Genomic DNA, 144,179 nt, shown 5'->3' with positions numbered 1-144,179 from the left:
GCCTTTCCTCCTAGTCCCTATTGCCCTCTCATTGTAGCTGGCCTCCCTGGGCCCTATTCAGTTTAAATTCTTCCCTTGCCAGTTTCTTGACTTGCTTCCCACCATACTGATCCCTAATAACCCTGTCTGCATTGAATTTGTGTTTGGAGACCACCAGAATAAATTGATAACCCCTTTAAAATTTTAGTTTTAATAGTAGTAAAATATACAAATAAAATTTACCATGTTAACCATAGTTAATTGTACAGTTCAGTCACATTAAGTACATTCACATTGTTATGTAACCATCACCACCATCCATCTCCAGAAAATTTTTCATCTTCCCAAAATGAAACTCTGTCCCATGTCCCTTTTCCCCAACCTCTGTCACTCACCATTCAGTCTTTAGTTGCTATGAATTTGACTACTCTAGGGACCTCATATGAGTTGAACCATATAATATTTATCGTTTTGTGACTGCCTTATTTCACCATGTCCACGAGTTTCATCATATGATATCAGCATTTTCTCTCTTTTTAGGGCTGAATAGTATCCGATTGTATGAATGTGCCACATTTTGTTTATCTATTGATTTGTTGATGGACATTTGTGTTATTTCCGCCTTTTGGCTAATGTGTGTATGCTACTATGAATATGGTGTGCAAATACTTGAGTCCTTGCTTTTAATTCTTTATATATATATATATATATATATATATATATATACACACACACACACGTGTGCACACACACACACACACACACACACATAGTCAGATTTAGGATTGCTGGATCCTATGGGAATTGTATGTTTACATTTCTGAGAAACTGCTATGCTGTTTTTCACACTGGCTGTACCAGTAATGTGTATGTTCATATTTATTCACATCATCATCAACAGTTGATATTTTCTGTGGGGTTATTTTTTTGATATGGACACCCTAATGAGTGCGAATGTAGTTTTAATTTGTACTTCCCTAGTGAGTAGTGATACTGAGATCTTTTTATGTGCACATTCCCTTTTCTAAGAATATAAATGTATCTTTTTTTGATGAATGGGCATAGATAGAACTTTCTAGGTATACACAACCCCTATTTTAAGTTACTATGACCTCTGGTTGGATGGCTCAGTTGGTTGGAGTGTTGTCTTGTACACCAAAAGTCTGTGAGTTTGATTCCTGGTCAGGGTTTGTACCTAGGTTGCAGGTTTGATCCATGGTCTGGGTGCAAACAAGAGGCAACCGATTGATGTTTCTCTATCTCTCTCCCTTCCTCTCTCTGAAATCAACAAACATATCCTCAGGTGAGGATTTTTTAAAAAAATAACTATGAAAATGTGCAGCTGTCTATGTCGGTGACTTTCTGGAGGAAATTTAGAGATTCATCCTCTTTTTTAACTTTAGGGAAAGTGAAGGCCCTGGTTCCCAAACACTGCTTACTGAACTTCCCATGCCCCACAGCTTCACCTATGCCTGTGAGCACTGACATCTGCATGAGCTTATGCCTGAGCCTTTGAAAGACTCTGGCCTGGAAACTGACGACCCTCTGCTGACATTCCCACAGTCAATAGTGATGGTAGACATTAAACCCAGTCCTAAACCAAACCCAGTGAGGATAGTGTGCCAAGTCTAAAAGAGATGAAGGGTAGACCATCTCTGTTCTGCTAAAATGAGGATAAAAGTTAGAATAAAAATAAAAGCTTAAAGAAGAACAATACAAAATGTGAAATAAACTAAATAAAAGTGAGTGAAAAATAGACTGTCAGCTGGGTGAGGACAAAAATAAAATGACTGGAAAAACATTCTGAGTAAATACTGCTGATCATCGTCAGAAAGGCATTGAATTAGAGATCACTGAAGCAGCAGTATGCATTTTAATCTTTTGAAAGTATAGAACAGGTGCTGGAGAAATTTATTCTGGGAGAGTAAGAATCATCACTAGTTGTAGCTGAACTTTATGCATCTGCAGCCCCAGATTCACAGGGTCCTATGTAGGTGACAAGTTTTTAACCTTTTGTGTAGGTTTATAAGGTCCTATTTCCCACAAACACACCTTCTGCTAACAATTACTGATGGGATGTGAGAAGGTGACATTTACATGTATACATACCTAGGACAGGTCTGTATAGTAAAGGGAACAGACTTTGTATCCAGAGAAACATGGGCTGAAAATCCAGGTTTTCTATTCACTATAATAATATTTATTTATTTATTTTTAGAGAGAAGGGAAGGGAGGGAAAAAGAAAAGGAGAGAAACATCCATCGATTGCCTCTCAAATGCCCCAAACTGGGGACCTGGTCCACAACCCAGGCATATGTCCTGGTTAACAAGTCAGCACTCAATCCACTGAGCCATACCAGCCAGGGCTCTAGTCACTATAAATGCAACTGTGTTGGAAGCATTCAGCCTTGCTAACCTTTAGTATCCCAAACCACAAACAAAAGATCATGCTTTATTGAAAACTATTAACATTATATGTGATGAATAAGTCATGTGGCTCAGTTTCTAGAATATAGTAAGCACTTGATAAATGATTGTTATTATTGTAATTTATCATAATCATTATGTCAGGGAATTCAAAAGAGGTAACAAGAGAATACAAAAACATTGAACAATTAAAAATATGAGGCAGAGAGGCCTTAGGATGCTTATAAATTTGGTAGATTGATTTTGATTCTGGACACTTTATTAATTCCTCATAGTTAAGGTGGCTTTGTTGTGGTGGTTGCTGTTAGCATTGATTTTATTGAATTTTCTAAGCAAATAATTATATTAATATCTGAAAATTATAATGTAATTTTTACTTTTTAACATTAGTACTTCTTATTTTCACTTCAAGTATCATTGCATTGGCTATCAAGAGTGGATCTCCAGGGCAAATAATCAGCTGGAGAGTTTGCTGAGGAGATACCCTGTTTCAGGGAACATTCAGTTGTGACTCAGTATAAACTACTGCAGAGCATGGAACAAGAGGCAGGGCTTTCTAAATCTTCTTCTGTTGTACAAGTCCTTTTCTTTTGTGGTTTCTTACTATTGCTTTAAAAAATCCTTTGTTTATTTTATCTTCTACTGCTATTTAGTATGTATATATCTGCAGTTAATTTTAGCTTTTAGTTTTCCCTGATAAATGAATAAATTTTATATCTTTTAAAAATGTATTTTATTGATTATGCCATTATAGTTGTCCCATTTTCTCCCTTCATTCCCCTCTACCCTGCACATCCCTCCCCTCATTCCCCCCCTTTAGTTCATGTCCATGTGTCACAAGTTCTTTAGCTTCTACATTTCCTATATTATTCTTGCCCTCCCCCTGTCTATTTTCTACCTACCATCTATGCTATTTATTCTCTGTACCTTCTCCCCTCTCTCCTCCTCCCACTCTCCTGTTGTTAACCCTCCTTGTGATCTCCATTTCTATGTTTCCAATCCTGATCTAGTTGTCCACTTAGTTTGTTTTTGTTTTAGGTGTGATTGTTAATAACTGAGTTTGCTGTCATTTCACTGTTCATATTTTTGTCTTCTTTTTCTTAGATAAGTCCCTTTCACATTTCATATAAGAAGGGCTTGGTGATGATGAACTCCTTGAACTTGACCTTATCTGAGAAGCATTTTATCTGCCCTTCCATTCTAAATGAAATCTTTGCTGGATAGAGCAATCTTGGATATAGGTCCTTGCTTTTCATGACTTGGAATACTTCTTTCCAGCCCCTTCTTGCCTGTAAGGTCCCTTTTGAGAAATCCACTGATAGTCTGATGGGAGCTCCTTTGTAGGTGACTGTCTCCTTATCTCTTGCTGCTTCTAGAATTCTCTCCTTCCTTTTCATCTTGGCTAATGTAATTATGATGTGCCTTGGTGTGTTCCTTCTTGGGTCCAACTTCTTTGGGACTCTCTGAGCTTCCTGGATTTCCTGGAAGTCTATTTCCTTTGCCAGATTGGGGAAGTTCTCCTTTATTATTTGTTAAAATAAGTTTTCCACTTGTTGCTCTTCCTCTTCCCCTTCTGGTACCCCTATAATTCAGATATTGGAACACTTAAAGATGTCCTGGAGGTTCCTAAGTCTCAGCTCATTTGCTTGAATTCTTATTTCTTCATTATTTTCCAGTTGGTTGTTTCTTTCTTCCTTCTAGTCCACTCCATTGATTTGAGTCCCAGTTTCCTTTCCATCACTATTGGTTCCCTGTGCAATTTGCTTCATTTCACTTAGTGTAGCCTTCATGTTTTCATCTAATTTGCAACTAAAATCAACCAGTTCAGTGAGCATTCTGGTCACCAGTGGTCTGAACTGTGCATCTGATAGGTTGGCTACCTCTTTGTCGCTTAGAAGTATTGGCTCTGGGGCTTTGAGCTGTTCTTCTGTTTGAGCCATAATGTTTTGGTCTGTTCACGTGTGTTATGTATGAGGGGCGAAAGCTTAGGTGTTCACCAGGGCTGGTCAGCCTAGTCGCTGGGTTGTGACTGGGGGCGGAGTCAGAGAGGGAGCGATGGCGTTTGTTCCACTCTCTCCTGGATTTCAGTCCCCTCTGCCACTTCCCACAAGCAAATTGGGCCCTTCTGGTGCTGGTTCCCAGTTGGGTGGATTTGAGTATTCTAGGACCCTGTGGGTCTCTCCAATGAACTTTCGTTTGAGGCTGGGAGTCTCTCCTGTCACCTCAATTCCCTCAGGTTTTATCAATAAGTGCTTTTAAGCTCTATTTCCCAGTACTGGGGCCCTAAGTTGCGTGGTTTGTCTCACTGCATTTTTTGCCTGGTTTATCTGTGCATGAATGTGTGTCAGCAGTCAGCCAACCACCTTGTGTGCCTTACTGGGTTTGCTGGTCTCCTCCCTGAGCCTGGGTTGCCAACCACCACCTTTTTTCTGCCGGGACCCCTCTCTGTAGGCTGCCAACTTCGCCCTTCTTAGTGGTCTGGATGAATGGTTCATTGTTGTCAGACTTTGGTACAGTTTACTTTTCTGTCTGTCTGGTTGTGTTTTTGTTTTTGTTTTTAAATCTTTGTTGTCTTTAAATTTGGTTGTGCGAGGAGGTACAGTGTTTCCACCTATGCGTCCATCTTGACTGGAAGTCCAATAAATGTTATATCTTGATTCCACCTAAATCAGATGCCTCTCTTCCCAGACTTGCCACATATTTCCTTTGATTATATAATCTGTGGTTTGAGACTGAGATTATTTTTGTCAGCGGATAACACTACAAGGACATTACCCAAGTGGTCTAGCCTCGTAGTAGCTTTAAGATTAGAGGAAGATGTCCCACCACTTGAAAAGTTGTTTAAAAATAACCCAAATTTCTACTTATACTTGACTTCTCAAGCACCACATTAGGGCTCTATAGACAACAATAATTCTTAAAAATTCTCCTTTTCTCCCCTGTCTGCTTTCTTATTTTTATCAATGTCTCAATATTTCTATTAAATTCTTTCAACACCTATTTTTCTATTTCTAACCTTTTCTATCTTTTGTCTATTTCTCCTAATTATTTGGTGTTACAAATATTATCCATCCAAAAAGGAGAACAAAGTAAAACTAGCCTAACAGTGAGAACATTCTTGGGAGGCAGAGGCAGGAAATAAAAACTAATGAGCACAACCAGAACTTATATCTTGTTTTATGCATTTGTGTTTTTTTCTGGAATACATTCCTAGTTTCTGTGCTTCTTTAAAAAATATACACCCAAGGTTAAGTTTCTTTTTATTTGCCATGTTTGAAAATGTATCTTTAAGTTTTTGCATTTGATTATCATTTAGCTAGATGTACAAATCTAATTTGAAAAAACATTCTATGGTTAAAGACTTTGGCTCCATTGCCTTCTGGTGTCAAGCAATGGTGATGAGAAGACTGGTGCCGGAAAGACACAGTGGGAAATCTTGATGGTTCTTTCCCCCTGTAAGTATTTAGGATCATGTTTTTATCTTTGATATTCTGAAATTTTGGTCTCATTCTTCTGGCACTCATTATTCTTTGCTTTGTGTTCCATTCTGTTTTCTAGAAGAATCACAAAATATTAGCCCTGAAATTTTCTATAGTCTTAAAAGTTTGCCAACCATTTGTTTTTACATTTAAAGTCTCTTTCATATGGTTCAGTACTTTCTTTATAACATGCAGTTCTTTTGTTCATTGGCAGTGTTCCATTGAATATCTCTGAAAATAGAAAAAAAATTGAAGTTCTGCTGTCTTTCCTGAATTACCTGTATCCTGTACTATCTTGTTCCCTTCATGTTTGCCTAGTACTTTGTCTTTTATGTGGCTGGATCCCCTCAAATATCTGGAGATCTGTGGGTGTTCATACATAGTAAGAGTGAAATGTATAACATTCTATGGGAGTTCAGAGTAGACAGTTGGGTTTTGATGGCTGGTGGACTTTGCTATTGATGAGGAAGCCAGGAGACCATTATTAAGTTGGAAGACTGCTAAGAGGCACAGTGTGGAAGTGTTCATTCCGTGTTCAATATTTGCTGCCCTGGTCTCCACCACGTTCACTTTTCTTAAAGGAGAGCCTAGAGGGCACATGCCTGGCTGTGGCTTGCGCTCTGTATGGGGTCAGGAGGTCTGTGTGTAGCCAGGTCTTTCACAAATTCTCTGTTAATTCTTGCATATTTGGTCCCTCTTCTCAGCCGTGTTCTTTTTCAAACCTGGTGTTCCTGAATCCCAAACATTTCTGGGGTCCTTTCAGGTAGAGCATTTCCTCAGAGGCAAGAAGAAGAGAGAAAAGGAGAGGAGAGGAGAGACAAGAGAGGTGTATTTTAAAGAATTGGCTCACATGATTGTGGGTGCTGGCAAGTCCAAAGCCTGCCAGGCAGGCCTGCTGATTGGAAACCTGCAGAGGAACATTTTCCCTTGCATATCCCTTCCCACAACTGCCTCAGCTGAGCAGTTGGGTGATTACATAGAAATCCTGAATTCCAGAAATCTCATTCAATCTCTAGTGTACAATTAGCAATAATCGTGTCTCGGATAAACCTCATTGGCTATGGTACTGTCACTGCACAAAGCTGTCGATCTCTGGTTTTAAAGAAAAGTAAGTGTGATAAGTTTTTAGTGGTCACCTCTGTGCTCAACAAGGCAGTATGGTAATGATCAGGAAGGATGCGGTCCTCGCCTTCACTGAGTGTGGAGTCTGAGTGGAGAAGACAGATAATGCAAGTAATAATTACTGTATTGTGTGACATGATAGAGCAGAGTAAGGGATTCATGGGAACACACAGCAGGGAGACTGGGTAGGATAGGCTCAAGAGAAGGTGGGACAGCTTCCGAAGAAGTGATGTTGGCATGCCATTCATGTGGGGTGGTGGGTCACCTGCTTGCTTGGGTAGCTTTCTGGGGAAATTAAAGGGAGGGATGACAGATTCCATTCTAGCATCCTGGGATGAGACATTCCTCCCACTTAGGATTTGGTTGGGTGTGGGTGGGATGACTTTTAGGGGAGGGAGTGGGATAAAGTACCGGCAGCCTGGAAGGCAGAGAAACTTGGAGGCTCAAAACTAGGCATCCTGCAAGGTCTCCCCACCTGAGAATAGGAATGACAACCCCATTTGACTGATGGGGAAACTGAGGGCCAGAGAAATGATGTGACATGTTTAGGGCCACGTGGCCAGTTCACGTAGAAGTCAGGAGCGACACCTCCATCCACTCAGCTGCTCCACACAGAGTCTTGACATGGCCGGGTAGGAGGCCTTAGACAGAACATGGACTTCCTGTGAGGGTGCAATGAGAAGGTCATCAGCGGATCCTACAGACCTTCCATCTCACCTGTTTCTAGCTGCTACGGTTGATAGAAGCACCATTGGATGAATTTTAAGATCTAACTGTATTCCCATTTCTGTCTCAGAAACCAAAGTTCATATTTACTCAGGAGAAATTCCAAACTGCAGGATGATTGCCACCAGATGTGGAATTCATCATAGGATAGGAAAAGAAAGGTGCTTGCTCAGTAGGCATGGTCACGGCTGACACCTGCTGGTACCCGAGGTGTTTTGTGCTTTAGGTGGCGCTGTGCTCGTGGGTGACTGGTGTCCTGACCCACTGCTCTGATGGCTGCAGGACCTTTGCTTCCTCCTCTCCCTCCCTCCTGTCTTCTCACTGAACATGAACTTGCAGCACACCATTTTCAGGCTAAAGATCTCATCAGCAGTCTTGGTTGTTTTGGCTCCACATGGTGCCACCAAGTGTTAGCTTGTGCTCTCCCCAGATTGCGTGATATTTTCTTTGGGGACTATACTGGTATCCTTTATATTTTCTTTTGTATCCCTTTAATACTTGGTATGGTGTTTTGTGTTTAATTGACACCTAAGACAATTTGAGGAACTGTGATCCCTGAGCCCAGTGGGTGGAAGGGCATAGATGTCTTGTGTGTCCTTCTGCCCCAGGGGGTTACTCTTTCATACTCTCAGAGCTGAGCTGTATGTGACCTGTGACCCTGTGCCCACAGCAGGCTCTCCTGTGCCAGTGTGTGTGCACCAATCTCCTTACCCTGACCTCCTCCTCCTCTGGCTAGAGCTCCTGGTCTCCTGGCTCCAACTCCACATGTGCTTGACTATCCCAGTCCACTGCTAAGCACCTGTAACCCCGTCTTCTGTAGCAACTTTTACCCCCTTAACAACAAACAGGTGGTGCACTATATTTATCTCTTGTTATTGAAATGACTGTGTTTTTCTTCTCCCAGCTAATTTCATGTACTCATGTCTTATTGGTTTCACCTCTATATGCTCCTGCACATAGCAGATGTTTCAGGGTGGCTTGGGTTTGATGGACTATTTTAAGAGTAGGCAAGTCTTCTCAGGACTCCAGATGGGCTATGGCTACTAAAGTTACTGAGCTTGTCACATACAAATGACATGGGAAGGCATTCTTGCTCTCAGGCTTGGCTTAAGGCATGCATTTGGTGTGTGGTTTTTTAAGAAGAGGATGTTTTCGGATAGCCTAAGAAAATATTTGAGGGATCCTGGCCTGGTAAAGCTTGGATTCTTATAGAGTATTTGCATTATTTGGGACCATGTATTATAGACATATATATTATATCATATGTTAACTGGGAAATAACATTACTTCCAGAGAGAGAGATACTAAGGGAGAGCTGTAATTAGCAGTGCGTGGACTGAACCAGAGAGAGCATCTGAGTCCAGAGTTGCCCACACAGAAAATTTGGCTTTGTGTCTCAAGGCCTCACTTCCTGTACAGGACATCTCCTCTGTGATGTCCTTCTTCCTTAAATAACTTCCCTTTCTTCAGTCAAAAACTGCTCTTCAAAGTCTCCAAATGTTTTCACACACAAACACCTACATGCAAACACATAAGTACATATAAATATGCACATAAACACACATGCAAACTCAAAAACATACAAATATACACATGAACACACACACATACATACACCATATACAGTGTCTGATAGGAAGTATTAAAAATGGCCCCTTTGTTATTTTTATTTTTATTCCTTTAGTTCAGCTGGAGGTAGAATCCAGGTAAAGGAAGGGATAGGATTCAGAGTGGGTGGACAGAGCAGGCCCATTGTATGCCCACCCTGAAAGTGGGGGTCAGGTGTTTGCACTGAGTGGTTGGGAGGTGGACTCAGATGTTGGCACCCCTAACAATTTGGAGCAGGAGCCTCTTTGTTAGCAAAGGTGTGAATGTATTTACAGACTTCCATTCAGCCCTTTTATTCTGTGTTAATCTGGGGATTGAATCTTGACGAGTTGGAGGTTTTCCATGGCCCAGAAGAACTAATTTAATTTCTGTGTCTAGAAATGATAGAAGACTTATTTTGTGCATTCTGTCTCCATCTCACACATGAACTCACTCCTGTGCAAACAGAAAGAACTCTTCCTATTGTTGTACCAGAAACAACAAAGATTTCTGCCAGCAGACACCCAGTAATAGATCCAGAAGTTGCTTACAGTTTGTAGTTTCTGGCATAGAAACCAACGTCACATACTCATGCTTTGTTCTCTCTGGGCTTCGGTTCCAGAATGTTTTATTTCTCAGCAATAATTGTGAATTCAGTAGTTGAGGAGCAAGTTTGCCAATCTGTTACTTCTTTCATCTTTAAAATGTGCAGTAGTTTCTCCAAAGGCCAATGCCTAACATCAGTTGCCTTGGGCAGTAGCCAAGAACTGTAGGAGTCTGACCTTGAGAATTTGGGACTGGATTTTCCCAGGGAACTGTTGTAGGACAGAATCTTAAAGAAGCTATTACTCATCTTAGCCACAAGTCCTCTCCTAGATTGGTGCTTCATGGGTTTCACTGAACAAATCTTTTTGGAACTATTATCAGCTAAGCATGGCACCAAATTTGGGAACTAAGAGCCTGCAGGAGGACACCAGTGAGATCTGTGGTTTAAAGCAAGTGTGTCCAGCCTCATGCTGCTCTCTCTTTCCCTTTTTTCCTCTCTTTTCCCCAAAATAACCTGTATTTTATTGATTATGCTATTACAGTTGCCCCAATTTTCCCCCTTTGCCCCCTTCATCTGGCACCCCCACACTCCCTCAAGCAATCCCACACCTAGTTCATGTCCATAGGTCATGAGTATAAGTTCTTTAGCTACTCCATTTTCTATACTGTATTTTACATCCCTGTGGCTATTCTCTAACTACCTATATGTACTTCTTAACCCTCTTACCTGTTCACCCATTCCCTCACACCCTCCTACCATTTGGCAACCATCAAAACACTTCCCATATCCATGATTCTGTCTCTGTTCTTCTTATTTGCTTACTTTGTTTTTTAGATTCAATTGTCAATAGATATATATTTGTTGCCATTTTATTGTTCACAGTTTTGATCTTCTTTTTCTTAAATAAGTCCCATTAACATTTCATATCATAATGGTTTGGTGATGATAAACTCCTTTAGTTTTTCCATGCCTGGGAAGCTCTTTATCTGGTCTTCAATTCTAAACAATAGCTTTGCTGGGTAGATTAATCTTGGTTGTAGGTCTTTGCATTTCATGACTTCAAATATGTCTTGCCAGTCCCTTCTAACTGGCAAAATTTCTTTTGAGAATTAACTGACAGTCTTAAGGGAACTCCCCTACATGTAACTAACTGCTTTTCCCTTGCTGCTTTTAAGATTCTCTTTCTATCTTTAACCTTTGGCATTTTAATTATGATTATATCTTGGTGTGGGCCTCTTGAGAACATGTATCTGCTGCTACTACCAGATGTCCTGAGCCCTCTCTTTCCAGTTAAACATGGAACTCCTTTCATTCTTGTTTATAAAATTCCTCAAGATTGTTTCAATACCAACTCATTTTCAGATGCTTCCCTTTTGTTCCTGTTTCTCATAAAACATGGGGCTTGGTTGGATGCACTGTTCCAGATGTGGTAAAGGAGAGAGGCCTTATCTGTCACCAGGTTTATGTTGCTTCTACTAACATAGCCCACAGCATCACTTATTTTCCATATTCTTTTTAAAAAATACATTTTATTGATTATACCATTACAATTGTCCCATTTTTTCTTCCCTTTATTCCCTTCCATCCTACACCACCCTCGCACCAGCATCCCGCACCCCTCCCCCTCTTAGATTATGTCCATGAGTCCTAACATATAAGTTCTTTGGCTTCATTTCCTATACTATTCTTAACCTCCCCCTGTCTATTTTTTACCTACCATTTATGCTTCTTATTTCCTGTACCTTTCCCCCATTCTCTCCCCTTTTCTTCCCCACTGATAACCCTCCGTGTGATCTCCATTTTGGTGATTCTGCTCCTGTTTCTCTTGTTGGCTTAGTTTGTTTTTGTTTTTTTGTTTTGTTTTTAGGTTCAGTTGCTGATAGTTGTGAGTTTGTGGTCATTTTAACGTTCATAGTTTTTTGATCACCTTCTTTTTCTTATGTAAATCTCTTTAACATTTCATATAATAAGGGGTTGGTGATGATGAACTCCTTTAACTTGACCTTATCTGGGAAGCACTTTATCTGTCCTTCCATTCTAAATGAAAGTTTTGATGGATAGAGTAATCTTGGTTGTAGATCCTTACCTTTCATGACTTCAAACACTTCTTTCCTGCCCCTTCTTGGCTGTAAGCTTTCTTTTGAGAATTCAGCTAATAGTCTTATGGGAACTTCTTTGTAGGTAACTGTTTCCTTTTCTCTTGCTGTTTTTAAGATTCTCTTCTTATCTCTAATATTGGGTAATGTAATAATGATGTGCCTTGGTGTATGCTTGGATACAACTTTGGGATTCTCTGAGCTTCCTGGACTTCCTGAAAGTATATTTCCTTTGCCAAAATAAGGAAATTCTCCATTATTTTTTCAAATAAGTTTTCAATTTCTTGCTGTTGTTCTCCTTGTGGCACCCCTATGATTTGGATGTTGTAATGTTTTAAGTTGTCCCAGAGATTCCTAAGCCTGTCCTCATTTGTTTGAATTCTTGTTTCTTCATTCTGTTCTGGTTGAATGTTTATTTCTTCCTTCTGGTCTAAATCATTGATTGGACCCAGTTTCCTTCCCTTCACTGTTGGTTCCCTGTGTATTTTGCTTTATTTCACTTTTTCCTCCATTTTGTGACCATACTCAACCATTTCTGAGAGCATCTTGATTACCAGTGTTTTGAACTGTGCATCTGATAGGTTGGCTATTTCTTCATCACTTAGTTCTGTTTTTGGAGCATTGATGTATTCTTTCATTTAAGTCATATTTCTTTGTGTCAGTGTAGCTGTTACATTATAAGGGGCAGAGCCTTAGGTATTCACCAGGGCTGTGTAACCCACATTACTGCATTGTGGCACTGTATGAGAGGTCCAAGAGGGAACAATACTACTTGCTAGGCTCTTGGCTGGCTGTCAGTCACTTCCTCCATTACCCAGAAGCAAATTGGGTCCTTCTGGTGTTGATTCCCTAGTGGGTGGGTTTGTGTACATCCTAGGACCCTGTGGGTCTCTCCAACAAACTCTCCTGTGAGGCTGGGAGTTTCTTCCACTTCCACAACCCTGAAAGATTTTTATAACCAGAGGTTTTGAGGCTTTATTTCTCCCACTGGAACCCTGACTTGTGTGGTTCTTCTTGTGCCCCAGTTGTTCCTCCCAGTTTATCTGCATGCAAATGTAGGATCACCCAGTTTGCTAGGTACCACCTTGCTGCATGTCCTTTCCACCCCAGCTGCCCATCTCCACCCCTCCTACCAGACTGAATGAATATTTCTTCTTTCAACTCCTTGGTTGTCAGACTTCCATGCAGTTCAATTTTCTGGCAGTTCTGGTTATTTTTTGTTTTTAAATTTGTTGTTGTCCTTCTTTTGGTTGTGCGAGGAGGCAAAGTATATCTACCCGTGCTTCTATCTTGGCTGGAAGTCTCTAGTTTCCATATTTTTTACCTATGTTTGGGTTTTGGTCAGCTAGCCTTAGTAGGTCTTTTTGAGAAGAACTACTATCATGTAAGATATTACCCATGCTGACCTTGTGCAGTAGATTTTTAAACATAGCATCAATATTTTCTGTTTATTACTAATGAATTAAATCTTAGTTTTGCAGTATCATCTTTGTGTATTAAAATGATTTTTAATCATGGTTTTGCATCTAGAATTTTAGCCACCAATCACAATTATGTGAAATTATCTGTGTATTCCTGAAAGTATGTCTTCTCTGTCGTGATTCAAGGCACTCATACTTATGGGAAAGAACAGTCCAGGGAAAGAGTGTCCTTATGTGGATTGATCCCAACCACAATGTTTGGTGCATCAAGCCTTTAAGCAGTTATAAGAGATCCACCTGACTACTCTCACCTTGCCCACATTCTTTACAGCATGGATTTTAGGACTGAATAGTCTTCACAATCCCTCCTCTTTGAGCCCTAAAGTCTCAGGCTGTTAGACTGTTGTCTAACAGTCTTGGGGGGCCTTTGCTTTTTTTCTTCCTTGGCTCCACCATTCTCTCTCTGTAACTCCATGTATTTGGATCAGATTTAGTTCCAACATATTACAAAATTTTTAAACAACTTTTTGAGGCTAAATTTATATATAATAAGTGGTATATATTTAAGGTGTATAAAGTTCTGACATTTGCATATAAATAGGAAATCATCAACACAATAGAGCATTAATGCATCCACAGCCCCTAAAAGTTCCCTGGTTCCCTTTCCTAACCCCATTCCCCACTTCCCTTTCCTGTATAATACTCTGTCACTATAGTTTATATTTTCTAGGGTTTTATGTAAATACTACTTTGAGTTGAGCTTCTTTTAGTCAGAGTCTAATGGAATCTATAAAAACAGCTATTAGAGCTAATCAGTGAGTTTAGCAAGATTATAGAATTCAAGATCGATGTGCAAAAATATTTTGAATTTCTGGGGAATAATAACAGAGAAATTGAAAAACTACTATTTTACAATAGCATCAAATAATATAAAATATCTAGGGATCAATCTGACAAAATATGTGAAAAATTGTTTATTAAAAACTATAAAATATTTCTGAGATAATTTAAAGAAGACCTAAATAATAGGGAAAATATGCTATATTCATGAGTCAGAAGATTTAATATTCTTAAGGTGTCAAGTCTCCCTAAACTGGTCTGAAGATTCGATATGATACCAACCTAATTTAAGAAGGCTTTTTAAAAAAGCATCAACAAAATGATTCAGAAAATTTGCATTCATGAAAGTGCAAAGGACCTAGACTAGCCAAAACAACTTTGAGAAAGTGGAACAGAGTTGGAAGACTAACACTACCTGATTTCAGGACTAATTATAAAGCCATACTGACCAAAACAGTATGGGTGGGGAATCTAGGTAGATTAATAAATCAATTAAACAGAATAGAGAGTGCAGAAATAGGCCCACATATATATTACTTGATTTTCAACAAAGGCAATTCAGTGAGAAAGAATTGTTTTTAAAATATGGTGCCAGAATAATTGAATATCTATAGGCAAAAAGAGAACATCAATTTATACCTGACAAACAAAGATGAACTCAAAATATATTGTATATTTGAATGTAAAACCTAAAATTATAAAACTACAAGAAGAAAACATAACATGAAGTCTTCATGATTGTGATAATCAAAGATTTCTTAGACATATCATCAAAAGCACAATAATAAAAGAAAGAATTGATATATTGGGCTTCATCAAAATTAAGAAATTCTGGTTTTCAAAAAATGCCTTTTAGAGAATGAAAAGTCAAGCCACAACCTGGGAGAAAAATACATTTCTGATAAAGACCTTGCATTTAGATTATAAAAAGAACTCGAAGATGATATGCAGAGGACAATCTGATACCTTCTCAAAAGGTTAAGCATATACTTATCTAGCCAATCCAGTTTTAGCTATTTACTCCAAAGGAAACAAATCACATATCCCAAAACTTGGACATGAATGTTTATCCCATTTGTACTAACCCAAAGTGGAAACAACAACACAAACATTCCTCAGCCAGAGAGCACGTCCTTTGTCATTTCACGTATACAAAATTCTGGAAAATGGAAGCAACCTCCAGTGATTGACATAGAACTAGGATTGCCCTGGGCCCGGGTGGGTGGGGACGGGTGGGAGGGAAAGACCACAAAGATGCAGGAGGAAATTTGGAGTGATGGTTATGTTCACTACCTTGACTGTGGTAATGGCTCCTTGGGTGTATATTTATACCTCAAAATGCATCGAATTCTCACTTTAAATATGTCCAGCTCATTGTATGTTAATTACATTTCAGTAAAAAATATATTGTTCCCTCCAAAATAAAATAAAACTGTATATAAGATAAATGTATTTAGGCAGAACCTAAGTGAGCCTATATATTTCATGTGTCTAGCATAGTGCCTGACATAACGTGCCTTCAGTAAGTTAGTTTCCTTCCCTATCACATCATAAAAATTCAAATTACCATACAACTATACATTATCCACTTGAAGTTTCTCCCATGTAGATTAGGGTAGGGCAGATATTTGTAGGAAGACAGTAACATTTTGATCCGTAAAGATCATGTGATACTAAAACTTTCAAATGCTTTCTCATGATTTGGAGCAAGGCACAATGATCACACAGACAAGTAGTTAACTACTGAAGAGCCTGTTTTTTTTGAAATGTTCTCAGGTTCTTAAAGGTGTAATTATCGGCCCTGGCTGGGAAGTTCAGTTGGTCAAAGCGTCGTCCTGATATGCCAAGGTTGCAGGTTTGATCTCTGTTCACAGCGCATTCAAGATTCAACCAATGAATGCATAAATTAAGTGGAACAACAAATAGATCTCTCTCCCTCTCTCAAAGTTAATTAAAAACTTTAGAGATGTAATTATGCCTGTGGGATTCAAGCAGGGAGGTAATCTAATCGATGACTCTGTTCTTTGTCTCTGCTTTCCCAGAGGCCCTGAACTCACTCCCCTACAGGGAGCATGCACTCTTTCACGTCCGGCATCCATACACCATCACTGTTACTTTGTTATCTTTAGGCAGTGTCAGCTTTGAAGAACACGTTCGCCCTTCATCGATTTCCAGAGTGCCTTTCCCCTTCAGCAACACTGAAGGGCGCTGAGTGACTGCTAAGTGAACTGTACTGAGGGAGACTATGGAAGAAAAGGTATCAGTTCTTGAACCACGTGCAAGAAACAGTGCAATAATTTAATCTTTTCTTAACAGGATCTTACAGCACACAAAATACAGAATGTGTATAGGTGTATTTTGTGAGACTGTGCTCAGAGATTACCCAGTGTGACCACGATCAGGGCAAGGCTGACTGTGCAAATCCCTAGCATTTGTAAATGAAGCTGGTGCCAAGTAGTTCCTGCAAAGCAGTAGGGGAGGGATTTTATGGGGTGGTGGGGGGGGGATGTTCTCCACCAGAAACCCTGTTTATTTTGGACAATAACCAAAGGCAGAGGACTTGTCTGGGTGGGTGCCCTGAGTCTGCTCTTACGTGCTGTCATTTTCTCTTATCCTCACAAGTATCGGGCTGAGGTGTAGCAGTCTTATTGTGTGTGACTTGCAAATTAGTAATGAATTTCACCAGATAATGAACAAAGTGATTGTTCCCCAAGCTCATGGGTGAACGGCCCACAGCTGAAACCTTAGTTGATGTCCCCCTTGTTTTTTACTCCCAGCTAACTTGATTTCATGGGGCAGAAAGACTCTCATTTTTCTTCCCAGAAAACACAACCAATAACTTCCCAGGAAGCTTCTAACAGCTTATTGTACACCTAGGAACATACCTATACCAGAGAGGTATGCTGTAAATCAAAGTCAGTGTCAGGAAAATTCTCCACTGATGTATGGTGTTAATTCTACAGTCTGATGTGCTCCCAGGAAGCTCATAATTCTTCCATGGAAGTTTACAAGATGGAGATCTTAATTCCATAAAAATATGTGTTACATTTCCTCTAATGATTTTCTTTGAAGTTAGCATGTACAATACATAGCCTCTAGAGACCCTGGATTAGTATCTTTGGGATTATTTATATGTAGCAAAGATAGCAAATTAACGTGGAGTAAAGTCACAAGTACCATCCCAATAATAATGAAATCTGATGTAAATTACACCGTTATCTGCTGGGTTAATGGCTCCTAAATAGTGACTTAAATCACCACTCTGTCTTGAACATCCAGTGTGTAAAACTTCTGTGCAATGAGCATACTGGTTAGGTAGAGTGCTGTTCTTTTGTAGGGAATGTCCTAGATACTATGGCAACTGCAATTCTTAATCCAAATACAGCAAAGCCCTGGTCAGGTACCTCATTGGCTACAGCAACATCTGGATATGTCAAGGTTGCAGGTTCAGTCCCTGGTCAGGGCATATTATAAGAATCAATTAATAAATACATCAATAAAGCATACATAAGCAAAATAAAGCATAAATAAGTGAATCAACAAGTTAATGTCTCTCTCCCTTTCCTTCTCTCTCTCCCCTCTTTCTCTCTCTCTCAAAAATCAATAAGTAAATAATCACCACAAGATCTTCTTGGATTTCCCTCCATTTCATACTGTTGGAAGTTCTCAAGGAAAGGTCTGCAATTTGCTGGTAATTTGAAAATGTGGACTATAACGTCCACCAGGGCAGGAAGGGGGTCGTGACCAGTGGGTATTACCATGCCTGGAAAATAATAGGGACTCAGTACATACTTATTAAATAAATAACCTGGGGGTGAAAAAGACATGTTTTCTAAACTTTTCATTTTTTTAATCAATTATAGGTCAATAATCCTATGATTTTGACCTGAAAACTTTGGGAGCCAGGGGTATAGCTGAAGTCCTTGTTCCACCTACTTACTCCTCACATTTACCTTGCCAGGTAAATATTTTTATTTTGCCAGTGTAGGAATTTTCAGTGACCTTAGGCCATACACCCAAGGCCTCATTGCTGGTGAGTGGGTCAAGATCAAACTCAGAACTGTCTAAGGTGCAGTCCTGTGCTCTTTCCTCTTTATTGTACAACCTGCTTCCCTAGTTGCACAGGCACAGCACTTGAGTCCACTTAGACCACATGTGCTGGCCTAACCACACATCCCCACATCTTTAATGCATGTATGTGTGGCATCTGCTACCATTTTAGAGTCAACCTTCAAACCCCAGATGGTAGCAGGAGTTCCTTCCTTGTCTTTCTTCCATCTACAAGCGTTTATGGGTACCTACTGGACCAGGTGTTCTGCCAGAAACTCAAAGACAACAAAAGGCTGATGTCTGTGCTAAGAAATGGAGACTTAAAGCAGGACTTAAAGCAGGGGAAGGAGGACCCATGTGTCCCAGAGGCCCTTCTTGAGGAGGTGATGCTGAGCAGGGACCTCAGGGAGCAGCTATATCCTCAGTAGGTCTTAGCTAGCTGGCATTGACCTGGGTTGAGGGTTTCCTCTGGGTGTGGGCCAATTAAGCAACTGGCTGAGCCTTCTCCAGGGGTAGCTAGCTGGAGGATATGATCTAGACCCGGGCAGAAGGACCACTTAGGGAACACATTAGCATGCAGAGTTCCAGTCTCCATCTTCAGCACTCAGCTCAGTATTTGGCATGTCCTTGGTGACTCGGGTGTGGGTAAGAGGTTGAGAGCCTCCAGTCACACTGAGAGAGACTCTAAAGATAGTTCCCTGTAAAACTCTAGAGGAATCATAAGTGTATACATGTAGATGATCACTAATGGGAACATTTAAATGATTTTTAGAAGTGCATTTTTGTAAAACTAAAAGAGCAGATATAAAAGTATGAAACTACTTTGGTACCAATTGAGTCTCACTTTGGTTCAAAACTTTGTTTCACTAAATACTGCCCACTCTAACCCTGGCTTTGTGCCATTTAAGTATTCCAGTTTAGTGTAGGGCCTGGGCATTTGTATGAATCACAACTCTTGGGAATATTCTTGTTCCCGTATTTCCCTGGCACCTGGGGTCCAGCAATTTTATGTGGCTTTTAAGCATGGAGTCTTTTTTGAAAAACAGGTACTTGTCTTCTTAGCACTCTTAACATTGAGTATCTGTGAAGTCAGAGAGTGTCAGAGTTTGGGTTGCAAGAAGTTTTCCCTAGCCCCTGCCACCTAGCTCTGACTCACCACTGACAGCACTGTCACAGCTGCGCCCAGGTCCCAGCGTCAGGCTGGTTGGCTTGTGGGTGCAGGGTTACCTGGGAAGGTCCCAGGTGCAAAGCATGAGGCAGAATCAAGGCTCTTTGCCTGCCCTCCTGGTGTGTGGGCCTGCCTGGCCGGAGATCCTGACCCTCAGTGTTTCTTTCTCCTTGTGTCCCTTGGTGAAATAACTCATGAATGCTTCGGAGGGAAAGGAGATGGTGTTGTGTGTGTGTGTGTGTGTGTGTGTGTGTGTGTGTGTGTGAGAGACAGAGAGAGACAGAGACAGAGAAAGAGGGGAGAAATATTAATGACTGAGGGTGGGTTCACTTAAGAGATTAAGTTCTGTATTACAGATAAAAGGTAGTTTCTGCCATGCTGACGGCATCACCTGTGAAATTAGCCTGGGATGTTCCTGTCTTCTCGGGCCTAGTGCCCTCAAAGTGAAATGGGGCGAAAGGGAGGGCAGGGGGCCTTCTACAGTAGTATATTTGGCTTTCTTAACTGTGTTTAGCTGGAAAATGGTTTGAAGGAGTACGTTTCATTTGTGAAGCAGGCAGGATAACAACCTCCACCACGCACAGAGGAAGACTCCAACATACAGTTCTCGAAGTGTCCTGCTCTGAGCTCAGGGTCCTAAACTACGTTTCTTTGTGAATATGTTTCCCAGCCTGATGGAGAGGCTGTAAGCAGTCGTGACAACGCGAACCACTGTGTGTGTGGTTTTTTGTAAGGACTGCAGGAAACAGCCAACGGCCTGTCTGGAGTAACCACGGTGGCTCATTGATTAGGAATTTGTGAGGGTCACTGCCATCTAGTGATGAGATGCTGGAAGACATGGCTGAGTCTGGTGCAGAAAGACGGTGGTGTGCTCTACTCACATTTCACACTGCCGTGTTCTGTCTGGTGCCCTTTGCCTCACAGTGGAGATGAAAAGAGCTGGGACAATTAACTATCACCTAGTTTAGAATATGTGTTTCTGAGGTGTGCAAGTATCTCTGAAGATCATTTCCCTCGTCGTTTTGTAGAGGAATATGAAAACCCCTTTGAACACAAATAAGATAAGGTTGAGACTACATGTGAAGATTAACCCCTTTGAACACAAATAAGATAAGGTTGAGACTACATAGGGGATTATCAGTCACTGTAAAAAAAAAACGACAAGGGCTTAGTAAGCAATGCCACAGATAGCTGGGAGAGGCCGGCGACATCTAAGCTCAGGTATTTAGGTGCCAGCCTGTCTGCTGTGCTGGGACAGACCACTTGCAGGCCTTGACAGATGGCCCAGAGGAGATGCAGGCCCCTTTCACTTCACTGGTAGAGGGTTTAGGGCATCAGGAGGAGGGGAGTCAGGTGACATAAAACAAAGAAAATGCATGAAGCTTCCTGTGGGGCCCACAGGGCAGAGGTGCCCACGCTCACCTCCAGGAAGGCCCGTGGCCCCTGAGAGTCCAGCAAGTTGGGGTACGGTGATGTGGGGGCAGCAAGTGGCACATGTCATGGGGCCCCGGCCCCCTTTCTAGGCCCAACAGAGCCCAGCCCCTAGTGGAAACAGCCGGGGCAGAGGAGGGCAGGAGAGTGGTGGGTGGGCAGGACTGGGTGTGTGCACAGGTGTGCATGCCACACTGGTTTTGTTTCTTCCAGGCTGTAGTCTGGGAACTTTTCAAACAGAAACAATGAACACCTAAATACCCTTCACTTAGATTCAGCACTAGGCTTGGCCATGCTTGTTTCTTCTCTGTTCACTCTCTGTAACCTCCCTATCCTATTCTATCTGTCTGTGTCTGTCTGCCTGTCTATCTACCTACCTGCCTATTGATATCTGTCTGTCTGCACATCTCTCTCTCTCTCTATCTATCTATCTGTCTGGACTTTTTGAACAATTTGATGGTAATTTTCAGACATTCTGATACTTCACCTCAAAGTGCTTTAGCATGCATCTCTCAGTAAGATCATTCTTCCACATAATCACAATTATATTAAAAATAATTTCCTAATATCATCTACAATCATGAGCTGCAGACTTCAATACACTAAATTGAGATTTTTTTATATCTCCAAGTGCATCTACTAAAGAGATACCAGCTCACACTCACCAGAATGGCTGCTATCCAAACACTGGAGGGTAGCAGGTGTTGGCGAGGATGTGGAGAACCTGGGGCCTGTGCACAGCTGGTGGGAAGGGAAAACACAGCTGCTGTGGAAAACAATAGGTGTTTCCTCAAAGACCTGAAAATAGGACTAGCATGTGATCTAGCAGTCCCGCTTTCGGGTGTACGTCCAAAAAAACTGAAATCAGCGTCTCAAAGAGGCACTTGCACTCCTGTGTTCATCGCAACATTATTCACAACAGCCCAGATACTGGAAACTATCCAAACGCCCACTGATAGGTGAATGAGTAAGCAAAATGTGTGTGTGCACACACACAATGCCATAAAAAAGGGAATTCTGATATGCTGTGAGGTGCATGAACCTGTGGACATTGTGAAATAAGCCACTCACAAATACACAAGTGATGTTTTATTAGACTTAGAGGAGGCCCCTAGCATAGTTAGAGTCATAGAGACTAGAAAGTAGAATGGTGGGTGCTAGTCACTGGGAAAGGGAGAGAAGGGAGTTGTTTGATTGGGTGTAGAATTTCAGTTTTGCAAGATGGGATAGTTCTAGGGATCTCTTGGATGACAGTGTGAATACAGTTAATACGACTGCATGGTATACTAAGAAATAGTTAAGATAGGAAACTTTATATGTTTTTAATTTTTTTTTACTACAGTTAATAAAAGAGTCCACACTGGAATCTGGAAACTCACTAGCCTTAGACAATGAAACTGCTGCTGATACCTGTTGGAGTTCATGCATCTGGTCTCAGTTTTCTCATCTATAAAATGGGTGTAAATCTCTCTTTTTCATGCACCACAAAGCTAGTTGTGTGGATTGAATAATAATGTGAAGGTGCTTTCTGTTTGCAGGAGTATACAAATTTCGGGGGTGTAACTTTGTGATGATGGGCTGTTTCCGATTCTGCTATTAAGGAAGCATGTATGCTCTGAGGCTTGTTTTAACTTGTAATGCAGTTGTCTCCTCTGTTACCTGGGGATGTCAATTTAGTATGACATCCTTTTAGACACTGAAGTTTAGAAAAACCTGATTTAAAAAATTCCATTTGAGTTTATGTGTGCATCAAGCTCCAGATAAAGGGGATGCCAATGAAACTTTAAGAAAAAACCTCAATGCTCTGGGAAATGTAAACAACAATTTAAATAAATGGTTTTGCCTAGAGCATTGTGATGCATCCGTCACCAGCGGTAGGTGATCCCTGAAGGCTACTAGCACAGTGTCTGATAAATATGTTTTGGAAGCTGTGTGTGGACAAGCTCCCCCATGAGTCCTTCGCAGATCTCTGAAGGAGCAAAGCCACCCAAACCACATGGTCCTACTCAGATGTAATCTATTTATTCACTGTAATGTTGAAGGATGGAGAACATAGTTAACACAATTCAGCTTTTGTCTTTGCTTTTTAGGCTGTGCAAATAAGTGAGCCATCCAAGAGCATGGTTTCTTTTCCTCTTTCACTGTTTCCTGATATATCAATGGATAGATACCCTCATATCTCATACTTCCATCTTTTGTTTAGCAAAACTAAATTGAAGCTGATACATGTTTAAAGTCAGTGGGGTCGATTCTTTTATTTAGATGTGAATGAATATATGGGATGTGGACATGTATATTCTTCCACATTGGCAGCCTTTTCTTTCTTTTTTTTTTTGCACATGTCTCTGTAGGTAGCGGAGCTTTAGGGAAGCTTTTGCAGACAGGCTCTCTTTTGTAGCCTGCTGTTATTTTCTCCTGCAGGTCACCATCCTTCCTAGTTGTCAAAATGAAGAGGTTAGTCCTACTTTGGACACGTAATATTTCTGGATTATTCCCTTCCAGAGTTTTATTTCTGTCTGCCTGTTTTTGATTTTCTCCCTATATTTCTATTCTATGTCCAGATGGGCCCCACAAACATTTCTTTATTCATTTCTTGAGTATTATATTTTAAATTACTTATAATGACAAATTTATTTTTCATTGTTGACTTAAGAGAGAGAAGAAGGGGGAGAGAGAGAGAGAAGTGTCGATTTGTTGTTCTGCTTATTTATGCGTTCGTCAGTAGATTCTTGTAGGTGCCCTGACTGAGGGTCAGACCCGGAACCTTGGTGCATCAGGATGGCTCTCTAAACCGACTAAGATACCCAACCAAGGGAAATTTATATATGTATATTTATTTAAGTCTATACATCACCCCACAGAAGTTTCTGTGGATAGAGCAAGGCCAAGCAGTTTGTCCACTTCACTTCAAAACTGCCCCATTTTTAAGGGCACAGGTGGCCTCGGGAACTAACCATTGGTGTGTTTGAGGATTACGCAGAATCTTTCTTCTAGCCTGAGGTGCACTGATTTGCTTTAGAGCAAAAGGTGGAAGCAGGTCCACGTTTGGCTGTCGAGTTTAATAAAACTGTCTTGCTGGTGTCATACTCGAGATGGCAGTCATGGGCACTGCAGAAGTTACAATCCCTGTTTGTTCTCATAGTTTTTAGCTTATTACAACTTAAACTTTGTAGAGACTTTACCAGTAAAAGCATTACAAAAGATTCGATTTTAAATAAAATCTTATAGGAGGAATAAAAGTTGAAAATAATTCTCAGTAGATTTCCTACTGTCTGGCACATTGTGTCTCTCAGTGGCTGGGATGGTGGAAAAATTTAGCTGTTTGTGTGGAGACAAAATATTAACATAGTTGACTTGGAAAAATGTGGTTTTGGTTATGTTTAATGAACTCACTACTTATGTTATCTCTGCTACCTTCAGCCCTTTTTTATTATTTAAGGCCCAGTGATGATGTATGTATGTGAGTGTGCATTTTATAAATACAGGGGCCTTATTATGAACATATAGGCTTAAATGAGAGATTTTATAAATCTTGTTTAAAATCATGTTTTTAAAATGCAGAATACCTGCATGTGATCAAACATGAGAACTGAAAGTCTTTCCCCACAATCTGACCTCTCACATGTCCTCCTTTCCCTGAACCAAACTAATTCTACATCTTTTACATCCTTCCAAAATTTCTCAAGAAAAATATGTGCACAGATACAGATATAGATATCGATACAAGTGGGTGACTCCCCACACAAACATGTGCATGTCTTTCCTTTTTACATAGTTATAGTCATACTGCACACTATACCCAGCTCATACTGACACAAATATGATCAAGACCAGTATTGCCACCCTTTTTGTGCTGGGAAGGGGTCCTTTGCATCCTGATCCTTCCTTCTGTAATTTGATAGACATGCATTGAATGCTTATAGGCGCCATAGCTCCTGCCAGGCAGGCACAGTCCTGGGGGTAGGTTGTAAACAGGGCCAGCCTGGGGAGGAGACTTTCCAGCTTCGGGAAGGAAATTTGTGAGCTGTCCCAGCAAGGACATCCACTGTGGAGCGGAAGCAGCCGACATCTGGGAGCCTCATCCACACAGGAAGGGAGAGAGCAGCATTTCAGTGACCTGAGGGTCGAGTGGAGGCCTGCAGGATGCTAAGAGTCTGTCAGGGCATGGGGCAAGTTCAGGTTGGGTGTGAGCATACAGTCATCTTCGAAGGCAAAAGTTATAGTGCATGCAAAGGCTTTGGGGCAGGACAGGTGTGTCATGGGAGGAACCCCATGGTGGCTAGAGTGAAAGGGTGGGTGTCAGGTATGGTGGGAGGCCAAAATGACACCAAGACCCATGTTGTACGGACCATGTGAAGGGTCTGGATTTGATACTAGGAGCAACTGATGAATGGGGTGTGACTGTGTGTGTGTGAGTGCCAAGTGTGATTGTGTGTTGTGTGTGAATGCATGCGGGTGTGTGACTGTATAAGCGTGTGGCACACACGTGTATATGATGCATATGTGCACATGTGCAACTGTGCATGTGTGTAACTGTGCATTGTGCGAACAGGTGTGTGAATGGCACATGGCATGTATGAGTGTGGGGTGTGTGCATGTGTGAGTGTGGTGTACAGGTGTGTTTGTGTGAGTGGGTGGCATGTGCATGCCTCCACATGTGTGTGAATGTGGTATGCATGGTGTGCGCATGTGTATATGTACATGCATGTGTGAGTGTGTGTATGTGTGATGTGTAACTCAGTTTCTACACTATGATCATGACTTTGACCACACTGTGGGTGATGGCTGAGTGGCAGGACATAAAGGGGACTGGGGTAAATGTGGGAGACCTCACAAGGGGGGATGAGTGGTGCATGTACGGCACTGGGGAAGTCCGGAAAAGAAGTGGGTCTAGAGAGAGGATGGCTCAGTGGTGGGCATGCTGGGGCTGCAATGCTGGGGTGCAGTGATGTCAGTGGTGGTCAGATAAGTGTCTCGACTTAAGGGTAGGCATCTGCTTTGGAGATGGACACTAGGAGTCATGGCATCTAATGCATGTGCAGCCATGAGAGTTAAGGGGCTGCAGCTGGATAGAAACAGAGAGGAGGAGAGGGTCTGGGGTGGACACTGAGAAGCAACAGGGGATGGTCAGTGAGCAGTTTCACCAGGACCTTCTGGGAGCCAAGATGAGAAGGGGAGGGTCCTTCTTACCTTCAACCCAGGACCTTAGCGACCCAGAGCATAAGTGAGGAGAGCCAGGGGAGCAATGTCAGGAGGTAGGCTGACAACAGGGGGGGACTGGGATCCACTGGAAGGAGGGTAGACAGGAGGGAACTGGGGGCATGGGCTAACATTCATTCTGCCCGAGGTCTGCTTGCTGTGTGTGTGGGTGTGTATGTGTGGTATGTTTGTGCCATATGTGGGTGGTGCACTTGTGTACACCTGCAGTGTATTTGTGTGCAGCATGTTTGTGCACACACATGTTATTTATGTACATGTATGTGTGACATGCACATGTATGTGATGTGTATGTGCGTATCTCTGCGTGGTTTGTGCATGTGCCTGAACATTTGTGCAGATGGGTGTGTGCACACAGACACACTTGGATACACAGGTGAAAAATGCTCTTCAGCACACCTATGGAGACTGAGTCTGGCTGGCTGTGTTGAAGGAGAGTGGGTGTGAGCGGTGTGGGTGATAGGTGATGGGCTCTGGGGCAGTTGGGGGGTGCTCTTTCTGGCCTGAGGAAGGCATAGTGGGGACAGTGGGAAGGAAAGCTTGGGTTCTGGGTCCTTTGGCTTCTTTCCACCATGGCTGCTCTGTGGCTGATTGCTGCTGGTCCCCGCTGGTCTTTGGCTAAGAGGCTGGTCCCAGGCCATTGGAGCAGCCTCTGGTGCCACCTATTGGCAAGGTGTGCCCAGACCCCAGAGCCCTGCAAGGTGGCAGGTGACACTGTTCATGGGACTCATACTACTTCACTGGGCACAGGTTCTGAGAAGCTGGCTGCTCCTGGTCCATGGCCATACTGTGTCACTTTATGGTCTTACTGCTATGGACAAAATTTTGTATGGAAGTCCCATTTCAGATAAACCCAGTTGTCCTCAGTTATGATTTCTGGGTCCTTTATCTTCTCTACAATTAATGTATTCTCAGTGTAGGAAGATGGTGGTATCATTGATAGATGCATTCACATATAAAACAATTATTTATTTAAACAATACATTGCTCTGTGCAGGCTATGAGGTGTGAGGCTAAAGGCCAAGCAACCTCAATCATCCCAGAAATGCGTTAATGCTTCCTAATGGGCTCGCTTGAGTGCCTTCTATTGTCCTATGTGTATGCATATACGTGTATTTTGCATTTAGAGAGGCCACGTTTTTTCCCCTCTTCTGGAAATTAAACAGAGCATTTGGTGGTATTGGAGAGCACGTCTCTTGGGATGAGCTTCTAAGGAGGAAGGAGAGTGGTGAAGGCCTTGATTCTCCTGCCTTAATTCAGTCCATTATTCACCCTCTTCCACATTGCTGAGACCCTGGGAAACAGGCAGCAAGCCTGCCAATCATGTTTCTGGTGGTCGGATGGGTGGAAACAGCGGCTGAGGTGGCTGTCTGCCCAGAGTGTCTGGAGGCAGGCTAAACCAGGGGCTCCCACCTTCTTAAGCTGACATCATGTTGTTACGGGTTCCAATGCCATCCCTTCCACTTTCTGCTCATGTGATCCCTTCTGTGTTAATGTCTGAAGAAATATAGAATGTTTTAGGGTTTATTTAGAGGTAGGAGAAATGGACAGAATTCCAGTTTTGGTCTATAAAGGACCCTGTCCTCACCTGCTCCCGTGCTGCTATTTATAGATGAGAGAACAAGCTCAGAGAGGTAAAGCAACTTTCCCGGATCACATAGCTCAGCAGAGGTGAAACTGGGTTGACTGTCCCTTCTTGAAGAGTCTGGTATGCTGAGCACCTCCTTCCAAGCTTATTGTGACTCCTGACCCACCTGGAGAGGACATGTATGCCCGATTAAGAGGAATGTCTTTCTTGTTTTCATTCCAGTTTTGTCATTTTCTGGGCAGCACTCAGCCCCTGAGCCTCAGTTCTCCTTTCTGTAATGTGGGGACGATAGTTTTAAAGGCTTTGGAGAGGCTGTTTTTGGTCAGAAGAAGCAGGGAGTGGCAGCTAGGAGGAGAGCTGCAGTGATCACTGAAGTCTGGGAAGGACCATGTGATCTGTAATTGGCAAAATTAGGTTTTCAGCTATAAGAGCATATGCAGCCCTGTCTGATACATTATTTTTCAGTTGTGGAGAAATAGAATCAGTACATTTCCACACATCTCCAAAATGTAGCTGTGATATTTGTCTCACCTGCTACACTTTGCAAGGAATTTGGGCAAATGATTTTTCCATTTGCCTGTCAGGAATGGAAGTGGTCATTCGTAGGGTGGCTAGTGTGTGTTTTCCTACAGTTAAACTCACACAGGGTCCAAGTGGACCTGAGATGCAAGTCGCTGGTCTGAGGATCACCAGGAGTCTCCTTGGCCATAGGGAACTTCCCTGGCAGAGAGAGAGAGTGCTCCTGAAAGGTGGGCCTGGGGCCTTCTGGTGGGGACAGTGGTAGATGGAGAAAGGCCCAGAGTGAGATGTGAGGCCTGGTGGAGGGAAGGACACCTGGCTGACTGGGGACCAGTGTGAGGACCAGGAGGAGTGAAGGCCTTGTGGCAGGAAGGGTGGTGGCGGGTGGGGGATGGGGTGGGGGTAGGGGTGGCAGTAGGCACATGCTGAGGGGCAGGCTGGCCTGGAAGCCCTTGTCTTACATCTAAAAACTTAGATGCCCATTCATGGTCTGAAACCCACTGTGCCGTGTTTGTTCATTTATGCATACATTAAAAAATCCTAGCTCAGCATCTACTCTGGTGCCATCACTGTGGTGGGGCCTGTTTCCACTGAGGAATGAGGCCCTAATGACAGTCACTGTACAGGAACAGAGGTGCAGATGTAGAACCTGCCAGCCAGCCTGGGAGGTGCCCCAGGTCTACAGGACTGAAGGAGGGCCCCGGGGCGGAGCTGAGGAGATGGACATGGCTGAGTATAGGCAGGACAACAGCCGCAGGGACTTTCAGGGCATTTTATACCTTTGGGAAACCCAAGAAAAGTTCTCAGTGTTGCAGTCAGGCAGGGAAGGGATGTGATGAAGCGTGCATTTTACTATGCTTGTGACAGGGAGAAGGGGGTGCTGGCTGCAGGAGAGAGGTCAGTGGGGGTGTCGCTGCAATAGGAATGTGTTAAACCCTGTTACCTATCCAGGTTTTCATTCGCTATACATTACATATTACCGTGGCAGACTATCTGGAAAAAAATACAGGTGTAGAAAGATAAGTGTCATCACCTAAGATGACGCCTGCCAAACACGACTGGTAACGCTGGTGCATTTCCTTTGAGAGTCTGCGTCTAAATGTGTGTGAACGTGTGTGCAAATAGTGGTGTGTCTGGACTACACACTGTTTGCATGATCCCATTGTCCATTAGCATGTGAACTTTTCATTTTGGACTGAACATCCCATCTTTTATTATTTTGTCCAACCAAGAACTAGTCTTCATTTAATAGGAGAAATTCTCATTGGTGAATGTAGTGTTATACTTGGTACTAAGGCCTGGTCATGTTATTAATTGACAAGTGACTAGTGCATGAAAATGACAACTACATGAGTGTTTGCATCTTCATATTATCCTGGTGTGGAACAAGAAGGGAGAGGGACTCGGCATCTGTTGCAGGTTTTCTTAACAACCTGTTTTTGAGTCTCTGTTGCTCACACTTGTGCTGCAAGTTCACCGACATTTGTTTCCTGGGACTTCCTGGCATGGCTGTGGGGGCCCAACCCTGCACGGGAACACTGGCTGCTTCAGAGCAGTTGGGAGGCCTTCCTCGGCTGGAAGAGGAGTCAAGAAAGCAGAGTGAGCTCAGGAATATGGCTCTGGGAATTATGCATCTTCCAAAGGCATTGGTAAATTGCTATTTGCCAATGCCTTTGGAAGATGCACAATTTCCACTATTAGCAAATAGTGGAAGTGATTCAATTAGTGCATTGTTTGCATGTCATAAGTGTGTTCAAACCATCCTCCTGACTCCTAACTTAATCATCTTGACCTTGGGACACAGTGCCTGGAGAATAAGGGACAAGTTTGGCTTCACTCCATGTTCTTAGCTTCCTTTAGGAAAATAGAGCCTTGATGTTAGTGAAATTTAATGTCCAGGTGAGAGCAATGCGATTGACAGTGATGCATCTTTAGAAAAAAATTCCCTTTTATCCTGGAGTCATAACCTGTGATATGGGCGCATGAAATCTCTGTACTGATTTTCTAAGAAGTGAGTTTTCTCAGACTGCCACCAGATGTCAGTAAAATCCCTCTTAAAATAAATGTGCAGTTGAGCAAGTTGATGCTTGAGAAGGCAGTGGGGACCTCTAGAAATGGCTCGGAGAAGGCTACGGTTCTGTGATTATACGTCAGAATGGGTCCCTGGCCCCTGGGGTGGGCCTGCAATTTTGAAAGCTTCCCCAACTGGTGACCTGCAGCTCTTTGGCTGGCTCTTCTGCTTGTGCAGGGAGCTACAGCAATGGGCTTTGGTGAGGACAGCCCCCAACCAGGGTGATGGTGCTTCTACCAGCATCCAGACCCTTCGCTGCTGAGAAGCCTGGGACCCTTTAAGCGTGGGACTGCGCGCTGGCAGAGAGAGGCAACAGTCCTGACGCTCGTTAATGCAGCTCTAGAAACCACATGGAATCCTTGCCAGGGACCCTTCCAGGATCACTCCGCCTAAGATGGGGAGGCACCGGGAAGTAGGGGAAGGTGGAGCGGTCGGGTGGACCCACGGGCATAGCACTGTGTTTTGTCGCTTTGCCTATCTGAATAGTAAGTGACTCTGAACTGTTCTTTGTTGCTTCTGGAGCCTAACAAGCCAAGGCTGCCACTTCCATTTCCAGAAAGGGATGCCTGTGTGCCAACATTTCAATCATTCATAGGAAGGTTTATTTTAGATTCTGGTTAAAAAACAAAACAAAACACAACAAAACTCTAAAAGACTTCTTTGTCATGTTCTATAAAGTTGTCTTCCCTGTTCTTAGTTAATTTATTTATGATAAATATTATTTTATTTTCATTATTGAAAATTCAGATCATTTATAAGGGAAATCACAAAAATAAAAATTCCTTTCTCCTGGTGGTAACCATTTTTTGTAGGCCATCTTTAAAGGCTTTTTTCCATATGCATGATACTTTTTAAAAAAGATTTTTATTTATTCTGAGGAAGAGAGGGGAAGGGAGGGAAAAGAGAGGGAGAGAAATGTTGAAGTGTGAGAGAAACAATTGGCTGCCTCTCACATGTGAGACCAGGCCCACAACCCAGGCACGTGCCCCAGCGGGAATCAGACTGGTGACCCCTTGCTTTCAGGGACGATGTTCAACCAACCAAACCATGCTGGTCAGGGTTGTGCATGATATTTGTAAAAAAGATAACATTATACTTGCCAGTCTTTCAAAAATGTAATGATAATGATTTATAATAAATAAAAATTAGGTAAATTCCACAGGTAGTTTTTGTTTTCCCTAAGAAGTAAATGGAAGTAGATTATACCTAAGAGAAATGAAAATATACATCCACACCAAAGTTTCTATGTGAATGTTTACAGCCACATCATTCGTGATTGCCAAAAGGTGAGAATGACCAGTGTGCAGCTGATGAACGGATACACAAATGCAGTCTGTTCATGCATTGGAATATTAATCAGGCCAGGAAAGGAATGAAACACTAAGAAATGCTGCAATGTGGATGAACTAGGAAAATGTTTTGCCACATGAAAGAAAGCAGCCACCAAAGACCCTACGTATGATCTGTTTATATGAAATTCCCATTAAAGGGAAATCTATAGAGACAGAAAGTAGGTTAGTGACTGCTTAGGACACAGGTGGCAAACACAAGGCCCTCCACCTTGTTTCACCCATTCAGACACTGTGTTTCTACCAGCGGCAGTGCCGAACTCTCGCTCAGCTGTTAAGGAGTAGTTACATTTATACAATCCTAAAATTGCATTCAGCCCTTTGAAAGCAGCCATGAGGCTGATGCGGTCCCAGGGAAAATGAGTTTGACACCCCTGGCTTAGTAGGGCTTGGAGAGGTGAGGTAGACAGGAAGATAGAAGGAAGTTGATGGTTAAAGATGATGGTGCAGTGATGTATTCTACAACTGACTGTGGCAATGGTTGCACACATCTGTGAACACAGGGATCAGCCAAAGTAGGTTTACAGTTGTTACACAAATAAGTAGTACAATAATTAAGACATAATAAGAGAAGAATAAACTGTTTTGTGTTCCGACCACCGTAAATCCACTTTTGCCCACCTGTATATTAATACTACAACACATTGAATTGTATGAGTTAAATGGGTAAAATATATAGCATATAAATTATATTTTATTAAAGCTGTTAAAAAGAAATGGATAAAACCATACTTGAGACCCTGGAAGGATCTTAGAAATCTGATAGTTGAGAACCTTAGATAGTCTGAAAACTATCCTTTTATAAAACACACAGAAATGACACACCAGTATAACAGACATTTAAATGCATACATTTGAAAGAAAGTAAGAGAAATTTCCAAGGGCTCAGATGCAAAGAAGAAACTGGAGACCAGAGCAGTGTGTGAGTAAGAGACTACGTTGGCAGCCCTGGGAGGTGCCAGGGGTGGGATGGGGCTGGCATTGATGGTCTCATGGACCCTGCAACCAACCCACAGATCTGAATTTTAATTTTTCTAAACAGATGATTGGCCTGTGTGAGATGGAATATTGAGTGTGATGTTACTTTCCCCAAACACCTGAAATCAGGATCCTTGACAAAAATTCCCTTCTTGGTAAAAGGGTATTCTAGAAATAATGCCCCTTCCCCTGCCTCATTAGTACTAGACAGGAAGGAAACTGGACCATTGGTGGAGAGCATGCTATGAAAATTATAGCCCTGGTTTTCTTGCTACACTGGTTTGAATCCATACTGCCAGCATAACCTGGGGTCCCCCAGGTTGACAATCAGCAGTCATCCTCAGATGGGTGGCCTCCGTCTCTGAGGCATTTTAAATACTAGCCCTGAACGGCTTTGCATCATGGATTTACCACAGAGCCCTGCTGAAGACGCACCCACAATCCCAAATTATAAAACCTAAGAGGAATCAACTCACCAAGAGTAGAGATACAGGATTCTCACATAACAGAACCAAGAGAGAAAGATGAGAAAATAAGACTATGATGCATGGAAGAAGAAAATGAAATGTAATTAAGTAATAAGACACCATGAAAATACAACAGGAAAATCTGAAGAAGAATCAAGTTGAACTTTTAAAAATGAAAACCATAGTCTTTAAAATTAAAACATAGCTCTGGCCAGGTAGCTCAGTTAGAGTGTTGTCTTGATACTCCAAGGTTGCAGGTCTGATCCCAGGTCAAGGCACAGGCAAGAGTCAACCAGTGAGTATGTAAATAGGTGAAACAACAAATAGATGTCGGTCTATCTGTCTCTCTCTCTCCTTCTCTCCCCCTTTTCTTTCTCTCTCTCAAATCAATAAATAAAAATTAAAAAAGTAAAATTAAAGCATAAATAAATGGTTTAAAGGGTTCATTGAATCTAGCTGAAGAGAGAATTTGCTAAGGTTTGAAGAAATTGTTCAGGATGAAGACGAGCCCGGTAGAGATGAGAACTATACAATAGTGGCTGACAGGGTGCAACTTTTTTTTATTTTCACATGAGGCAGGGAGGCTCAGGAAGATCAGGTGGTGTGCTCAAGGCTGCGAAAGGAACCTCACACTGCCCGCTTGGTTCCAGGTTCCTGAGGTTTAGTGGGTGAACACCGGGGCACTTTCCTACCTAGGAACAAAGTTCTCAGAAAGTGTGGCAAAGTCTCTTTCATGGGACTCCTGTGAGTTCAGTGGTCAACATTGTGAAGTTGCTTAGAAATCTCCAAAGGGCATTCAAAAGTTAATGCTCCTTACTGCCTCTCCTACAACCACCTCCTTGCATACCTTCCAACTCCTAGAGGTGATTGTGGGAAGAGAACACACCACCCAAATACTCTCCACAGAGACTCAAATAGTTTCACTTACCGAAAGGGAACACCAGTAGCAAGCAAAAGAATTGTTATGTTTAGAAAAGATAAACTTTTTTGACCCATCACTTTAATGGAATTTGATCAAAACAATATAATAACATGTGAGTGGAGACAATTAATGCTTAGTACCAAAAACGATGAAACTATTGATTTCATCATTCATCTACCGTCTATTGTCATTGCCACCAGCATCCGCCTCTCACCTCCATGCTTTCTAAGCCTTCATTAGTGGAGTTTTACACCCACTTTCTCTGACTCTCCACTCCCTGCCCTGACCTTTTACAGCATTATTTTTGGTACTGACGCATGAGGGAGGAGACTTCTCTGAAAATCCTTGGGTCAGAATGGCACCGACTGGGACATATTTTTCTTTGCCAGCATTTTTCTTTGCCAAATGATTCCACAGAATGGTGGTTGTGGGAAGCACCTCTGGGGTCACACCTGGGGAGGGAATGTGTAAGTTCCACTATGGGGAACAGAGAGCTGGCTTGACATACAGAGGTCACTACATGTTACAGGGCAGGCCACTGCTTCTGTAGATGGGCCTGAGTGATGGGAGTCTGTAAACACAGCCACAGAGAAGAGGGCCAGGCCGGGCTCATTTCACTGGATCAGGATGCCCTTTGCAGCTGAGCAAATACTCAGTGGGGACTGCTGGCACTGGAGAAACCAGCGTAAACACAATGGCCAGCTATTACAACATGAAGTCACACAAATCTAGTATTATTTTTCTGCATACCTGGATGGCATCTGGAAATAGAGAAGGTGATTGTTAGGAGCAATGCTCTCAGGTTGCTTTAAACCTTTGTTGGCATAGGGTTGCAGCACAGGCCTGAAAACTGACCAGAATGGGCAGTGGTGGGAGTGGGGAGCAATGAGTTATATGTTATTAACATTATCCAGTGTAGCTGCGGTGTGCCTAAAGTGATAAAGACTAAAGAGAGACTTTCCAAGTGACTTGACCCTGGGAGACTAGCTTCTTCGTATCACAATTAAGTCTTTTCCTATTTCAAACCTGGGCTTTTCCATGCTCACATCAGTACGACTTGATGCATACATGCAGAGCTATTTTTTCCTGTTCAGATGCGTAGACATTTTTTTTGTGCTAAATTTTTTAAATTTAATTCTTGTTCAAGTACAGTTTTCTGTCTTGTATTCCCAGCCCTGGCCCCCCACAGTGCTCCCCACCTCCCTCCCATTTCCACCCCCCACCTTAGTTATTGTCCATGTGTCCTTTATACTTGTTCATGTGAGTCCTTCCCCTTTTCCCCTGTGATTCTCTCCCCTCTCCCCTCTGGATCCTGTCAGCACGTTCTGTATTTTAGTGTCTTTGGTTACATTTTGCTTGCTTGTTTTGTTGTTTAGATTCCTGTTAATGATGATATCATATGGTATTTGTCTTTCACTGCCTGGCTTATTTTGCTCAGCATAATGCTTTCCAGTTCCATCCATGATGTTGCAAGGGGTAGGAGCTCCGTCTTCCTTTCTGCTGCATAGAATTCCATTGTGTAAATGTGCCGTAGTTTTTTTGATCCAGTCATTGACCGATGGGCATCTAGGTTGCTTCCAACTCTTGGCTTTTGTAAATTGTGCTGCTATGAACATTGGGGTGCATAGGTTCTTTTGGATTGGTGCTTCAGGGTTCTTAGGATATACTCCTAACAGTGGAATTGCTGGGTCAAAAGGCACGTCCATTTTTAGTTTTCTTAGAAAATTCCATGCTGTTTTCCATGGTGGTTGTACCAGTCTGCAATCCCACCAACAGTGAACTAGGGTCCCCTTTTCTCCACAACCTCTCTAACACTTGTTGTTTGTTTCTTTGTTCATGGTAGACATTCTGACTGGTGTTAAGTGGTATCTCATTGTGGTTTTGATTTGCATCTCACTGATAGCTAGTGATATCGAGCATCTTTTCATGTGTCTCTGGATGCTCTGTATGTCCTCCTTGGCGAAGTGTCTGTTCAAGTCCTTTGCCCATTTTTTAATTGGGTTGCTCATCTTCTTTGAGTGGAGTTGTGTGAGTTCTTTGTATATTTTGGAGATTAAACCTTTGTTTGAGGTGTCATTGGCAAATATGTTTTCCCAAACTGTTGCTTCTCTTTTTATCTTGATACTGTTTTCCTTAGCCATGCAGAAGCTTTTAAGTTTGATGAGATCCCATTTGTTTATTCTTTCCTTTATGCCCCTTGTTCTAGGAGACGTATCAGTAAAAATATTGCTGAGTGGAATATCTGAGATTTTCCTGCAAATGCTCTCCTCTAAGGCTTTAATGGTTTCCTGGATTATATTTAAGTCTTTTATCCACCTTGAATTTATTTATGTGTTTTTTGTAAGTTGGTGCTCGAGTTTCATTTTTTTGCATGTAGCTGTCCAGTTCTCCCAACAGCATTTGTTGAAGAGGCTGTCTTTACTCCATTTTATGTTATTGCCCCCTTTGTCGAATATTAATTGACTGTAGAGAGTTGGGTTTATTTCTGGGCTCTCTGTTCTATTCCATTGGTCTATGTGCCTGTTTTTGTGCCAGTACCAGGCTGTTTTGATTACAGTGGCCTTGTAATACAGTTTGATATCAGGTATTGTGATCCCTCCTACTTTGTTCTTCTTTCTCAAAATTGCAGCAGCTATTCGGGGTCTTTTCTGGTTCCATATAAATTTTTGAAGTGTTTGTTCTATGTCTGTGAAATACGCCATTGGTACTTTAATAGGTATTGCATTGAATCTGTAAATTGCTTTGGGTAGTATGGACATTTTGATGATGTTAATTCTTCCAATCCATGAACACGGTATATGTTTCCATTTATTTGTGTCTTCCTTGATTTCTTTCTTCAGTGTTGTGTAGTTTTCTGCATACAGGTCTTTTACCTCCTTGGTTAGGTTTATTCCCAGATATTTTATTTTTCTTTTTGCTATATCGAATGGGATTTTTTTCCTGATTTCTGCTTCTGCTGCTTCATTGTTGGTATACAAAAATGCCTTTGATTTCTGGATATTAACTTTGTATCCCGCTGTTATGCCAAATTCATTTATTAGTTCCAGCAGTTTTTTGGTAGAGGCTATAGGGTTTTCCATGTACACTATCATGTCATCTGCAAACAATGCCAGTTTTGTTTCCTCCTTTCCGATTTGGATGCCTTTTATTTCCTTTTCTTGTCTGATCGCTGCAGCTAGAACTTCTAATACTATATTGAATAGAAGTGGTGAAAGTGGGCAACCTTGTCTTGTACCTGATCTTAGTGGAAAAGCTTTTAGTTTTTGCCCATTGAGTATGATGTTGGCTGTAGGTCTTTCATATATGGCCTTTATTATATTGAGGAATGTTCCCTCTATTCCCACCTTGCTGAGTACCTTTATCATAAATGGGTGTTGTACCTTATCAAAAGCTTTTTCCGCATCTATTGATATGACCATGTGGTTTTTGTCTTTGCTTTTGTTTATTTGGTGTATTACATTTATTGATTTGCGTATATTGAACCATCCTTGCATCCCTGGGATGAATCCCACTTGGTCGTGGTGTATGATCTTTTTGATGTATTGTTGGATGCGATTTGCCAATATTTTGTTGAGGATTTTAGCATCTATGTTCATCAGTGATATTGGTCTGTAATTTTCTTTCTTTGTTGTGTCTCTATCTGGCTTTGGGATTAGGGTGATGCTGGCTTCATAGAAAGAGTTGGGGAGTTTTCCCTCCTTTTGGATTTTTTGGAATAGTCTGTGAAGAATAGGGGTTAGCTCTTCCTTAAAAGCTTTGTAGAATTCTCCTGTGAAACCATCTGGTCCAGGGCTTTTGTGTGATGGGAGTTTTTTGATTACTTCTTCAATTTCATCTGCTGTTATTGGCCTGTTCAGGTTTTCTACTTCTTTTTCATTGAGTTTTGGAAGATTATATTTTTCTAGAAATTTGTCCATTTCACCTAGATTTTCAAATTCCTTGGCATACAGCTCTGCATAGTAATTCCTTACAATCCCTTCTATTTTTGTAGTATCAGTTGTAATCTCTCCTCTTTCATTTCTGATTGTGTTTATTTGAGTCCTCTCTCTTTTTTTCTTGATGAGCCTACTGAAAGGTTTGTCTATTTTGTTTATCTTTTAAAAAAACGAACTTCTGTATTCATTGATCCATAGAATTGTGCTTTTAGTCTCTATGTCATTTAATTCTGCTCTGATCTTGGTTATTTCCTTCCTTCTACTTGCTCTGGGCTGTCTTTGTTGTTGTTCCTCGAGTTCTTGGAGGCGTCGGGTTAGGTTGTTTGTTTGAAATGTTTCTATTTTCTTTAGGTAAGCCTGTATTGCTATGAACTTCCCTCTCAGGACTGCCTTCACTGTGTCCCATAAGTTTTGGGTTGTTGTGAGTTCATTCTCATTTGTTTCCAGGAACTTTTTGATTTCTTCCCTAATTTCTATCTTGACTCATTCGTTGTTTAATAGCATACCATTCAGTCTCCATAATTTTGGGTGTTTTGGTTTTTTTCCTGTGGGGTTAGTTTCCAATTTCAGTCCCTTGTGATCAGAGAAAATGCTTGGTATAATTTCTATTTTCCTAAATTTGTTGAGTCTCGTTTTGTGTCCTATCATGTGGTCTATCTTTGAAAATGTTCCATGTGCACTGGAAAAGAATGTGTATTTAGCTTCTTTGGGATGAAGGGCTCTATATATATCAGACAAGTCCATTTCATCTAGGGTGTTGTTTAGTGCAGCTATATCTTTGTTGATATTTTGTTTGGAAGATCTGTCCATTCTCGACAGTGGGGTGTTAAAATCCCCTATAATTGAGTTGCTGTCAATATCTTTCTTGAGGTCCTCTAGGATTTTCTTTTTATATTTGGGTGCTCCTATGTTGGGTGCATATATATTTATGATGTTTATGTCTTCTTGGTGGATTCTTCCCTTGAGTAATATGAAGTGACCTTCTGGGTCTCTGTTTATGGCCCTTTTTTTGAAGTCTGTTTTGTCTGATATGAGAATTGCTACCCTGGCTTTTTTTTCTTGTCCATTTGCTTGGAAAATTTGTTTCCATCCTTTTACTTTTAGTCTTTTGACCTGAGGTGGGTTTCTTGTAGGCAGCATATGTGTGGGTCATGCTTTCTTAACCATTCAGCTATTCTATGTCTTTTAATTGGTGCATTTAATCCATTTACATTTAAGGTTATTATTGAAAGGTACTTATTCATGGCCATTTATGTACCTGTGTTCCTCTCTGTCTCTCTCTTTTCCTTCCTTTCCTTAAAGCAGTCCTTTTAGTATTTCTTGTAGAGCTGGTTTGGTGGCGACATATTCTTTTAGACTTCTTTTGTCTTGGAAGCTCTTTATTTGGCCTTCTATCTTGATCGAGAGCCTTGCTGGGTACAGTAGCCTTGGTTGTAGGCCTCTGGTTCTCATTACTTGAAATATTTCCTGCCATTCTCTTCTTGCTTGGAATGTTTTCATTGAGAAGTCAGTAGCCGACCTTATTGGGACCCCCTTGTATGTTACTTCCTTTTTCTCTTTCCTTTTTCTTCCTTTTTCCTTGCTGCCTTTAGGATTTTCTCTTTGTCTTAGAGGTTTGCCATTTTAATGATGATGTGTCTTGCAGTAGGCCTCTTTGGGTTCCACCTCATTGGGACTCTCTGCTTTTCCTGGATTCGTGTGACTTTATCTCTCCTCAACTTAGGAAAATTTTCCATTATTACTCTTTCAAGTAGGTTTTCTATCCATTGTTCTCTTTCCTCTCCTTCTGGTATTCCTATTATTCGGATATTATTATGTTTCATATTGTCTTGCATTTCTCTTAAATTCTCCTCATTTTTTCTAATTCTCTTTTCCATTACTTGGTCCATCTGGGAGATTCTTTCTATCCCGTCTTCGATCTCACTTATGCAATCTTCTGCCTCATCGAACCTACCCTTCATACCTTCTACTGTGTTCTTCAGTTCAGAAATTGTGTTCTTCATTTTCTCTTGGCCTTTGCTGATGGTTTCTATTTCCTTTTTCATGTTGGTATAGTTTGGGGAGAGTTCATTGTAGCTCCCCTGTAGTTTCTGGTAGCTCATTGTAAGCTCTTTGAATTTCCTGATAGCCAGTGTTTTGAATTCCACATCTGATAATTGACTTGCCTTTATTTCATCTAACATTCTTTCTGAGGCTAACTCCTTTTCTTTCATTTGGGGATTGTTTCTTTGTCTTCCCATTGTTTGTGATACTTTTCTTGTTGGCCTCAGCTTCTTAAATTGATCTGTTCTGGTTCCCTGGGTTTATGGTGTGAACTTCTGTGGTAGGATACCTGTGAAATTTAGTGGTGCAGTCTCCTGCAGGTATCTTGGTGTTCTCTGCTTCCACCTACTCCTTTCTTTATTTTGCGTGTGTGGTCAGTTGGAGGGGGAGGCAAAATGGTTTATGATAGCAGAAGATTATTTTATGTTATTTACAGACACAGTAGGTACAGAAGAAATAGACAATCTTTAGGCTAAGTATAGAGTTAACCGTGCTCTTTGACCCAGCTTGCCACTTTTAAGAAAGGATGGACATAAGTTAAGTCTCTTGTTGGGAAGAGGAGGCTTTTGAGTTGTATCTAGAAAGCAGTGTGGTTGCGGGTGGTCAGATTTTGCGGTAAGGTGAGAGTACAGGTTAGTAACTAGGTGTAGCGTGTGAGTAAATAGAGTAATAGAATTCAGGAACCTGTAAGGTGGTCTAAGGCCCAAGAGATGTGTTATAAAGTATTACTGTTGTATAGAACAGCTGTTATTTACAATAATATTAGAGCAACACTCACGTGATAGACTCTATGTGATCTGTCTAAATGGGGGTTATAGAGCTTGGGTAGTATGCCAAAGGAAAGCAAGTGAAGTATAGAAAATTAGCAATACACTGTGGAGGAAAGAGCAGTGGGAACCTGTCAGGTAGTACAATATAACCAGCCAGGACTAAGAAACATGTAGAGAAAGAGGAGGAATACAAAGATATTCTTAAAATAAAAAAAGAAGAAGAATGCAAAAAAATAATAATACACCTAAAAGAAAACTAAGCAACACACAAACAGACAATCCAACACACACACACATACACACACACACACAAAAGTCAGGAGAAAGGAGGAATAAGTGGAAAATTTGGGAAGAATGGAAGGACTAAAACCAGACAAAAAGAAAAAGAAATGAGGGACAGAGTATTGAAAGATAGAGCAACAATACAGTTTAAAAGATATAAAATTACTTAAAAGAGAAGTTGAGAGAGGAAAAAAAAAGGGAAGTGGAAAACACACACACACACACACACACACAAACATTCTTCCTTTGTTTCAAACTGTCCAAACCGGTTTTTCTGGTTGCTGCCGGCTGGGTCTCTCCGAGGGCAGGTATGCAAGCCAGGCTACCGGATTGGGATGTGGGCGCCCACAACCCTGGGAGGCTGCCTGTGTCCCTTGGTATCTGGCACTGTCCTTCTCAGTCCTGTGGTGGGGCCCAGGTGTTCCCACCCCTCCCCTGGATGGATGCTGGGTGGTTGAGCCGTGAGGCAAGCTGCTGTCGCAGAGCACCTCAGTTCACTTTCCAATAGAGACTTCTCCACAAAGCCTGCCTCTCAGCCCAGCCCAATTCCAAAAGATCGGCAATGACAGTGTCCTTCTTAAATCCCCTGGGCTGGTGGGCTGGTGGGCTGGTGGGCTGGTGGGCTGGTGGGCTGGTGGGCTGGTGGGCTGGTGGGCTGGCGACCACAGAGTCTGCAGTTGAATAGGGCTCTCCGCCCTTGCCACCCTTTACGTTACCTTAAGCCCACAGGTCTCTGCCTGGTATTACCCAGCCTGCCTAGATGGAGAGTGGGGGAATCAGTTCTCTCCCACAGATCCTGTAGCAGACCCACGACTCCCACAGAGTCTGTTGCTGGCCCACCGGGTGCTGGGCCTCTGGATTCAGATGGGGCCTCTGTTTCCCACAGATGGTGCCCGCCCAGATTGCCTGCAGCTTCTCCTCGGTACTCACGCATCGCTGGAGGTTGCCCGCCTTGGGCGAGCTGAGGGCACAGCCCACCGTCAAGGAGGCTGCAGACGCAGCCGCTTTTGTCCTCACTTGCCTTCTGGAGTCCTCCCCGACCAGCAGCTGTCTGGTTCCTCTGTCACACTTTCTGGTCTCTTATTTTCATAAATGTTGGGGAATTTTTGGTTGATTATGCTGTCCTTCGGTAGATCCACCTGGATTTTCTACCAGATGCACGGGAGCTGGGTTCCCTCTGTGCTACTCTGTCGCCATCTCCAGATGTGTAGACGTTTAAGTACCACAGAATGTTTGCTATAAACATAGACTTCTTTTATGAAGACTTAAAATATCCTTTCTAAAACCTCGTGCCATATACTTTTATCATTTTAGGGGGTCAATCAAATGTTATTATAGAAAATTTTAAATATTTTAAATTCTCAGAATTCTGTAGTATTTTATGTGTTTCCTGTAATACCTTGGCTTGGAGCACATTGACTTGCTGTGAGATTGCAATGGTGAATACTAAGTTAGCCTGGATGGCCCCTCAGCGTGCTGGCAGTGCTGGTGCTAGAAGGAGGAACAGGCTGTCCAAGGGGGGCTGTGAGAGCTAAGAGTCATTCCTACTACTCGTTGAGTGACCTTGGGCAAATTTCGTAACTTGTCATGGACTCATTCTTCATTTGTAAGAAGAGGGACAGTATTACCCATCCCAGGGTGTTGTAGAAAAATTAAATGAGATACTGCAAGAAAAGTGTCTAGAGGTGTATCTTGTAATTATGCAATAAATATTAACCATTAATTAGTAATGGATAAGTGTTAGGAAGTTGTAAGACTTAGGATCTGTCTCTGATTCTTGAGTTCTCATTGCCCTGTGTATACCAAGGAAGTAACAGCAGTTCCAGGTATGGGGTGAATCCTTTATCCTCTTTAAGGAAAGGAAATTTGCTTGGTGCAGAATGAGGGATGGAAGTGGTGGTAAGATATTCCTGACACCACATCACAGAAATGCTATGAACCTCGTAAATACAGCCCACCAAACCCAAATGAAGCATAGTCCAAACTCAATTGTCCTTTAGTTGAATCTTGTCTCAGCCAGTATGGGCTGCCATAAAGTACCTTAAACTGGGTGGCTTAAACAATGGGAATTTATTTCTTGTAGCTCTGGATTTTGAATGTTCAAAACCAGCAGGCTGACATGGTGAGGTTCTGGTGAGGGCTGTCTTCCAGGCCCACAGACGGCTCTGTTCTTGCTGTGTCTTCATGTGGTGGAGAGAGAGCAAGCTCTTTGTTGTTGAAGGGCACTATCCCCATTATAGGGACCCCATGCTCATGACCTTTTGTAAACCTGGTCACCTCCTAAAGGCCCCATTTTCAAATATTGGGGATTAGGGCTTCAACATATGATTTTTTTTAGCAAGGGCACATGTTTCAATCCAAAGCAGATCCTGCTAAAGCCCACATGGGGAAGGTCAGTCACAGACATGAAGGGGACAGGTTTGTCAGCTGTGCTTTTTATGATCTGAGAAATCCTTCCCCTGTTGAGAAAGACTTCCATGTGTAGATGCAAAATATCTAGCACACAGTAGGGATTCAACTTGAAAAATGCCAAGGATTTGCCATTTGAGGGCAGCCTGTCACTGATGAGAAAGTTACTAATGACATATTTTAAGCTCTTTTTTTTCCATACTAAGTTTTTGAAGTCTGCTGTGTTTTACACGGCACATCTCAGTCTGACCTGGCCATACTGCAGGTGCTCCACAGCTGTATGTGCCCGGCAGCCACTGTATGGGGCCTGCAGCTCTAGGGTTCAAATTTTGACCTAAGTCCTAATGGCTCAAATGACTTTATAAAGATTCTTGATCCAGTGAATCCCTTACTTCTCAGTTATGTAAGTAGGCAGACAGCTTTCCTTCTGTACCCCACCCCAAGGCCAATGGGTATGACTCATGTAGGGTCCGTATGACACATATCCAAGGAATGTTTCTGCTGGTGACACTGTGGGGGCCACAGAGAAGCAATAAACCCAGTCCCTACTTTAGGATTTAACTGAGAAGGTGATAAAGCTAGAAGGGCTTAAAGAAGGAAGAGATTACTTCAGCCCCCAAATCTGGAGGTAAGTAGTGGAGAAGGCTTGAGGGGGGATGAAGAAGGAGATGCAGTGTCTTGTGGGAGCCCATTGAAAGGAGCTGGCCTGCACCTGTGTAACTGGTCACCTAGTGAACTCTTCCCCATCCAAACATGACACCAGAAGGGGTGATGATCAAAGATGGCCATATAGCTGCCTCCCTTTTCTGTGCCCAGGACTGAGTGCCTGGACTTAGAAGCCACACAGTCAGAAGTCACTTGAAGTCACTTGCCAAATGATTACCCTTTAGGTACAACACCAACTGTGAAAATGGATGTACAGGGTCCAACACTCCTGTGATTGCTCTTTTTGTTTCTTCAGCAGTTCGAACAGAAGGCTCTGGTTCTTCTAGTTCGGGGCCAATTTTGCTCATGAATAAATCTGAGATCTGTTCACATGGCTTCCAAGGCATTACTTTCCCTATTCTCTTTCTTTCCCATTATCGAGAATTGCACCTCACTTGTACCCTTCCTCAAGTCCCTGAGAGTGTCTTATTAATGTTATTGTTATGTTGAAACTCTGTTCTGGCTATCCCAGCTGGCCAATGCTGTTTACTGGCCTTAAAGGGGGTAGGCTTTGTCTAATGGGAACAAGTCCATCCATTCCTTGGGGGCCATACAACTGGGCTGGTGGTGTCCTGGCTGAACTGAAGATCTAGTCACAGCCCACAGAGTGAATGGAGCTGTTTGCCACGATGAGTCCAACAGGGCTAATGGGGTGTATTTTCCTCAGCTGTTATCCTATCGGATTACCAGCTGCCTTTTTTTTTCATGCTGTAGGCTATTTATATGGTCAGCTGATAAGTGATAGGTATGCTTATTAATTGTATTCTTGGGGACATACCCCCACTTTTTAAGGATCCAAATTTGGGGGCAACAGGTTATATAGATTGCCACTCAGCATTTTCTTTGTTGGAACCCAGTGGGAAACAGATGGAGGTGTGTTCACAGGGCTCTGCCTTTGGAATGCAAGCCCAGCTAACCCATGAGTATGGGAGATTCCTTGTCAGCGTCTGTTACCTGTGGGGGTAACTGCAGTTGAAGGACAAACAGACTGAAGATGGCATGAACTGTGTACAGCCACTTTCCTATTGTAGTGTTTCTGAATTCTCATGACATATTTGTGAGGACCTACTATGGGCTTGGGTGTTCTTACCTGCAATGCAATTGTGTTAAAGCTTATTTCCTTTAGTAAATCAAATTATAATTTTAAAATCTTGGAGAATTTATCAACAAGAACCAGTAGTAATTCTTTTTGTGTAATGAATACTCATTTCCTAATAATCTGATTTCAAAGTTGCATTTTTAATAGGCTGGTATTCATTTTGATATCAGCTTCTCCCCAAAACCCATGGCCATTAAACAAAAGGTATTGTTTTCAGAATATAAACATAAATACATAATAATGCCATGACTTGGAGCATCAGGGAACAATGGAGTTAGGAAGTGAAACAAGCTTTCATAGAAGTATGAACTCATCTTCCCTGCTCATGGTATTTCTTATTACAAGTTAGACTATTTAAAATGATGGCTTAATGGGTGCTACCTGAAATGTGGGTGAGATAATGAGAATAAAATGCATAACTTTTGCATTTCCTGACTGCTTTGTGTTGAAATTAGTAAATGCACTATCATAGAAAATGGCTTTTTGAATTTAATATTTTATTCTTTCTATGCCCTATGCCCAAGAGAAAAATGGGGAACAGATGCATTCTTAAGAGTCATGTTTCAAAGTAGCCTCTTTGGTGGGCTATCCAGTGATTCTGTCCTACTGCCTTAAGGGACAGGGCCTGAGAAGGTGGGCTAAGAATGGCAGAGGTCAATCAAGCCCAACAATGAAGACTTAACCCCACCTGTTAACACTCACCTGTGGGGGACTGGAAGACATGGAGTAGGGGGTATTTACTCTTCCTTCAGGAGCTTATAATCCTCCAGAGGGTGGACACCAGAGGGAGAAGATCTATGATGATGATGGGTGTGGGGGTGACCTGAGGTCACCACAGAGGGAAGGGCAAGCAGAAAGGGCAAGAAGAGAAGTGCCCACTCCCAGACTCTCCTCTGGGGTGGCCTCTCCAAGGTTGGGCCAGGCCACAGAGGATGCAGAGGTGTACATTAAGGCAACTTGATTTCTACAGGGCAAGAAGCACAGGAGAGCATAACCACTAAACTGCAAATTGCCCATTAATTTTATGTGATGTACCACTAAATTTTCCTAATTAAAAATAACTGTCCTAGGTTTGACCTGCTTCATCCACATTCTTAGTGCCTTTGGGGGGGAATTATGTGGCTTTCCAGGTCTGCCTGCTTCTGTGTGGTCACCGGGAGCATGGTTCCCTCTTGTGCTTTCCCACTCAGACACCTGCGGTGGTTCCCCACTCCAAGGGAACTTGCTCCAAACTCAAGTTCTAGTGTAATAGGCCATGGCTGGTGTCAGCTTCAAGAAGCTGTCTCTCTTCCCTCTGGGTCATGTGAGCACATGGTGGCCTGTTTTCTTTACTGGTTTCAGGATACAAAGATAGCAAGGGCCTTCCCTTTTTCTCCCAGCCTGTCCCCATTCATCTAAATCTCTACCTGTCTCCTTCTGTCTCAGCACAAGGCCCAGCTCCATTCATCTCCCTACCTGTTCCTTAACCAGCCAATAGTAGCACTCTTCTGGGACCAGAGTTGTCTTTGAATTCTTTTTTTTTTAAATATAATTTTTATTTAATTCTTGTTCAAGTATATGTTTCTGTCTTATATTCCCAACCCTGCCCACCCCCCACCCCATGCTCCCCACCTCCCTCCCCTTTCCACCCCCCACCCTTAGTTATTGTCCATGTGTCCTTTATACTTGTTCATGTGAGTCCATTCCCTTTTCCCCTATGATTCTCTCCCCTCTCCCCTCTGGACCCTGCAGCCTGTTCCATATTTGAGTGTCATTGGTCGTATTTTGCTTGCTTGTTTGGTTTGTTTAGAATCCTGTTGACGGTGAGATCATATGATATTTGTCTTTCAAGGATGAATTCTTCCTCTGTGATTTCTTGTAGTGTTTTCTTGGATCGCTCTCCCTCCCCTCCCCCACTAAAGTTCTGTGAGACTCAGTTTCTTCATCAGCGAGTTAGGGCATTACTAGCTATCAGGGAACTATTGGGAGAACTTAGTAAACAACACATTCAGCAGTTCAACCCTGTGGAGCACTTTCTACATGCCAGGTACCATTTCTGGTGTTGGGGATACTGCACTGAGCCAGTGCACTAGAATCATGAAATAGTAGCAGTGCTTCACAGACCTCTCTGGGGGATTTTTACTTCTACTTTATCATAATCTGGTTCCTTTCCCCACACTATACCTCCACTCCACCCCACTGGGCCTGACCGTGGGACTACTAGGGCCCCTCACATGGTCTGGTTGGAAGGATGATTGGCTCAGCTGGGAACATAGTGCCTTGCATTTGCAGAAGACGATTTGACTAGTAAGGGCAGCATCTCAAGGGACTAGTCCTGCTCTTGATAGCACTGACTTTTACTGGAGGTACCTATGCCAGGCCTGGAGGGTTGCTGGATTGTGCAAGCATTTGGGCATCCCATATTTGAGTCCTGCATGAGATTTGCTCAGTGACAGCATTAACCAGACACCAACTGACTCAGTTTTAAACAGAGTGTGTTCCTTACTAAAAACATTGTTATCGTATGTTAGAACGCTGGTTGGTGCCCAGGATGTGGTGCAGGTATAGGGCTTTTATATATATAGTATAAAAATTAAAAAGGTGTCACATTAGGAAATTAGAGACAACAAATTCTGACTGCATATTAGCCTATTTAAATTCTATAGCATAGCTTGTTTTGAAGCTTCTTGTATAACAAAAAAATTAAAAAGAAATATGTGTAATCCTTCCTTCCGTCTTTCCTTCCTTTTTCCTTCCTTCCTTCCTTCCTGTGTGTTCTTGCTATAGGAGGTAATAAAACTTTTTTGAACCTCTTGGATTCTATGTGTCTAACTTTTCAAATTTTGCATTCATGTACATTTTTCTTTATGTTTAATTTCTGTGACAGCTAAATTACATGCCCTTAATTGAATTAACACAAATTAGACCTGAAAGGAATTGAGGAGTGAAAATTTGGGGTGTTTCTTGAAAGCTTTCTTATCGCTGAGGCAGTCTGAAAAAACCTTCTCTTCCTAAGGAATTGCACCAATTAAAGACATATTAGAGTTAATACCAGCAGAGTCTCTTCATAGTGGGGGTGATTCATAATTGCTTCTGATTCTATTATTTCAAAACTCAAATATCAAGTGTTTAAAAGCAGGACAGGTTTCAGGGAGGAGACTTATCTGGAAAGACAACCCATTTCTGTACAGCTCCCCTTCCCACTCTGGACGGAGCCCCCAGTGAACTGGGAAGTGACCTCAGTTACTTGAGATTTAGCGAGGAGCTTTACCTGTCAACACACATCAGGCAAGGGGGTGGGGATATTAAATTCAGGGACTCTCGGGGGTGGAAAGATCTTCCAGGAGGTCTGCTCAAACCACCTCCTCCCCACTTCCAGCTCTTTGCTTAAAGTCTTCATCCTGTTTGCCAATGACTGGTTAACATCTCCAGTGGGTATTCCCTTTACCTCCTGAAAGAGCCCAGTCCATCCTTTGGCAGCTGAATCTATGTGTAAATAATTCTTTAGATGAAGCTGGACTCCATCTTCTGTAGCCCCCACCCATAGGTCTTGGCTCCACCTGAAAAACAAATGTTTGATTCTGTTTTACATTTACATGTCTTCAAGTATTTGAAGACAGCCACCCTCTCCATCTCTCTTAGCTGTGTGTTATACATTCCTGCCCTTTTATCAGCCTGTCCCATCTTTCTAACTCTGAGACAGGGATGACTTCTTAAAGGTGCTGCTTTCCAAGGGGGATCCTCAGGCCAGCAGTGTCAGTATCACCTGGGAACTTAGAAATGCAAATTATGTATCCCCAGGGCAGACCTACTGAATCAGAAACGAAGAATTGGGATGGGGCCAGCGATCTGTATTTTAATAAGATTTGCAGTTTTTTTTCTGTTGCTTCCTGAAGCTTGAGGACCACTGGTCTAGCTTCTTAACTGGTCTGATGCAACTGCCTCACAAGAGGCCTGAAAGATTTTTCCCCACTGGGTGCAGCGAGGGGCCAGGGAAGGGCTCTGTCTCTGGCCTTCTCTATTTCATGTGCAGAAGTTACTATTCCCTGTGCATGCCTCCATGTGGGAGTGCCCAGCATGCCAAGATCTCTTACAGGGCTGATCTTAGGCCCACTAGACCCCCAGGCTTCTGTTGACAGCCAACTGCTGCCCAGGATGGGCCAGGAGTTCTTGGGTTTCTGTTGCTCTTAGGCACAGAGGTGCTGTTCATCCTGCCCTCTGCTATCTCAATTCCTTCTCATCATTTACTGCATGCAGGAGGACTCCCTCCCCCACAATACTGACCAGGAGGTGGCTTCAAGAACCAAGAAACACTTGATGTGTTTCTCTTGTTATACAGGGCATGTGGTCAGAGGATGCCTATAGACACAGGCATGTGTATCCATGTATTAGGTGTCAAGAGAATGGAAATAATAGTCTCCATGACTGTAATTGCCACTCTTCCTGGCATTTCTGAATCACTGGGGCAGCCAAAAATTACTCTCATGGGAATGCATGTGGCTGGTGTCAGCTGGCAGATGAGGGTGGTTTTATGGGACACTGAGTGGCAGTGATGCCCTCCCCTAGGTGAACAGTGAGAGGAACAGGGAGGCAGGGTTGGAGGGTGGGGTGAAGGAGGAGGAGCGCTGAGGGGGTGCCTGCCCAGAGGTCACACTTTACCCAGAGCAGGTTTTGGAGGCAGAGACTGGCTAGGTGTGGCAGTTAGCCCCCAGCACACCAGACTATGCAATGCAGGATGAGAACAGGAGCAAAGAGAAACAACAGGACTGTTGCCCCCGGGGAGTGCCTGTGCATCCTCTGGACAGGAGGACCATTTTTACTATTAATCTCAGAAAGAGGGCTCCACAGGGCTTGCTTCTCACTATAGGACCTCTTGTAGGCAGAGGGTAGAGATGCTTTCCTTGGTAAGATTGAAATTACTGTTCAATTCAATTCTCCTCTTTTTTTTGGAGGGGGCAAAGATTGAATGGAATCTATGACTGAGGGCCAAGCCAGACCACTGCATTATGGGGGTTGGGGGAGGAAAGCTTAAAAGTCAGGAGCTGGAGTGAGAATGATTTTATCTAGAGATGAATGCGGGGGTACATCTGGGGTGCCATCCGTGAACTGCACCTGAGGCAGATCAGAGCTATGGTAATCATGCAGGTATAACAAAGTGGTACCCTGAAATTCTCCAAGCAGAAGTATGACAGGTAAGTTCTATAAAATAACATATAAATAAGGAAGTCCAAGCCTATAACAAAGGAGAAAATGCAATTTCCCTTTTCTTCCTCTTGTTCTCTAGTGGATACGCCAGGTAAATGATCTTTTTCTGATGCATCAAAAGGTACCAAATATTTTCAGCTTTACCTGAAGTCCAGGCATTGCATCAACCTGCTGAATAATCTTATCCACATGCACAATAAGCAAACAACTGTAACCAATGTATATCTTGATAAGGTGGCCAGTCTGTGTAACAGGGACTTGAGAACCCACCTGCCAGGATCATCTTAAAAATGTTCATTGTCTTCTAATCCACAAAAATATGTGACTGAAATATGACAATGGCTCCACTGTGGAGCTGGTTTAAATGGAATTCATTAGCATGGGGTCCCACCAGACTGTGATCTGACCATCTTGCCTGCCTGCTTCACTGGGCACAAACCAGGCCTCTCAGGGTTACCTGGCCTTTGTCTCACGTCTTCATGTGGGGAACCTGACCACCTCTTCGAGTGTATCCCTGGCTTCTTTTGGGAAGCCTCCTTCACTGTCCTTTCTTCTTTCACAGCTGGGCAGCATTCATTTCTCCCTTCTCACTGTCCCTTGGGAATTTACTAGAATTTGGATCATATTGGGCTGTGCTGCCTGCCCCATCTCTCAAAGTGCCACGAGTGCCTGGAAGGATAGCTGACCAAAGACCCGGGCTTTGCACAGTGCTTGGCACCTAGCCAGTGCCACAGAAATAGTGAGAACAATGGCTGGATGTGCATCATTTCACTCCTGCTGGGAGAGTGAGACCTGGGGATGTCTGGTTCAGTTTCTCTTCTGCTCTGTTCACACTTGGCAATGGAAGAGTGCCTTTTGCCAGAGTCGCTGCTATATAAAACACAGGTGGGGGATGACCACAGCTGCCTTCCACTGTGCTTTCTCTAACGGAGGGATGTGACCACTCTGGGCTGCAGGAAAATGAGCTGCCTGAATCTTGCTTGCAAGAGTGTGTGGCTCCAAGTGCTGAAGTGAATGCACTGAAGAATGAGCACGAGCCTCAGCAGGGGAGCAGGACCCGGCGATTTTTCATTTGTTGGAGGGACTGTCAAAACTCACCGTCCTAGGAGAGCGTCTTTCTAACTGTCACGTGTGAGATAAACTCCCCCAAAGGCTGCCACGGCCAAGCTGCCAATTCTACATTTGCATTTAGTAGTTTAGTTACAAATTAAACACATTGCCAGCATGCTTTATTTTGGTTTGGGAAGGTAAATTGTAGTAATTATATTGGGATTCAGAAATGCATACTTAAATTTGAAGAAAAACACATTGCCAAGGCTAGAATCTGTCACTTAGGGATGATTTTGCTTGGATGCATTGTACCAAAGGAGGTGTATTTGCAAGCTGGCACTGTCTTTTTCAAGAAGACCATGCCAAAATTAACCAGATTATTGTTGATGGGCAGATTCTTCAGAAGCTCTGAAGGCTCCTGGCGAAATTTAACACCATCATTAAGTGTGGAAAATCATGGAAGTTTTTTCAGGTCTTGTTAGGGATGTTATCAAGTGTGGCCAAGTATGCACCGGAGGAAATGCAGTCTGTGAGGGCTCCGCGTTCACCCCATAGTCGATAGTGGGACAAAGAGGCCCCAAGCTGGGCTTTGTCTAGTTACTGTTCAATAAAAGTGCTTTGCTCAAAGAAGCAAGTGCAGTTCCCAGTTTGAGGGCTTGATAGATATAGATATTAAACTCCTCATCAGAACTCAGTGCACACTCTTTCTGTTTCTTTCAAGAGATGGGCGAGGTAATTGGAAAGTCTTGGCCAGGGTCCCTTGTGCTGTAGCAGCATAAATCTCTAGGGGGGTGACGGGTGTACAATGGCTACACTCCTTCACTATCAGGGTGGCCCGTGTCTGAACTATTTATTAACTGAAATGTGAATGGGCAAATGAAGGGCCAATTTACATGTTACACAGGGAGATATATTACAACTGCCTGAAACATCGATTTCCATCCTTCGTTTATTCTTGGTTGGGATATAGACGCAGGGAACTGCAATAATGTGGGGGTGTCCTTATCAGATCTTGGATATTTCCCCAGACTGTCTCCAACCATTAACCTTGCATACTATCTGACTCTAGTGATTAGTACAAGGCACATAAAACCATATTGATGGCCAGTCTTGGGTGAGAATGGTGAGCTGAGTTATCGGAGGCTTGATTTTGCTGACTTTGTGATACAAATGATAGTATCATGCTGGTGCCACGAAATTGCTAATTTGTCATTTCTTTCATGGTGTCATCCATGATGTGGTACTAATGAATGATGCCCATAATTATGTGATGTGACCTTCCCAGGCTGTGCTAAGAGGAGAAAGGTGTCAGGATGAGCTGTCACGAATTCACCCACCTTTTCAGAGCTGCGCTGGGGTAGTCACAAATGTCATTCCTCACGAATACCAATGGTACTGCAGTTGTAGTTTCTAATTCTAACTTTATTCACCCTGCTTTATTTGCTGTTTCCACCAGGCATACTAGTAAGTGTTACAGGCTGATCATGTACATTCAGTTTCAAAGATTTCCTGCCCTGTGATACACCATCTGAGAGTTGGCTTCATGTGTGGTTTTTCTTAGTCAGCAGCAACTCAGGTCTCCAGACCACCCTGAAAGTGGGGTCCCTAAGCTCATTCATAAAAGAGAGCCCCAAACAGTGAAGCATCATCAAAAAGACAAATGAGCCCACTATCCTCATAGTGTGAGGTGGGTGCTAAATCTGCATCATTATGATAAAAAAACAAATTCTCACCCTGCATATGGCATCTGTGAAGCCTGGGGCAAATATTCGTGGTGCTTCAAAAGTTAGAAGAAGCTGGAATGATTATCTTGCCCAGAAAAGACTGGAGTCAACAGGTGCTTAGTAGTCCAACTAGAACTGTATTAGGTCCTCAGACTTCTAGCCCAGTGTTCCCCATCCTTGGTTGTCTGTACATGCTAGAGGCAGCAAGTAAACTGCTACAGGTGTTATTGGAGCAGTGGATTTGCTTAGATGTTGCTTAGATGTTGGCCAGCTCCTCCACATTATATGCTTATAAATGTGAATGGGGCCACCAGTGAGTGGCAATGCATGAAATTATAGCAGGTGGAGAGGCTCGTCTCTATAGGCAGTAAGGGAGAGAAAGCCTCCACTGGGGGATATTTTGTTTAAAGAAATTATCAATTAAAATATGCATTAACTGTGTTTCATAAGGTATTAAAATGCTGAAGTATAAATGAGGGCAATATATATATTAGATAGAATTGTTGGCCCTGGTGGGGTAGCTCAGTTGATTGGAGCATCATCCTGATGTACCCAAGTTGCAGGTTCTATCCCTGTTCAGGGAAAATATAAAGATCAACCAATGAGTGCATACATAAGTGAAACAATAGATCAATGTTTCTCTCTCTCTCCTCCTCTCTCTAAAATCAATTATATATATAAAATTGTCTAGGCATGGTTTAATGCTTCTGAAGAAATAAACATTAATAGCAGTTTAACATTTAAAATTTTGGCTTAGGAACCTACATTGGGCATTTTCTTGAAGTCAGAAGTCTTCTGTGGACATCCATGACCTTTGGGCTCTTTTTGGTTCACCTCTAGCCTCACCTGCATGGAACTTCTGAGCAGGACCTCATGCATGCATGCATGCATGCATGCATTCATTCAGCAACACTCATTGAGCACCTATACATTGTCAAGCCCCAGAAGTAAAGTAGCAAACAGGACCAACACAATTTCCAACTTAAGGGAGCTTCCCAGTCATGGAGGAAAGAGAGGCATTGAATAACAACTGAGAGTATCATGACGCAGGATGGAGTTGCAGGTGTACAGTGGGAGGGTGATCAGGTATGGCCTGAGAGGAAGGGGTAAAGAACCCCTCAGGATGTCCTGCCTGAGGGTCTTCTGGCCTCCCTTTCCAAGCCTTTTCCAGGGCTGTCTTGCATTTCAGCCAAAGGATGCAATATCGGATTCTCATTGTAGTTTCATTTGGTAGCATTCTAAAGTGTATGTATCCAATGCACTCATGGGCATCGTTGGTTTTTCCCTTGGAAAATCCCTCCCTGGAGTGGGTTGTGGAAGTCATTCTCAGTGTCTAGCAGAGGTCCATGCATCAACAGACATAGTCTGACTGTGAGATACCTCCTGTCACCAAGGCATGGCGCCCTTCACAGCCGATTTTCCAGGACGTTTTTATTGTTATAAGCCCTCCTAATTTTTAAAAAAACATTTGTTAAAGATTTCAAATACACAAAGATATCAGAATATACTGGACCTGTACTTGTGCATCACCCTGTGGTGATAAGTAGCCACTAGGGCCAATCTTGTTTTATCCTGGCTCCTCCCCACCCCACTTCATATCTTGAAGCAAATCCAAGATTTCATGCTATTTCTTCTGTAGGAACATTCATTTCTAAAATACAAAGAGGATTTTAATATAGTAATAATAATAATAATAATAATGATACTCCCACACCTAAAAAGTTAACAGTTTTCTTATTACCAAATATCTAGTGTTCAAATTTCCAATAGTTTCAAGCTATCATTTTAATAGCTTGAAAATAGCTTAATAGCTTTTGTTTCAATCAAGATCAAAATAAGATCTATAAATTACAGTTAAGCCTACTTTAATCTAAATTTTCTCCACCATTGTGTTTTTTCACCTTGCAATTCATGTGTTGAGGAAATTGAGTTGTTTGTTCTAGAGTTGCCCACAGTTTGGATTTTGTTGATTGCATCTCCATGGTGTGTTTGGCTTCTTTTTCTGTCCCCCCTGTTTCCTCCAAACTGGTAGTTGGATGTAAAGGTTTTCAATGTGGAATGTCAATACTGCACAGGGGACATTTGGCAATGTCAGAAGCCATTTTTGTTGTAACAACTGCAGGGAGGTGCTACTGGAATCTAGTGGGAAGAAACAAGGATGGTGCTCAACATCCTAAAATGCACAGGGCAGTTCCCACCACAAAGAATATTACCTGCAAAATATCAGTAGTGCTGAGATTGAGAAACTCCAGAAGCTTGATCAGAGCTAGGTTAAAACTTTTGGCAAGACTGTTTCATAGGTGCTGGTGATGCATTCTTCCATCAAAGAGGACATACCTCCTGGCTGTCTCTGAATTTGTGATGTCACAGTCATTCTTCCCAACACCTAGATCCATTCAGGGTTACAAAATGCTGATGTTCTGAGTCTGTCAGCCTAGTCTCCTTTACTGGCTGGGATACTTCTACAAAGAGAAACCCCCTAATCCTCTGCAATGCTCTGTTAGTCATATAATGTGCTATTTAAGTTATATCTCTAGGGCTGGTTCTTATACCCAGAAATGGCATGAGTCCTTTGCTAGATTATCTATTCCGGGGGGTGAGGTCTACACAGTTATGTAATCATACATACTTAACAATGTAAGATAATAAAATAGACCCCATTCAGAATGCAGATTAGTTGCAGCATGGTTGCACGATCATGGGCACAGACATTTAAAAGAGCAGCATCACTTTGGGTTGGGGAATGAAGCCAGGGAGGGGCAGGGAGTAGTGATGTGTGGCCACTTGGGTTCCAAACTACAGCCTGTTTGGTGGATGGCGGGGCGAAAGCAGGTTCCAGAACAGACTCTCTGGGTTGGAATTCCATTTCTTCAATGTCTTGGATCTGCAGCCTTAGCTGAATCAGCTTACTTAACCTCTCTGTGCCTTATTTCCTGATTGGTGAAATGGGGATTATACTAATACTGATCTTCTAGGGATTTTGAGGGTTTCACAAGTTATCCTCTGTACAGCACTTTGCACAATGTCTGCACATAGTAAAAAATGTGAGATCTTATGATCTGTGAAATGGGAGAGGTGAACAGAGGAGTGCCTTCTAATGTCCCTTCTCCATTTAGCATTCTGTGATTCCGACCAGAGACAGCTCAATGGAAGATTTGAGATTTGAACTGGGCCTGCTGTGAGAGTTGGGATTTTGGAAGCTGGGAGGTATAAGCAAGGCCCCAGATGGCTGAAAGCTCAGCCAGGAGAGAACCTTTCTATGTGTCACCCAACATGGTGAACCTTTAGGATAGAAGGTGCCTGAGTATTGGTGGAAGGACACCTAAGAGAGTTTCTGCATAAGGTAGAGGTATGGGATTTTTTGTTTGGTTACCAAGGAGTGATTTTTTCCTTTTGCTCATTCCTGGTCTCTATAGTTTCAGAAGCTTAGGCTGTGACTTTTGATCATCCATGATAAAAGGGAATTGTAACGCTTGCTGGCTTCCCCTAGACAATAGGCTTGTGCCCTAGACTGTCAGGGCGCAATAGCTGTGCCTGTCAGTATGGTGAGGCCCGGTCAGGTGGTTTTCAAAAATCCATGTCACTTGGTGGCAAATAAATACTGAGATTCTGTTCATTTAGAAGGCTTGACTTTGGGGAAACACTCTTCTGATTTTCCATAAACCTCATTCCCTTGGGCATACAACAAAGGCCCAAGGGTCCCTGAACCTACTTGGCTTTTTCTGAATAGCTAGTTAGTGTCAGAGTCTTTGCTTCATCTTCCAGTTCTGGGATGGTTCTATCTGAGTCACTCCAGAGAACTCCATTTTTTTTCAACTTATTTTTTTCCCCTGGCTACTCTTTATTGCCAGCAAAGTATCTGTATGACCCTTTGCTTGAGAAGCCTCATTTCTTTTACAAAGGTGTGGTTTTCTGTCTGCCTCTTTCTTGGCTTCGCCAGGTGGAACACTTAGCAACATAGTACCTATTTCAGTCAGAGTAAGCACAGATGCAAATTAGTCATTTTTAAGCTCCCTTCTCTTAGCTCCATTAGTCACTCATCTTCCTGCACCTGCTCAGCTCCACACTCCCACTTGCCTAAACTCATTTAGAGTAAGATGCACTTTCTTTTATTTTCAATTCAATTAATCCCCAATTTTAAGATTTTTTGAAGTGCAGGAAGGGTGTAGTTTTTTTCCCCCCAGAAAACATTAAAATTCAAAAATGATTATCATTCATTAATTTGCTTTTTAATATCGATAGTATGTGTACTTGGGCCAAAACACTCAACACAGCATATAATGTAGGTAGAGCAAAACGTGCATGCACGCTTCTACAGATTTCTTCGTGCATGCTTGCTCCCTGGAGATTCTTGAGCTGGAGTAGGTATATCTTACTTTCTCTATTAAATCTCAAGCTTGCTGAAGGCCATGTTTACTGAAGGAACCTCAAAAGCAATATGAGAACCTTGTGTGAACATCATGCACACTTGGTTCACATCTTGATAAGGGTTGTTTCTCTAAGTTAGGGGGCTGTGCACTAGTGCTATTGCATCATTTGGAGTTCATCTTTTGGGACTGTGCTTAGTTTGGGTGTATCAGCTCCAGAAAACTTAATTTCCTTATTATGTAGGGCCACACATGGCAGGGCTTGGCCTCATTATCTCCCCCGTCCTATCTTGATTTTGAATAAAAATGCTTCAAGATATTTACTTTATATATAATAGAAGATGATAAAAACCTATTGGATAGGAAGATCTGAATTTGAGCTATGGGATTAATTAAATAATTTATTAATACATAGTAGGTACAGATAGGAAGTTGTAGAATTGACAATACTTGGCCACTTTTGACCCACAAAATGACTACATCAATCTAATACCTGTAAGTGTGTAGACATTGTAAGATTTTCTTTCTCTCCAGTTAGAGTGAAGTTCTGTTTGCTATGGTAGGGTTCTCCTCACCAAGATATGGAAAGCTTGAGCCAGGACTAGCTGGGGAATGACTGTTCCTGATGGCTGGGCTTCTGTTTCTTTGATTGGTCCCACTGATCAGATCCTTGTTTGTTCACTGGTCCATGTGTAAGGACACCCACCCTTGAACTAGTCACCCTTGTTTCAGGGTTGGTATACTAACTACAAAGAGCCCCAGACTCTAGTTGTCCTGCCTTTGGCCAAAGTCAAGCTCCACCTTCTACTAAATGAGGGACAGTATGTCAGTCCTTATATCTCTAAGACTATTTCTTCCCAGATAAAAGGTAATTAATAGAGCTTCTCACTTCCAGGGACTGCTGTGAGTGGAAAATGAGGTTAAAATGTGACACCACTAGTTAGGACTGAGTCCTTATTGGCTGCCATTATTTCATTATGTGAGGTCAGTAGCTAAAAGTGATAACAAGCAGGTTTTATTACCTGCCCAGGGAGGGCTCCTGTCATAACTGTTTACTGTGCATCAGGCATTTTGCCCAGATGTTTTCAGACTTGTGACATCCTTTGGGTGCTATGCTAAAATAAATAGGGCTCAGCGAAGTTGATGATAGCAATCACCAACAATGGTAATAGCAGCTTATGCTATGCATTGCTCACCATGAGCCAGGCTCCATTCTAAACCTACTTTTCCAACAATCCTATAAGATAGCCCCTGTTATTTACCCCCACTTTTCAGATATGGAAGCCAAAACACAGAGGGATTATAAGACTTGTCCAAGGTCATAGAGATGATAAATGGCAAAGTGAACCTCTGGACCCAGAGCTATCTGACTCTAAAATCAGCTGTTCTCTCGCTCACACCCACCATGGCTTCTATTTCTTTGATTGGTCCCACTGATTAGATCCTTGTTCCTTCACTCTTCTCTTAGGATACATTGGTTCTGCATGATGGCCCTCCAAATCTGGGGCAAGTCAGCAGCGGAGCTCCTTTATCTTTGGAGGTGCACCTTATGTAATCCACGAGACAGAGTTTGAACACCTTTGTGCTTAGGGCAACAGTCGGAAAGGTGGCTACATTTCTTTTTTGCTTTTGCTGAGAAAAGGGTACTTAGAGACTGTCATCTCTGATGGCCATGCCCCCCTATCCTACCACTCAGAAAGCTTTTACTTAGAGCCCTTCTTGTGTGTGTTCCCTCCCCCACAGGCTGTCAGGATTTAAACATTGGGCATGACTATCTCTCTTACAGTCCTGTGTGCTCGCAGGGGCCCCAGCGTCTGCCATGTAGTCTGTATGTCCTGTATGTCATTTACATTGAGATTCCCACTGACTCCCTCCACTCCTGCTACCTCCTTGGGGATCCCATTGGTGTTGTTCAAATTCAGGGTATCACCATTTTTGACAGCCCAGAATTACCTAGCATCTCTGCTTTTCAGCTGGCCCCCTCCATAGGTCCTCTATCAGAAGTAGAACCATTCTTTAAAAATGGGAACTTGGCCACATCCTTCCTCCTTGAACCTGCCTCCTGCAAAAATTGCTTAGTTCAAGCAAAATGAAAGCACTCTTCCACTTTTCCCACTCAGCCTCCTGCCACCCCAGATTGCCTGCAGGGTTTTTTTTTAGAATATTTATTTTTAAAAAATTTTATATATTTATCTTTAGAGATGAAAGGAAGGAGAGAAGGAGAGAAATATCAATGTATGGTTGCCTCTCATGAGTTCCCTGCTGGGAACTGGCCCACAACCCAGACATGTGCCCTGACTGGGAATCGAACCCTGATCGTGTGGTTCTCAGGCCCGTGCTCAATCCACTGAGCTACACCAGCCAGGGCAGGTTTTTTATTTTAATTGTGGTAAGATACATATACTATAAAATCTATCACTTTAATCATTTTTAAGTGTACAGTTCAGTGGTATTAAATACATTCACGCTATTGTGCAGCCATTACTACCACCCATCTCCAGAATGGTTTCATCTTCCCAAACTGAAACTCTACCCCCATTAAGTGCTAACTCCTCTTTTCCCTCCCCCCAACCCTGGCACCCACCCTTGTACTTTCTGTCTCTATGGATATGATGACTCTAGGTCCCTGAATGGAATCATACAATACTTGTCCTTTTGTGACTGGCTTATTTCACTCAATGTAATGTCTTCAAGGTTCATCCATGTTGTAGCATGTGTCAGAATTTCTTTCCTTTTTAACGCTGAATGATAATTTATTGTATTCATATACCACGTTTTGCTGATCCATCATTTTTCAATGGACACTTGGGTTGTCTCCACTTTCGGCTGTTGTGAACAATGCTGCCATGAACATGGTGCACAAGGCTGTGTCTGAGTCCCTGCCTGTGGGCTCTTCAAGGCGGTGCCTGCTCTCCTTCGTGCTTTTTCAGGTGCTGCATCCCATACAAGTGGCCTAGCTCAAGTGTCTCCCTCTACAAGGGGCCCCTGGACACTCCCCTAGGTCTTCTGCAAAGTTTCCATCACACTCTATTCTTCCATCCCATCATCTTACGCCCTCACTTGTTTACCTTCACTGCTCAACTGCAAGACATTGAAAGACAGGATTAGGTCTGAACCTTCTGTGAACCCAACAAATAAATGTGTGTTGACCAGATTAATGAAGACAGAATCAGACATTATAGGCAACTTAGTGATGACTAATCTTAAAATTCATTTTAACCTTTAGTTTTCAACCTCCTCCCTTCTACCTTGATATCCATCCCTCTTTTCTCAACATTTACTATGCCTTTGTTCATGAGGAATTATTAGGAGTCTTCATCTTCAAATGTAGTGTTTTCTACATTTGCTGAAAACACTAACTGCTATATATGCCCAGTAGTTGGGTAAGTGAGCCAGGGGCACGGGGCTCCACAGAGCAAGTTACTTGCTCTGAAACAATGGTGATACTTTTGTTTGAAGAAATTCTATGCTTTTATTTTGGTACAGTAAAATGTGAAGCCATTCAAATCGGGAGAAAATATGGTAAAATAAATAAGAGAAACCACTGTTCATTGACTTCTCAGGTCATTTGACCTGACCCCAAGTCTCAGTGGTCAACCCTTTGGCTAACTACTGATGGAACAGAGAGATTAGTTTTGCAGTTAGGTGCTGATTTCCTTATTTGTCAATTTCCTTGGTTTTTATGTTCTTGAGTTTGCCCTGGACCTACAACAAAGGCTGGTCCATCAGGAGAATAGCACCTATTTGTCACTAGTCAGACCAAATACCCAGGAGAGAAGCATTCACAGATCAGCATGTTTTGCAACAACAGCCTATCAACTCAGCCTAACAGAGATATTTATTTGACCAGCACTTGGCCCAGTGGCCCTCATCCTTCTATAAATCTTGTAATACAACTAAAAAAAAAAAAAAGCCAGGATGTGCTGCACCAAAGCTGGAAGGGTATTGCCAAGGGTTATAAGGAATCCACTTCTAACAGTTAACAACTGTCACTGTGGTTACTGCCTCCCACTTTCCACCCGCATGTCTCTATCCCTATTTTTAAACTACTGAAAGCAGATGGAGTGAACTATACTTTTCCTTCAGTGCATCTCTGGGTGGTAGGTAAGGTTACGTATTAAATGACCTCCTTGCATGCCAGTTTTGTAATAAACCATTTAGCAACTAGAAAGTCTGTATGTTTGTGCTGAGTAGTTATTTGTTTCACTAAGATTAGAGAACTCTGAACTTTCAGTGTGTGCTATTTATTGTATTGAGCTGTGTTTAAAGGAAATCTACTGCTTTTTCATTGATGGGAGTCTCTAGCTAACAGCACTTTAAAGAAGTGGAAAATGCTCAGCTATCACCCAATGTGAGCGGATCAATAATAGTTTAGTAGTGTCTGATAATTGGAGGAGCTGTTATACACAAGAGCTTGTATCTCCTTGAATGACTCTTATCAATCTATTGTCCATCATCATCTGATAATCAGACCAAAAATATGGTGGAGAATTTTCTCTTTTTAAATCAAGCTTGTGAAAAACGTTTGAAATAATGAAAATGATGGAAGAAAACCCCTCATTGTTCAACTCAGCAGGGAGGAAAATCCAGGAACTGGGTGACTTTCTGCTAAACAGATGAAAACTAGTCAGTATGGACTGCACTGAGAGACACATTGAGTAATGTCAGAGAGAAAGATTTCGTAACGTTTAGACAGCATGCAAGAACTTTGGTGGTTAGTGCCTGAAGTCATCCCTGTTCTTGGGTTGAGAGAAAGGGAAAGAAAGCCTCTCATCCCTTTCCCTCCTTCAAATCCTGGGCAGAAGTCACTGCACTTGAAGCTGTACTGTGGAGTTTACAGTGAATCCTCTGCTGTGGGTCTCAAAGGCATTAACAGAGTTCTGTGACTTCGGAGACACTTGACTTCCATCTAAAAGCATGCTCTAGTCTTTGTTGGTGGTTAAAAGTAGACTGTGGGGAAACTTAAGAAATCTTTTTTTGGTTAATTCTTCACCCAGTCAAGGATTTATCAAGCCCTGCTGTGGGTGAGACACTTTTAGGAGCAAGATCTCAACTGTGATCTGCCACATGTCTGAGGAGCCTTGTGCCCAGTGACAGGATACTTTTTGCTTTGGGAAAGTAAGGAGGAAGCATAGGTAGTACTGACTCACTCTTAAGACCTGTGAAACAGAGAGTACTGTCTGGGCTCTGAAGACCAGAGAGAGAACTTATGGGAGCTCTAAGGGTTCTCTCAATGGTGGTAGATCTGACTGTTGTCTAGTTCCCAACTTGTCTTCTGCCACATGACCTCCAACACCTCCCCAGATATGAGGCAGAGCCTACATGGATCTGGATGGCTTTGGCCACTGGAGGGTCAGCTAACATGATGTGATCATGATTTTAGCATACTTATGTGGATAGCCTTGGGCTCCTGCACTCTATCACTCACCTTGAGGAGAACATGCACCTCCTCCCCAAACTGTACACAAGATTGTAGGAGTCTGTGCTGCTTCTTGGGAAGAATCCAGCTTATGTCATATCATTAAAGTTGTCCTTGCCTAGAACCTAAGATGAGGTCAGCTACTTCTGTAAGTGATCACAGCTACCACTTCTTCCTTCAGAAGGAACTGGCCAGAATAAAGCAAAATGTTTGAGTGTGCATGTAAGCATGCTCCTACATGCTCCTCCTCCACTTATATGTGGATCTACTGAGTTCACCCAGGAAACAGGCTTCCCTTCTGACTTCTACCCCTCACTCTGCCTCACCATGCTCTTGCCTCACCCTGAGCCTAATAGCACCCTCTCCATGGCATAACCTCTCTCTGAGCTTGTATGAATACCCCCCCCATGTGCACACACTTACCCATGTGCACATAAATACATACAGTCATTCACACATGAACATGCTGGTTCACATGCTCACCCCATGTACACACTCAAATGTGCACACACCATTCATGTACATGCACACATTCATATTCATTCATGTTCACCCACCCACCAGCCCTTGTCTAATACAACAGGACAACAGGAACAAGTTCAAGGCCCATTTCAACACACTCAAGAACAAAACCTAACTCTCCTCTGACCCCAGTTATATATCCATGGGTTGATATCAGCCCCACCTGGCAGACACTGGCCCCTTTCCTTTCTGGTCAGCCAAAATGGATGATGTACCTGAACCATTGTCACCAGGCCCCACAGTTTATTGGCGCCACTCTATCCCCCATACCTATCAAAGCCCCATCCCTGCTCCATTGAGTTCTGATCTACTTCTCCCCATCCTGAGTGGCCTCATCCTGCTGCTACAGAAAGTCACACTATGGTACACACGAGTGCGTCCTGCCCAGCCTTGCCTGGTGGTCAGTTCATTTCCTGCCCCGAGTCAGTGGTCTCTCCATTTCCCCCAATGATGAACTCAGGCCTTCACAATGATCCCAAGTGCCCACCCAGTCCACCTCTCTCACCGTGATGCATAGCCTTGCTTCCCTGTTCATTCGACAAAGAGGCAGTCAGGATTCATGCTCCCCTGCTTACCCTTGAGCTCTTAGCTCTTGGTCACTCGTGTGAAATCTGATTTCAGACCTCCCAGCCCAAAAGCCTCCCCCATCACACATGTGTGGTTTCAGTTCACTGTTTGCTGGTATGAATTCAGCTTCATGTCAGCACACTGTGCTTGTTTTATTGTCCATGTGTGGTCAGCTGAATGACTGCCCCAAGATATCCATCCCCTAATTGCCTGAATCTGTGAATGTGTCACCTTAAGTGACAAAAAGAACTTTGCAGATTTGATTAATGGCAGGGACCTTGAGATGGAAGATTATCCTGGATTACCCAGGATAATCCCTCAGGCCCAGTCTGATTACATGGGTCTTTAAAGGCAGAAAACCTACCCAGCTTTGATCAGAGAGAGATATGATAATTGAAAAGGGTCAGAGAGACTCAAAGGTACTGGCTGCAAAGATAAAGAAAGGGCCAAAGGCAGTTTCAGAAAACTAAAAAAAGTAGGAGACAGATCCTTCACAGAGCGTCCAGAAAGAACCAGCACCACTGACACACCTTGACATTAGCTTCTAAAGAATCATGTCACACCTCTAACCTCCAGAACAAAATGGTGACATTTTAAGGTGCTAAATTGTATTTTCTTATGTAGCAGTAGGAAACAAATGCTCATGTATCCCCTAGACTTTCACAGTTCCCAGCATGGAAGACGTTCTCAGTGAATCTTGGCTGAGTCAGTGGGGGAGGGAAGGAGACTACTACCACTTTTTTCTACCTGAAACTTATTCAGGGTTGTGTCCACAAGCTGCTCCACTTCCCACCCTTTGTTTTCTCAACTCCCTGCAGCATGGCCACTACCAATGATATCTTACTTACTGAGTCTTTTCTCATCTGAAACTGGAGGGCACTCTCTCTTCCGGAAATTTCTCTTCTCATGGCAACTCTTCTCCCCTTGTGCTTTTCTGTCTCTGGTTGGGTGTCCCACCTCTTTTCCTGGTCCCAGGCCCACATGGCCCCTCCCCGTATTTCACTCACTCTCACAGCTCTCACAATGACTTCTGAGGTGATGACTCCTGTTTGTCCAAGCCCAATTGTGCAGATCTTGGCCCTCTTGTTATACTTTGTTAGTTGTGAGAGACAAGCATGTCATGTCAAAAATGGTCTAATTATGTTTCTGCCAAAATGCCACGATGTCTCTGAGCATTTCAGAGTTCCTCTTCCTCAGGGCAAATGGTTTTAGAGTATGGTCAGCAAGGATATTTGTATTATTCCCCATTGGATGGTGAGAACAAGACCCATGGTTTGATCTCATGTACCCAGTGTGATGGATATACAATGAGCTCTGTAGCAATAGAACTGTTTTCTAGAACCACTGTTTTCTAGTGTATGACTATGCATATTACTAAATGACCACTAATGTCCATATGTGGTCAGCTGAATGACTGCCCCAAGATATCCATCCCCTAATTGCCTGAATCTGTGAGTGTGTCACCTTAAGTGACAAAAAGAACTTTGCAGATTTGATTAATGGCAGGGGCTTAATTTAATCATGATTAACTTCTTTTTTTAAAGCTTTTATTTATTTATCTTTAGAAGGAAGGGAAGGAGAAGAGGAGAGAAATATCAATGTATGGTTGCCTCTCGTGAGTCCCCTGCTGGGAACTGGCCTGCAACCCAGGCATGTGCCCTGACTGGGAATTGAACCATGATTGTGTGGTTCGCAGGCCCGTGCTCAATCCACTGAGCTACACCAGCCAGGGCTAACTTCTTGATTAAATACCTTTAGGTTGTGTTGCTTATTGCTATTTCTAGAAGGACCTTCTAGATGGTAACTCCCCAAAGAATATGTTAGTGCTTCATTTGATAAACCCAGATATTGCCCTCAAGGATGGACTTCATAAATTTTGTGTTTAAAGAGATAGCAGTGTGTTTCCTAGCTCAAAATCTGATGTGAAATTATTTGCTGAGGATTTTATTCAAGGAAGGACTGCCTTGGCCTAGAGGTTGCTGCAGTTCTAGGAGGACTTTCTAATGAGCCAGACCCCTATAACAAAACCCAAGATCATGAAGTAGGTAGCATAGTTTTCAGAGGATGAATCTTCTCTCTTCTTTTTATTGGCAGCTAACTCAAAGAGAGGGACATTTACTTTTCCTTTGACATGTTATTCTATACTTTTGGAAGTGGAAAACCATTGAATAATAAGCACCCATGAGTTTTTCCACACCATTCCCTCTTCTGGAACTCCCTTCTCCCTGATGCCACACTGTCATTTCCTCTCCAAGGCTGAATGAATTTCTCCCTCCTCATACCCATTTTGATCACTTGTTGATAATGGCTAATATAAGATGCCTGCATTTGCTCTCTGTGTTTGTGTCATGTGGGAGGACTGTTCTGTGAGGATCTCCTCTGTGTGCTTCCTGTGGCCTGAAGCGTGGTGTTGTGAAAACATAGCCTGGCACAGGGTTGAGTTGAAATAATCAGTGAAGCTTCCTCACCTGGTGCATTTTGGGTTGAAAGCCCCCACCTACTTTGGGTTTTTATGTGGAGAGTTGTACTTTTTTTTGCATTTTATTTTTATTTTTATTCAATCTTTATTATATTTCCATTACCATTTTGTCCCCTATACCCCTCTCCCCTAAGAAAGAAAAAACAAAAACAGGATAACAAACTTATGGAGAGTTTACTTTTGACTCCTCTTGGCTGCTTCCTGTTCTCTCCCACAGCTACTGAGAGGGAGGAGGGTGTAAGGGGTATTAGTGTGAGAAATATAAGTGTAAGGGGTACCAGTGTGGAGCATACTAGTGTGAAGTAAACCAGTGTGAGGGGTACCAAGTGAGGGTATTAGTGTGAGATGCTAGTGTGAGGAGTTCTAGTGTGCAGAATACTATGTGAGAGATAATAATTACAGCTTTCAAGGGATTTGTGTGCCAATGAAGGAAATTGGAAAGGGGACTAAATCTCTGCCACCAGTGAGTGTGCCTCCTTCTCCATGTCCAGAGGGGTGTTAGAATAGGGTCTTTAGAGGACTCTGCAGAGTTTCAATCCAACCTCGGTTTCAGCCCTCAGAGAAAACAGATTTGCTGCTCTGAGTTGTTGTCCCCAAAAGCCTTTCTGAGTGACCACTGTTTGGTATATAGTGGAGTCCACCAGATTCACCACTCTGCCCTGCTTTGGAGAGTGGGGCAGAATTTACTCCCTGGAGAAGCCTAAAAGACAAGCACTTTCTCCATCCACAGCTTAGTGATGACGTGGGCCCAAACCTAGCCAAGTCTAGGAGCCTAAGACCTTTTCATGCTAACATCCACTTTTAAGTGAACTTTGAGAGTGAGTTGTTCATAGAGTGGGAAGAACATAAAAATGCCTCCTAAACCTGCACCTGGACAATGGCTTGCTTCCACTGAGGGGATCATATGAATAGTATAATGGTCTCAAGGATATAGTTCAATTTCTACGGTTAACAGGCAAGTTGGAACTTGCAAAAACAGCAAATCGCCATTTTTAGACATTTATTACTAAAAGTAAGCATACTTTTCAGGCACTGTCCTTCCTGGAAGCACATCCATGCCTTTCTTCCTTCTTAGGTGTGTGTTTCTTAAATTCTTTTTGATTTAATCATTTTGAAATTGTTATTCTAGTACAGTCATCCCAATGTTTTTTCTCTTTGCCCTCCTCCACCTATCTCACCCCTCACTCCCACAGTCAGTTCCCACACCACTGTCCATGTCCATGGGTCATTCATACATGTTCCTTGGCTAGTCCCTTCCCTTTCTTTCCGCCATTATCCCCCACCTCTGGCCACCATCAGTCTGCCCCATGTTTCCATGCCTGTGGTTCTATTTTGTTCATTAGTTTATTTTGTTCATTAGTTTATTTTGTTCATTAGATTCTTCTTATAGATGAGATCATATGGTATTTGTCTTTCACTTCCTGGTTTATTTCACTTAGCATAATATTTTCCAGTTCCATTCATGCTGTCACAAAAGATAGGAATTCCTTCTTTCTTTCTGCTGCACAGTACTTCATTGTGTAAAATGCACCACAGTTTTTTTATCCACTCATTTACCGATGGGCACTTAGGCTATTTCCAGCACTTGGCTATTGTAAAGTGTGCTGCTCTGAACATTGGGGTGCATGAGTTCTTTTGAATTGATGATTCAGCCTTTCCTAAATTCTAAGGGACCCCACGAGACATGCAACCAGGGGAGTAGTGGGCAGCAGCAGCTCATCCTGGGATAACCCCATGAACCTATTCACAGGCCCCTTTTCTCTGACTTTCCAGTGAGCTGACAGCAGCCCCACCTGGGCCCACTTCTGTCACTGACTTTTGTTTCTCAGTGTGTCAAAGCAGCCCTGCCCAGGCTCCTCCTGGTGCTGCTTCTACCCTAACTAAGCCCTTCCTTGTTTCACTGTCCTCAGCTTTAATAAATGTACTTTCAGAATCAAACAAGTAATAAATAAAAGGACATTTTCCAATCTCTGCCTTTTTATCTCCATGCTTAACAGAAAATATTTATTTTTCACACATGTATGAACAGGCACAGTGCTGTTCTTTTTATGGATAACTTTTGATCTTAGGTCAATACTTTTTTCCTCTTTTTTCCCCTGATTTTCATGAAGGAAATGCATATATTTATATATTTTGGAACAAAAAAAATAATGCACATCCAATGAAACTCATGTTTTGTAGCTATTTATATCTGATAGATTCATTCTTTTGTGACCCTATTTTAACTGTTAATTTGAATCACTTTGACCAGATTATGTATGACTTTTCCAATTACTACCTTCAATAATAATCAATCCATCTCCCTTAGTAAGATTTCAGGAAATCCTGTGGCTTCTGAGTCACTCACCACCATCAGGAATTTAGTCCAGCACAGTCTGGTTTAGCCAAAGCACTTTTTCCTTTTTTTCTGCTGGGTTTCTCACTTTACTCTGTCCGTGAGTGTCTTAGCCAGGCTGGCTGGTGGGGCCTGGCTGTGGGGAGTCATGTGAGGCAGCCAGTAGGACACTTGTTCTCTCTTGCTCTGGGGATTTCACTCCAGTTGGCTCTCCTTCTGGGTGGGGACCCACGGGACAGTTTGAGCCTGGTTTCTTCCATTAATGTTACTTGCTACGGCCCCCTGAAGTAGAGGGAGAGACCTCCATCACAAAGCCTTCTCTTCTGTGTCCTGACTCTTCTCCTTTTCTCTTTGGCTGTGGTTGTCATGGGGGGATGGGGGCAGTGGGTGGTGAATATTCTCTGCATCTCTTGGAGGCGATTATAGCCCAGTACTTCCAATGGCCAAACATTCTGGAAGGGCAATTTCTACTCAATGCACTAATACTAACTTTGACCATGTGTATGGAGCGAAGATAAAATTTCAGCCAAGAGGGAGGGGCTGTGATCCCAAGCTACCTGGGCATTATCTCAGACCTGCTGCTGCATGACCCATCATTATCGCTCCAGTCTCCAGTTCCTCACCTGTCAGATGAGAATTCTGATGATGCTGAAAGCATACCCTGACAGTGGAATGCAGGGCCTGGCATATAATTATTATTTGGAAGTATTAACTCCAGGCCTTTGCCTGTCTTCCCTGTGTCACTTTAAGTAGAGAGTTGAGAAGCTGGACCGTTACCTCCAAACTAGGGTAGATTTGTTCCTGGGATCTGGATGGTCTCCAGTACGGTGAAAGATTAGGAGGTTGTGGTAATAAATGCAAATATATATACTTGCACAAAATGTGTCCTGGTTACTTCTGGGCATCACCAATAAGATGTTTAACTTGGGTCAGTGCTGCCTGAGTGGGGTTTGTCCTCTCTTCTTTCCTTCCTCACTGACTGCTTGCAGAGCTGTTTAGAAAGTAAACCTTCCCCAGGTCATTATCCAAGGAAATCACCCAGATCCTGATAAGGCCAAGGCCTCACGACTCTGCCAGACCTTTTGGATCTTCACTTTACAGGAAGATCCTGGGTCTGTGCTCTGTGTAATCACATGGAAGGCAGCCCATCTGGGGCCTGTTTGCTCCTGACCCAGTTCCTCAGCTCTGCTTGGAAGACCTGGTGAGGACTGGGGCTGACTCCAGTCTAGAACTGGTTGGGCGAGTGGAATCGGAGGAAGAAGAGTGGGGGGCACGCCACCCCCAGAGGCAGGGAAGTGCTCAGCAGGTGTGGCCTATAGTGCTCTGGACCCCCTCCTGAAAGGTGTTTGATGTGGCCATTTGCAACTTGTAACTATGCCCATGTTGTGGCAGCCCACTCAGCTGCAGGAGCACTCCCAAGGGCCCCGGTTTCACATGGAACCCTCAACTTTGAAAGCACAGGACTGTGTGTTAATGTTGCTTATGTTAGTCTGCTTGAGAAAAGTTTCTTGTATTTCATTGACTGGGGCTCTTTGAACAAATAGGCCAGCTGTTGGGGAAGTGGCTGTTCAGTGCTGCTAATACAATGGAAATGAATGCCACCCAGTCTGGTCTCTTGGGGGAAATATAGCAACAACTGGTAAAGCAGTTTCTTAAAATGCATCTCACAGCCAGCAGCCTCCTTCAGAGCCATTCTGGAAGCAGAAAGAGATGGTTAATTAGGTGGCTTAAAGATGTTTGAGCAGAACTGACTCCAGAGGCCATGCAAAGTGCCTGTGCAAATATACTGCATGTAATTAGGGAGATTAGGAGAGATACCACGTTGTAAATTAGGATTTGGTAGATTCTATGTAATGATTTTTAAAAGACAGCTTAACAAAGATTGATTTGCACATTCTGACCTTACGTGCAGTAATCCCACATCTTGTCGGCTTGTTATCCCATATACATCATCCTCAAAATTAACTGTGCATTCTAACTCATGCTGCCCAGTCCTTAGCTGACAGTATTTTAGGGGCTCATTCAGCACTCATGATTTGAGGAGTATATGAATGAGTGTATTATTTCGAGTTTGCACTTGAAACTGCTATTAAACATTCCTGGATGGGGAAAGATCTACAGGAAGTATCCTCTTATGACTCAGCTTTGTCTTAACTGAGGGAATTTGACTCGGTTAGGATGTTCTCTGCTCATTTTTAGCTACTGAAGGGTTTTGATGGTTCATTATGTGGAATCGATGAGTAAACCTGGTAAGCTCAGAATCTGCTTTTTGAATTAATACAGTGGGTTGGAATGCCCACTGTATTTTGAGAACCACCTTCCCCCTTCTAAATTATACTGAAGAAGAGTCTGGCCTCAGCCAAACCACTTTGTAACCTAGACTGGTCAAGATTTGGTCACAGATTCCTGGCCCCTCCATTTCCCATAACCATCTCCCATCACAGAGATGGGAGTCCACCCATCTCTGTAATGGCTGGAAACAGAGACATCGAGAGTCCGCAGTGGATTCAGGACCTGCTGTGAACCCCTTTGCAGTGGATGTGCACTGCCCAGGGCCATGGTTGTTGATGTGCCCCCTCCAACCACAGCACAAGTAGCTGCGTGGTTTCATTGAGCTGCATGTCAGGTTGTCTACCTGAATTGTTTATTTAAAAACTCATGCATCTATTCTTTGAGGAAGGACAGTCAAATCCTAATATGAAAACGAGGAAACCGAGGCTCAGGGCAGCCTAGATGGCCACCGGCTGTCCCAGGTTCACACGCAGGCCTTTCTAAGGGCTTTAGACTTGTCCAGCGTGTCCCTTCTTGTTTGTCTCTGTGCCTTCAGGGTCACTTCAGAGCTTCTTAGACTGGGTTAGGGAGGCCGCAACAAGTTTTCCTACCGCCCTACTAAATATTGTGAAATAGAGACTACAAAGACTTAGGGGATAGTATTTGCTCTCGAGGGGCTTACAGTCCTACTAGAGAGAAAGGCACCTGGGAGTAAAAAGACAACACCACACTATTTTGTTCTATCTTGGAGGCAAACAAATGATCCTGACAATAAATTATGGCATGTCAGGGAGGAGAGTGTGTGATTGTGTGGGTCATTACACAGCTATGCTCTAACTACTAGCTTTGGGGCAACATGGTGGTTGAGGGGACAGAGTACTCACTCATCCCAGCTGGATGACCACAAGAAAACTTTCTTTCTAACATGATTGAGGGTCCACAGTGTGTCAGACCCTGTGCTAGGAGCTGGTGTAAATGGAGCAGTGCTGCCACTAACCTAGAAAGTGCCTATAGTGCAGATTAGACAAGACACAGTTTGCCTGTATGGAGCTAGCTGCATTTATATCAGGATGAGTGGCTTGGTGAGCAGAGCCCTGGCTGGATTTCAGCCTAGTCATAGATGTCTTTGCACTGTGACTGACCTGCACTGCTATACCCAGTGCATATGAGTGGTGGACAGCAGGGTCAAAGAGAAGCTGTCATGGTCCTCCTACAGCTTATACCCTGGGTAGTGTTTGTAGGTAGGGATAGGCCCCAAACAAACACTTAACACAAGATAGTTATTCCAAATTGTGCTAAGAACTATGAAGAACTGTGTGCTGAGAAAGCCTGCCTGGGAGGCTTCTGAGGCTGGGAAGGCATACCTGGGAGGTGCTGTCTAAACAGAAACTTGAGAAAGAGATGGAGCCAGGTCATCTGAGAGCAGAGAAAATAATATCCTCTAGACAGACTGAATAATATCCTCATGGGCCTGAAGAGCAAAAGACCTCAGTGAGCATGAGAAACTGAAAGAAGTTTGGTATAAAAATTTACGTTGGCTACATCTAGAAAGCTTCTGCATAGGAAATCACCGATGAGATGAAAAGGCAACCTACAGAATGGGAGGAAATAGTTGCAGGTTAGATATCTGATAAGAAATTGCTATCCAAAATATATTTAAAGAAAACTCATACAACTTGACTTCCAGTCAAGATGGTGGCATAGGTAAGCACGGCTTGCCTCCTCACACAACCAACCACCTCAAAATTACAACTAACATATAGAACAACCATCACTCATAACCATCATAAATAGAGTTGAATAAAAGTCTGATAACTACAGAATTTAAAAAACCACATCCATTCAGACGGGTAGGGGAGGCAGAGGCACAGAATGAGCTGGTCCCACATCTGAGTGTGGTGGATAAAAATTTAGAAGGGATATCTTAGGAGCAAGGAGTCCCAGCCCCACACCAAGCCCATAGCCCCGGTTTCCAGTGCAAGGAAGATAAGTCCCCATAACTTCTGGCTGCAAAACCCAGCAGGGATTGAGTCAATGGAAGAAATTTCTGGAGTCCCAAGCAATTCCCCTTAGAGAACCCACACGTGAACTTATTCAGACTCACTCCTTCCAGCTCCAGCACCAGGGTAGCAGCGTGAAAGGCACCAGTGGCATACAGGAAGGAACTGAAGTGTTTAGCACCAAGGTGGTAGGTAGGGAACAGCTTTCTCCCAGATAGAAAGGGGGCAGAGGTCTTCTCCCCTTTTCTGAACCTTCCCCCAACAGAGCTACAGAGCCTGAAGGCAGGTGCCTTATCTTAGACTCTATCAACCCAGTTAATACTGTCCCACCCTAGAGATTCCCAGAGGCTCCATCCCACCCAATTTGTGACCAACCCAAGATATGAATGGCTGAATTGTTTTGGCTCATGAATTGTCTCGTGCTTCACAACTTTCTAAATTCTATCAAACAAGCAACAGCTGGTCTCAGTGAGCCCTGTCCCCATCCACTGTACCACGTGCTAAGTGGCCCCAGGCATGGCACAAGCAGCAGTCAGCCTAGATTTATAGGTTGGCTTTGCCTGGGAATCTCTAAGCCCATCACAAGTATCAGCCATCTGCAGATTGCTTTATAATTCATGCAGGGTGGCCCCAGGCAGAACACAGGTGGGAGCTGACCTTGGCCTGTACCACTCTGGAAACCCCAGAGCCTGCGCACCCAGTAGACAACTACATACCACCGTGGAACACCACTGCCCTGCCCTGGCACAGCTGATCCTACACAGGACAGAGATTGGTGGTGAGTGTTCATAGCCAGTCCTGGTAGCTGACTGCCTGAGTAAAATCCCTCCCATTGACCTTCCAACACCAATCAAGGCTCAACTACAAGAGGAGGGTGTACTCAGCCCACACAAAGAGTGCATCCTGAGTACCAAGCTTGAGTGATAAGGGAGGCTGTACCACTGGACCCCACAGGACACCTACTACATTGGGCCACGCTACCAAGACAGGGAGTCATACCAGCTCCACCTAATACATAGACACAAACACAGGGAGGCTAACAAAATAAAGAGACAAAGAAACATGGCCCAAGTGAAAGAACAGATCAAAACTCCAAATAAAGAACTGAACAAAGTGGAGATAAACAATCTATCAGATTCAGAGTTCAAAACACTGTTGAAACATATAAGGATGCTCAAGGAACTTAGTGAGGACCTCAAGAGCATAGAAACAATCCAGTTAGAAATGAAGGATACACTAAAATAAAGAACAATTTACAGAGAAACAACTGTAGAGTGAATAAAACTGAGAATCAAATCAATGATTTGGAACATAAAGAAGCAAAAATCAACCAATCAGAACAACAAGTAGAAAAAAGAATCCAAAAAAGTGAGGATAGTGTAAGCAGCTTCTGGGACAACTTCAGGCATTCCAACATTTGCATCATAGGTGCCAGAAAGAGAAGAGAAAGAGCAAGAAATTAGAAATATATTTGAAAAAGTAATGAAAGAAAACTTCTCTAATTTGGTGAAGGAAATAGACATGCAAATCCAGGAAGCAAAGAAAATCCAGAACAAGATGGATGCAAAGAGGCCAATTCCAAGACACATCATAATTAAAATACTAAAGGCTAAAGATGGACAGAATCTTAAAAGCAGCAAGAGAAAAGAATTAGTTACCTACAGGGGAGTTCCCATAAGACTGTCAGCTAATGTCTCAATAGAAATTTTGCAGGCTAGAAGGAATCAGAAAAAAATATTCAAAGCCATGAAGAGCAGGGACTTATAGCCAAGACTGCTCTACCCAGCAAAGCTATCATTTAGAATTGAAGGGTAAATAAAGAACTTCCCATACAATAAAACCTTAAGGAGTTAATTATCACCAAACCATTATTACATGAAATGTTAAAGGGACTTATTCCAGAAAAAGAAGATCAAAACTAGAAACAATAAAATGTCAATAAATACATATCTATCAACAATTGAATCTAAAAACAAATTAAGCAAACAAGAAGAACAGAGATAGAATCATGAATATGAAGAGCATTTTGATAGCTACCTGGTGGGAGGGTGATGTAGGAAAATGGGTGAACAGGTAAAGGGATTAGGAAGTACAAATAGGTAGTTACAGAGTAGCCATGGCAATATAAAGTACTGTATAGAAATTGGAGTAGCCAAAGAACTTATACTCATGACCCATGGACATGAACAATGAATGGTGTGGGGATTGCCTGAGGGAGTGGGGGATGCTGGGTGGAGGAGGACAAAGTGGGAAAAGTGGGACAACTGTAATAGCATAATCAATATTATATAATTGAAATAAAACTAATACAACTCAATAGCAAAAAAATTTTCAAAATCTGATTAAGAAATGGTCAGAGATTCTGAATAGACATTTTTCCAAGGAAGACATATAGTTCAAGTGTGGGCAAAAATGTGGAGAACAGGGACACTTGTGCACTGTTGGTGTACCACTGTGAGAACAGTATGAAGATTACTCAAAAAATTAAAAACAAGTACCACATGATTCAGCAATTCCACCTCTGGGAATTTATCTGAAGAAAATAAGAACACTAACTTGAAAATATATATATAACCCTATGTTCATTGCAGCATTATTTATAATAGCCAAGAGATGGAAACAACCTATGTGTCCATCAATAGATGAATAAAGAAAATGTCACACACACACACACAGAGGACTATTATGCAGCCATAAAAAAGAACAATACCTTACCATTTGCAACAACATAGATGGACCTTGAGGAAATTATGCTAAGACTTATTGTGGTGACCATTTTGCAATATATACAAATAGAAAATCATTATGTTGTACACCTGGAACAAATATAATGTTATATGTCATTTGTACCACAATAAAAAACTCCCTAAAAATAACTAGTTGAAACAAATTTTACATTGTTACTGAACAATTCTAGAGTAATAAAATAAAATAAGTGAGTTCAAATTATTTCAGATGATCTTTAAAATGAAAATCTTTGCTAGAAAAGATGTTATGGGTTAAGTAAAAGCAAGACCTTTACATTTAATGTAAATTTTTGATACTGCTAAAAAATTTATATTGGGATTTTTTAAAAATGGAAAATGTGTTTAGTTCTACCTGATTGGTAAAAATCAGTAGAAAGAGATTTTAGAAGGAATTAAGAAAACCAGTAGAGCTCTTCTAGGGATTAAGTTGCCTTCCATTTAGGACAAGGTAGGTGACAAGACTGCAGAGTTAGGGTTGAGCATCGAGAGGATGAAGAAATATTATTAAGGGCCTACCATGTACTGGAATCTGGAATCAGGGAGGGAAAAAACTTACCTGAGCTGGTTAGGACAGTTTTAGTTAGAGCACCTAAATAGCACAGATATAAAGGAGAGGGAGGGAGGAAGAGAAGAGAAGAGAAAAAAGAAGAAAGAAAGGGAGGGAGGTGAGGAGAAAGAAGGGAAGGGAAAGGGAAAAGAGGGGAAAGTGAAGGAGAGAGGGAGGAAAGAGGAAAGAAGGAAGGAAGGGTAAGTTAGGTTAAAGAAAAACAAAAATGTAATAAGCAGTCATCTAACAACTGGGGCATATTATTTAGTATTTACCCTTTTAGTTCACTAAATGATAACTACAATCAGGCTAAAAATAACCCACTTCCCATCAGGAAGCAATTTAGTTAAGTACAAATGTTTAACTTTATGTTTAATTTCTCAAGTCCACATTTCTGAGTGGCATGGAAGTTCAGGCATGTGGGTAATCAAGGGAAAGGATTTACCCAATAAGAATATGGAGAGGACCTGAATATATTCCAAAAAATTATTGTCCATGGAACCTGAGTGTTTGATTCAAATTCTCTGCAATTATTAAAAATTAAGTTATAGTATCTATGATCCTGATTTTGACATTCAGACATACAAGAAAGAAAATAATCTTCCCACACCTTGAAAGAAAATATTTCTTGTCCTGGCTGGTGTGGCCACTGGCTTGGGTGCTGGCCTGGGAACTGCAAGGTCACTGTTTAAACCCAGCCAGGTCATGTGATCGGGGCATGTGAGAGGAAACCAATCAATGTTTCTCTCACGCACATCAGTGTATTTCTCCCTCCCTTTCTCCCTTCCTTTTCCTCTAAAAAATAAATAAAATATTTGTTAAAAAAGAAAAAATAAATAAAGAAACTGTAAGTCTGTTAAATCATCCTCTAGAAGTCATGTTGACTGGGCCTAAATTGTGGGTCAATGGGGATAGGCTACACTGTAGCCTGTGGGATTATGTTCTGCAAGCTATTTATTTCAGAGTAATTAAATATGTGTTTTAATAATACAGTATTATTTCTTGGTTTGCTATTACCTTGATAATGCTGCATAACAAGTTACACAAAATTCACTGGTGTCAACAGCTTCCATATTCATGTATGTGCTGGTTGGCTGAGCTAGGCTGATTTAGGCTAGGTAAGTACATGGATGGATGGATGGTTAGGTGGATGCACGGATGATTGGGTGCATGAATGGATAGGTGAATGGATGGCTAGATGGATTGATCAGTGGATTGCTGAATGAATGGGTGGGTGGGTGATTGAAAATGAATGACAAGGACCTATATTCCCTGGAGATCTCAGTATCTCACTAAATGTATATCTCTCTTTTTCTATGCAATTCAAGCATAACAAGTTCTCATAAATCTATGATACCTTGAATAAGATTCTATCCAACTTTTGCATTTTTGCAAGAGTCATTTCATATAGTTCCAGAAGAAATCTGTGAATTTTATACTCTCTCCATTTTACAGATGAGGACACTGAGGGTGAGTGTATCTTATCCACATCCAAGTCAGAGCTTCTGTCTATGTCCTTCACAGCCACAGTCACATCTGCTTTCATCGCACCTGACACTCAGGAAAATGCTGAGACTACAACTGCAGATGGGGGTGGTCTGGGCAGTGTCTGGAAGCAGTTGTATGTTAGTATCCCTTCTAAGCAGGATTGTAAGTGCCCATGTCCTGCCTGATGATGAAGGCCTGGTTGCCTTTCTGGAATGTTCTCTCTGTTCCTCGTATACTGTAAATACATTCCCTTTGCTTCTTCTCTGCAGCAGATCTATAGAGGACAGGTTCAGAGAGACTGCTTCTCTCTCTCATTATTCTAGAATCTTCTCCAGGGATTTAGTGAGAGCTCACAAGCTCTGTTCCTGGCTGTTGTTCCTTCTGTGGCCTGATCATCAACAGTGACTATTTCCAGTGTCTCTCATGACCCAGTTATACTTTGGAAACCACTCTGAGAGCTGACCTTTACAGACCCCTGTATCTATTTCTGAATACTTTGGTGGTATTTTTTTCAGAAGTGAACAGAAATTTATGACAAAGTGTCTATAAAATGTAAGTCCTAAATGAAGAGAGCAAAAGTAAGCTGCTGGTGTGCGTGGAAGGTATTGGTGATGGGCATAGAAAAAACCAACTTGAACTGGTGTAACTGTAGGTTCACAGGCAGGGCTGCCACCTTCCTCCTAAAGTTGCCCTGGTGGTGTGGCCCTGAGAAAGGCATACATTTCCTAAGCTCTCAGGATAATAATACACCTCATATTTGTTTGAAATAAACTAGGAACAAGAAGTGAGATTAATGATATGTCCATCCCCAGTGTAATCACTGAAATTAGCAGAAGCAAACTGCATAATGCAATTGGTAAAACTCCTTTTTTCTTCTTGTGCTCCTGAGCTGAGCTGGATGGTTTGGGTAATGAATAATGCTAGGCCTGTTAATGAGAACAAGAATGTTTAAATGGGGAGGCTACTAGGTTCTTTGCTGATTATTATCCACTAGTTACAGATGAATGGTATTTGGGGTTAAATGTAAGAAACTGTGCTCTCTCCCTCCCTCTTTCTCCTCCTCCTCCTCCCTCTCTCTCTGCTTCTTTACCAGGCATTTTATAAATAGTGCTCAGGGTTAGGGGGACTTAAAAACATACCTATCAACAGAAAATAGGAAGGGCAATATCCCCCAAAGAATATACAGTACACCAAAGACCACACACATTAGGGAAGTGTGGCTTCGCTCCTGTCCTCTCATTATGTCTGCAGACACCCGGCACAGGTATGAATTGATCCGCTTACCAGTGTGAGGCTTGGGGTTTTGTTCATCTGTGGTCTGTGTCCCCTTTAGCTGCGTGTCAGATTGTCAAAATCAATTCCTTTTTTATTTTTGCAACAGACAAATGGGTCAGCTAACAAAAGACAAAGAACCTTGTTCGTGGCAAAGCCATCGCTGCATTACAAGTACAATTTTGCAGGAATTTAACAACAACAGCAACAACAAAACGAAACAACTTTAACCGAGAACACGATTTTCTGCATTATTTACTACCTTGAGTGCTACCTAATCCAGTCCTTATTCAGACTGTCTTCAGAACAGACCATCTTCCCAAAGTGGCATCTGTGCCCACACTAGACAGAGCAATAAAGGTGACTTTCCTTGTGTGGCCTGCAAAGGATTTCAATTTCCAGCTTGTTTCCCCCCCGTGTTGTTGTCTTTGCCCTTGAAAAATTTTAACAGCCAAATCTGTGGAGGAGCCTTGCATGTGTTATGGCTTACTTGTCCTCCCTCCCTCCTCCCCTCATTCCCTCATTCCCTCCTTCCCTACTTCTTTCCTTTCTGCCCACCTGTCTGCCTACCTTTACCTCCACACATGATGCAGTGGAGTAGGAAGGGCAGGGTGGTGGGGGTGGGGGTCCCAGTGTCACCAGCCTATGACCTACTGCTGTTTGAAGTGCCCCTGGTCTCTCCAGAGGGCCAGTGTAACCATAAGTGCAAAGCTTGGGATGAACCTTGAAGTTTTCTTTATGACATGGGAGATGTTAAAAAATGAAATTTTATTTTTTATAATTGCCTTCCAAATCTATAGAAAGTGAATAGGTAGGATTTCACAAGGACTTTTACATTTTCTTTTGAATTTTCTCCAGTTTTAACAACACATTTGACTGGAGCAATGCCTTCTTATTTCTAGTTGATTTTAAATATTTCAGACCATACTTTACTTATTCCAACATATATTTTTCACATTTAACAATTTTAAAATCAGATGCATGTTACCATTCATGGCACCTTATAATTATTACTGGCCACATTTTTCTTTTTTAGTGGTGTGTCTTATAACTGACAGATCCCTTTATTTAATTACACATATTATTATGGGGGTGCTGTCCTATGTCCCTAAAGATGAAGTTAGTTCCTGCTGTTCCATTTCCTGGGAAACACTGGAGTCTCTTATGAGCTCCTGGTGCCCCTTTCTGGGACAGGGACAGAGGAGGGGTGCACTGAAGCCTGATTTAAATCTCTGTACTGGTGGTCATTGTCAAAGACAACCTAAACACCACTAGTCTTGATTGTCTAGGATTTAGTATTATTCTATATGGTGTGTGTATGATTTTAGGGTCACTGCTGAGTAGGCATAGTGCTTTACTTTACACATTCCAAATTCTTTTTTGGAAGATAAACAGGATTATCTTTTTATTTTGTACTCCGTTTGCTACTTTGACCAGTTTCCTTTCATCCTCCCTCCCCCTGACCCTTCCTCTTCTCCCTCCTTTCTCTCTTCTACTGCCCTTCAGTTACCCCCCTCCCCTTCCCTTCCCTCTCCTTCTCCTCCCCTCCTCTACTTTCCTGCTTCCATCCACCTGGTTTCTTCCTTTTTTTGTTTAGGGAAGGCCCTGGAATCTGCTACCCTTTTTGATGTTCCTGTGTGAATGCTCCTCTTGGCCCACATCAGTTGCATGTTGGTTCTTCTTTAGCTTGTTGCCTATAGCAGCTCTTACCTGCCCTTCTTTTGCTGAGAATAAAATGTGTAGTTTCCTGATTTTTAAATTTGAAATCCGAATGAAGCTCATAGCTTCTTCCCCTTGAGATTAGTTAGGACTGCCTTTGTGAATAGATTATTTTCTGAGAAGTCCTTGCAGGCACCCTGACTTCTAATGTTCTTCTGGTCATGATCATTTGCCACACAAGTTTCCTTTGCTCCTGAGAAACCAGGTGCCTGCTTAAGTTCCAGTCGCCACCCCCGCACCCGCCCCCACCTCAGGGGGACTCCCCCTGAGCAGCTCTTTTAGGCCAGTGTTTCTCTCACGGAAAAATGAACACCTTCCCCACCACCACTGGAAGCCCTCTGCTACCATCCTGTCCTCAAAGCCCCTTCCTTGGCAGGGGTTGAAAGTGGAAGCAGAAAAGGGCCAGATCCTGTTGCTACTAACCCAGGAGACAGTAAGATAAGGCAGTAAAATGAGTCCTGGTAACTCCTGTGGGATCCTTATCCTGCACTTCAGACGAGCAGTTGAGCTGTCTTTCCCTTGGTTGAGTGGGAGGTGGACCAAAGGATCTTTTGAGAGCCCTTTGGACCCGTGGAAATCTGACTGTTAAGGAACACACTCAGCCAGTGGCTGTGACGGACACAGCTGGTGTCTGTTGGCCTTCAGCACTGTCAGCTTCTCTCATAAGAGAAGAGGACCTCCACACATCATTGCATAAGGCACTCCTACCAAAGGAGGCAAAGGACACGGGAGGAGGATTCCCCAGTCTGTGCAGGAGGCTGGGGTAGGGTCTTCGATTCCTCATGGGAGTCCCTCAGGTCCTTCACTGGTGTTCTGAATTCACAGTTGAATTTTCCTAGAGTTGATTTCTGACACATTGGCCTATTGGTGTGGTTTTCCTGCACACCTTCCAATGCATGTTGACAGGCATCGTTCCTTGTACGGACCTGTAGAGGAAAAAAAAAATTGGAAGAGGCGTCCAGCTTCCAGACTTACTTTCAGAACCACTACACTCATATACAAGTTAATGTAAAATTTGAGCCTATTTTGACATAACCAGTTGCAGGTAATAAGAACTGCTTCTATGCTACCCACATCTTTTGCTAGGCAGCTTTAGGGGAGGGTAGGCCGTAGGGCATTGCACAGTTAGTAATTGGATTTGGTGGCCTTGCATCTCAACAAACCTCCTGCTTGCTTGGAAATTGCCATTGCCATTGCTTAATCCTTCCTATAGAGTAAACTGTTTTTTAGGGATGTTGGCGCTATCCTTCCTCTGGGACTTAATTTTATGTAGGTGGAATATTAGAATTTGGGATTCTTTGGGGACAGTCTCATATTTTGCAAAAAAAGAAAACATGTCAAATTAAACAACAATAGGGAGATTGGGAAGAATCTGTTTTTAAAAAGGGCCTTCTGCTTTCCAATTCCACGAGAAAGAGGTTCCTTCCTCTTCAGAATACTCAAAATCAGAAAGCAGTGGAAAGAGTTCTAACTTTGAACACCACTTTTCTTATAGGTATTTTTTTCCTGCAGAAATGGTTTAAGGGTTTCTACTGTTAGTGACTTTTATAGCCTTATACTGTGTCATTAAAAAATTCCTAAATGAATCTTTTCTATTTATTCTGAGTATAAAATACATTCATTCTCAGGTAATATTTTGCATTACTGTTTATTTGCAATTAGATGCTGCTTTTGTTTTTACTAAGAAATGCATTGGAATGGTTTCAAATGAAATCTTGGTACCAGCACTGTAAAGTATTTTACAGTATAAACATTACAGGGTCTGTCGTTAGCAATGTTAGAGGCTCTGAGGGCTGGAATGAGATGAGGGGTTCTTCATTTTGGGTTCCGTTGCATTTCCATCTTTTGCATATAGATGGCACTTTTGACTTACCCAAGAACAGTACCGAGCAGACCTTCGCACACAGAAAACACAACGGTCTGTTTCTACATAAGTCAGAAATGTATTAATATTCACGTAGAGGCTGGAGAAATTAAAATTAAGCCTCTCCGAAGATAGCAGTATTGTATCTCTCTTAAATGCTAAAACCTTAAACATACAACTACCCCAGGTATGAAAATGAGTGCATTTTATTACGTTTCTATGGTTTTTATTATGCTTTGGTGCATGGCAATCTTTGATCTGGAAGAGTAAAAGAAAATGGTGTAATGAAAGTTTGATTTGAAATAGCATTGTGTGGGTCTGTGAATGTTTTTAGTGAGTAATTTGTTGTGCAAGGCCATTGTAAATATCTTGGTTTACTCCCCCCTTTCTCCCATGCGCACACACGTGTGTGCAACCGCATGCGCGCGCACGAGGCTTACAGACCCTCACAAACAGAGGGGAAAAAATCCGGCTGTTGTCTTGCAAGTGTTACTTATCATATTAATTAAAATCTGGTGACACGATAACACCACCAGCTGTGTGGGAAAGCGAGGGAAATTAACAAACGTTTGATTTGTTGTCTTGCTAATGTGACACTTATTATACAGGTCAGAGTAAAACAATACCTCAGCCAAAATATGCTAATGAGGCGGGGAACTGTTGCGGTTGTAAAAACATTGGTGTTTATTATAATGAGGCAAAATAGCACAGTTACCTTTAAAAGAATGAAGTAATGTTTGAATCTAATAGCACAACTAAGTTTTTAAACAATGTGTGGTTAGATGTAAAAAAATAGAAGGGTGTTAACAACTTTTCTTATGTAAGTTTTGAAAAAACCACGTGAAAACTTATTTAAAATAATACGGATTTTGATAAAATACATTTGCTGTTTGTTTTTAAAAGTATTTTATTAAGACAAGAAATAGTGAATTCTATAGAACATTAGCATATTGCAAATGCTGTCTTGTGCTTTATAATCAATTAACCAAATTTATAAAGATGGGGGTGGTTTAAAATTGGGTTATGTTTAAGGAGAAATAGTAATATTCATTTACTCATTTTGGAGGTTGTAAATGCTTCTACTAACAGTAAAAGTTGAAATCGTTGTTAAAAATAGTATAAACAGAGAGTATAATTTAAAAGGATCTGCTACCCCTACACTCCCCTTCCTCCTCACCCTGCCTCTTTATTCCTGCAATAAGGAACAATTGCATAGTTTCTCAAAACACTTGGCAAACTTTCTCTGTTGTACTCTGAATCAGTGGTAGGAACTGTGCCCATACCTCCATGGGGTGGAAAGAAGATACAGAATGCCTGAACTTGACATAGCTCATATCATACATTTCTTGGATTATTTCTCCATACATCCAGCATTTTGCATTTACATTCTTCATAAGAATATCTGATTTTCGTCTTCCCAAAGGGATCTCCACACTGATGCCTTTTCATCCACTGTTATCTTCCTCAGCCTAAACAAGAGTATTTTTTTCTTTCTTCCTTCATCCCCTTCTGGTGTTTTGCTCATGCTACAGAGATGGAGTGTATGAACTCAAGCATTTGTTTGACAATCTCTGACCACAGATTACGCAGACTTTGCCCAAAGAGAACACTAGTCATTGGGAACTGAATGCTGAGTGTGCCATCTAGATCACAGGTCAGATGGTGGGGCTGGAAGGAACAGAGACTTCACCTTCCTGTGTGTGTGTGTGTGTGTGGGGGGGGCATGATGATGGGAGCACAGGAAATGTCAGGGCGGCAGTGACTCAGTTCCTCTACCCGAACAGCTGAGCTTGTGTGGAGGTTCAGTTTCCCCCGGGCTCTAGTTTTCCTTTGGAAGTGTGAATATTCTCCTTAAAACTACCCCAGAAGCTATGCGACTACAGTGTGTGCTCACCTGCCAAACTCACCTGTGACCCCGAACACTGACCCTTGGGTCTCAGCTGTGATGACTGCGGATTCTGACTTGCTTCAGTCACAGTGTGTTCCTTTGGCGGAAGAGACACTGTTTTGTAGCTGGCTATCACGATATCCTGAATAATTCCATTCAAAAAGGAAAGAGTTGATAATTAAGTCAAAATGGCAATTTCCGAATGCTGAGGGTGCTGGGAGGGTCTGAGCTGTAAGTTGTAACTTTAGAAATGCTGCAATAACGGTTTGCTTTCAAGCTGTGATTTTGAGCTATATTGAGAGGGACCCTTGTCATTGATTAAATCTATATAAATAAACATGTCTACTTCTGTGTGAGAGCAAAATGCAATTAGGTTCAAAATATGATAGTGTGCACACATATTCTCAGTCGCTGGGAGTCAATTTTCCACCCTGTTCAAACTGACAGAGCATGGAGAGATCAGCTCGCCAACAAAACTTCCTCTTCTCTAAATCTAGTAGCTTTCGTTAAGCCTGTGTGACAGAACTGGCATTTCAAAATACAAAGACATGCAACTTTGACAAAAAATATAGTTTATTTAGCTTTGAGTAGATTTTTTTGCTTTGAAGAGATTGTTTTTTTCTAAACATTAAATTATTAATGAGAGTGAAAGCAATAAACAGGGGACAACAATAAATGTTACAGTTGTGGCTGCCAGATACACAGAAGAAAATTTCTAGTATTCTTTAGTTTTTCTCCCTTGCACCCCGAGAGCTATGTGTAGATTCTGCAAGCAAGCTTTTGTGTAAACTTCCCACCCTGTGGTAATCTGGAGCATACCTGTAATATGTTCAGTGATGTTAAGGAGAACCAAATCAATAACAGAGACGTCCAGGGTAAGATTTGAATCTATTAAATAAATGCCATCCAAATACCATTATATATATTAAAAAGAACACTTAATGTTGATGAAAAATCAAGGTATATTTTTCTATTAGAGTAAGATGATTGAACTAGAAAATACAGCATTCAAGTGGCATTATTAAATAGTCCCTGAGTCTGATCTCAGCAATCCCCCTTTCCTATTCCAAGATAAAACTAAAACTGAAAAAAAAGAAAAGAAAACCTATTTGCAATGGCTAAGAGTATAAGGTGCGTCCTCATTTAGTATCATAAAACAGTCTGATTTGTCCAGACTGTGTTAAAATTTATTAATGTATTTGGGAAAGCCAATGTCCAGTTAATATTCTCTACTTAAAAAAATAATTACAAGTCACTCGAAGGAAGGCTGTTGAGACCTTGGACATCCCTCTATTCACCTCATGCATGTGAACCATCAGGAATATTCCGTGGTAGGAACTGTACAGATTCACCTTAGGGGGAAGGAACCTAGGCACGTTATAACCAAGTCCTGTGACGGATTTACACCATTGTGGCTGAAGTGCAAGTGTACTACTAACAGTTGTAACCATTACATTTGCATTGTTTGTTTTACACTGTTTTTTTTTTTTTTTTAATCTGAAGAAGGAGAAAAGCTAGCCTCGGGCTGATTTACACTCTTATCTGGAAGAATTCTGTCAACTGGAGAGGGCTCTTGCTTTTGTGTGCATGTCTCTCTCTTTGAAAAATATTCTCCCTCTTTTTTTTTTAATCTACCTTCCCTCAGCTTTTCAAGCTGAGTCTCTCTGACTCAACTCAATTAATTGAGGAGAGGCCACCCAGCCTTTTACAGAGTATTGTCCTGTACTTCACCTTGCTTTTTCGGGAGGTGCTTAGAATATGGCTTTGATATCTGGCTACTGTACCTCTTTCTAATTACATTAATCTGTGTAATTATGCTCACGTTCATTTAATTATTCTTTGCATAAAACCTAAAACAGTTTATTCTCACGACACAGCAGATTTTGTTCTGGTTTTCAATGTGCCTAAAGAATTTGAAAAACTATTATGTAAAAAATAGACAATCTTCCCAGGCTCCTAGTCCTTCAGGCAGCCCCTCTTGCTGGAATCACAAGCTATTAGATGCTGCTGCACTTTACAGTTCTTTACAGTTTTCAGTTTTGTCTTGATCCCATTTATACCTGTATGTAACATCAGACCGAGTTACCCAAACCTGCTTTTGTATACAGAAAACAGAAATCTTGTGTAATTAATTGAGAAAGACAGTATTCAGTTATTTTCTTACCCAGACATTTCTAACCTTCTGAATGTTAACTTTTGCTACTCTGTAGAGGTACTCGCCAGCCCTTTTCTTTCAAAGGTAGTTAAAATGAGCATGATTCCAGTTGCCCTGCTCCCAAGCCTTGGCAACACGGTGTTAATATATTATTTATTTCCTCTAATTCTCCACAAATACCGGGGACAGTGTGATATTGAGAGAAAAAGTTCAAAACCTACCATTTCGATTTTAAGGACAGTTTTTGAAAAAGAGCAATTTCCATATATCAACACTTTGTGGTGTGATCCATGAAACATTTTGATATGATTTAGCAAAAACAGCTTTTGCACCGGGAGTGTTATAGCTACCTCATCTGCATATGTAAAGAATGCAAAATGGAATCACATTAGGTATAAATTCAATGCAAAAAAAAAGACGCCCTTCGTTAATGCAACATTAGGGTAGGAAATTCAAATGCACAAAAGTCATAAAATTCAATGTTCCGGTTCTCTCAGCAATTACAGCTTGGTCACATTTGCATAGTTTGGCATTATATATGCTCTGAAGTTTTCTACCTTAAGAGGGAAGTGCCGGCTCTTTGCTCAGCCCAACAATCAGTAGGAAGGAAGGACTGGTGACGATGAATAAATTGCGAATGTGTTTTTTCTCAGTTGAATCACAGTTTGTTATTTTCAAACTGAAACTGAGGAAGGATGGATCTTTCCTTTTGTGAAGAAATGCCAGTTATGATACTGGGCAGGATATAAACCACAGAAGAACATGGACGAGTCCCTCTCTGTCCGTAAGAACAGCTAGGCGCTGGTTGAGGGGGATGACTCCCTTTAATTGTCAGTCCAGACCAAGTAAATGTGTGATTTTCTGGTAAGTTTCTTCAGGAAGGCTGTTGATTTGATAATGAATGTTTTGGATAGCAGTTGATAAGGCCCACTGAAGTCACGCATTGCCCACAGCACAGGCCATTTGAGTGATGTCCTAGCCCTAGAATTGAAACTTACAATGTGCTTATGAGGGGTGTAGAAATAGCCTGTTATAATAAGATGTAGTCTCTCATTTGGTCCTTATTCTACTTATATATTTCCATTTCTCTCCTCCAACTCCACAGTGGTGAGATGTTCTTACTCTCATTTTTGCGCTGAGGCTGAAGGGCTTGCCTTATCCAAGGTCAGGGCTGAAGGAGCCTCAAATCTCAGAGTTCTGATTCTGAATTCCTTCTGCTTTCACTAGCAGCTTTTGGCCTCTTGTTTGCAGGTAACAAACAGTAGCTCCGTTTTGTGGAGGTGGAATCAGGAGGGCTCTCAGCAGATTTTGGTGGGTGGATGGGTAAGGGAACTGTGATGTTTAAATATCGGTCATATGGGGACTTGAGCCCAGCTGCTCAGAACCACTCTAGAGAATTCCATTTTCTTTGACAGTTTCTCTGAGGTGCCAAGAGGGTGAGTCATCTGAGGCCTCCACCCCCAACATGGGGAAGAAGCTGGAGTCCCTCTGGGCCCTGCAGATGACTGAAATGCCTCCCGAGATCCTTGCAACCTCAGGATGGGGGCTCTCGAAGGATAGTTCTTACCTTGGAAGGAACCCAAGCTCCTCCCTATTAGTAGATTAAGGGCCGAAGACAGGTCCAGAGGGTGACTCCGGACACATCCTCATGCTTCCCCATGAAATGCTTTCAGTTCATGCAGAGCCCAGCTGATGGCCACAGGAGCCCCTGCGTCTCTCGCCACTTCCCCCTGTATCCCAGCGCACTCTAGCGGTGTGACACTCCATCCTCTACACAGAGTCCTGGATCCATATTCAAGAGGGGGTGGGGGATTCCTACTGCTTAGCGCATGCAGAGTTATTCTTTCAGATTTTTCCCTGTGCCAGATTTCACAAGCAGACTCTCCTTTGTGGACTGCAACTACCTGGCACAGAGTCTTTGATGCTTTGTTATACTGGCAGAGAATCACCTTCCAGGCAGGAGAGGGGGCAGTGGAGGCTTAGAAAGCCCCAACCTTCTTTGAAATTCCTAGCTGATGAGCCCCAAGACCCTATGTCCTGGAACTGGAATTCTAAGACACAGAGCCCAAAGTCCACCTTCCCATTTGGCTCATGGCCCATGGTGACCTCTGCTACCATAGCAATTACTGAAAAAAAGTTTTAAAAGGTGTGTGCTGCTGAGGTGTGCTGAGAAGGACCAAACATCAGTGTGTGACCTTGAGTGAGCCCCTCTCTCTGTACCTGTTCTTTAAAGAAAACCATCAGAGGTTGATTCTATCTGCCTCGGAGATCTTTGTGAGGAGCTCAGTGAAAATCACCCCAAATGGGTGTTGTTGTAGAGGGATCCAGGCTTCCAAATAGGGGTTAGGTAAAATCATTTGGAAGCCATGAGAATTCAGGGCTGTGCCAACAGGTTGGAGTGACTAAAGGAGGTACAGGGTTAGTGAGTCTGAATGACATCTGAGAAGCACAGCTAGGACTTACAGACTGGTGTTTACAAAGTGAGCCTTTTTTCCCTTCTCTTCTCTCCACTCTCCACAGGAAGCCATAAAGATCTGGCACTAGCCCCACACTCATCCTGGAAGAGATTCTGTTAGGTGCATTTTGGTCTTCTTTTGTTTTAAAGATTATCATACAATAAAATTAGTTTTTTCTCCTTTTGGTATATAGTTCTATAAGTTTTAACATAGGTTGAGATTATAAAACCACCACCATATTCAGGATATAGAACAATTCCATCAACTCCAGGCTGCCTCCTGCTGGCCCTCAACAGTCACAGCATTGGCAACCAACCACCTCAATCTTCCTGGCATGTGGGAGTTTCAGGGCTGAAACAGGGAAAGTCCCAAAGAAACCAGGACAGGTTAGTCACCCCATCACATAGCCCCTAACTCTGGGAACTGCAGGTCTCTTTCCTATCATTAGCATCTTTCAAGAATGTCAAGTAAGCTGGGTCATCAACCTCTGTGGCCTTGTCTCTTGCTCGGCCTAACCCTCTGAGGTTCATCTGGATTGTCTGGTGCCTTAGTAAAAAGGTGGTTGCTCTGACCGCCAAGCAGCACCCCATGGCATGAATATACCACAGTTATCGTTTTCTCTGCTGAAGGACATCTGGATACTTTCCAGCTTTTGGCTCTCACGATTAAAGCTGTTAAGAACATTTGTTTTTGAATGGAGAGAAGTTTTTATTTCTTCAGGAGTGGGATGGCTGGTCACAGGGTAAGTGCACGCTCAACATTGTGAGAACCTGCCTAACCTTCTTCCCTGGGCATTTGAGATGTCACCACCAGTCCTTCAGTGTCCAAGGAAAGGGAATTCTAGTCAAGTGGCAGTGGAGAGATCCACAGCTCCTGTGATCTTAAAATAAAAAATTTAACTGACAGAAATGAATAGGGTGGGAAATGAGTCTGGGAATCAAATTTAGCTCTGCACTCAGGATCTTGACCTGGAGGGAGAAGGTGCAGGAGGGGAGAGGTAAGGGTGCCTCAGAGGGATGAAAGCCAGAGAAGGTCCTTTTCTTCATGGCTATCGAAAAAGAAGAGAAGGTAGTTTAGAAACCAAAGGGCAGAAAATGGGAGGGAGAATACCGTAATAAAAGCAGACACTGGCCTAGACTGAGCAGGGCGGCAGTGGGTGGGTGAGGGAGGGGGAGGCTACAAGCTTAACTTAAAAAACTTAATTATAATCCTTAAAAATTAAATTTAATTAAAATGGATGAAATACTGCAAGACAAACATTTTGAAGGCTGGCCTGAACCTTGGTCATTCCCTGCAGAGGCCCAGGATGGGTGGCATTGTAGGCAATGTGGGGTTTTGTGTTAGTTGATATATGGAATCTTCTGTTCTACTCGGTCTCTTCACTCACCAGCTATCCATCTCACAGGTGTGGAAAGTGGCCCTGTGGCCATTCTTAATTACGGGAAACTGAATTTCCTCGCTAGCCAAAAATTAACAAAAGCAGCACAAATGAAGATGGGATGTCTTGGGTGCACGTCCCTGAAATGAAATTGTTTCCTTATGTTCTCAGCAAGCATAAAGTGGGCAATGAAAAGAAAAACAAGTCTCTTTATTGTTTAGAGCCAGATCAAAGGTTATTAAACCAAAGGAATGCACAGAAACGACAGGAATTTAATAAATATGCAGAAAAGAGCTGAATAAATGGGAAAGGGAAAGAAAAGCATGTAGAAGAGAAAAACACAGGTCAGAAATCTTTCCAAAGCCTCCTTTAACTTGGCTGACGTACATCTCCATGAATATGAGACAGGATTAGTTCCAGCTTGCTAGGTGCTCAAACAGCTGAGAAACCGGCAGCAGACACACACTCCCAGGGACCCCCAGCTCAGTGCAGCACTTTTGTTTTCACATACGGATAACTGGAAAAAAATCACATTTTGGTACCTAAGATATTAGGTCCTAAACCACTCATTCATTTTTTTCCTCCTGAAAAATGTAACTTTAAAATAACACATGTATTCGTTTGATTCTAATTTCTAATGATAACCAAAGTGACATCCAATTTAGAAGACAATGTCAAAGTGATCCAAATACCTAAGTGCCCTTGTAATTAAATTTACTTTTTATCAAGTGCTGCTTAATTGACCATTGACTTTCTCTTAGCTGCCTTAGGACATATGTGTCTTCCAGCTGGCTGTGGAGTCTCTCATTGAAGCAGGCAGTGGGGTTAACTGTTCCCATCTACTGTGCCCTCGGTCCACTCAGGGGCTCCCCACAGCCTTGCAGAAGTGTGGGGCACTTTGGGTGTCACACTGCCTGGGATGCTTTGGACACAGGGGATGCTTCAGGTTCTTTGGTGCCTGGACAGTACTGCCCTGAGAGGACTGTCCCATTGATGCCCAATGAGCCTGCCATGGGCCCTGATGGTGCAGGCATGCTGGTGCCAAGATACATGCCTACCTGGGTGGACAAGATGGGCCAGCCCGTCCTCATGGAGCTTAATGTATCTTCTGTTAGGGGAGGCTGGGTGGTCAGACATCATGCAGGACAGGAGAAGTGGCTTGACTTAGGATGTCAGGTCAGACAAGCTCTTGAGCCCTGTTAGGGTTTTGTATTTTATCTTGAGAGTAATGGAAGCTACTGACACATTTTAGGAATGGGAGTGACATGGCAAGGTGTGCTCTCTTTTCCTTTCCTTTTCTTGTTTTAAGAGATCACTTTGGCCAGTTTGCAGAAACTGAATTGGGGGAGGCCAAAAGTGGAGGCTTATTTCTGCCTCCTGAGCCACTTCTTTGAATGTCTTCAGACAAACGCCACCCTCAGCTAGCCAAACACCTGCCTTCCTCTATTATTTTTGACTTAGGGCTCAAAGGACTCACCAAATCCATGCACAATCCTAGCCAGTCCTTAGAGCCAGGCACCTGCACCTCCAATGTTAACATGTCAAATGCCTTGTGTGCAGGGCGGGCCTGGGACCCACCCTCATAACAACCCCTTGGCGAGGTCTATGCAGCTACTCAGTAGTCCTCACTGTGGAGGCCTGGGTGAAGCAGTTGTTCTGGTCCTTCATTGAGTGCCCTGGAGCCTCATGTCCTCATGGTTTATATCTGAAGTTCTTGGCTATACCTTAGATCAGTGAAGGGAACTTAAAAAATACACTGACAGAAACAAAGTTGCTGGGGATCCTGCTTGCCTGCAGCCTCAGAACCACTCTGCAACCTGTCGTGGTCAAAGCAGGGACACTGTAACCTGCAGGCCACTTTTTGGGCTGACACCACCCCATGCATCAGAGAGACCCACTAAATGCTGTGCTGCTGTAAGAATACCTTCAAGAACGGTCAGTTCTCTTTTCTAATTCTCTATTGACTAAGTGCTTTTAAAGCAACAAAAATCATTAACTCTAAAAAAATGTCCAGGATTAAATGAAAAGCCTAACAGTCTGGGGAGCAAGTATTCGATGTTCAAAAGAATTTAATCATGTCATGTCCATGATACAGTAGAAATATTTTGAGAGGAAAGATTGGGTTTGAGAGGGGAATGTATGTTGTGTGTATAAGTGTGTACATGTATAAATGTGTGCATGCTGCATGTGCATGTGTTTGTGTGCAGTATGCGTACATGCATCAATTTTGCCATGTATAATGTGCACCCACGTTTTTGTGTGTGCTATACATGGGATTATTTTACTCACTATTATACCCATGCTATGTAATCATTATACTCATGTATAATGCACTTCTTTATTTCTCCCTCAAAAATTTGGGCAAGAAAATGGGCATTATACACAGCAAAATATGGTAGATGTATCCTGTGTACACACATGTATATACATGCATGCACATAAATGCATGCACACTGTGTATAGCATGTACACACACATATATTTATTTACATACATGTATACACAGACACTTGTTTGTGCACATGCACGCACAAACTAATGCACACACATACACATACACTTGCATGTGCACCTGATTACAGATGAAGAAATGATGAGAGAGACCCATACCAAGGTTGTATTAGTGAGTGTGATATTACTAAGCATCCTCCTTGCAAGAAGCCTAAGTACTCTGACAATCCTATTTTAGGTTCCTGCATAGCTGCTGGGAGATTGTTTGCTGATGTGTGTTTTCATCATCAATTTGACAGGTAGCAAAGTCAGGAGTTGGGCGAGGTTAAGTGGCCTGAGTGGGGTGAGGCCCAAGGCCATGTTGGCGTGGTGGCAGCCTTGCCTGTTCCAGCACTTTCTCTGCCGGCCAGCATATAACTACTGGTCTGTGACATTGCTCGTTTGGAAGGGCAGTGTTTATATAGTTGCTTGTCAAAACGCCCAGGAGGCTGACTGTTGCAGACTCAGCAATTAGCCTCGGTGGTGCTCTGCCCTGAATGCAGTGCAACCTGGTTCCTGCCTAGAGACCTCATGCTCTTATTTAGCAAGACAGACATGCTCAGATCAGGCGGTGGCAGCAGACCCATGGCCTCTGGATAAACTCCTTCAGCATTGCGGAAGGTTTTCCAAAATAATATTAGTCTGGGAAAGGCTTCAATCAGAGGAGCTATGTGAGTTTGTGAAAGAGGAAGTAGTAGATTCAGAGAAATAATTGCTCTTTATTCTCTAGAATGTGATTTAGAATTAGGTCCTTTCTCATAAATAGCACACACAAAGTATGTGATAAAATATTTTGGGCAGACAACACAGAAAGGAGACAATGCTATGAATATCCATGTGCTGCACCATTGACCTTAACAAGTAAATTATATAGATGTTCCTCTCTCATAGTCTCCACTCTTCTTCCCCAGAGGAAACAGCTCTCCTAAATGGGTTGTTGTTAAAATCAATATGCAATCCTAATTTGCAGTTTGAAAATGTTATGTAAATAGTAGCCTGTCGTATAACTATTTTTGTGCTTCTTGGTGGCTCCCACCAAGATAGTGTTTTAAAGACATTTATGGTGGTGTGTAGCTTGAGCTCATTCATTTTCACTGTCTAGTTTTTCACCTTCAACTGATGGCATGTAACTAGTTTCCAACTTTCTGATGACATCGAGAGTGATAATGAGTTGCTTTGCATGTATTTCCTTAAGTGCATGCATAAGCAAGTTTTACTGGAATTGCTGAGTCTTAGGGATGCACCTTTTTAACTTATCTAAATATTGCCAGTTGTTCTCTAAATCATTGAAGAAAGGTCAACCCTGAGGCAGTTTATTCCACATCCTTGCAAGAGCTTTCCATACTTTTTATCCCGTTAAATGAAGTGGCTGGTAGGAGTAAGTAATATTTTCTTACCAACTGTGAGAACCATGTACCCCATTCCCAGTCAATACTGAAGACCCATGGCTCATGGAATACCCACCTCATTAACAAACAGAATATGATACTCAATTTCAAAACAATAAAGTATCCTGGGCCATTTCACCGCTGCTTTCTCTCATCCAAAATGGTTCACATGGGTGGGAAAGTAATTGAGTGTAGATGGAATTTAGGATTGTAATCGCTCAAATTTCATAATCACTATTAGAAACATTCTAGCAAAAAGCCATCTTTGCTATAAATATTCTTAAACACAGTCACATTCTCTATGGGAATGTTATAGTTAATCAAGCTAAAAAGGGGTTCAATACAAGTGTTGCCCACTTGGTAATACCATTTTCTTTTCTTTTTTTAAGCATTATTTATTTATTTATTTTTAGAGGGAGGGGAAGGGAAGGAGAAAGAGAGGGAGAGAAACATTAATGTGTGGTTGCCTCTTGTGCACCCCTTACTGGGCACCTGGCCTACAACCCAGGCATGTGCCCTGACTGGGAATCGAACCTGCAACCCTTTGGTTCCCATGCTGGTGCTCAATCCACTGAGCCACACCAGCTGGGGCACATTTTCTTATGAATATAAAAATAGTGTGGAATTAAATGCAGTGCAGTAAGATCAACATTCTGGTCACACAAAAATGCTTCTCAGAATGTAGCTTTAGAGATAAACTTGAAAACAATGTTACGAACAGCATTGACTGGAAGATTTGTAAACAGATGAAGAGTTTAAAAAGAACCCATGAAACACACAACTAGTGTGTGAGGTCGAAGTTTTATGTTGCTCCTTCAATGACTGGTCTCTTTCCTGTTCTCATTTTCACTTTCCGAATTACCGTGTTTTTGGACTATAAGACGCACCTCTCCCCCCACCAAAGTTGGGAGGAATAATGATTGTTAATGCTACTGTTGAGTTCTGTTTACATTTACATTGGTGAAATATTATGTTATTTATGTTATTAAATATTTCACCACATTTTTTGCTTCAAAATTTTTTCCCTATTTTCCTCCTCTAAAACCTAGGTGTGTCTTATGGTCCAAAAACACAGTAACAAAAGACTTTCCTATGTAGCTTTCCTGCGCAGAATCCCAGTGGCACCCACCTAGCATTTACTGAGCACTGTTTTCATGCCTGACTTTAATATGTGAAAAGCTGTGGTGAATGTTGGCACATCAGCTCAACTAGGGAGATGTGGAAGACAACAAGAGGATGTTGGCTAACACCATCCAAAGACTGGGGTGGGGGGGTTGCTACTTGAGCTGTGTCATGGGGCAGACCTGAGAAGGGAATGCTGGCCAGGGGGAGGGAGAGGAAGGAATACTGTTATGGTGGTAGGGTGAATGGGGAAGGCAGGGGACATGATTGGGGAGCTGGCTTGCCTGAAACAGGGCCAGTTTTGGAAGTCACAAAAATGAGGATGACTATGGATAGGGAAAGGAGAGGTGAAGCCTTTGCTCTTAGGCTTCCAGTGTGATATTGACCTCTTTGATAGAAATGTTAAGTTTTGCCTCATGAATTTCACTCCCAGAACTAGAGGTGGGTTCCATGGGGTGGTCTGCTGTCTACTCACAGTATGGTGGGAGTGATGCTAAGGATTATTCTACCAAAAACACATAGTAGAAATAATAAGCATTTCTTCCTTCCTCTTTTGGGATATTTGTTCTTAGAACCTAGTCATCATACTGTGGGGAAGACCCATCATTGTGTTGTAAACAGGACCATGTAAGGAAAAGCTGAGGTCCCGTGCTCACAGCCCCAGCTGAGCAACTAGCATAAAGGTAGTGCCGACTTGCCAGCCATGTGAATAAGCCATCTTTGAAATGACCCTTCCAGTCCCAGTTGAGTTGTCCCAGTTTGTAGCTCATAGAACAGGTGAGCCATCCTCACCAAGCCCTGCTCAAATGACAGGTTAAATCAGAAAAGGAAATTTCTGTGATTTAAGCTGCTTAAGTTTAGTGTTAAAACAATCAATAACTGAAAAAAAAAACCTTAAAAAATTCCCAACAACCTCATATTGATGACCTCCCCCACCTCTATTTACCTATCCAAAGGTGGAAAAAGAAGGTAACTTTAGAGGTTTGTTGTTGTGGTGGCTTCTTTCCTATCAGCATGGTCTACAGGACCGGATAAAGGTGGAGAGCTGACCATTTGCAGGGGGACCAGCTCAAGCCATTGCCCAGGTATGGGTAGAGGTGCATAGGTAGAGGTGATATAACAACACACAGCTCAGCACAGGTGTCACTCTCTTCTAATCCCTAAAATCCAAGGCTCACCATCCTCAGTTTATCTAAACCCCAGACATGCTGTCAATAAAGTTTAGCTTTTATTATGGTAATATTCAAATTGAAGAAGACTTTAGAAACTATCCTGTCCCTTTATTTTATGGAGTAGCAAAATGAGAAGATTCAGAGACCAGCTCATGATTATATAATTAGTGGCAAATCTTCAACCAGGCTTTTAACCATCTGTTTATCCATCATTCATCACCCAACCATCTACTCACTCACTCCATCTACTGACCTCTCCATCCTTCCACCCCTCTACCCATCAGTGTCATCACTGGTAATTCCTAGATGAAAAACTCATGGTTCTTGTATGCAAGAGTCTCTTGGCTTATTGGGGTGGGGCTTATAAGTTGGCAATTGTAATGCCATGTGAGAATTACACTGGTGTGGCACAGTCTGAACCCCAAGGAATAAGGAGGGCTTCTTCTCCAGCATGTGTGGGTGAGTTAGGAAAGGTCTTCTGGATTTTAGAGGACTGATGGGTGCTAATTTGGGCACAAAAAGTGTTCTTATGTGTGTGAAGTGTGTTCCTTCATCTAGCAGCATCAGCATCCCCCAGGGTGGCTGTTAGAAATTCAGAGTCTCAGGCTCTACCCCTGGCCCCCACATCAGAACCTGCATTTTCACAAGATTGCCAGAAATTAACTGTGAAATTAAAGTTAAGGCTGTGTGCTCCACACTGTGTGATATGCTCCCTCGCACTTCCAGCCATATCTGTTAAATACAAGGCCTTTGCCAAATTCGGATACAAAATCTCATTTGTCTCATGAGTACTGAGGGTGCCTATACAGTCTTCCTGGTTGTCTAACTTCTCACCTAGAGCATTCCAGAACACTAGGGAAGCTAAGGTGTGTCCTCAGCATGTTCCATTAAGAGAGTTAGCACATTAAATAAAAGCAGCCACATTTGATAAGCCAATCAAGGGCATAGTTCTCATGAATAATAGTGTAAATTGTATACAATGAAATGGCCTCAACTTCCTTAATGTTAACAAGAAAAATCTCCTTCAAGACAGAAATATGCTGCTCTTTAACAACCACATGTCCATGTGTCTGGTGGGGTGAGGTCCCAGCCCTGCCTTGTCATTGGGCTGTGTTGGCCAGTATTTGAAGCTCTTTGTAAGCTGGGCTGCTGTGCCTGTGACCTCAGTCCTTGCAGACTGGCCTCATTTGGGCTGAGGGCCTCTCAGTTACCTCTGCATAGGCTGCCTCCAGGCTTCATGCAGAACCTGATTTGATTAGAGGGCAACTGGAGCTTTGCTGGGTGGTGCTTTGTGATGAGTAAGTTTGTTGGCATCCTTTTTGCAGCGTGACTCTGAAACAACTGAAACTCAGTTGCCGAATGTTCCATCTCTGACTCATTTGGCAGTGGCAACAAATGCATACTCCAAGCGGGGCAGATCTGCATGACTATCCACCCAAAACCCAGGGCATATAAGCATTGTCACTTGAACAGGATCACAACTCCCTCACCCCTGCCCTACTCACATTTCATCTTTTGCTCTTCACCTGGTCTTCTCTGGTATTTTCAGAAGAGGAGCAGAGAGGCAGAGAATGTGAGAATAGGCAACTTACAGCTTGAAGACATAAGGCATTGTGTTTCAACACTGCAATATGAATATGCTTTCACAGAATAAAACATTGAAAAGACAGATAAGTTGTTTAATCTTAACCTAATTTAAGACCTTTTCCATTAAAATGCACGTATCTATTACATAGGGTAATATACACTTCATAGATATTTTTGAGAAAAACAGTTATGGCTATAAAAGTAAGTAAAGTTCTACATACTGGGTGGGACAAAAGTAGGATTACAGTTGTGAGTACACAAAGCACAGGGTTCATTCTTGTGTTATTACTTATTAATTGTATTATTTTTTATGTGAACAACTATAAACCTACTTTGTCTCACCCTAATGTCTCACCTGTCCTTACACACATTATGTTTGCATTTGTATTCACTCTCTTTCACTGTTAACATTAACAAATGTAAACATTTGAAAATGTGACTAACAACATTTTGTTTTTACCAAAAAGCAAATCCATTAATTAAATATAAGCAAAGCAACCCCCCCTACTGAACCCAACTTCTCTTTTCACTGCATATACCTTATTTGAACCTTCATTCCAGACCTCATTCTTGAATTCTAGATTCATATTTCTGTTACCTGGTAACTTGCTGTCACTCTAAAGTCAGTTCAAAGAAAATTCATAACTTTCTAGTACCAAAGCCTGCTTCCTCGATTCCCAGTTTCACTGGATGGCATTTCTATTCTAGCCAGTTCCCAGAAGACATCCTAAACACTTTTTATTCCTTGTACTGCTTCACCAAATAGTCATTGGTAACTTTCCTCAATGATGCTATCTCCATATATGTTAAAATCCAAAAATTTATTTCATCATATATTATTTTCTCCTTGTTATAAATACAACAACAGATTAATAGCAGAACAGTTATAAAATATAAAATTGTAAAGAAGTGGACTGGAAATCACCTATAACCTATAATCATCATTTGTTTGTTGTTTCCTTCTGGTCTGTTTTCTACCATGAGAAACTTCTTCCCACTAATCTGTTCCTATATGAGAAATGCCACCTGAGTGTCTCTCTTTCCCTGTGCTCCAGGGAAGACCAAATTACTTGGAGTTCTTCAGCAATATCAGTGCATTCTCATTGTTGAATCATTGCATTTCTTATACCTGATATATCATCCTGGGGTTTCCTGAGTGCATCCTATTCCCCTTACACCTTTGCAGGAGAATGCCCAGTGATCCTTTCAGGACCACCTATTGTGTGAGATCCTCTTCTACCTAGTTCCATGGGGTCCCCTTCCTCATACCATGCCCTCTCATCATGGTAGGCTTTTGCTTACCAGACTGCCTCCCTAAGGGGCATATTCATCTTTGTATTTACAGCACGTGGTGTTCTACCTCTTCATGATGGAGCCTCAATAAATATTTACTGAATAAATGAGTGAGTGAGTGAATAAATGAATAAGTGGAATCTAAAGCTTGGTGGCAATAGTGCATTTTCTATTGCTTCAAACTTCACCAGTTATCCAGAATCATATTCTCTCTGTTTTCCCCATCAACTTTTTCAGAACTACACTAATGATTCCTAAAGGGTATCTTAATGAACCACTTGGCAAACTGGCTGTGATTCTATCATCCAGTAAGAATTGCTGGGCAGTGCTCTTTCCTTGTCAATTAAGGTTAACAGTTAGTGACTTCCAGTGGCAAACATCTCACAGCCACAGGGTGAGGCCTTGAGTATTAAGACATTACTGACTTTTGTTGAGACTACCTATAGATGTATTGACCTGAAAAACTATGTAAATGTTGACCAAGTTAAGGCTACAGTCAATATTTCACCTTGAAGGACAACATGCCAGAGTAGTTTGCAGACATATGTATTCTTTTACATATTTTGAATGTCTTTATTGATGATCCCTGGGAAATAGCAAAGTGCTTGAGAACTCACGGTGACAGTTACCACTTCTGTACTTAAATCCTCTGAGAAACCAGAAGGCTCTTCCTGCTCATCCTCACCAATCCTCTGTTGCAACACCCCTACTCACCAGGACCAAGTGCATGGCTGTCCAGCTTTGCTATGTTAATCACCTCAGAGAGAAGCTGGTACTTTCTCTTTTAAGAACACAGAGCCAGGTTCTGTTGGACCAGATCAGAGCCAGCAAACCCAGAGCCTCTAAGGTGAATATTTAAGTGGATCATTTCAAGTTAAAGTTGACACTACATCCAAATTATTTACATTTAAATGCCATTCAGGTTAAGATTTGGTGGCATGTAATACTGCCTCTTGGCATTTGTAAAGCTGGGTTGAACCAGGTACATGCATCCTGAGGATAAATGTTTGGCCTAAGGAACATGTGGTGGCCAGTGGGCTCTGTAGAGTATTCCCCAGGGCTGAGCTGTACCTCACCAAAGTTCTCAGCTGCCTGGTGCAGATGGCAGGTTCTTGATGATATATTGTAAACTCAGCTGAAATTCTGTGCCTTTAAAAGTTATGTCAGTGCCTTGGAGTACTGTTGGCCTCACTGTTTTTCAAGGTGGCATAGTAACTACAGGAAGGTAGAGGATGGGGCTCATGCCTAGTTCTGAGCTCTATTGTTCTTCCCTTAAATGGTTGCTTCGTGTGTCTCTGCTCACTCTCCCCTCTCTGAATTCGTCCTTCTGTTTTGCCTCTCTTAACTGCAACTTTTCTGCTGGTACCAAAGTGTCCTGATTAGTCAATGCCCTATGAAGAGTACTACCCTGAGGAGGCTTTTAGATTTTCAGGGCACCTTTAGTCACAATGTGGATGGGGAGGGCACCCCTGACAGGGTCATGAGATATTGTGTAATGCACAGGACATTTCCACATAATAAGGCAGTGTCCCTTGTCATGCATAGCTTTTACATTCCTTCATGAAGGTGAAAACAATGTTTCTAAGTATCTGAGCCTCAGAGCAACTACTTTTCTATGACATTTTTCAAAGCATTTTTGTATAGTTTTAATATATACTACAATTCTCAGAAATACACATATGCTTAAATCGAGGGAAGGTTATTCTTTGTGTTATCTGGAGCTTTATCAATAGTTGATCACCATTTCAGAAAGCCACCTCATGATGAGAGCATCACTTACCTCTGAGTCACCGTGTGCACATCTGTCTCCTTTGACCTTTGTAGTTGTCACATTCTCAGAAATTCAAATATTAGCACAAACATGGGATGATTTTATTATGCCTTTGGGTGTGGGTATGCCCAGAAACTTACATGTTCAAATATATTTTGTTTCTATTATGATTATCTTCCTTTTTATTCTATTAGAGCATTATGGTGATTTTCTTTTTTTAAGTATTTTTATTGATTATGCTATTATAGTTTTCCCCTTTGTGTCCCCTCTGCCCTGTCCCCCCAACCCTCCAGCATTCCCCCTCACCTTAGTTCATGTCCATGGGTTATACATATAAGTTCTTAGAGTTCTCTGTTTCCTATACCATTTTTTAACCTCTCCCCATCTATTTTGTGCCTACCAATTATGCTTCTTCCCTGTACCTTTTTCCTCCATTCATCCCTTCCCTGTTCCCACTGAAATTCCTCCATGTGATGTCCATTTCTCCGATTCTGTTCCTGTTCTAGCTGTTTGCTTAGTTTTTGTTTTCATTGTTTTTCTTTCCTTTTAGGTTCATTTGTTGATAGTTGTAAGTTTGTTGTCATTTTATTGTTCATCTTTCTTATCTTCTTTTTCTTAGATAAGTCCCTTTGACATTTTATATAATAAGGGCTTGGTGATGATGAACTCCTTTAAACTTGACCTTATCTGGGAAGCTCTTCATCTGCCCTTCCATTCTAAATGATAGCTTTGCTGGATAGAGGAATCTTGGATGTAGGTCCTTGCCTTTCATGACTCAAATACTTCTTTCCAGTCCCTTCTTGCCTGCAAGGTTTCTTTTGAGAAATCAGCTGATAGCCTTATGAGAACTCCTTTGTAGCTAACTGTCTCCTTTTCCCTTGGAAGATTCTCTCCTTATCTTTAATCTTGGGTAGCTTAATGATGGTATGCCTTGGTGTGTTACTGTTTGGGTCAAACTTCTTTGGGACTCTCTAAGCTTCCTAGACTTCCTGAAAGTCTATTTTCTTTGCCAGTGAAGAAGTTCTCCTTCATTATTTGTTCTAGTAAGTTTTCAATTTTTTGCAGTTGTTCTTCTTCATCGGACACCCTAATAAGTCAGATATGGGAATATTTCAGATTGTCCCAGAAGTTTGTAAGTCACTCTTCACTTTTTTAAATTCTTGTTTCTTCATTCTGTTCTGGTTGGATGTTTATTTTTTCCTTTTGTTCCAAATCACTAACTCCTGGTTTCCTTCCTATCACTATTGGTTCGGTGAATATTTTCCTTTATTTCATTTTGGGTATCTTTTGTTTGTTTTTTCATTTTTCTACCAAGCTCAGTCAGTTCTGTGAGCATTTTGATTACCAGGGCTTTAAATTCTCCATCAGATAAGTTGGCTATCTCCTCATCACTTAGTTCACTTTCTGAAGTTTTGCTCTGTTCTTTCAAAGCCATGTTTCTTTGTCTTGGTGCACCTGTAAAGTTGTAAGGGGGTGGACCTCAGGTATTCACCAGGGCAGGGCAGCCCTCTTTGCTGCACTATGGAGCTGCTTGTGGGCGAGGGGCCAGAGAGGGAGCAGTGCAACTGGCCTGCTAGTCTCTAACACATTTTTCAGTGAACTCACTTGTGATACTGGAAGTTTCTCCCACTGCAGCAACCCCTGCCCCCCATCTGTAGTCCACAGTGAGCTCTGAGTCTCACTTTCACTTTCAGACAGCCCGGCCCTCATGGTCCACTGCCTCACCACAGCCAGCGCCCCCTGCCAGGTCCCCCGCCTTACGGTGGTTTTTCTCAGCCAGACCCACCTGCATGGCCCCACTGTGGGTTCTTACTGGTCTGGTTGTTCTGGTTGATTTTTTTCTTTAATTCCTTGGTTGGAGCTCTGTGCAGTTTGACTTTTCTGGCACTTCTGGTTGTTTATTGATTTTAGATTGGTTGTTATCCTCCTTTCAATTGTACGAGGAAGCAAAGGGCTTCTACCTATGCCTTCATCTTGGCCGAACCCTGAGAGATTCTAGAGCATTATGTTGATTTTCAAAGCTATAACTAATCAGGGTAGATTTTATTATTTATTATTTCTTTTAAAATATGTTTATTGATATTCTAGATAGAGACAGAGAGAGAAAAACAGAGAGAGAAACATTGATATGAGAGAAAAACATCATTTGGTTGCTTTCCACATATACTGCGACAGGGGATCAAACCCACTACCTAGGAATGTGCCCTGACTGGGAATCAAACCCACAACCTTTTGGTTTATAGGATGATGCTCCAACCAACTGAGCCACACTGGCCAGGGCTATTATTTCTTTTTAAGATAGCACCGGGGATTGTTTTTACAAGTTGTAAAAAGGATCACTGGGTCTCATTACACTGATACCCATGAAAGCAGCATGCCCTCTCATGTATACAGGGCAGAGGGCCCTTCTCATCTTCCTGACATCATGCCCTTTGCCCACACCTGCATTCAGAATTTACAGTCCGACAAGGACACGAATTAGGGCAGAACATTGCCTCTGGGATCTGATTCATTTCTAGGTCCTTGTTGCTGCTTTGCTCAATTTTTCATGTCTCTTCTTTTTTTGAAATTCCCACCTTCACTCTCTCATTAAAATATGTGATGAAAAAATACTGACTAGTATATCATATATTATTTCATCATGTAATGGTTATATGATTTTCCTTTTATATATGTATGTCATCATATGTATATTATTATGTAATATGTATGTATAGTTTTGCTTTTGGTTTTATTTATAGTTTCAAACATTCTCAGTTCTCCTTGAGCTTATCAACCAAATGTGTTCATTCTAAGAATCGTACAGAGGTGGGAAAAATTAGGTTATAATAATAATAAATAATGCGATAATTAATAGAAGAATATTGGTGTACTCAGAATTGTAAACCTACTTTTTCCCACCCTTGAATAAATATTTAGTTGATAACCTAAATTAGAATTTTAAATCACACTTCCCCCCAAAAAGCAGAAAATGTATATTAGCTGATTCATTATAAAATTGCCTTTGATTTTACTCTTATATGTAGCAGTGGATATTTTTAACTTAAAAATGCTTCTTTTGATTCATTTCTTTCAAAGAATACAAGGTCTTTATAATGTATCTCCTGTAATTATTGAGATAGTAGGCTGTTTTGGTTCTGTGAATTCCACTTGTCAGTAAATATTGCCCCTGTCAACCTCCAAAGCCTGTGTTTTCACTTGTGTGTGGTAATGGAAAGAAGACTCACTGTAAATAAAACAGAATGAAATGAAGGTAGTGTTGTAGGGAGTGTGGAAGCCAAGACCTAGGAGAGAATCATTACAACACTGCCTACTTGTTTGATGATTCAATTCTTATCACTTCTATCATTTAGATGAAGGAGAGGAGAAGGAGGAGGAGGGGGAGGGGAGGGGGAGGGGGAGGAGGAAGAGAAAAAGAAAGAAAGAAAGAGAGAGAGAGAGAGAGAGAGAGAAAGAAAGAAAGAAAGAAAGAGGAAATAATTTTCAATCTTCTTCTCTTTTCTTTTCCTGGGAAGGAGATCATTATAGTTGGAAACTAGAACATTGGAAGACTGAAGACACAAATGTATTGATTTCAGATTGTCTCTTTGATGTCTAAAGCCCTGGGTGGTTTGGCTTTGAGTTTCCTCTTTAGTAAATAATAACCACAGGCCTATGGTGTCCCTGGCACTGTGCAAGGCAGCCAGAATGCAGAATAGAATTGGATGATTCTCCCCAACAGGTTGCTGGCTATGATCACAGTGTGGTGCACACAATGAGAGGCATAGTGGAGGTATAATTCAGGTGACCAGGAGCCCCAGAGAAATGACCAGAGCTAGGGAAGTCAGGGAGTGGACCATGCATGTGGTTTCTGTGTCCCTGAACTGATTCTTAAAGATAAGCAAGAATTTTTAGGCAGGGAAGAGGGAGTAGGGAAGGCATGCCAGGCAGCTGGGATAGCATTCTCAAAGGCTTGGCATCCTGAATGGGGCAGGCACTATCTAGGTGAATAGCTTGCCGTGTGTGGTGGTGGGGAGTGGGGGATGAATCTGGAAGGTGTGCTGGAACCAGGTCAGGAAGTGTCTGGTGTGTCAGGATAAGGAGTTAGGTATGCTGTGTGTAACCGTTGCATTGTGGAGACCTTTGAGCGGGAGCACATTCAGGTCAATTTGTGTTTTTCAAAGAAGATAACTCTGGTCGCTGTGCCAGAAGAAGGGCAGTTAGGAGGTGAGGGGTAGGCCAATATGATGGGCTTAAACAAGGTTGTGGGAGTGCAGTGGGGAGAGAGTTGGGTTTGGATATTTATCACATGGAACCTACAGCTAAGCATTGGATACTGGGGAGAAGGGGGGAAAGAGAGACAGGGAAGGGAGGTGAATGTTTTCAGATTTCTAGCTTGGCTGACTGAGGCAGGAAACCCTAGGAATCAACAGGTTTAACAGGGTCTTTTAACGTTTTCTAAGTTCTGGCTGATGCTGTCGCTCCTAAAGACTCTATAGCAAATTAATTACTGATCAGTGATCACAGGAGAAATGGGAGTCTCTGTGTGGGGTTCATCATTGTTGGGGCCAGAGCTTGGCTGAGGATTGGACAGATATGTCAGTGAATTAATTCTCTGAAGGACAAAAACAATCTGATAGGATTTAAAATATTAGATTTTAACCTGTGCCATGACTAATGTGACAGAGAATAGTAAATATGTTTGCAGATGGTAGGCATCTTTGGAACTGTCTTGTTTAATATGCTTATTTTGTAGATGAGAATATGAGGCCTCAAGAGTTTAAGTGAAGGTGACAAAGCTGGTTGTCAGCATTGAAATTGGACGCCGTGTGGTCTGGCCCTAAGTTTTTATATTTTTATATACAATACTTTGGAATGTGGCCAGGTAGTCTGGTCCATATCTCATGCATTCATATTCTCTCTCTCTCTCTCTCTCTCTCTCTCTCTCTCTCTCTCTCACCGTATGTATAAAATCTGGAATGAGACCAGGCTAAGTCTGGTCCAGAGCCTGCAATCTTAACCTCTGTATTACATTGTTTCTTTATGTGGTTGTGTGCTTCCTTTTATAGCCTGGAGGCAGCTCATGATGAAAAGTCACCTGCCTAATTATCATAGCAGATCAATGATAATTACATGGTGGTTTACTCACCTTCCCATAGTGTTTGACACTTTTCAGATTGCTCTGAAAGATGTGACCTTGTTTGTTCTTCCAAAAGAACCCTCTCAGGTGAGTAGGACAGGTTTATTATCTTTATTTTCTTTATGAGGAAATTTGAGAAGATGGTTAAACAACTTCGGTAAGACATACACAGCTAATTTGAGACAGCAGCCTTTAATGAAGGCCCCTGGTATTTTGTCCACTGTTCCCCATGCTATCTCAATGGATGCCTGTTGTACAGTCTTTCTAAGGGAGTTTGTAAGGGGATCTATTTGGCCATCCATGTTTGAAAATCTTTTGTAATGGGAATCTCAACAACAGTACCTGTGGGGGACAGTTTAGCCATGGGGGAGTATTGTGTCAATAAGAAAAATGCCACATCTTCTGTCGAGGAAACAACCTTACCATGTCTGGCCTAAATAGCCCCTGTTTATTAACTTCCCTTAATAGTGTGACATCGGGGCACTATTGTCAGTGAGCTCAGAGCCAATCTTCCTTTTTCTTTCTTTCTTTTAAGAGGAAAGAATCTTGGAGGTCATTGCCAACTTTGTCATGGTTCTGTAGTCAGAGAGAAACCTGCCCTGTCTGAAGTTTAAGAGTTATTTATTCAAAACAATTAGAAAATTAGGAACAAAAGAGAGTGAGGGGTGTTTTTCTGGTTGGGTTATATTTGTTTTTGCACCTTGACTAAATCTTGACAAGTAGGCCAATATACTTGCTCCTGGTCATTCTCATTCCTGGTGAACCTAATTCCATTTCAAAGCTCTTTTTCTATCTTGATATCAGCATTTTCAAAATCATGTTCTGTCTGTTGTGACACCAAACAGCTGCACTGTGTGCATTGCAGTGACTGAGACACTGGGTAGATTTCTCTTCTCATCTTCCAACCACCTAGGAAATTATCTTTTAATTTCTTTAATTTTTCTTTATTATCATCTGGTAGTTTTATTATTTTGTCCAGTTTGTTAGATGTCATAAAATAGTCATATTGTAATACACATGTACAAAAGGTCAAGAATTACAGTCTCGCCAAAACTCATCTACTAGGAGTGAGATGTAGAATATAAATCTTATATTTATATTCTCTCTATATTCATATTATTAATACAAATTCTATATTAATAATAATAGGAAAGAAGTGACCAAAAGCTTGCAGTCAAGGAAGGCTTCCCGAGGTAGATGCTGTTGAACTTGGCTTTGAAAGGTACTTGGGAGGATGAGGAAAGATCTTTTGAGCAAAGAAAGATCTTTTGAGCAAAGGCCAAGAGGCATGAAAAAATACATTGGGTATAAGAAAGTCTATAGGCTAGAGCCAGAAGTGTGACTGGGTATTAGCTGGATAGCATTTTTTTCAAGTATTGGAAAAGCAAAATAAGGTTGAATTTACTCACAAGATAAGAAGTCTGAAAACAGATAGCTATTGGAACTGGTTTAGCTGTTTGAAGGTCAACAGGGATCTAGACATCTATTTTTCTGCTCCATCTTCAGCATGTTGACCTTCATCCCCAGCCTGCTACCTCATGGTTGTAAGAAGATCCTCATGTTCAGATGTCACATTTGCATTCAAACCAGAAAAGGTAGCTAAGGGACCATCCATGAGAGTTGTATGAGAAAAGCAACAGCTTCCTCAGAAACCTTGTGTAGACTTCTATTCATATCTCATTGGTTAGAGTGTGTGACTCATGGCCACTCTGGCCTGCAAGGGATTGAAAAGAACCCCCTAGAGTCAGAGTTCTGTTAGTGAGAAGGGAAAATGTCTACCATCATGGTTGAGCTGCAAAGAGTGAACTGAAAACATATACGTAGGCCAGACAGTGAAAGGCCTGAGGTGTTCCACTAAGACATGTGATTTTATGTAGGAGGCACTGGGAAACCAACTAAGGATTTGCACTGGGGAGTAATGTGTTTGATTTGTATTTTAGTGATATTATAGCAGCAGATTGGAGAATAGGATAAAGGGGGCAGAACCAGAGATAGAGAGAGAGTTAGGAACCCATTATAGCAGGCTAGTGAAAAAAATTATGAAGGTCAAGCCTTGAGGAGTAGAGTGGAAACAGAGAGGACAGGTAGATGAGATACCTGAGAGGCAGAGTTGGGAAATTGTTGAGGGAATGAATAGGTAGGGTATCTAGCATGAAGTACAGGCTGACACCCAGGATTTCACCAGAAGGTACAAATGAATTCCCAGATGTTTCCACAACTTGAAGTTCTATCCTTAGTTTGCAATGAATGCAAACACACAAGGGTTATCTCTTATAACTTCATCTTAAATTTTTCATTATCATTTGGGGTTTGAAGGTAACCTTTCTCTCTCTTTTTAAATCCACTTTGGGGATGGTTAAAGAGATCAGTGTCCTCCAGAGATGAGCCTCAGAAGTGGTGTCTAACATGTCTGGAAGAAACACATCCCCCATAAATAGCAAATTTGGCTGAAAAGCTGGGCAAGTTTTCATGATTATATAAAAACTAGTGTTCGTTTTACATAAAATGTCAAGTCAGTCTTTAAATAGCAGTCTCAGAAGCACAAGTCATTTTATTATCCATTAAGTCATTTAGCATCCACCATACAATTTTTCAAAATTATTTTCCCCAGAGGGTTTGCTGATATACAGTATTCTTGCAAAAAGGGTGGCAAGAGGGGAGAAATTGTTGAAAAGAGAATATCCTGTAAGCAATGTCTTATTGCATTTGCTTTATAATTTATGGAAAATGCAGACATCAAATTGGAGACAAGAAGTCAAAAAGAAAATGTTTAGGTGCTGTTGTTAACTCCAGGTTTTGTTTGGTACAGTTCAATGAGAGTTTTTTGCTCTGCTGCCATAGTTGTTTCTATCGATGGCACCTGCAGTCATAAACCCATTACTTTGTCTCCAGTCTGAATAGTGCCCTGTGTTAGGCAGAAACACAGGTCCGAAAGAAGCTGTAATCTTCACCCTGATGAAAGCCCTGTCTGGTTGGGGAGACCGCATCCACACATTTCAAGTAACTTAAAACTCCTCCAAATAGCATGCAGGAGGCCCCTACTACTTGGGCTGCTTGCATCTGGGGGCCTTGCTGTGTGTGACTGTAAAATGCCACAACAACAGGGGCTCTAATAAGCATAGTTTTAAGCAGGTCTTCAAACACCCTAAAAGCTGCATGAAAAATATTGTTATATGAGGTCTGCCTGGAATAAGTGTAGCCATTGTTAATATGATGAGAATTGTTTGTGTGACATCAATGTAACCTGGCAGCCAAGGAGAGTGGACTGGAATTCACGTGTATGAACAATGACAACTTCACTGTATTAGTCAATGGGGGTGGGAGATGCTGGTGAGTGAACATGTGTACTGTGTGGCCATCTCATTCAAAATGACTGAGTGAGGAGGGCAACGAATCTGCATCAAATTCTATGTTAAGCTTGAACATTCCTCTGTGGAAACTATTTGGATGATTCAGAAGGCCACGCTATGGGCAACTGGTGATTGGCAGCTTCATCACAACAATGCACCTGTTCATGCATCACATCTTATGCAGAGTTTTTTTTTGCAAGACATCAAACCACCCAGGTTACTCAAACCCCCTACAGCCCAGATTTGGCACCCTATGACTTCTGCCTTTTCCCGAAACTAAAATCACCTTTGAAAGGGAAGAGATTTCAGACCATTTATGAGATTCAGAAAAATACGACCAGGCAGCTGAAGGCAATTGGGAGAACTGTGTGAGGTACCAAGGTACCTACTTTGAAGGGGACTGAAATGTCATTGTTGTATGTACAATGTTTTGTGAATCTTGTATCTTCTTCAATAAATGCCTCTATTTTTCATATTATATGGCTGGATACCTTCTGGACAGACCTCATACATATCAACAGACTCTCTATTTTCTGGGACAAGGATCCAGTGTTTATCAAATTCTCAAGGTTAGGGTTCATGGGAAATGGGGGGAACATGACACCAGGGCATTACAGTCCCCCAACAGGGATACATCAAGTTTAAATGAAAAGATACAGGTCATTCGACAGACCTCCTAATCTACTTACTATTCCCAAGAGGCTGGGGAAAAACACAGGTAGAGTGATGGGTGGGGCTGGGCTCATCCCCAAGGGAAAACTTTCTTCAGTAAACCTTTTCAAAATGTGGTCTAAAGTTGAGCCTCAGCAAAATTTAAAATGTGCAGGTGTCACAGACCTTTGGACTCTGTGGATGGTCTGCCCTGAAAGGCCCAGTGTCCCCTGATATAAAGAGAAGAGGCCTGTGTGAGTTCTGGGATATTTCTGAGTCATGCAACATTCAGGTTTGGAAGGGGCTCTCAGGGAAGGCTCCTCCCATTTGTATCCATGCCTCGGTGGTCCCTTACTTTCCTGAGGTGTGGATCACAGGGGTATGTGTGTGGTTTGGAAAGAGAATTTGCAGTGAGGTAGAGTGCTTTGAATTCTTTTTGTTGAGGATCAAACACCAAGGTGAGTCATTGTGGTTAACCAAGGCACTATGCAACATATAGGGCATGGCCTTCCCACCCAGTGGGGGCCTAAGGGCCCAGAGTTTCAGCCTCCCTGGCTGAGTTCAATGCTGTCTTTACCTTTAATGCAGGTGACCAGGAGCTTTACTTCCTTACACTGTTTCTGGAATTGTTCATCCTTTTTCTTCTAACCTAGCATGCAGGGTCCCGGTACCATGTCATGGAGGGCTGGGCACTTTTCAAGGATGCTGGGTCACTGCACAACCCACTTGACTCTAAAAGTTCAAGTTGTTTTATGGGAGTACTTCCTTTGACGATTTGGGTAAGAGAGTTTTTTCCCCCAGGGTATCTTAGTTAGCTTCGACTGCTATTATAAAACACCACACAGACTTGGTGATATCACTCTATCACTTACATGTGATTTCAAACCTGATTGATGAGTCCCAACTTTTATTTTCTGCCACATCTTTTCCAGGGATCTCAAGGATATAACAAATGCAATAGGACAAAACTAATTTTACTTGATGTCTTAGTGTGTTCATGCTACTCTAACAAAACACCATAGACTGGGTGGCTTGCAAACAACAGAAATTTATTTCTTGTGGTTCTGGAGGCTGAAAGTCTGAGATCAGGGTGCCAGCATGGTGGGGTTTTGATGAGGTCTTCTTCCTGGCTTTCAGATGACCAACTTCCTGTGTCCTCCTGTGGTAGAAGGGGAGAGAGTTCTCTGGGGCCTGTTTTATAAGGGCTCTAACCCCGTCATGAGGATTCTTTATGAATTAAGCACCTCCCATGGGCCCCAGCTCCTAATGCCTTCACCTTGGAGGTGTGGATTTCAACATAGAAATTTTGGAGGAACATAAGCTTTGGGACCATAGCACTGGACTTAAATGTTGTAAGTACACGGGGAAAGAACTGAAGATAGATTCAAGCTCAGGATGACTGCAGACAGGAGGAGTGTTAAGCACAGCTATTTCTTCCAGGATTTCTCCTACTAAGAAGCCCTGGATTTTTGTTGCCTGTCAGGATGTTGGGCATGTTCTGGAAGCAGCTCTTCTGGGAGAGCCCATGGGAGCTCAGGGGATTTCTTTCTGGAGCCCCTTATTTCTGAAAAGTGGCTTCTCCCAAAGGCCAGCCCTCAAATTGTTTCCATTGTTGGTAAAAAATAACAATAGTCACAGTACAGAGCCCCAAGCTCTTGATTTCAATAGCAATTTCTCCTTCTCTGTTTAAAACTGACTGTGGTTGATATCAAGTGAGAGCAACACCGTCTTTTTCCCTTCAGGTTTCCTTCTTTACGTTATTTTGAGGGAGTGACTTTCAGCTCCACACCCCACTCAGAAGGTGCAGAGCAGTACATCTGCTTTAAATGCTCTGTGTGCACAACAGTGGTTGATTATACATTCTTCACCGAGACACGGAATGAAAAGGAGAAGAGGCACAGAACTTGATAGGTTAATCTGGAATGTTTTTGTTAACAAACAAATTTTTAAAAAATACTCCTCCCCCCAGATAAAAGAGGAAGAAGAAGGAAAAGAAATCTCCAACAATTCCAGTTGTCTTTGCAGTGGATTTACTTTAGAGTAGCCTCTCCTTCTGAGGAATTCAAATGATTTTGAGAATCCCCTTAGAAGTGACAGCCCAAAGTGTAAGAATGATAAACGGCTTTGGCCTTGATAATTTTTATTAAGCACTAAATGTCACATTTAACCTGCATTACTGAAAGCAATTACCCATGTATCAACAGTCAAGCAGCACAGAGCGATGCCTGGAGCAGCGCATTTGGCTCCATCTGGGAATAAGGATTTTCAATTAGGAGGCAAATAGCTGCAGAGGGGCTCGGGTCCTCCAGCGGCTCCCAGAGGAGGCCTGCAGAGTAAAGTCTTCACAGGCAAGTCATCGCAGGCAGTGTCAACAGATCATCCCCAGCCATCTGCTGCCACAGCAGCGCTTACTTTATCAAATCTCAATATTTACAGACGCTGATCAGCTCGTGGGACCAGGATGGCTCCCTGCCAGGGAGTTCTGGGAAATTCATTTTAAGGTGTGTTTCAGTAGGCTAATTAATTTACAAGCACCTGTTTCATTGCTGGGAGCTGTTAGCACAGCAGATGAGCCTCAGCCTGGGAGGGAGACTTTATCCCAGCTAAATTGATTTCAATTGATTTTAATTTGCTGATGGCACCGTTGTAGGTTTAATGTGAGCAGAGCCTGAAGCCCCCCCTTTTTTTCTTTTTGAAGTAAGCCTTGTGGATGGCTTATTTTGGGGCCTTGTCACTGCTCAGCAGGAGTCTTGCATGGCAGACACGAGGCTGCAATGGGCTCTCGGAAGCCATAGTTACTGTGTCTAGTCAGATGTTAGGTGTAGGGTTTCCAGTTAACATCCGGAATAGCCAGTTAGATTTGGATTTCAGATAAACAACAAATAATTTTTTAGTACATGTGTGTCCCACAGGGACATAGTTTTTTATTTATCTGTGATTCAAATTTAACCTGGATTCTATCTGCCAAACCTGGTGACTCCAATTAGGGGGCTACTGAGGAGTATAGGAGCGTTCTGCCCCTATCTGGGTAGTTTCCTGTGCTTCAGAGAAGTTCCTGTTAAGAAAACTTGATTTCTATTTCCAAGTCAAACGTTGAATCAGAATGCCTACTGCCAGGCCAGACATTCCACTTCTGTCACTATGTGATTATAACTCACACAACACACCCTCTTAGGGCGAGAGCCGCCTTTCTCAGTAGGCTCCTTGCAGTGGTAGAATGAATCTGCTCTGGACGACTGTTTGTGCCCCACCCCCCAGTTCCAGCCCTAATCTCCAGTGTGATGGCATTAGGAAGAGGGCCTTTGGGAGGTAATTAGGTTTAGAAGAGGTCATAAGGGTAGAGCCTTCTTGATGGGATTAGTGTCCTAATAAGGGAAGACCCCAGAGGGCTTGCTTTCTGGTTGCCTGAGGGCATAGTGAGAAGGCAGCTCTCTGGAAGAGGGCTTCACTAGAAACCCAACCATGTGGACACCTTGATATGGGCTTCCAGACTCCAGAAAAGTAAGAAATAAATGCCTGTGGTTTATAAGCCTCCCTGTCTGTGGTGCTTTGTTGTAGAAGATGGAGCAGACTAAAACAGAATCAGATTAGGTTGTGTTCGAAGTCATACGACTGATTAGGGTGAGGACTAGGACCTTCATTGGTGTTTTCTTTTGGTGACAAGGAGAGATTTAAAGTTTGGACAGTGCTTTTCTGCATGTGATTAACATGTTCCAAATGAAGCTCATTTGTGTAGGAACTCAACCCTCCATTCCAGTTTCCTGTGCCTTCTCCCTGGGCCTCCTTCCTTGTGAAAGTCATCCCCTGAAGTTACTATTTTGCTCTGTTCTAGATCTTCATTACATTACAGGATGGTGTCCAAACTAGTCCCAGCTGTTAGGTTGTACATTCTTATGTTCTAAGAATTTATTCTTAATTAATTAAATTTTTATTATGTAAAATTTTATTTTTGTCATTTCTTCAAGAAATTATCGTAACTACTTGCACAAAATGATGTTCTGTGCCCTGAGGGACTCAAACCAGATATGAAATCTAGACACATACCAACTAAAAGGATAAAACAAATGTGCATATATCTATAATCCAAGTAGGATTTTACCCTTGCTATTAAAACTTAAGAGAAAATATTCTTGGGGGTCCTCATAGAAAGGCGGCTGCCTAGAGTGCTGAATGGCATCCTAATAGTTATTAGGAGGACAGCTTTCAGGAGCTATTCTGTATGGTGCAGTTTAAGATGCACTACTGATAAACCTAAATCCAGTACAATAAAATCATACCAAGTAGGGGCGGGGTCCCAAATAACTCTAGACATGCTTTTGCTTTGGCCAATCTTGAGCAGAGAACTAGATGAACACATCCTTCAACAAGCCTTCCTAGTGGTTGTTGTTCTTGATGAAGTGTTGACAGATGCCATGTAACACTGATATTCAGCCAGTGGGTTGGGCAAGTTTTTACTGTCTGAACAGAGTTTGCCATGAAACTGTCTCTAATGTTGCTCCAAATGGAGAGCTGAAATCAGCCATTTCCCTAAATGTCTTCACCCCTACACGGCTTTTCTGATGTTTTTGCTATCTGAGTGCCGTTTGTATATAATCAGGATTTTCTTTAACTTAATTTTCTTTTAAACATTGAAAGTACTATTTTAGCTTTTAAGTCAGCAATATCATGCATGAAGTCATGGGTTTGATGTACTGGTTTGCTTTTCTTTTCTGTTACTTGTTTATCCACACATCACTGTAATACCCATGTGTGTCCTGAAGCCTGAATAATCTCAGAGTAGATGAGGTATTGAAGTCCTCTGGAAAAAACGAAGGACCTGGAAAGAATAGGCTTAAACGGAGACTGCATTTCTTTTGCAGAAGGGAGCTGAGAGCATCCAAGGGTGGAGATTCTCCACAAAAGCCAGGTGGGAATGTCTCCTACTGTGCAGAGAAATCATGGTGAAACTCTGAAGGCTCTGGTCATGAAATGTAGAGATAGATTTAGGGGGATTGGATCTGGAGCATTCCCTTGGCTGCCCACAGCCCTGTGTGTAGACTCTGCCTGCAGCTGGGAAGTACTGTGAATTCAGGTCTGATGGGTATAGAACAACATGGGTAGACATACCCAGTGAGCAGGTGTTCTTAGAGTCAGCCTATGAATAGATTATTCTACTGGGACCCCAGCAAAGCCGAACCTAGCACAGTGGCAAGACTTCTGGGAGAGCTTTGGGGGTCTATAGCTGAGGCCAGGAAGTCAGGGAGTGGGATTGGGCCTGGGAGAGATCAGGTTGAGCGCAGCCTCAACCATGGACCCAGCTGGCTCCCTAGGGTGCTCTGAACCTGGCTGCCTTTCATGGCTTCCAGAGTCGAGACAACTACCTTTTTCTATTCTGTGTGGGCTGGCCTTCAGATGCAGGCTGCACTGGGAGGGAGGAGATTTGACTTTGAGTGAGGCAGCCCCCTCCAGCCAAGGCAGTTCCCAAGAAGCCTGATAGCTGATGGCGATCTGCCAGCAGCATTCCCTGCAAAAGGAGAGCAGGACCTTCATTTCTTAGGTTGTATGGTGGGAATCATAGCATCTGGTACGCAGATAAGGAGGCAGGTGTGTTTGACAGCTAGTATTTATTTACCACTTACAATAAGCTGTGAGCCCTTTGAACACATTACCATGAATCCTCACACACACACACAAAAGTTATGGGAAAGGTTTTTTATTACTTCCATTTAGTGTATGACAAAACTTTCATCCAGAGGTGGTAAAGAACTTAGCTAAAGACAGTGCACACCTGTAAGTGAACGAGCCAAGATGTGAGACTGGGTGGCCTGGCTCTAGAGCCCGTCACCTTATGAGGAGTTAAGTTCTGTATCTATATATGTACAAACACATTATATACACATGTATATATGTATATGTATATTTACATTTATACGTGTATATACATAGGTTTACATGAGGGAGGACCCCTCAAAACCCAGAATTTATAAAAATTATGTACTTACATGTTTACTTAAATTATTACATGCTTAAACCCCAGTCACCTTGAAAGTACTCTCCATTTGATGCAATACACCTATTGGGATGTTTTTCCCACTGCTCAGAACAGTTTTTGAACTTGTCAATTTTGACGTCTTTTAGTGCTTCTGCTGTTCTTTGTTTTACTTATTCCACGTGGACAAAGCGTTTCCCTTTGTGGGCTTTTTTCATCTGGGAAAACAAAAATCAGTCATTCAGGACAACATTGGGTGAATAGGGAGTGTGGGGCCTGGGGCCATGTCGGTTTTTGGTCAAAAACTGATGAACAGTCGGCCCAGTGTGCTTGTAAACTACCCATCATAAAATGGTCAAACGTGTTGAAATTGTCTTCAAAAAAATTCACTGAAGCTGAATGCAGCCTCTTGCAGCAATGCCAGTAGTACACCAATTCAGGTAAGTTCTAGAACATTCACCTAGAAGGAAAAGCCTGTACTACAATGAGCCTGCCCTCCAGAAAGTAATTCCAGGGTTTTTTTGGTCCCATCTTGTATATAGAGAAACATGCATATATGTATATAAGAATGGTATGGTCATATGTATGCAAACATATATGTAAATATATATAAACCTCACTTTGTTTACTAGTTAAGGTGCCATCAGAGATGGTATTACCCAAAAATATGTATAATTTTGTGGATGAAATAAAAAAATTACTCTTTATTGTGTGTTAAGAATCATCGTAAAGGAAGGAGGCCTAGAACGTAGAGCGTGTGGGTGGATCAGCCTGTGAGGATGAAAAGAGGAGTCTGGAATCCAAGATTCTAGCCACTAAGTCCCCATCACACCCACAGGGGGTGAGTGAAGAAGTAATTTTAACAGCCCCCCTCCCAGGGAGGGGTGTGTGGGACAGTTTGCACCTCAACTCATTAAAAAGTCTTAGGCCATTTGGTAGAAGGGGCCAGACTTGTTGAGAAGCTCAGCCAACTGCAAGGCTCCTCTACTCTCCAAACACAGCCCCTGGCCTGCCACCCCTTTCTCTCCCTGTCCCATCTCCCATCTGTTCTCTGGATCAAAGGGGTGTAGAGCAGTAAAAGCTGCCCACAGAGGCTACGAGGCATGTCTGTTTGCACTGGGCACTATTGCTTCAGGCTTTGAAATTCAAATGCAGTTCAGCATGGCTGCAATTATTATAGTCTGGAAAAAAAAACAAATAACTTTTATAACAGGTGCTCATTTCACCCATTAGGGGAAAAAGTGAGTGAATTACCTGTACAGCAACTTTAATAAGTGCCATATGCTTGTGAACCTTGCAAGATAAATTGTTTGCAAAATGCTCTCAGTGATGACAGAATGAATCAACTTGCTGGATGAGCTCATTAATTATAAGCCAGCTAAGTAATGATGCTTGATATTAGTAATGTCAAACTTAATTTTGGAATATATCAAGTCCTTATTAATGCCAAGAAAACTGTGCCATCTGCAATGGGAAATACTCATATTTCAACTTTGTAGGGAATGGAATGGGGAGAAAACGTATGGGCAACTCATCTACAAATGCATGAGGTTAAAAATACTCTCGTGTTTCCCCTACTAGAAATGATTGTGTGATTCATCATAAGATTTTTGCTACCCATGTTGACACTTGAGGTAGTATTAAGGGGCAGATTCTGAATGTGCTAATCACTAGTATTTCTAAATTGAGCACATGTCATTTAGCCCAGCTTGGATTTCTCTCACATATGCAAAGATTTTGGATAAATGAATAAAAGCTATAAATATGTTTGCTTTCTTCCAATCTGAGTTCTCCAAAATGACCAAGATTATAACAGTTATCTATAGTTGTGTCTGGAGTCTTGTGTATTCTTCTTGTAGAATATTGTCCTGAGAAAAACAGACTTTAAACTCTTAGAAAAGTAACCATGCAACTATAGCTAATAGTATGACTAGTGTTGTAAAAGGCCCACAGTCATTGAGGAGGGGATGCATTATTTCCATTTTAAGAAAGGCCTGGGATCCCACCAGACAGGGCTCATTAATTTAAGACAGTTGAACTCACAAGCATCAGAGTTCACAATTCAATTATGGAGGGAGATAATCTTCCCCAGGTGGTTTATTTAGCTTGTGATTTTTAATTAATTCTGCTCCACGAGGGAATGCTGCAGATTGCAGTGTGGGCCCACAACCTCAGGGCTGTTGATCTGCTTGTCAGTAAGCTGTGCCCATGCACATGCACGGTGTAAAACACTGCTATCCTCTCTCCACCACATTTGGCTGGCCACCTCAAGAGTCAATGGTGGTATGAACATCCTTTTAATGGAATGGGCAGGAGATTCTAGAAACCACTGGGCTGTGTCCTAACCCTACAGAACCTGCTCGTGGCAACTGTCCTTCCTCCTCCTTCACCAGTTTGGACACCGAAACTAAATAATAGCACATTCAACACCAAGGAAGACTGCTTACTAAGAGGTACTTATGGTCCATTTGATTTGAGACCTTTGGGTTCCCAGACTACTATCCTGCTTTCACTTAAAAAAATCGTTGAAAAATTTATGTAAAATTATTTCAAAACACTTTTCTTTTTTGAAATTTATTTAAAAATATACACAATATTACATTATTTTTAGGTATACAATGCAGTGATTAGATATTTGTATAAATTATGAAACAATTACCTCAATAAGTAAAGTATAGCATAGGGAATGTAGTCATTAATATTGTAATAAGTATGTATGGTGTCAGATGGGTAATAGACTTATCAGGGAGATCACCAATTTCACTTCTCACAATAAAGCTCAGTCCTGTCACCTTCTCCTATGGACCAAACTATGGCTTACCTGTGTACCTTAGTTTCTGATCATCTCCTTCCCAGACTTTTAACAAAGCTGAGAATCGCAGGTGGCTTTCTCGAGACAGGGAGTAGGATAGAATAGCTGGGCTCTGAGGAGGACAAAGGCTTAGAAGAGATGCTAATGGATGCCACATACCTTCAAGGACAGTGGTAATTTGCTCATCAGGAATGTTTGCTTGAGCTCATTATGGACTTTATTTTATTATAATATGCATTATTCATTTATTTGACAAATTGTAGGGCGAGTGCTAGGGACCAGGCACTGGGCATGGTGTGGTGGACCAGATGGGACAAGCTAAGTTATATGAAGGAAACAAACAGCTCCTGGATCTCAGTGACCTGAAGCAAAAAAGAGTTATTTCTCATTTACATGATATATGCTCAGGTCCATCTCGGCTCTGCCTGCAACTTCCTCCCTCCAGGATAAAACTCTGGAGCATGGCCAGCTGTGGTAGAAGAAAGTGGGAGCCCTGGAAGACCTTCTTCCAACCGTTCAGTGCTTTGGGACAAAATTGACAGGCATTATTTTCATTCACAGTCTATTGAGTGGAACTAGTCTTGGGCCTTCCCAAATGCAGGGGTAGGACGAGCATGTCTGTCACGTGTGTACAGAGAGCTGGGGCCAGGGGTACTCGGTGGACACATTAGTGAGGACACACGCATTCAGAAAGACAGGTGTATCCACACCTCGTGAAGTGTGCAGTTCTGCTGGGTAGCCAGACATCCAATGATACATCCAATGATTACAGAATTAACTGTTAGAATCCTGACAGGTGCTGTGGAATCTCACAAGGAACTGACAACAGTGTCCTTGGGTACAGTTGTCATCCATGAATGTGGCTTCTTATTCTGTGTCTTTCATTCCACAGGGAATAGACCATGGAATCATAAATGTTTAGAAGTTCAGGAGGCTTAACTGATGATAAGTCTTGGTGTTTTTTTTTTTTTTTAAAGATTTTATCTTTATAGGGGAAGGAGAGAGGGAGAGAAACATCAATGTATGGTTGCCTTTTGTGCGTCCCCTGCTGGTAGTTAGCCTGCAAGGAACCGGCCTGCAACCCGGGCATGTGCCCTGACTGGGAATCAAACCGCAATTGTCTGGTTCTCAGGCCTGCGCTCAATCCACTGAGCTATGCCAGCCAGGGCAAGTCTTGGTGGTTTTTAAACCATATTTACTAAGTCTCTTAATTTAACCAGAAAAGTTTTGACTTGGCTCATTGGATTAATTTGATTTACACAAAACTGCTATGATCAAGCATTCTCAGCACAGGGAAAGACAATGGCAATCTAATATTTTGGGTTTATGCATCAGATTTCACAAAAAATAGGTTTTGTTCCACTAAATACACACACACACACACACACACCCCTAAATAATACAAACTGCTTCTCTCAAACTGTCTTTGAAAAGTGAGCAAGCTGAGGTCCAAGGAAGTAGTGGTGTCTTAAGGATAAGTTTCAAACTACTGGCACGGCAGAGTCACTGCTTTAATTTTTTAAAGTATATTTTATTGATTGTGCTATTACAGTTTTCCCAATTTTCCCCCTCTGCCCTGTACCCCCCAACCCTCCAGCATTCCTCCCCTTAGTTCATGTCCATCAGTTGTATAAGTTCTTCCTTCCCCTACTATTCCTCCCTTTCCCCTCCCCACTGAAAACCCTTCACGTGATACCCATTTCTCTGACTCTGTTCCTGTTTTAGTTGTTTGCTTAGTACATTTTTCATTGTTTTTTTTAAAGATTTATTTATTTAGTTATTTATTTATTTTACAGAGATGGGGAAGGGAGGGAGAAAGAGAGAGAGAGAAACATCAATGTGTGGTTGCCTCTAGCACACCCCATAGTGGGGACCTGGCCTGCAACCCACGCATGTGCCCTGACTGGGAATCAAACCAGCAATGCTTTGGTTCACAGGCCTGTGCTCAATCCACTGAGCTACACCAACCAGGGCCATTTTTCATTGTTTTTTTGTTGTTGTTCAGTTGTTGATATTTGTGAGTTGTCATTTTATTGTTCATAGTTTTTTATCTTCTTTTTTTAGGTAAGTCCTTTTAGCATTTCATTTAATAAGGGCTTTGTGATAATGAACTTCTTTAACTTGACCCTATCTGGGAAGCACTTTATCTGCCCTTCCATTCTGAACGATAGCTTTGCTGGATAGAGTAATCTTGGATATAGGTCCTTGCCTTTCATGACTTTGAATACTTCTTTCCAGCCCTTTCTTGCCTGTAAGGTTTCTTTTGAGAAATCAGCTGACAGTCTTATGGGCACTCCTTTGTAGCTAACTCTCTCCATTCCCTTTGCTGCTTTTAAGGTTCTCTCTTTATCTTTAATCTTTGGTAAATTAATGATGATGGGCCTTGGTGTGTTACTGTTTAGATTCAACTTCTTTGGGACTCTCTGAGCTTCCTGGACTTCCTGGAAGTCTATTTCCTTCACCAGATTGGGGAAGTTTTCCTTCATTATTTTTTCAAATAAGTTTTTGATTTCTTGCTATTGTTCTTCTCCTTCTGGCACCCCTATAATTCAGATAGTGGAATGTTTAAAGTTGTCCCAGAGGTTCCTAAACCTCTCTTCATTTTTTTTGAATTCTTGTTTCTTCATTCTGTTCTGGTTGGATGTTTATTTCTTCCTTTTGTTCCAAATTGTTGCTTTGAGTCCTGGTTTCCTTCCTGTCACTGTTGGTTCCCTGAATATTTTGCTTTAGTTCACTTCAGGTAGCCTTCATTTGTTTTTTATTTTTGACCAACCTCAATCAGTTCTGTGAGAATCTTGATTATTAGTGTTTTGAATATCACAGTCAGATAGATTGGCTATCTCCTCATTGCTTAGGTCTTTCTCTGGAGTTTTGCTCTGTTCTTTCATTTGGGCCCTATTTCTTTGTTTTGGTGCACCTGTTAAATTGTAAGGTGGTGGGCCTTAGATATTTTGCAGGGCAGGGCAACCCTCTTTGTTGTGTTGTGATGCTATCTGTGGGGGAGGGGTCAGAAAAGGAAAAATGCAGCTCACTTGCTGGGCTCTAGCCCCACTTTCCAACAAACTCTTGTGTGAGACTGGGAGTTTCTCCCACTGTGGCAACCAGTGCCATAGTTCACAGTTTGCTCTGAGTCTCAGTTTCGTGTTCAGGCAGCCCCACCCATGCTGTCTGTCATCTTGATAGGGGTCCTTTCAGCCAGTCCCACACGCATGGTCCCACCTTGTCCTGGGTTCTCTCTGTCTGCCTGTCTGCCTCCTACCAGTCTGGTTGGTCTGGTTGACTATTTCTTAAATTCCTTGGTTGTCAGAGTTCCATGCAGTTTGATTTTCTGACAGTTCTGGTTGTTTATTGCTTTTAGAATGGTTGTTATCCTCCTTTTGGTTGTGTGAGGAAGCGAAGAGTTTCTACCTCCACCTCCATCTTGGCCAGAACTCCCTGATTTTTTAAATTAGTGTTTACTGTGGTAAAATATGTATAACATAAAATTAACAATTTCAGCTATTTTTAAGTGTATGGTTTAGGGGCATTAGGCACACTCACGTTGTTGCGCAATCATCACCATTCTTCATCTCCAGAATGTTTTCATCTTTTTAAACTGAAACCTTGTCTCTGTTTAACACAATTCTACTCCCTCCCCCAGCCCTTGGCAACCATCCTTCTACTTCCTGTCTCTATGAATTTGACTAATCTAGCCTTTTGTGACTGGTTTACTTCACTTAGCATAGGGTTTTCAAGGTTGTTGTACCATGTGTCAGAATTCCATTCCTTTTCACCAATATTCTACTATATGTGTATACCACATTTTGTTCATTTATTTATCTGTTGATGGATATTTAAGATGTTTCCACCTTTTGGCTACTGTGAATAGTGCTCTTATGAACATGGTTATACCAATATCTATTTGAGCCCCTGCTTTCTATTCTTTTGGGGATATACCCAGGGATTACCTGGTGGCTCTTGAGAATGGCAGCTAGTGTGAGTACTTAACTAAATTTTTAATTTTATTTAATTAAAATTAAATTTTGAATGGTCATATGTGACTGACTAATGGCTACTGTTATTATTGGCCAGCACAGTTCTCTGTCGCCTTATGTGAGATAATGTATTTCCTTGATATTTGTATTAATTTGAGTTGTAGTTTCCTGTTGCTTTACAGACCTCCATCAACCCATTCTCTTTTCTGTGTGGGATTTTTGTTGTTTGTTTGGATGTTTGTTTTCAATTTGGTAACATCTGGGGAGGAAGTGAACATACATAGTTTGCTCAGTCATTCTCTTAATTAATTTATTTTTTAAATATTGTATTATTTATGCTATTACAATTGTCCCAATTTTATCCCCTTTGGCCCTCTCCACCCAGCCCACCTCTGACTCCCACAGTCAATCCCCACACCATTGTCTGTGTTCATGGGTCATTACTGTATGTTCTTTGACTAATCTCTTCACTTCTTTCAATTGGTCCCCACATCCCCTCTTCTCTCTTTACAGTTGTTGGTCTATTCCATGAATCTATGCCTCTGGTTCTATCTTGCTCATTAGTTTATTTCGTTCATAAGATTCCACATATTAAGTGAGATCATATGGTTTTAGTCTTTCACGGACTGGCTTCTTTCACTTAGCATAATAGTCTCCAGTTGCATCCATGCTATTGTAAAGGCTAAGAATCCCCCCCTTTTTTTTCTGCTATGTAGTATTGGATTTTGTAAATGTACTACCACAGTTCTTTTTAGATCCAGTCATCTATTGATGGGCACTTAGGCTGTTTGCAAGTTGTGGCTACTGGAAATAGTGCTTCAAGTGTTTAGTCTACAAAATATATAAAGAACTTGTATGACTCAACACTAGAAGGACAAACAATACAATTAAAAAGTGGGCAAAGGACCCGAACAGACACTTCTCCAAGGAGAACATACAGAGGGCCCACAGACATGAAAGAATGCTCAACATCACTAGCCATCAAAGAGATACAAATTAAAACCACAATGGAGTTATCATCTCACTCCTGCCAAAATGGCTATTGCTAGTAAATCAACAAACAAGTGCTGGTGAGGACATGGAGTAAAGGGAACCCCAGTGCACTGTTGGTGGGAATGCAGACTGGTGTAGCCACTGTGGAAAAATTAAAAATGGAGCTGCCTTATGACCCAGTGATTCCACTTCTGGGAATATATCCTAAGAATCCAGAAAAACCTATTCAAAAGAATTTATGTGTTCAGAAATTCTCTTTAATGTGAACTAAGCTGATTGTTTTAGTTCTGTAAAGTACCTAATTCTGCCTGTAGACCTACTTGATATGATTCAGTGCTGCTTAAAATATAATATAATATAATATAATATATGTAATAAATATAATATAATATATATTTCTATATGTGTGTATATATATATACAGGGAGCATTTAAAATAGCAGGTCTTCATCTATTGGTTTCTTCAAATGACTTTGAATACATTTGTCTCTTTTCTCTGTATTCTTTTGCATGCAAGTTACCTTTTCATGGGCTTCCACTGTCTTCCCTGTATACTTACTTTTTTTCCAATTGTTTTCATCTTTTTGCCTTTTCTTCTGCATCCCATGTGCTTTTTCCTTTTGCTGGGCGTCCAGGTCATGATGCAGTTTTCTGCAATCTCAGTTCTGCTACCTGTGGCTCCTACTGCAGTGCTGAATGGTATGACAAAATTATTTATAGCATCAATTTCTTCCTTTATTATTAGTAAATTTATTTTTAAATTTTTTATTAAAGCATAGTTGGCATACAATATTGTATTAGTTTCAGGTATAAAACATAGTGATTTGACATTATATTTCTTATCAAGTGATCACTATACTTCTAGCACCCATCTTAATTTCTTCCTTTTGGACATTAGCTTCCTTTCCTTCTCAACTTCCCTGTTTATCATATCACATTTTATCTATTATCTTAAAAATTCATTGTTTTCTTAATTCCCTTGAGTATGAAGCAGTTTTATAAAATGTATTTTGTTGTGGCTCACACCCTATCTCAAAGTACAAGGTCTGTCTGGAAAAAGTCCAGCCGTCGTTAATATAACAAGAATGGTTTACATGACATTGATGTAACCTGGCAGTCAAAGAGAGTGGACTGGAATGCACATGTGTGAACAATGACAACTTCACTGGACTAGTCAGGGGGGCAGTAGATGCCATTGAGTGAGCACATGTACTGTGTGGCCATCTCATTCAAAATGACTGAGTGACTAGAGCAATGAATCTGCATCAAATTTTGTGTTAAGCTTGAACATTCCTCATGGAAACTATTCAGACGATTCAAAAGGCCACAGCTATGGGCAACAGGTGATTGGCAGCTTTATCATGACAATGCGCCTGCTTATGCACCATGTCTCATGCAGAGTTTTTTGGCCAAATGTCGAATCACCCAGGTCACCCAAACCCCTGTGACTTCTGGCTTTTTCCAAAACTAAAACCACCTTTGAAAGTAAAGAGATATCAGACCATCAATGAGACTGAGGAAAATATGATGGGGCAGCTGATGGTGTTAGGGAGAACTATGTGAGGACCCAAGTGCCTACTTTGAAGGGGACTGAGGCATCATTGTCCTATGTACAATGTGTCTTGTATCTTGTATCTTCTTCAGTAAATGTATCTATTTTTCATAATATATGACTGGATGCTTTCTGGACAGACCTTGTATTCTTTCATATTACTTAGGCATGCTAAGGTCCCTGTTCTTTTGTTTTGGTAAAAGTTATGCAACAATGTTATGAGTTATTTTTCCTTTTTCCTATCTTTAGAATTGGAGGGGAGAAAGTTCTGCCCAAGATTTCCATTTGCTGCACAAAATGTCTAATTCCCCATATTTCCTGTCTCATTTTTTGCATTTGTGCATCAGCCAGACCCAGATCCCAGATTCAGGAGTACAGGGGAGAGTGAAGGGCACTGTGAGAAGGCAGCTTGGTGTCCAGAGCATCTCCCTGAAGTTGTCCAACCATTTGAGCTGGGGTGAGTCCTCCAGGTTGGAGGACTGTGTTCCAGCAAGGTACCCAAGATTTTGGGTTTTCCCAATGTGCTTCTGTGAATCCTGGTTTGATTTGGCAACAGGGGCTTCTTTCAGATCACAGGGCCTCATTCCCCACCTGCTGCCTGGGTGGCATTTTTCTGGGTAAGGCAAGGACGTATAGGAGGGATTACGGATTCTTCCTCTGTACTCCCCCATCTGAAATTTAGCTCCTCAGTTTTGGCCCAGAGGGGAGATTGCCCAAGATTTCTCTATCTGCTGCTTCTGTAGGCTACTCTCTTAGAGGTGAACTGGAAGTCCCAATTTCTGAAGTGTCATTGAGTTTGAGCCAATTTGCGATGTGTCATTCTGACCATCATGTTGATGACATTTTCTTCACTACTTTTACTTCCTTTTGGAGTTTCTGATCAGTTCGACACAGGGCAAGAGATTCTACACCACTCTTTTTCCTAGAGGCATTGTGGAAACTAGAGCATGGTTCACTTTGAAAGATACCCAGATCTCAGTGTAAATAGTTTTGGGTACAAACTGAGATTTTTGTGGCAGTGTTAAGATTTGTATGAGAGGTGAGTGATTAATCACACAGAGAACAGTTGTGGTGAATTTTAAGTACTATCGTATGCAGGGTTTTTTGAACAATGAAGAGGGGAAGCCTGAGATCATGGAAATATTAAGGAATTGCATGGACCAGCAGCATCAAATCACTCCAGAACTCTTTGGGTTTCCTTTCAATTTTGCCTGGTAGAAGTAGGTAAAACAGAAATTTTGAGATATTGACCTGTAATTTTTGAGAAATTACTTTAGTAGCACAGCATGAGACAATAGAGTAAGAAAAATTTTTGATGTGAAATACCACAGCCAATATATATAAATGAATACAATAGTATTTGCATTTAATGCAGTTAGCAAATTAAGGCAGAAATGCAGGAAGGAGTCTTGATGTCAAAAATTTTGCACTAATTCATAGTGATTTTGTCATTGTTTTCTTAATAATTAATTAATTAATGAAAATCAATTTTTGAAGTTGTATCTAAGGGATATAGTTTAAACATTTTGCTCTGCTTATGTGTCAATTTCAAGATAAGCTCTATCAGGAGAGTATAAGGCCTACACTTAACACAGAATTCTGTTTGCATAAAAAAATTTAAAAAATGAGTAAAAGACGGGAAACTGTACTTGAACAGCAATTAAAATAAAAAATATAAAAAAAAGAAGAAGAAAGAAAAGGAAAAAATTAAAAAAGCAAAATACAGGGTAGGGGACGAGATAAGTGCGCAGAGAAGGTTGCCAGGCATGGAGCTATGTGGCTCAGGGGAAGACTCATTTTCAAGACCCTCCCACTCTTTCACCTCCTAATTCAGTCAAAGTTGTTAAAACAAAGGCCTTCTGAGAACTGAGGTTTGCGAGCCTAAGCTTATGAAGTAGAAATAAAATCTCAACACTTAGCGAGATGGATGTTTATTTATTTCTGTAGTCCTGTTCAATACTCATGATCAATAAGTACCATGAACTGAATGACCACATTCTGCAGATTTTTCAAGAAGGTATCTTTATCAGAGGGCTAATTATCATTATCTGTGGTTCCAAGGGGAGACAGTTACAGAAGCTCGAGCCTCTGATACCAGCCCCGTCCACCTCCATGCCACCACCCCAAATTGCATGATGGACCAAGGCCACCTCTTGCCTATGCGGTTGGACACAGACAGAGCTGTGCTTTCCTCTCCTGGAGCCGATAGTTCTGTTTGCCTGCGTGGTATTTGTTTTCCCAAGTGCAGTGCCTGGAGCTCTGATATGTTGTAGGAGAAACACGTTGTGACAATGTTAGCTTCTCAGCAAATTGCGGAGCCTTGAGGATTCCATTCAAGACATCATGCAAACACTTTTTGGAGCTAATAATGTACTGCCATATATACAGCCAGAAAAATTATCTAAATAGGTAGCATTTGAAGGAATAAAACAATCAGAAGGCTTTTGGGGGATAATGAAGATTACACTGAATTTATAAAACTGGATATACAGCTTTTAAAACAAATCATACACTTCAAAGCATCTTCTGGCTTCCCTCTTCAGCTACTGTTTATGCCATTGGGATATATTTTCAGCATTTGTCTTTTTATAAATCAAACTAGAGCTCTAGGTAACATTGTTGGAGAAACAGTTTCTCAGTTTCACTGGCAACCATGCAGCTTTCTGATTAATAATATTGATTGGAGAAATAATATTTCCATAAATTTGGCGAGTGGAGAAGTAATTTTAATAGAGGTTAGGGTAGAGATGGGGATCTTATCAGGAGGTCACCCAGTGCTAATGCTCCCAAGAAGTTCCCCAGCTCTGCCCCCTTTTACAGTCTGGTTTACAGTTCTCAAGGATGATCCCCAATCTTTGTGTATGTATCAGGGCCATAGTTGGCATGTGAGCATGACATCTGTATGTTGTCATCCCCCTCCTTCACTGTATGGGACATGAAGACATCTTGCACTTTTATTTTTTAAACCCTTTAACATTGCAAAGCACAGCATATTATTGATAATCTAGCCCACACCCTGGCCACGAGGACCAGTGCAGCCTCAACAGCTCATTTTCCTCTGTGGTGGTCACCACCCTTCAAAAAGAACAGAATCCAAAAGCACTGCAGACTGTGGTGGCAGACTCACCTTTAAGCAGTCAGTGCTTTCCCTGGTAGGTGCTGTGCTGCCATATTAAAGGAGTTACTTCCTAGCACCACATCACCATTGTTGGCAAGAGCATGGGGAGTGACGGGCAGCTGTAATGTGACTTGAGACAAAACTGTGTGCTGTTCCCAATGACTTCACTTTCCATATAATCTCCAGCTGTGTGTGCATGTGCATGTCTGTGTGGGGGATAATAGTAGAAGTATACTTTCTGAAACACAAGCCTAAAAGCCCCAAATGTAAATATCAGTGGCAGGAAAGTTAGTGTGGCGTATTGGGAAAAATTGCTATGTGAGGTATGGGGGAACCAACACAGACCACCCTGTGCCCTCTGTAGGGTTGCTTAATTACACTGAGTCTTTGTTTCTTCACTTCTCAAACATGGATCAAGCTAGAATCATGACCTACAAAGTCATGCCTGGGACAAACATTCTGTGACCTGCTTTGTGTTTCAATGTGTCTCCATCCATGTTGGCACATTGGCATGTTTGTTCAATTCATGATACATTTTTCTACACTCCATAACCTGTTTCAGTCCCTGAGATCAGGGTTAGTTCTCCTTCTCCATTTTCCCTCTCTCTGTTAAATACTGAATTAGCTTCTGACTATGTTTGAACTATTTGGATTCATATTTGCTCCCTTCACTTTATTGTCAATCTCTTGAAGTCAGAGGTTCTGATATTTATCATTAAATCTTGCAGTTATGATATAGGTCCTGTGCACAATAGATGCTCTTGAAATACTTGCTGTAGTAACTCAAGGAGTAAAATCACATGCCTCAGGTAACCATTTGAGGTTGTATTCTCTCTCTCTTCTCCTGTCTTTGAGCCTAGACTAATGTGGGACAGAGGGCTGGAGCAAATGGTGACTGGACCAACACTTGGCCCTAAACCAGGACCCTTGTTGGACATCTCACTCTGTCCTAAGCCCCTTAGGTTTGCTGTTCTGATCTCAACACCCCAAACCAATTTCATTTCTCAAGATTTCTCAGAAATAAGAATTTGGTTTCTTGCAAATGTTTCCAATGTGAAACATTCCTAGACTTCCTGGACAGAAAATGGAGCCATGGTCCTCTTTCCCAACATAAAAAGTGCCTTTGTGAGAGTGCTTCTTTGTTTAGAAGGGGAAAAAAAGAATGAAATATACTGTGGAGTACTCAGGCAGATGCCTGCCGCTCTCGGAACACGTGTATTACAGCGTATCATGTAATGGTATGCTGTGGGGAATAGTAATGAATAGTTTGGGCCACAATAATGTGCATTGTTGATGTTTGTTAAAATAAAGATATTCAATTTATAATAAAAGGGATTAAAAGCTTAATTCATGACTATGCTAATATTTGCCTGCAAGTACACAGATAAATGGTGACGCACCTTATCACATTGAACACCTGCACGCACAAGTTCCTGCACGGAGATCTCCATGGGATTGTATGTTTTACAGAGCTTAAACTTTCATTTCCCAAAATAATGATATCATTCATTTACAGATATAGATAGGTTCTCCTCACTCCAACTCTATCCTGAAATGAGTATTGTGACTTCAGCTACAAACATACGGGATTAATTGCAGCAGTGATATGCCATGATTTTCCCGCTGCAGTAACAGACGACTGAACATGCAGCAGCATTTGGGCACTTTCCCTTCTGCACGCCTGCAGGACACGTGTGGGGCCCCCGGGATTCAGTCCAGCAGGGGATGCAGGTGAACCTGGCTTTGTGGAAAGTGGATAAGTCACAGGTGCTTGTAAATGAATCATATTTTAAATGTTCTGGGGAGTTTGCTCTTTGAAAGAGGTTTACGATGAGTTCTTTGGGTGAAATGTCCTGATGGAAAATTTGCAAATGTTTATCAGCAGCTCTGACTTGACTGAGCATCCCTGGGCCAATTCCCTGGAAGATGCAAAAATAAGATCAGTCTGTGCTTCCACCTAGTTTCAGAAAAAACAAACAAAAAAAACCCAACCCCAAATGTGAAGGAAACAACCAGAGGTACCAAGCTACACATGTTATTCCTTCAGATATATTTATGTTAAATAAATGACCTATTATAGATATATTTAAAAGTCGTGGTTGTATTAGTGCCCTGGGGCTCTGTAACAAAGTACCACAGACCAGGTGGCTTACACAACAGAGCTTTATTCTCTTAGTCCTGGAGGCAGATGCTCCGTATCAAGGTGTGGGCAGGGCCGTACTCCCTCTGCAGGCTCCAGGGGAGGATCCGCCCAGGTTTCTCCAAGGTTTCCAGTAGTTCCTTGGCTTCTGTCAGCACATTAGTCTCCCCATGGTGTTTCTCTGTAGTCTCTTCTCTGTGTCCAAACTTTCCCATTAATAAAGACACTAGTCATTGGATTAGGACCACCCTACTCCAGTATGAGTTCATCTTAAAACTAGTTACAACAGCAATGACCCTGTTTCCAAGGTCACACTCTGAAATAGTAGAGATTAGGGCTTCAAGATATGAATTGTTGAGGAAACCATTTAATCCACAACACTGTTGTTAGTGGTTACGGTTTGGGGCAAGGCAGATGGCAGAGACCAGCATGTTGCGAGTGGGCAGAATAGATACTGCCACCCTCAGGGATGTGGTCTGGTGGAGCTGGGTCCTGACCTTCAAGTGATCATACTGTGATCACTTGGCTGGTTTTGTGTTCTTGGAATTTTATGAGTCTACAAGAAGAAGAGATATATAAATTGGCCCCATAATCACTTGTGGAATAAGCTACCCCCCTTGGCTAGGAGTAGATGCAAGTATGTGTGGTAGACCAGAAACCCTATGTCTTGGTATGCCAGGGAGGGGCCATGTCTTTGTGACTTCTACTGAAGTCAAAGAAGTGCCTCTTGGCTACAGAGGGATTGACTTCTGCAGTGGTGCTGGTGGTGTCCCAGCCCCAACACAAGCGTGTGTGTGTGTGTGTGTGTATGTGTCCACACAACATCATGTCTGGTCCTGGGGCAAATGAATGAAGTCTTGAGAGCCAATGATTTCAATCACACAATTGCATAGAGAGGGGGAAGCTTCCCCTCATCCTTACATTGTGCCAGGCATTGCGCTAAGCCCGTTTTGTTCATCGTGGAGTTTGGCTCTGTCTCATGAGGCAACCATCATCCCATTGTCTAGTGGGTGTTGAATAATTTTCTCCAGAGGTCTCAGCTGTGTGCTGGGTTTTGCTGCCATCAGTTTGGGTCCAGAGGGCATGCTCTCAACTATGTGCTATAAATTCCCTCCACCAAGACTATTAAAAGGATTTCAGGAGATTGAGTTAGAGAAGACCTTGAAGATGAAGGGAAATGTGACCAAGCTGGTTAGTGGGTCTGAGCAACTTGAATGCTGGTGGGTGAGGGATGTTTGCAGGACCATAGAAAATCTGGCTATTGTGAGCCTGAAGCTGTGTGAGCAGAGGGTGGGAAATAAATTGGGTAGGAAACATTGGAGTGATCAGATTATGGAAGTTTCTGGAAGGAAATGGTAGTGTTTATAGTTGACTCTACTTGCAGTGAGCAGATGCCATCAATTCTTAAGAAGGACATTGACTTGATGAGGAAGGACAAGGGCTGCTGGCCAAATGTGGACTGGAAGCAGAGAGCTGGGGGGCCTGGCCCCTCATGGAGGACAGTGGCAAAAAAGCAGGTACAAAAGGATGAGCTTTGTAGAATAGATAAAGGGGAAAGAAAAATTTTGAATAGAAGACACTAGATTAGAAACAGATTTACTGTGAAGAATAGGCACTGTACATCCCTGAGTATTCACAGCTATCTTAATTTTACATCATTTAATACTTTCTGCAGAGAATCCATTGCATATTCACTTAAAGGTGATTTAAAAAATAGACATCATGTGACTTTGCATATGAATAGATTCAAGCATCTAAAAAAAGTTGCCAGATCATGTGTCCTTATGTATTTCAGTTTGCGGCTTAGAAAATGTAAGTACGGGAGAAGAGGGATGGTGAGGCTCTGGGCACTTGTGTTTGCCACAGGTGGGTGAGTGTGGGGACAGACAGACTTGCCAGGCAGCGCACCTTGTGGACATATGAAACCCACAGCTCAAGAAATCTGAGAGGCCAGAAATTAAAAATGAGAGGTTGGTAAGCCCTGAGTCAAGGTCAAAAGTTGTACTCTTCTTGCCTTATTCAGTTGGAGGTAGGCAACCCTGGATGCCCAATAATGACTGGAAAATGAATTAGAGAAATAAGTGTTGGATGGGTGGTAGTTGTTATTGGGTCAACAATAATCTAGAAAGGGCTTCTGGAAAAGAGCTTTGGAGCAATGCAGATGGCTTTCCTCATTTTACATGAGAAGAAGCTGGGGTGGAGTTAATGACCTTTCAAATTCACCCACAACTCTTGATGACTCCCCCTGGCTCTTACATCACAGCAGAGCTTGCTGGTGAGATGGTTCACATCCTCTCACTGTTGTCCTTACTCATCGAGCCCCCATTCTGGCTGAGCTGTCCCCTAAAAAGATTGCATCTCTCTGCCTTTTCTGCAGCAGTTATTCACCACATCTCCAAGTTCTAGCTAGTAAGGTAAAACAAAAGTGTACGTGTAACTTCCTGAATGGCCCTTTAGAGATACCAAGTGTTCTGTTCTGCATCCTTTACCTCTGCCTGCCAAGTGGAGGGATGTTGGGAGGGTCAGAGTGCCAGCAGCCATTTTGGGCTGGGAGGCATTCTGAGAGGTAGGTGCTGATTCTCTGATGTCCAGGGATTGCCTGCTCTGGGCTTGTTCAGGTGAGGGACAAAAAAATTCTTGTTGGGTAAAGTCACTCTCCTCTTAGGGTTTTGCTATTGCTACTCTCAACTCTCAGTTAAACCTAATCTTGACTAATATTCAGGGCAGGAGCTTTTCCCAACATACCAGCCAGAAGAAAAGAGAAATGGTGACCCACATTGACAAGAGGGAGACCTGAGGCTCACTGTGAAAATAAGAGCCTTTGCCTCCTTTCTGTTTCCAGAAAAATCCAGAACTTACTTCAAATATAAAATTCTCATTGACTTTATCTCTTTGTAAAACATCAAAGTATTTCTTGTTGGGGTAAGCACTCTTTCTAACAAGAGATTGAGTCAGTTTATCTATTAAACAAGTTATTTCTGTGAGTTCAGTTTCTTTATCTGTGGAATGGGCATAGTATTACTACTTTGAAAGTTGGTTATTAGAATTGCCTAGAGTAGTGTTTATCATCTGGAATGGATTCAAAACACAGTGGTTATAGTTTTAGCATCATTATAATGAGTCTTTAAGTAAATTTTGGAATACAATTTAATAAAAGACAAGATATTTTGCTTTTCTTAAAAAGATTTAATTCTAACTCCTGTTTTGCTTTGGTTTTTGCCTGGCTGCTCATTCTAATAATTTACAATAAATTTAAATAGTAAAATAATAAAATGATCAACTTTTTTGATAAATGGGGCTAATCTCTAAGTTCATGGTATAAAGGAAATCCACAAACATGTCCAATATGTATTTATATGAATTATTGTGGTTTTTAAGTTTGTTTAATAAACTGCCAAGCTAAGCTTGCCTTTGGTCTTCTGTGAAGTGGGAAGAAAAAGTGACTGTATGCACACTCATGTGAGGCTGTTACGGAGCTTCAAATAGCTGGTCAGTCCCCACCCATATGAAAAAGGAACAAATATAGATTAAGGGGGACTAGTTAGAATTCATTTCTACAGGGTGTTGCTTACGACACAGTTTAGATCTACCTGGACTGGACATTTTAAAAGATAACTATGTTTGTAAGAAGATGGGTTTCTTTATTTGTTTGTTCCCTCTTTTATTTATACAGAATGACTTTTTTCTTCAAACACTGGAACTTTTGTTATGCAAATCATGCAGGGACCATTTCCAATTCAATTTCACCTGGGCCTGGTCAGCGGAGTTTCCTTTTGTGGCCATCTCAGGGGACCTTCCCTGTCTTCCAAGCTGTAATTTAGTTGGAGCTGCCGTCAATTTACTGTGCTCATTACATTTGCAGTGATATCCCAGATATTTCATTGTGCTGATATTCCCAGACCCAGAGGGGAATGTACTACCCGTGTGCACCCCTCTGCCGGGCCTCTCAGCCCAGAATCAGTCTTCCCTGGCCAGCACAGTCCGGCTCCTTTCCAGACGTCCTGTTCTCAGAATGGTTTGTATTGAGTCTGGGAATGGGAGCTTGGCTCCACAGAGACCTGTCCAGAGGCACTGCTGTTCAGTAATCAATTAGTGATTTCAAGGAAGTGGACAGGCCCGGGCCACCACCACTGACACTGCTCTTGCTCTGACCCATCTAGGGAGAAATGAGATTTTAAACTCTCTACTTTTAGACTTGACATAAGACCTCCGACCATGAAGAGTGCTTTATGACTAGTTTTTATTACAATTGTCAGCTAACATGGGCATCAATCAACAGAGGGCTTTTTCTACCTGTGATTGTATGAACCAGTTCCTGCATTGAGGTGCTCAGTGGTGGGAGACTGGGCCATGGATAGTGGTCAGATGGGAAAGAGGAAAACATATACGCTGGGTTGAAGTTGGGACTACTGAAAGGCTGAGCCTCCACATGCAACCATGGAAGTAAGAGAACAAATTCATGGGAGCAACCAGGTGTCCTTGAATGTATGTTTTCTGTATGAAAGAAAAAGAATCTTTGGATCAGATCTATGGAGATTGATCATATTATCTCATAATGGACTTAAAATCTACCTTTTTATAACATGTGAAGGTGACCTTAACAATGAACCAGAGAAGACACATAGTGGGAGAGGAGGAGAGACAGAGAGATTGAGAGAGAGAAAGTCTTCCAGGAGTCAAATAATAGAGCTTGAGAATCTCTAGATTATTCCCATCACCCATAGTGTCTGTCCTTAGATTTTGTTGTTTGTTTTCTATGCTACTCCTGGATAGTGTGCAGCAAATTAAACCAATCCTAATGTGAGGCCAATTACTCTGTTACCTAGTTGGGCCTTGGTTTTCTCATCTGTGAAATTGGGGGGACAAAACCTATCTCATATGGCTGTGGTATGAGAAAATTTACCTGTTATTCTTCATTATTGGGAGAACCACACAAGACATTATCAACCACTGAGAACAGGCCCTACTGACTGGAAGTGCTCCTGAATGCCATCGTTCGTGAGTTCCATTTCTGGAGAAACACGTAGCATGGTCCTAAAGAGTACATGTGGCTTTATGCCCAGAAGGCACACAGCCCATGGTGGTTTTATGGCCTGATGCATTTTCCTTCTGTGTCACCAGGAATGTTGAACTTCCCATTTTCCTCTCCCTTTCCTTTGTGCTTTCCATCTTCTCCTCTCACACTTTTGCTCTTTGGTTCATTTCTTTTTCCCTTTATTCTCACTCTTGGTTTCCAGTACCTCCTAGAATTATTGTTGACAGAACCCAGTCCCTTTAATCATGAGAAGAGGATCGATGCATTTTCAAGCAGAATTTCTAAAGTTTAAATGTCCTAAAAATACTCTAAATATGTGTCATCTCATCAGTGGTGTATCTGTGGTTGTCGAATATTTCTGATGTGCTCCTGGATGTGATCATATTAAATTTTTCTAGGAGTCAAGTTATAGTGTCATTGTTTTACAAATCTGCCACCATCAGATTCCTGGAAATGGATGGGATGAATGTTTCATGTTAATGTTAAGAGTCATGTGCCTGAGCAGCAGCATGACCCTGGACCCTGGGCAGAGGAACTGGGATAATCACACCTCGTCCCATGAGTTCCCGTTTGTGTTTCTCCCCTTTCAGACTGTTAGAAATGGGATGATGAAGTACTGGTTTTGTTTCTTTTTGTTTCTATGGAAAGGGCACATAGGCTGGATGAGGTTGATATTGACTTAAATTTGACCTGTGTACTCTATCTGAGGACATCATATTAGTACATTTTTGTGCTTTTGCCTCTGGGCATTTTTTCTACATGAGACCCTGCTGTGCTTTCATGGCATGCAGATTGCCTACCTAGGCCTGGTGGCGGCTGCTGTCTGTGTACTCATGCCCTGCCTGTGGCCGTCTTTCCCTCCCCCTCAGACCTGAGCTCTAAAATGGAGATCCTTGGCCAAGCCTTCTACTAAACGGAAATCATGTAGGACAGCTCTGCCCAGGGCAGTGTCACAGTGGGTCTTGGGGAAACAGTGAGAAGCTGGAAAACAGATGATCAACAGTGGATCACATGAGACCATGTTTCCTGCAGTGATATGTGGAATTTTGAAGATAGCTGTGGGTAGTGGGGGCTGTTTAACCTGCAGTTGTGACTGTGAGTGCCAGCTTAGCTGCTTAGAAGCTGGTCATCCTTTGGAGTTCTTTAAACTTCTCTGGGTCTCCATTTACTTATTTGGAAAGTGAAGGTTATAATAACAAGTGATATGATAAGTGAAAGCTTGTAAACCACTTAAAGAATGATCAAATGTGAGCTATTGTTCTATTCAGAAAAAAAGTACCCTAATAATTTTATTACTACATATTCAGTGTACAGCATGTTAACTGAACCTAAACATGGCCTATTTTTTAGGAACATGTGCCTGTGACTTGGTCAAATTTATGGCTGTAAAGCTATCATCCAAGTTAGAGGATAGTCAGACATTTAGAGTAAATTTATTTCTATTCAAGTCCCACCTAATGGTTAATTGAGTAAATAAATACACAGTAAGAGAATTATGTTTTAATTTTTTTGATGAGGAAGAGGTTTCATGCCATGTCAATTGCTTTTGAATTATTTTTGATTCATTGTCCATCAGAAAACTGTGGTCTATACACATCTTTCAAAATGTAATAAGCTGGAAAGGTAAAAAAAATGTTCTTTTTGCAATCTGCTTCCTGAAAAAAAATGCTTTTTTAATATGCATCCTTATGTGGATCCCCTCTAGAACAGGTCCAAATGTAGATTTTGACCTTCACTTTGTCCCTTCTCATGACTCACAGTAATAATAGAGCCCCTTCTGTTATCCGGGCACTGAGTTGGCCACCAATGGGGTACAGTATCTCACTATTCTTGTACATCTGCAGGGGACAGAATGTGGCTTGTTGCCAGGGCCGGAAAGGACAAAGTCAGCTTCAAAATGTGCAGTGCTCACAGTGCAGTAAAATGTGGAAACTGAGAGAGATGAAGGCTAGTTCAGCATTCTCAGAAGACAAAGGAGGCAGGCATGGACTCTTCATGGCTGTGGAATGGACTTCCTAGATTGGGAGAAGACTTCTTTAGGGGTTGAAAATAAGTACAAGCATCCAAGGGCAAAATGTAGCTCTGAGACGTTGAAAAAGTGGAGAGTTGTGAGATGGACAGGTGAATGGTGGACAAAATGGCAGACAAGGTGGGACCAGATACTGGAAGATCAAACAGAGGAGATCAGAAAATTTGATGGGCAGTAGGGGTGTCATAGTCAGCTTTCAAATTGAGAATAGGTTTAAAAATTCTATTTGAGTAAAATTGCTCCAGTGATTGTGGCTTGTAAGATAGGAAAGTTGCTGAGCTGGGAAAATAATCTGGAAAGAACTGGTGTGATTGGATCATAAGCAGAAACCAAGAAAAAGTCCTGGAGTAAGAAACATGTTAACATAAGAGCAGGACTTTGTGGCTGGTAGGAGATAAAAGAAAGAGACACTAATACAAGGACTAAGAGGCCCTTGTGACCAGTTGTTTCTCCTGCATCTTGTGCTTCCTTGGCCTTTGGTGGCATATCAGTTACCACTGATCTTCCTGAGCTGGAAAGCATTTGTTAACTGTCCAAGGAGGAGACCAGGTGGATCAGGAAGAGACCATTACCTATACTGGAAATATTTTTAAAATGCTAATATAGGACATAGAAATGCCTGGCATGGCCCCATATAGTGTATCCCACTTAGGAGAAAATCTGTTGCCTTCAATGAACAGACACATGCAAAAAGAGGAGGTTCTCTAGGTGAGCCTGAGCCTGGGATAGTCTAGCTTTTTGGCAATGTCATTAATATGTTTGGATATAACCTTAGTGGCTTGTGACTAGTGAAAATTCAGCCATTCTATTTCAATTTTTTTAAACTTTACCTTTTGCATTAAGTTAATGCCTTCTTTTATTCATGAATGGTCAGGCTGTTAGACATAGGCTGGTGTCTTTCTGTGAAGTATCTCTCCTGGATTCCTATTTTTACCTTCTTGCTGGTAGAACTGAACCCTTCAGCACAGTAAGTCTAGATGAACAAGCCAGATGGGATTCTACCTATTGCACAGGTGAATGCACTTCTAATCATAAAGTAGCACTTGCTACATTCAGCATGCAATGGGACACTGGGCACAGAGACACACCTCACCCTGCTCAGCAGGCCATGCTGCAAAACCTGCTTGATGTCTGCAAACATTTCTTTTTTGCTAAAATTATAAATAGATCATCAAGTCACACTATCTCAGCCATACACTTGGGAAAGAAATCTGAAATGCATACGTACACACCAAGCATCCTATTTCCATGATATCCAGATGGCTTTCTCTTTTGTCACTATAAAAGTGAGACTAGCCATTGGGGGAAAAAACAAGATCGTCACTTACTAGTTTAACATTTCAACTTTCTCTGTGGGAGAAGGTCCTGCTTTGCTTTTATTGTAGACATACATATGATTGTTTGCAAAGGTTCTTTTAACTTGAACCTCATTCAAATGTTGATTATTTCAATGAACCAAAATTAGTATACTATTTGAAAACAAAATATATATTAAATTTTCTTATTTATGTTTTATATTTTTTAAAGATTATTTTTAGAGAGGGGGGAAAGGAGGGAGAGAGGAAGATAAATATCAATGTGCAAGAGAAATATTAATTTATGCCTTTCATACTCCCTTATCTGAGGACCTGGCCCACAATTTAGGCATGTGCCCTGATCAGGAATTGAACTGACAACCTTTCAGTTTGCAGGCTGGTGCTGAATCCACTGAGCCACATCATCCAGGGCATACCTGGATGTTGTTTTTGGTCAGATCAGCAAAAAATGTATATATTTTTTGGTGTATTAGAATTTTAGTAATTGGTTTATGTGTGCCATGAGATGAGGAAGTTTGAAAATCTCTGCTCTATATTCTAACTTTGGCAGTCTGCTAGGAAGAGTTAATTTTGGGCTTAAACACAGTCTCTAGAGCAAAAATCGTATTGTATTAGGACCAAATAAAATTAAACTGCAGTTGAAAAGTAATTTAAAACTCAATGAGTCTTAGTCATTAACTGTAGCTTTCAAAATACTCCATACTGTCTGATCAGACTTATTGATTCATGAATCTCACCAACCACAATTGTTGACCAGAGACTTTGGTGGCCCATGGACACTCCATTAGCTCTGCCAGGGCTGTACCTACTGATGGCAGAGCATAACTCTGGAGATGCAGAAAACTTGTCCCTCTGTGGCTACAGCATCTTCTTGGACTAGGAGATAATGCACCAGCTTCAGGGGGAAAAAAAGCAATAAAGATTTGCTCTTTTCTTATCTGAATAATGGCTCCATTTGTTAATCATGGATTAATTAATATTTCATCTCATAACAAAAGAGTTCTGAGGAAGCTGGATCAGTAACCCAGGGGACAAATTGCCGTTGTGTTTGCAGAAAGTTTGAAACCAGTCACGTTTACTTTTCTCAGGAAGTGGGCTTGTTTTCTCACCTATAGACCAGAAGGGAGAACTCAGCCTTGGGGAGATGCATGTTTTCATGTCTGCTCCCCAAAGACTCAGCTTTCCTCCCTCCCCCAAATCCTTCTCCTTACCAGCTGTGTTATAACCTAGGAAAGACAATTCTAGAACCCAAATTTCTTCAGCATTTCTTTTAAACCCAAGTCTTATTCATTAGGTATCTTTGTAGCTAAAAATTCAAAACCAGAGTCTCTTAATGGCCCACGTGAGCACATTAACTGCTTTTTACTACTTTCTCTCAAATATAGTAGCTACTGTCTAGTACAAATCAAAACTAAGGCAGAGGGCTAAGTAGCTGGGGCCAAGGTCACTTGGCAAATGGGCATCATATCCCTGAATATCCTGACCCCTACAGAACTCTGAGCCGGCTCTGCAGAAGCCCTGGTGTGTTGACAAGAGGCAATGGAGATGCCAGAGTGGCAAAAAGGTGGGACACTATACTTTGATAATGCCTTGTGATGTTTGCATTAATATGTGATGACACAATGTAGTGACCCAGCCTCAAAATGGGAATGTCACAATGGGGTAGGAAATTGTCACCAGGGCTGGAGCTCCCTGGGATTTCATTCAGACAGGGTTGTTTTCATTTTGTGGGCTTTCTAAATTTTGTTTCTGAATGGTATCTTTGTTGGAATTTCTTTCTCAACCTAAGTCATTTTTGAAACTGGGTTAAACCTTTTGTTTGTTGGATTGCTAATTGAATTACCTTCCTTGGATGCTTTTGAAATATTACCTACTGGCCTGCAATACTCTGGTCTATTTTGGAAGTCATCTGGTAGCATTCTTTTTTTTTTTTTCTTCAAAATTTGAAAAAACAAGAGTGATCTTTACTCTAACTATAGATGTCATCATCCCTCTCCTAAGTAGGTGCAGATGTAGTGTTCAAGATGGGCAATACAAAGGATAGACACTCACTTGGTGGAATTTGAGGAGCTTCCCAAATTCCACCAATTCTGCACCCCTCACTCACCTTGAAGGATGATCACATGACCTTGTATGCCACCAAAAAAAGTATTTCTTTTGATGAATATTCTTTCATGAAAAGGCCCTAGAGAGGTACCAACAATGGACATTTAAGAACCCTTGTTAGGGAAAGAGGTCTGATCAGTATGTATCATTTGAAATGTGTCTGATGACTTTTAATTGAAACCATGACCCTTGGACCATGCTATGTGAATTGTTGATGACTTAGGAATTTGGTCAGAATGACTACTTTGTGCTTGTCTACACAGCCTTGAATGCATTAGCAACAGCAGTGGTTTGCTTGCCTTGGTCTGTCTACTGCCTGTTCTCCAACTTCAAAGTTAGAGGGATGAAGGTATCCCTCACGTCACCCCTCCTAATTCTCAGCTCCTACAATGTAGAAGCAGACACTCTCCATTATTCTAGTTGTTTCTCTGGCATTTTCTCTATATATCTAAATACTATGCTTATATTTGCTATTTCTTGATTTTTTAGCTTTAGATATTATTTATTGACCTAGATAAGAAAGAGTTAACTTCCTCACATCTTTCCAGAAACCTATTTTCTCTCTCTTATCCTCTCCGTCTAGGAATATTTTTTTTAGCTTTTTTAAAAACTGTTCAAGTACAGTTGTCTCCATTTTCCCCCAACCACTCCCCCTGACCCCAGCCATCCCTACTTCCACCCTTGATCCTACCCCTGCTTTGGTTTTGCCGATGTGTCCTTTATTGTTCCTGAAAACCCATTCCCCCTTCCCCCCATTATCCCTTCCCCCCTCTCCTCTGGTTACAGTCAGTTCTTTTTTAAAAATATATTTTATTATGCTATTACAGTTGTCCAACTTCCCCCCTTTATTCCCCTCCACCCTGCACACCACCTTCCACCCACATTCCCCACATTTAATTCATGCCCATGGTTGTACATATAAGTTCTTTAGCTTCACTATTTCCTATACTATTCTAAGCCTCCCCTATCTATATTGTACCCATCATTTATGCTACTTATTCCCTCTACTTTTCCCCCCTCTCTCTTCTTCCCCCTCTCTCACCGATAACCCTCTCTGTGATCTCCATTTCTGTGATTCTGTTCCATTTCTAGTTGTTTGCTTAGTTTGTTTTTGTCTTTGTTGTTTTTCAGTTCAGTTGTTGATAGTTGTGAGTTTGTTGTCATTTTACTCTTCATAGTTTTGGTCTTCTTTTTCTTAGGTAAGTCCCTTTAACATTTTATATAATAAGGGCTTGGTGACAATGGACTCCTTTAACTTGACATTATCTGGGAAGCACTTTATTTGCCCTTCCATTCTAAATCATAGCTTTGCTGGATAGAGTAATCTTAGATGTAGGTCCTTGCCTTTCATGACTTGGAGTACTTCTTTCCAGCCTCTTCTTGCCTGTAAGACAAGAAGGTTTCTTTTCTTGTCTGTAAGGTTTCTTTTGGGAAATCAGCTGATAGTCTAATGGGAACTCTTTTGCAGGTAACTGTCTCCTTTTCTCTTGCTCCTTTTAAGATTCTCTCCTTATTTTTAATCTTAGGTAATATAATAATGGCATACTTTGGAGTGCGCTTCTTTGGATCCAACTTCTTTGGGACTCTCTGAACTTTCTAAACTTCCTGGAAATCTATTTCCTTTGCCAGATTGGAGAAGTTCTCCTTCACTATTTGTTCAAATAAGTTTTCAATTTGTTGTTTTTCCTCTTCTCTTTCTGGCATTGCTATGAGTCAGATGTTGTAACGTTTAAAGTTGTCCCAGAAGTTCCTAAGCCTCTCTTATTTTTGAATTCTTGTTTCTTCATTCTGTTCTGGTTGACTGTTTAATTCTTTCTTCTGGTCCAAATCATTGTTTTGAGTCTCAGTTTTCTTCCCTTCAGTGTTGGTTCCCTGTACATTTTTCTTTATTTCACTTTTCATAGCCTTTATTTTTCCTCCATTTTGCGACCATATTCAACCAATTCTGTGAGCATCCTGACCACCAGTATTTTGAACTGTGCATCTGATAGGTTGGCTATCTCTTCATCACTTAGTTGTATTTTTTTCTGGAGCTTTGATCTGTTCTTTTGTTTGGGCCATTTTTTGTCTTATTGCACCTGTTATGTAGCAAGGAGCGGAGTCTAAGGTGTTCGCCAGGGCAGGGCAACCTAGGTAGCTTCTTTGCGGCATTGCATGTTGGAGAGGGGTCCGAGAGAGAGCAATGCTGCTTCTTACTCAGCTCTCTTGCCAGCTTTCAGTGACTTCCTCTGCTACCCATAAGCAAATTGTGGCCTTTTGGTACTAAGTCCAAGATGAGTGGGCTTGTGTATTTTCTAGGACCCTGTGGGTCTCTCCAACAAACTCTCCTGTGAGGCTAGGAGTTTCTCCCACTACCTCAACCCTCACAGGTTTTTTTTCAGTCAAAGATTTTGAGGCTTTATTTCCCTGAAATGGAATCTTGGGTTGTGTGGTCTTTTTTGCTCCCCAGTTGTTTCTCCCAGATTATGTGAACTCAAATATGGGACCGCCTGCTCCACCAGCTGCCGCCTTGCTTTCCTGGTCCTCCAGCTGCC

At 41.9% G+C, this 144,179-nt stretch overlaps 1 pseudogene; it reads right to left on the bottom strand.

Moving 5' to 3' along the window:
• Positions 1-6,799: 6,799 nt before the first annotated feature.
• Positions 6,800-6,969, bottom strand: LOC118981574 (uncharacterized; annotated as a pseudogene).
• Positions 6,970-144,179: the final 137,210 nt, after the last annotated feature.

Source organism: Sturnira hondurensis, unplaced genomic scaffold, assembly GCF_014824575.4.
Source record: "Sturnira hondurensis isolate 20B ecotype Veracruz unplaced genomic scaffold, ASM1482457v3 Scaffold0024333, whole genome shotgun sequence".
NCBI lineage: Eukaryota > Metazoa > Chordata > Mammalia > Chiroptera > Phyllostomidae > Sturnira > Sturnira hondurensis.
Note: the sequence above shows the minus strand (reverse complement) of the source record. Positions and strands in the feature narration are given on the sequence as shown.